This window comes from Carya illinoinensis, chromosome 7 (assembly GCF_018687715.1).
Source record: "Carya illinoinensis cultivar Pawnee chromosome 7, C.illinoinensisPawnee_v1, whole genome shotgun sequence".
In the NCBI taxonomy this organism is placed as follows: Eukaryota; Viridiplantae; Streptophyta; class Magnoliopsida; order Fagales; family Juglandaceae; genus Carya; species Carya illinoinensis.
In genome coordinates this window covers 1,925,592-2,045,406 of record NC_056758.1, presented here as the reverse complement: position 1 = coordinate 2,045,406, position 119,815 = coordinate 1,925,592, and the positions used below count along the sequence as shown (strand labels likewise).

Here is a 119,815-nt window from a genome sequence, read left to right as displayed (position 1 = left end):
AATGAAGGGACAAATTACAAGTTGTAATTATAAAAAGAGGAATTAAGTTGTGGGGGAGTAATTACAAAAAACTATTTAGAAAAGAAGCATATAAATACAAAGTATGTAATAACCATCAATACTCACACTAACCAACGAGAGCTAATTCCCAATTCATCAGACCCACTTCAGCTTTATATGACTTATAAAATAAAGTTTGGTAACTATTCAAATAGATCATGATATATATATATATATATATATATATATATATATATAAAATACTCGACGAGCATCATTTATTGTCTTATTGGCTATCTAAAGTACTATATGAATAAAACTTCATACGTTTAGAAAATGTTTTAATTTTTTTCTTTCATGGAATTAACCAAAGCACTAAAAGATTCTTGCAGTAAAATTTTTTTTGCTCTTTCTTCTCATGGAAGAAAATAATGGAACTGTATGATTAAGAAATGAGATGATCTCATCTCATCTTATCTAAAAAAAATTCATAATTTTATTTCCAAATATCACACAAATACAAACACTTTTTAATTTCAAATCTTTAACTTTTTCAAATTTTCAAACAAAACGTAAAAAATAATTTAACTTTTTCAAATACAAAAAAAAAATTATATTCTAATAATATTTTAATTTTATAATATTTTTATTCAATTTTTTTCTCCTTTCTCAAAATCCAATAAAACATCTTAACAAAAATTATTTTATTATTATTTACAAACCATTTCATGATTACTATTTACATAATTCTAAACTCATTTCATTACCCAAACTACTCTTAGAGTTGTTTTTTTACTCTTTCATCCTATAGAAGAAAAGAAATGAACTGTACGATTATATATGCACTGAATAATATGGTATCATGTAATATGCATATGTTGATGATACTTTTAAGTGCACAAATTGTAAAGTGGAGGCCTTAAAATATAAAAAGTTGGTAGCCAACGTCTACACTTGATTACCGCACCCATTGAAGCAATTTTTTTAGCCGTTGTCTCATTTTTTTATTTTCAGTTTTATTTACTATGTTTTTTTCAAAAAAATTTCGAGCCCAGCAGGTTGATAATTTTAATTTAAAGCTGATTATACATTTAGACAAATGTCTTTATCCAATTAATAAATGAAGAATGTCACATCTACATTTTTTACCTATGATCACTTTTGTAAAGAATGGCAGGATGGAGGAGGAAGGGTGGCACTACAGCCACTATTGTAGCACTGGGAGCTACCGCTAGTTATTTTGTGTGTTTATGTGTGTGTGTGTGTGTTTTTTTTTAACACTTTTAAATATTATTTTTAAAAGACCACAAAATTATTAAAAAAATACTTATTTAATCATTAAGTAAAAAAAAAAAAAAAAAACCGGCAATAGCCCTTAGCAGGAGCTGCGACTTTTGTAAAGAATGGCAGGATGGAGGAGGAAGGGTGGCACTACAGCCACTATTGTAGCACTGAGAGCTACCACTAGTTATTTTGTGTGTTTGTGTGTGTGTGTGTGTGTGTGTGTTTTTTTTTAACACTTTTAAATATTATTTTTAAAAGATCACAAAATTATTAAAAAAATACTTATTTAATCATTAAGTAAAAAAAAAAACCGGCAATAGCCCTTAGCAGGAGCTACCAGGGAGCTCCTAAGCATTTCCCAAAAGAGGAATCAATTATTTCGAAGTTTAGACAAGTATCGAGGATGATTGCGATACTTCTCTTTATCCAAAATAGAATATAGTTACCTCTAGTCATGAACTTTCAGAGTAATTTAGTGATGAATATTATCAAAGAATATTATCACACTTTCACCTCAAAAACAAAAAAAAAAAACTGTATGTACGATTAGGAATATTGAAAGAATATATTATATATGCACATATTATTGATGATACTTGGCGTGCCCAAGTTGTAAATTGAGCGGTACTAAAGCATAAAACTTTGACAGCTAATATCTGATTAATTATATTGTTTACAATGAATAAATTCTCAAAAGACCATAAATACTACACCTATAGAAGATTACAAAAAGAATATTAAACATATCATGTTAGATAGACATGATACATTTTATTTATTTTATATGAAATTATCATAATATTATCATGTAGTTTAGGAGTATGGATGGCAACAGTGGACTTATTCGGAAATAAGTCGATTGTACTCAAATTTATTATTTAGGAATATTTCATTTATTATTCAAATGAGTTATTTAATTTTATATATTATAACTTATGTTAACAAGGTGGTTTGACATCTTTTGTATAATTTATATATAAATATATGAACGACTATAATATTCATAAAGTTTCTATTAGTAACATATAATATGCATAATATATTGTAAGGAACACAGATTACGTCTTATAAAACGTAGTTACAAAATTAGTACGCACCACATAACACTTCTAATGAGTGATTTCTATTTCGATGCATTAATGTTTCAGGCTAGGGGGTCAAACCAAAGTAGCTCTTGTGGCTTGTTTCAAAATCAAATTACTCTTCATTTTTTTAAATTAATTTTTAATTTCCTTCGTTACAATTAATGATCCCTCAATTAAAAATTAACTATTAACTACATATATATATATATCATGCTACCACAAATATGGCATATCGTGTGTTAAAAATAAATAAATAATAAATACAATTTAAAAATATAAACTAAATATATATCAATCTAGGCTAAAAATATAAAAAATAATAAACAACAAATAAATAAATAAGAATAAATGCTAAAAATAAAATAATATTTTAAATAATTCCAAAATCTATAATTTAACAAATTTAAACAATTTAAACAAAAAAAAATATTTTTTAAAAATTCAAAGTGTGTCGTAGGATAGGGTCTCCCTTCCAGCCCGTTGTTGGCCACACTGTAAACGGCACCAATGGCCATCACGAACCATGATTCTAGCTTACAAAAGCGACCTCAGTTGCTGGAACATATGTTGATCTAAGCCTAATTGGATAGCACTTTATGGTGACCTGCCATTGCCATGGGGTGGCCAATGGCGACCCAAATCAAACCCACAAGATTTGGGCTGCCATATATAGTGATGCAAGCCACCTTCGTGGTGCCTGATTCTTAGCCAATAGGGGGTGGCTGGTAGTGGGGGAGAGATCATTCCACTCTGGGTTTTTGCTTTTTTGTTGTTTTAATTTTTGTAATTGTAATTTCTTTTTGGTTTAAAGTTTATATTTGTTAATTGGAGGGGAGCCCATGTGGGGCAGACCCCTCCTTTACTCTGCCTAACGCATGGCTTTAAGCCATGCGTTATATGCCTATAACGCATAGCTTAAAGCCATGCATTTCTGCCAATTAAATGGCAGATTAAGGTTGGCCTTTAAGGCCAGCCATGTAGGGGGCTATATATAGCCCCCCCTCTTTTGATTCTTGAGATAATCGGTAATTAGTTAAAATGCTCTCTCTTTCATTCTCTCTTAAAATAGTATTTAGGCTGTGGATTTGTTAAAACGTTACTTTTGTTTTACACTACGTAGTACGCTTTACCACTAAGTGGAAACTCTTGAGATTTGTCAATCTGGAGAAATTTGTGGAGCAACTTTATAAGCTGACCTTGAGGTACTTTCCGCTGTGCTTTCTAACATTGGTATCAAAGCTTTTATAATTGCTTCCAGTTTCTTTTTGGCATATGCATGTAAATTGTGATTGTGTTTTTTTTTTTGTGATTTGCGCACATGTGGTGCTGCATTTTTTTTAATAAGAAAAAAAATAAAAATTTTGACGAGCCGCTGTGCAGTGGACGAAAAGCACCGCGTCCACCACCTATGCGTGGAGGAGCATCGTGCACCACCCCTACACTCGGTGGTGCAGCGTGGACCACCTGATGGTGGAGGTGCAACGCTCACCAAGGGTGTCGTGCAGCACCCCTGTAATGGTGCTGCGCCGCAAGCACCACGGTGCCACGCGCACCAGCAGGTGCCCACGGTGCTCTTTGCACCGTGGTGGCACCATGCAGCACCACCGCCTCGGTGCTGCGCACACCAGAGGGGTGCTGCTAGCACCGCCTAGGTGCTACGCACACCAGAGGGGTGCTGCCAGCACTGCCTAGGTGCTGCGGCACCACCCAGCTTCCTCGGGAAGCAATTTCCAGCAATCGGCGGCGCCGGTGACGTCCATAAACGATAGCTGAAATTTTTTTTCCCGAGTTACTGTTCACGTGAACAGTAACATGCGGGAAGAAGAAGATGGCTTCAGTCATCTACCCTCTGATGGGCCAAGTTGGGCTTGGGCCCTTCGGCCCACTATGTTTTGGCTTTAAGAAAAAAGGAAAAAAAAAAAGAAAAAAAAGGGGCTGGGCTTTTCAGCCCAGTGTTTTTTCTGTAAGTTTTTTTTTTTAATTAAAATTTTTTTTTTTGGCATGATTTAATATATGCTTAAATATATTGTTATATTACATGTGATCTTTTATTTAATGTTATAGATTAAATGTGATAACATGTGAATATTTGTTTATTTTCATGCTATTTTTTCCATAATGTTATATTCATGTGATCTTTTATTTATTTTTTAGATTAAATGTGATAACATGTATGTGTGTATTGAACATATGGAAATATGATTATTTTATCATCTGTGAATGTTAGACTTGAATATTTAGACATTAGTCTTTATTTCTTTTAGTGATAAAATAGAAAATCTCATTAAGTAGTCTTAGTTAGAATTGTCAGTGTGAATGATAGGCTGAAAGAATCGCAGTGACTAGTAAAAACTGTAAATGTATTGTATAGCCAAAAGACCATGGTGACCCTAGTAAAAACTGTAAATGCACTGAATAGCCAAAAAGACTACAGTGGCCCCAGTAAGAACTGTAATGGTCTCATATGATCCATCTTTATAGACTGGCCCAACAAGTTGTTGTAGTCTGGCTGTCTTTGTAGACTGACCCAACAGATTGCTATGGTCTGGATAATTGTCCTTGTAGACTGGCCCAAAAGGTTAATACAGTTTTAGCAAGTTATGTCTTTACATGTGACTAGGCCTAGATGACTACTTAAGATAATGAGAGTATGGTTGATATTTATGATGATAAATTCTCCCTTTTTTTTTTTAAATTTGCACGGAAATTGAGCTAGAAATCTAATAATTGGATATTGTGGCGCAAGAGATGATTCTGAAGCCTAGTGATTTTTCGATCTTGCGACATGTCTAAATTATTTGTTTTCTAACTTGAAAGGACGCGACAGATTTCTTAGGTATGTAAGTAATATCCTTTCTTTACGTATTGTAGTGAAATGGCATCCAAGAATATTGTTGCCGACTTAAATAAAAGGGAGAAATTAGATGGGGAAAACTATGACATATGGTATCGCAAGATCTAATATGTCTTAGATGAGCAAGAGGTCTTGGAGGCCTTATCTCACACCCTTATTATGCCCGAGGAAGGGAACTCGGAACAATACAAGATAGATCAACAAGCCTATAGCCAATGGGCTAAGAAAAATCGGTGCACGCGCATAATTATGTTAAGCAGCATGCACAATGATCTAATGTGTGAGTTCAAGGTCTATGACACTGCCCAAAGTATGTGGGAGGCTTTGAAGTTGAAGTTTGGTGGAACTTCAGCCACTAGGTTGCGTGGATTAACCATGAGGTTCGACTCTTATAAGATGCGCTCTGACCACACGATGAAGCAGCATCTTAGAGCTATGTCAACTATGATCCGCGAACTTAGGTCGACAGGAAACAACCTGACAGATGAACAGTAAGTACAGGCAGTGATAAGATCACTACCGAATTCTTGGGAGAATATGAGATAGAACCTAACACATAACGAGAATATCAAAGACTTTAATGATGTCTCACGTCACTTGGAATTGGAGGCTGAGCGCCTAGAGGCTGCTAAGCCCAATCATACGGCCTATGTGGTTAATGCTGGTCAGCGCAAGGCATCAAGGCCTAAGCGCAAGAAATCCAAGAATGGAGTAGCTGCTGGACATATTAAAAAAGTGTCAGAAACTTCTCAGCACACCAAGAGGGGCAAGCGCGGGAAAAATAAGTCAAAATTTGACTGCTTCAACTGCGGAAAGATTGGCCACTTTGCTCGTGACTGCACTGAGCCGAAGAAAGTACGCTCTGACTCTTCTCGCATTATTTTTGTAACTAGCCATATGATGGTTGCTGATTCCTATCCTTTGTGGACTGTTGATTCAGGAGCGACCGAGCACATAGCGCGAGATAGAGTTGGATTTGTGGAGTATTGCCGGATTCCAACTGGGAGCCGTGATATCAAGGTGGGGAATGGAGCTAGCGTGGAGGTACTGGGACTTGGTATCTACAAACTGGATTTGCGGGGTGGCCGCACTCTTTTCCTCCACAATATGCTATACGCTCCCAAGATCCAACGAAACTTATTTTCAGTTGTTACTCTATTAAAACTTGGTTTTCGGATTGTTTTTTAAAACAATTATGTTTCCTTTCATTTGTGCCATGTGTTTTATGACAATGCTTTTCTTCAAGACGGTTTTATGATATTCAATTTGGTTTATTTTAATATAAATGAATCTATTACTTTTCTTTCTTCATCTATTGATAATTTGGATTTATACACATGGCATGCTAGGCTTGGCCATATAGGGCAAGATAGAATGGCTCGATTAGCTAGAAAAGGCCTGATAGGCAATCTTACTAAGGTCATCTTGCCCACATGTGAACATTGTCTAATGGGAAAAGCTAAGAGAAAACCGTTTGGAAAAGCCAGTAGGGCATCTTTTCCACTGCAATTAGTCCACTTAGACATCTGTGGTCCAATGAGTGTGAGGGCAAGACACGGAGGTGTCTACTTCATCACTTTTATAGATGATTTTTCACGTTACGGTCATGTCTACTTAATCTCCCATAAGTCTGAAGTATTGGAATGTTTTAGGCGATATCTAAGAATGGTCGAGAATCAGATAGATAAGAGTTTAAAAACTCTAAGAACTGACCGAGGACGAGAATATCTCTCTGAACAATTTAAAAGGCTCTTTGTGAAAAAGGAATCAAAAGACAGTTAACGATGCCGAGTACGCCACAACAAAATGGCGTGGAGGAAAGGAGAAATCGAGCACTGCTTGAGATGGTTAGGTCAATTATGGTGCAAGCAAATCTATCAATTTCTTTTTGGGGGATGCACTTTTGACTGCTGCCTAAATTCTTAACCGAGTGTCCTCCAAATCAGTAACATCCACCCCATATGAACTATGGACCGGCGAGAAATCTAATTTGAGTAACTTGCGGCCATGGGGTTCAACGGGTTTTGTTCATGATCTTTCTCATAAGTATGGGAAATTAGGCCCTAGAGGGAAGAAGTGTATCTTTATAAGGTACTCAGAACACTCTAAAGGGTATGTGTTAATAGGTGAACAAACTGATAGAAGTATAACTGAGATTGAATCACGAGATGTGGACTTCATTGAAAATGAATTTTCAAGTAGAGGTGAGGTTGATAGGAGTTTAGAACTTCATGAGATTGTGGAACAAGAGGAAAGTGCTCCAAGGAATTTAGTTGAGAATGAGGAAGAAATTCTTCAAACTCCTACAAATGATTAAAGGGACTTAAATCCGAGTGGGAGCATACCACTTGTCAATCAATCACAACAATCTCAGCCGCGTAGAAGCACACGTGAAAGTATTCCCCGTCATTTTAAGATTGAAGGAGAAGCTTTTATCTAGCTCCGCATGATGATAATGAGCCTAGGACAATCCATGAGACTCTCTCATCTTCTATTAAAGATGAGTGGATGAAAGCTCTTAATGATGAAATTGAGTCTATGAAGACAAACTGGGTCTGGGATCTGGTTGATCTACTGACAGGGCGTAAGACTATTAGGAACAAATGGGTTCTTAAAGTCAAACGCAAGTCAGATGGATCGATAGATAAGTACAAAGCTCGCTTAGTGGCGAAAGGATATACCTAGCAAGAGGGTATAGACTATAAGGAAAATTTTTCACCAGTGATGAGGTTTGCTTCAATTCACCTGATTCTAGCTATAGTAGCAAATATGGATTTGGAACTCTATCAAATAGATGTTAAGACAGCATTTCTCAGTGGAGAACTAGATGGGGAGATCTATATAGATCAACCAATGGGTTTTGTGGTCAAAGGTCAAGAGCATAAAGTGTGCAAACTCAAACGATCAATATATGGCCTAAAACAATCATATAGGCAATGGTACCTCAGATTCCATCGAGCTGTCTTTTGAATAGGTTTACAATGATCACAGATGACCATTGTGTCTATGTCAAAAGGTCCAAGAAGAGTTTCATTATGTTGTCATTATATGTTGACGACATACTACTAGCTGGAAATGATAAAGGGTTGATAGTCGCCACCAAAGAGTGGTTATCCTTCAATTTTGAGATGAAAGATATGGGTGAAACATAATACATTTTGGGAGTTAAGATCTACATGGTCGCTCAAATATACTTTTGTATTTGTCCCAACAGACTTACATAAAGAAAGTCCTCGAGCGTTTCCTAATGAATGAGTGTAAACCCATTGACACCCCTGTTGTAAAAAGCGAGAACTTATCTAAAGAGTTGTGTCCTAAGACTCAAATAGAAAAGGAAAAGATGACCCGTGTCCCTTATGCTAATGCTGTGGGTAGTCTGATATATGCAATGATATGTACTCGGCCTGACATATGTTATACAGTTGGCTTAGTTAGTAGTTTCCAATCTAACCCCAGACTGGCTCACTGGCAAGCAGTCAAGAGGATTATGCGATATCTCAAGGGAACTGTAGATTATGTGATGTGCTATCAAGGTTCAGATTTGCAGCTAAAAGGTTACAGCGATGCCGACTGGGGCAGTGACCTAGATGAGCGTAAATCAACCACTGGATATGCATTTCTGCTAAACAATGACGCCATTACATGGAGCAGCAAGAAACAACCCTGTATAGTTTTATCCACCATGGAGGCATAATACATAGCTTGTTCTGCAGCGGTTCAAGAAGCTGTTTGGTTATGGAGATTCCTCAAACATTTAGACATTGGCACGAATTCTTCAGATCCGGTGACAATATTCTGCGATAGCGCAACTTCTCTCGCATATGCTAAGGACTCTAAATACCATGGAAGAACCAAACACATCGATATCAGATATCACAAATTAGAGGCATGGTAGCGCAAAAGGAAGTGGTTCTGAAACACCTCTCTATAAGTCGCATGGTTGTTGATCCCTTAACGAAGCCCATAGCAAGAGATGTCTTTGAGGCTCATGTTAGGAATTTATGACTGCGTAGACTGTAAATGTATTTTTTATTTCAAATGACATTGAGATGTAACATTTCCTTTGGGATATTAATACAATATGATTCAGTTATTGTCTTTATCGTATTATTTTTCTAATTTACATACAAGATATGTCAACAGGCTGAGATCGGCTCACTCACACGAGCGATCGTCTCTAGCGCTTGAGAAGCGAGTAGAGATGAGACATTATGTTCTTAGATACTTGTCTAAATGGATAAGTTAGTTGATACAAAGATATGTCGTTTTAGTGGGAGTTAAGATCGGGTCCAATGAGAGGACTATGCATGGGTTACCCCACAACCTATGTAGCCTGTGGTTAGCCAGATGTGAGATCCTCTTTGACGCCTTGTAGGTGAGCAAATAAAGGAACTTGGGCTAGACGCTTAAGGAGCGACTAGACTAAGATCTATACGGTGTTGATATAGACATATGCTCTTTAAGAGAGAGAAATCCACCGTAGCATGTGTTTCATAATACATGTACTTATTCGACCAAATGAGTAAGTGAGTAAATGGTTCCCCTCTTTCTCACTGTGTGAGTCTCTTTTTTAAGTGTCTTTTACTTTTGACTATGTCACAAGATGGAAGTTATAATGTCTGCTACTTTGGCATGTTGTCTATGGCCATGATCAATACGGTCTAAAGAGACATTGCTGGGAAAGCGGTTTGACCAAAGTTGAATAATATGAGTGCAAAGAGAAGATTCTTCGATATCGCATCTTCGATAGTGTTTGCTGACGTCAAACTATGACGCTACATACTGGTAGCGACTAAGGTTGTGAACATATTGAAATATTTTAGAGATAGTCAAGCATTGTTCTCAGTTTTCTAAAACTCAAGAGGGTTTCAAAAATGCTTGAAACTAATGCGATCGAATGAGTTTAAGACATAACCAGACATTTTAGGGATGTTACTATGCTAGTCTTCTCTGGGAGAGATTTAGTGTATGTACTCCCACCTTTCTCTATATATGCTTGGTGGTCGCATGGCCTATTTACTTGTATGAATAAGATTGAGAATATTAGAAAGATGTTGACTTGGGATCATGCCCACTGTGTGCGAGTGGGAGATGTTAATTGGAGGGACGCCCATGTGGGGTAGAACCCTCCTTATAATGCCATGCATTATAAGCAAATAACGCATGGTTTAAAGCCATGCGTTTCTGTCAATTAAATGGCAGATTAAGGCTAGCCTTTAAGGCCAGCCATGTAGGGGGCTATATATAGCCCCCTTCTTTTGATTCTTGGGATAATCGGTAATTTGTTAAAAGGCTCTCTCTCTTTTATTCTCTCTTAAAATAGTATTTAGGCTGTTAAAATACGGTCTAAAGAGGCATTGCTGGGAAAGCAGTTTGACCAAAGTTGAATGATATAAGTGCAAAGGGAAGATTCTTCGATAGTGTTTGCGGGCGTCAAACTATAACGCTACATACTGATAGCAACTAAGGTTGTGAACATATTGAAATGTTTTAGAGATAGTCAAGCATTGTTCTGAGTTTTCTAAAACTCAAGAGGGTTTCGAAAATGCTTGAAACTGATGCAATCGAATGAGTTTAGGACATAACCAGACACTTTAAGGATGTTACTATGCTAGTCTTCTCTGGGAGAGATTTAGTGTATGTACTCCCATCTTTTTATAGATATGTTTGGTGGTCGCACGACCTATTTACTTGTATGAATAAGATTGAGAACATTAGAGAAATGCTGACCTGGGGTCATGACCACTGTGTGCGAGTGGGAGATGTTAATTGCAGGGGCGCCCACGTGGGGCAGACCCCTCCTTTACTCTACCTACCGCATGGCTTTAAGCCATGCGTTATAAGCAAATAACGCATGGCTTAAAGCCATGCGTTTCTGCCAATTAAATGGCAGATTAAGGCTGGCCTTTAAGGCCAGCCGTGTATAGCCCCCCTCTTTTGATTCTTGGGATAATTGGTAATTAGTTAAAAGGCTCTCTCTCTTTTATTCTCTCTTAAAATAGTATTTAGGCTGTGGATTTGTTAAAGCGTTACTCTAGTTTTACACTACGTAGTACGCTTTACCACTAAGTGGAAACTCTTGAGATTTGTCGATCTGGAGAAACTTGTGGAGTAACTTTATAAACTGAGCTTGAGGTACTTTACGCTTTGCTTTCTAACAATATTTGATTGAATTATTGAGTTTTTGAGTTTCCGTTTATTTTTATTATTCTTAACATGATTTTCAAATTTCAAATATTTAAAGTTTTCATTTTATTTTTGTACAGGTGGCATGTCAACTCAATAAATTAGCAACTTCGTAAGCAAATTCTGATCATGCAAATGAAGAAAGAGTTCGTAAAGGGCTGCTCTCCGCACGAGATTCAACTGGTGGTCGTGAATTTTAGATTCAATGTTGCGCGGCAAAGCAGCACACTTCAAATGAAGCTTAAAGTTGCATAGAAACAATTGTAATTGTAGTTACCACATTTGCCCAATGACCACTCACTAGGGAATAGGACGATGCAAGGGGTTGTTCAGCCACCACATTTGCCTAACGACCACTCAATGGGGAGTAGGACAATGCAAGGGGTTGTTCAGCCACCACATTTGCCCAACGACCACTCGATAGGGAATGGATTAAGACGATGTTTGGGGTGCAGTGGATGATCCAACTTGCAGGGTTGTTCGGCACATGATTTATGAAAGTAGAAGTTGCATACCTCACAACTCTAATGGAATTGGAAACCCCACATTCGTTTCCTGCAGGCTTTATAACCATTGTACCATCTTTTTTCTCATCTTTATTAATAATTCATAAAACATCTTTTTTTCTTGCAATTTTTTAAATTAAATTTTACAAATTTTAATTAAATTCAATGTACAGTTACTAATTTTTCTTCCTGTCCGAAGAGAGGACTGGTGAAGGATTGGAATTGAATGTGCAGATGATAAAGGAAATAGTTCGAGAAAAACTTTGAAACTGCACCGTACCTTGGATTAAGAATTGAAGGCGTGGAACACTTGCAAAGCTGAATTCCTACAAACGAGTTTAAAGAGAGATGAGTATATCCTGAACATGGCAACACTTTCTAATTCTAGAGCCGAATTCGAATTAGCAAAGAGTTGACTAATCTCCATAAAAGCCGTATATCTTAGACCAACTGCACAAATCATATATTGACCATTCAGCTCTATCTAATTCTTGGACCAACCAGATTGCAGATGTTTTCACTAAGGGGCTTACATCTTCTCGATTCCTCTTTCTCAAGGACAAGCTCATGGTTCGTCTTCCACCTATTCGCTTGCGGGGGCATGTTAAGGAAAGTCATCATCATCATGCTATATTGGAAGAAGAGGCAGACGTAAAGTGATTACAGAATAGTTTACGGGATGCTCTGCTCCTTCCCTGGATGCTCTGCTCCTTCCCTTTTTTGGTGTTCCTTGATCTGCTGCCCCTGTTATGCTTATTTCTTTCCTTTAATAATTTCTTCTCTAGTTTGTTCTTTATTATTTCCTTGTACAGAATATATTCCTTGTACAGAATATACTGTCATCAAGCTGTAAGTGTATATATAAGTCAATATATGTTCTAGTCTCTGTATCAGAAACGATTACCACTTTATACAAATCTTTCATGGTATCAGAGCTTCTATAGCTCGCGCTACCTCAAGTTGTCCTGTCTCATCATCAATGGCGTCCACTCCCTTGGTTTTCTCTCAACCGAACTTTCCCAACTAGTTTCGGTTAAGATGGATGGCACCAATTATCTTAATTGGGTCTCCCAATTGCTACCAGTTCTACGTAGCAATGATTTGCTCAGATTTGTGGATGGATCTGAACCCTGTCCTGAGCAATTTCTGTGTGACCCTGAGGGAAAGCCTACCAAAAATATTAATCCCGAATATAATTTGTGGAACAAGAAGGACCAGTTTGTCCTCGGATGGCTGAATGCCACTCTAACAGATAAAGTTCTTCCTTCTGTTTCTGGTATCACCTCTGCCAAACAAGTATGGGACTTGTTGAACTCAAGATTTCAAGTTTCATGTGATTATAAATCTACACATGGATTTTGATGATAACAAATGAATTCAAAGAATAAAGAAGTCTCAAACTCAAGTTGTCTACACAATGGAGTCAAGCACATCAAGGAAACAAGCATGAGCAAGAAGGGAACAAGTTCACATTAAAATTATAGAGTAATGTTGTAAATCTCTTCAAAATTCGAAATTAGGATTAATGCTCAAAATTAATATTTTATCATAAAGCATTAAAATACATTTTCCACATGTGCATGAATATTTTTGAAAATTAAATTTGAAAATTTTGAAAGATGATTGATTGTCATCTTTTGCATGTGCATGCCTTGATTAAAGGGTTGAACTTTGAAAATATTAAAGATGATTGATTGTCATCTTTCACATGTGCATGTTTTATTTGAATATTTTCAAAAGTGATTGATGCTTTTTTAGACTTATACAAAAAGTAAAAGATTAGGTTTGAATTTTTTGAAAATGAAAGTGTGCTCATTTTGTCATATGCCAAAAGTAAAAGATTAGGTTTGATTTTTTTGAAAAAGTGAATGATGTTGTCTTTGACAATTGAGAAAGAAGAACCTTTTATTTGAATTCTTTGAAAAAGTGAATGATGTTGTCTTTGACAATTGAAAAAGAAGAACCTTTTATTTGAATTTTTTGAAAAAGTGAATGATGTTGTCTTTGACATGTGAATCTTTTTAAATTTGAATATGAAGTCTCATATGCCTATAAATAGATCATTTGAGAGCTTCACATTTACAACACCAAGAGCATACAACATTCATTCAAAACTTTCATTCTCTCTTCTCTAAACATTGAGCCTTAATCCTTGTTCATTTTGAGAGATATAGCTTGCGCTGTATTGTTTTTATTTCACTCGTTGAGGAGTGTTTTCTGATAACCTACCCACTATCAGCTTTTGTATCAGAAAAAGGGTGTGTATAACCCTTGTGTGTGTAGAAAGTATTCTACACAGGGAATAGTTGAATCACCACGTGTAAGGTGATTGCAAGTGTAGAGGGTGTTCTACACGGATCCTTTGTAGCGGTGTTGTTCAAAGGTGTAATAGGTTTCTATCTCCACCTGAAGGAGGTTGAATAGTGAATTTGGGAATCCTCAAGGGGTAGCTTGAGGCGAGGACGTAGGCAGTGGGGCCGAACCTCGTTAACATACTGAGTTTGCTTCTCTCTTACCCTTACTCCTTATATTTATTGTTATTTCATATTTTGTTTATATTTTATATTATATATTTGATTTATAATTGTTAATTTTTTTAATACAATTCAATTCACCCCCCCTCTTGTGTTAGTCATCTGGGCAACAATTGGTATCAGAGCTAAGAGCTCTATTATAAGATTAACTATCTTTTGAGTTAAGATCTTATGGCTAACATTGCAGCTTCATTTGGTGAAGGTCAATCTAGTAGTCGGCCTCCACTCTTTTGTGGAGATAATTACTCATTCTGGAAAGTTAGAATGAGAATATTTCTTCAAGCTCAAGGTAGAGAAATATGGAAATGTATTGTAAATGGACCTTATATTCCAACAAAAGTGGTTGGTGGAGTAAAGGTCAAAAAGGAAGAAGAAGAGTTTGATCGTGAAGACGATAGACTTTATACTTTAAATTTAACTGCTATGAATTTATTATATAATGCTCTTAATGGAAATGAGTTTAATAGAATAATGAATTGCGCTACGGCAAAGGAAATTTGGGATAACTTGGAAGTAACTTATGAAGGAACTTCGCAAGTCAAGGAATCAAAAATTTATATTCTTACTCATGAATATGAAATGTTTAAGATGAATGATGATGAATCTATTTCTAGTATGCACACTCGTTTTACTAACATCATAAACAGCTTGACAGCTCTTGGCAAAGTTTATTCCAAGGTAGAGATAGTAAGAAAAATTCTCAACTCTTTACCAAAACGTTGGGAATCAAAAGTTACAGCGATTCTTGAAGCTAGAGACCTCAAGAAGCTCGAAGTCAATGAACTCATCGGGTCACTTATCACCCATGAGTACACATTGAAAAGAGGAGAAGAAGAAGGAAAGCCAAAGAAGAGTTTAGCACTTAAAGCTGTTCCTCATGAAAGTGAAAGTGATGAAGATGAGGAAAATGACGATAAAGATGAAGAAGTTGCGATGATAACAAGAAGAATTCAGAGGTTCTTGAAGAAAAATAGAACTCCTCCGAGGAAATCTTTCAAAAAGTTTTCCAAGAAAGATTCAGGTAAAAACGACACTTTAATTTGTTATAAATGCAATAAACCTGGTCATATCAAGCCAGATTGTCCTCTGCTAAAGAAAGATCGAAACAAGGGCAAGAAAGCAATGAAAGCTACATGGGATGATGATTCAAGTAGCTCAGATAGTGAAGCAAGCAATGAAGAATCAGCAAATCTTTGTCTTATGGCTAAAGATGACATTGAGGTAACAAATCTTGATAATATTAAAAATCCTTCATATGAAGAATTGCAAAATGTTTTAGAAGAGATTTATGAGGAATTTGAAAAATTGGGTATCAAGTATACTGCTTTGAAAAAGAAAAATTCTTCTTTAACAAACGAAATTGAAATTTTAAGAAAAGAAAGTATCATTTTGAAAGATGAAAATCTTGAATTGAATAAGAAGAAAACCGATTTAGAAAATATTGTTGAAAACTTTACGAATGGAAAAAGAAATTTTGAAAAACTTCTTGGTAGTCAAAGATGTGTTTTTGACAAGGCAGGTTTGGGATATATGCCAAAACAAAAATACAAACCTTATAAAAATTTCTTTGATAATCATTCTACCTCAAAGGCTAATATTCAAAATTCTTTTCATAAAAATAATTTTGTCAAAAAAGGATATTATTATAATCATTCAAGTTTTTCATATATGTCACATGCTATTTGTAATTTTTGTAATAGAAATGGTCATAATTATCATACTTGTCCTATTAGAAGAAATCATACAATGACTATTAGGGCCATATGGGTACCTAAAAATCTTGTTTCTTCTAATACTAATAAATAAAGGACCCAAAGAACTTGGGTACCAAGAAAAATCATTTTAATTGTTTTTATAGGTATGCATGAAGTCATCCACAAGCAAAAATAAGTGGTTTTTAGATAGTGGATGTTCAAGACACATGACGGGAGACAAGACTAAGTTCTTTGATCTTAGATCTAAAGAAGAAGGACACGTGACATTTGGAGACAACTCGAAAGGGAAGATCGTGGGAATAGGTAAAATTGGTAATGAATCTTCTCTCATAATTGAAAATGTTCTACTTGTTGAAGGTTTAAAACATAATCTTTTGAGCATAAGTCAATTATGTGATAAAGGATTTACAGTTACTTTTAAAATGGATAAATGCATTATTTTGAATGATCATGATTGTAATATTTGTTTTATTGCTTTTAGAAACAATAATGTTTATACAATTGATTTTGAAGAAATTACCTCACAAGATGCTATTTGCTTGTCAGCTCAAAATGAAACTAGTTGGTTATGGCATAGAAGATTAGGTCATGCCAACATGGAACTTATTTCCAAACTTTCAAAAAATGATCTTGTGAGAGGTTTACCAAAAACATATTTTCTTAAAGACAAAATTTGTGATGCATGTCAATTTGGTAAACAAACAAAAACTTCTTTTAAAACTAAGAAACATATTTCCACTACTAGACCATTGCAACTGATACACATGGATCTTTTTGGACCAAATAGAGTTGCAAGTCTAGGAGGAAAATATTATGCATTTGTTATTGTTGATGATTTCTCTAGATATACTTGGGTCATCTTTCTTGCTCATAAAGATGAGGCACATAATGCCTTTACCAAGTTATGCAAGAGAATTCAAAATGAAAAGGGCTATACTATTTCAAGTATCCGAAGTGATAGGGGAAAAGAATTTGTTAATAAAAATATTGAAACATTTTGTGATGAAAACGGTTTTATTCATAATTTTTCTGCTCCTCGAACTCCTCAACAAAATGGGGTAGTAGAGAGGAAAAATAGATCTCTTCAAGAGATGGCAAGAACAATGCTCAATGAGAACAACTTGCCTAGTTATTTTTGGGCCGAAGCGGTAAGTACTGCATGTTATGTTATAAATAGAGTTATGTTAAGGTCTAAATTAGATAAAACCCCCTATGAGCTTTGGAATGAGAAAAAGCCCAACATTGGTTACTTTCATGTATTTGGATGCAAATGTTTTATTTTGAATGACAGAGATAATTTAGGCAAGTTTGATGCAAAATCTGATGAAGGTATTTTTCTCGGGTATTCTACTAATAGTAAAGCTTATAGAGTATTCAACAAAAAGACTTTAACTGTACAAGAATCTATGCATGTAGTATTTGATGAATCTAATTCTCCACTCTCCAAGAAATCTATTGATGAAGAAATAGAAGGTATAAATAACACAGAAAGTCTCAATCTCAACAAAGAGAAAGCAATAGAGGAAGTTCAACATGGAGCCATCAGGAAAGATCATCAAAATTTAATACAAGATGCAACCAAACAGTGGAAATTTGTGAAAGATCATCCAGTGGAACAAATTTTGGGAGAACCTTCACAAGGTGTAAGTACTCGATCATCTCTTAGAAATATTTGTAATCATACTGCTTTTCTATCTCAAATTGAACCCAAAAATATTGATGACGCACTTCTTGATGAATCTTGGATTCTAGCTATGCAAGAAGAGTTGAATCAATTTGAAAGAAATGATGTTTGGACACTTGTTCCTAGACCCAAAAATTATACTATTATTGGAACAAAATGGGTTTTTAGAAACAAGAAAGATGAGTCTGGAGTCATTACTAGAAATAAGGCTCGACTTGTAGCCCAAGGTTTTAATCAAGAAGAAGGAATCGATTATGATGAGACATATGCACCTGTCGCAAGATTAGAAGCTATTCGAATGCTACTTGCATATGCTTGTTATAAAGATTTCAAACTTTTTCAAATGGATGTTAAAAGTGCTTTCTTAAATGGTTTTATAAATGAAGAGGTATATGTTGAGCAACCTCCAGGTTTTGAAAATCATATTTCCCCAAATCATGTTTTCAAACTCACAAAAGCACTATATGGACTTAAACAAGCTCCTAGAGCTTGGTACGAGAGACTCAGTGGTTTCTTGATTGAAAAAGGTTTTTCAAGAGGAAAAATCGACACAACTCTTTTCATTAAATATGAAAATGATGATATTCTTTTGATTCAGATTTATGTTGATGATATAATATTCGGTGCTACTAATGAAAATATGTGTCAAGTTTTTGCTAAGACTATGCAGGAAGAATTTGAGATGAGCATGATGGGTGAACTTACATTCTTTCTCGGATTGCAAATTAAGCAAGCAAAAAGTGGGACATTCATCAATCAATCAAAATATATTAAGGAATTACTGAAGAAGTTTGGGATGGAAAATGCTAAGGAAATTGGAACACCAATGAGCCCATCAACTAAACTTGATAAAGATGAATCCGGTAAGCCAGTTGACTCGAAGATATATCGAGGTATGATTGGTAGCTTATTATATTTAACAGCCAGTAGACCAGATATTATGTTTAGTGTGTGCTTATGTGCACGTTTTCAATCATCTCCAAAAGAATCACATTTAATTGCAGTTAAGCGCATTCTTAGATATCTTAGTGGTACAATTAACCTAGGGTTATGGTACCCTAAGCACACATCTTTCGATTTAATCAGCTACACAGATGCAGATTATGCTGGCTGTAAAATAGATCGAAAAAGCACTAGTGGAGCATGCCATTTCTTAGGTCATGCATTAGTTTCCTGGTTTAGTAAAAAACAAAATTCTGTTGCACTATCTACTGCTGAGGCAGAATATGTTGCTGCGGGTAGTTGTTGTGCTCAAGTTCTCTACATGAAGCAACAACTTGAAGATTTTAAACTCATGTATAATCACATTCCAATCAAATGTGATAATACAAGTGCTATAAATCTTTCAAAGAACCCAATACAACATTCTAGAACTAAGCATATTGAAATAAGGTATCATTTTCTTCGAGATCATGTGCAAAAAGGTGATATAATGTTAGAGTTCACAAACACACACGATCAGTTAGCAGATATTTTCACAAAACCTTTACCAGAAGATAGATTATGTATGATCAGAAGAGAAATAGGTATGATGCATGCTATGAATATCTCTTAAAAGATAGACCAGAGTCAATAAAAATAGAGATAGATTTTTTTTAATACTTTTACATAAATTTGAGATTCTTAACCTCATGTTTGAGACGCTCATTCTCTTCATACAATATCATGTCATTCTTATTCATGGGAACCGGCAAGCGAAATGAAGAATCTAATAAAGATTTCAACTGTTTATTCTTCTGCCGAATGATTCCTTCCCTTGTGTGAGACTCTTGAACAATTTGTTGAAGTACAACAATTTGTTCTTTGAGCTTTTCAACTTCGTGATTTTTGGCTTGTAGCCGCTGAGAAAAAGCCACAATAGAGGAAGAGTAGCGAGTCCCAAGACTCACCAAGTCATAAATAGCATCAGAATCTGACTTATTAGTCAGATTATTATTTTCTTGCTGCAACATGGCACCAATGGTAGCTGCAGAAAGAACAGGAGGTTGAGATGCAGAATGCCTCATGGATGGATCTAGAGAAATGTTAGAAGAATGAGCCATTGAGAAAAGAATAGAAGGCTTAAAACGAGAATGCTGAAGGAATGCAGATGAGTTATAGAGATGAGATGAAAACTTGATGCGGATTAGATGAACTTCAGGACTGATTTTATAGAGATAGCATAAAGAATAAGACAAACTATTTTCTCTTCAAATCTTATTTAGTCAAAAGAAATACAAGATATGCTGGACACACATTGTCAAAAGTTTTCTTACTAAGCCAGCGAGATTAACAGTAGATTGTCCCTATTTTTCTAGTAAACGATGAACCTCTGCTGTTATCTGCCAATGTTGACCTTGTATCTGAACCCTTTCTCGTTCCAGCTCTTCTATTCGTGGTTGCAGATCATGAGCATACCAATCTGCAAATTTTTTCAACTCTTGATTTTCTTGCTTTAGCCTTTTATTCTCACTATCCTTATTAGCAAGCTTCTGTCGTAACTCAGATATTTGCATGTTAAGATGATCAATCTCACTCACCCTCGCCATTAACCTTCGAGACATGATCGTAACAGAGGCAGCATATTGATTACTGAGCATTCTTGATTCTGCAATAATCTCAGAATCAGCCTTACTAGAAAAACGGTTCACTGCTCCTATCATGGTATTGACGGCCTCAGGAGAGAAGATTGATGATTGATGCGTCAAGGGTTCCTGATTCAAGTCTGGAACATTAGTGGAAGAGAATTGCTCAGCCATTCTATCGTTGTGGAAAAACAGAACTCAGGTCAAGAAGTGATTATTTTTTTGGCATCCGATAGATGAAAATGATCATTTTTTTATAGAAACTCGGAGCCTTCAATCCCGTTTGTCAACAACATCAGGCGATTGTTTAAATCTTCAGCCGTATTAAATTCATAGAGTTAGGCCTCGAGGCTTTGCAGCACTTGTCGGGTCACGGACGGCTCCATTTTTCAACTATCTACAGTGACTATTAAACGCATCGTTTTCTTCAGTCCATTTTCTTGTTGCGGATCCTTTTTAATGATGCCAAAAGGGGGAGAAGTGTTAGACTAGAACATTAACATTGTTTAAATTGCTAAACTTGTTATATATGCTTGGAATTATATTTATACTTTTGCTTGAAAAACTAACGCATATTTTCAGGGGGAGCTTAAGTATTAATATAGGTTTCAAGTTCTATCAAATATTTGTCATCATCAAAAAGGGGGAGATTGTTGAACTCAAGATTTCAAGTTTCATGTGATTATAAATCTACACATGGATTTTGATGATAACAAATGAATTCAAAGAATAAAGAAGTCTCAAACTCAAGTTGTCTACACAATGGAGTCAAGCACATCAAGGAAACAAGCATGAGCAAGAAGGGAACAAGTTCACATTAAAATTATAGAGTAATGTTGTAAATCTCTTCAAAATTCGAAATTAGGATTAATGCTCAAAATTAATATTTTATCATAAAGCATTAAAATACATTTTCCACATGTGCATGAATATTTTTGAAAATTAAATTTGAAAATTTTGAAAGATGATTGATTGTCATCTTTTGCATGTGCATGCCTTGATTAAAGGGTTGAACTTTGAAAATATTAAAGATGATTGATTGTCATCTTTCACATGTGCATGTTTTATTTGAATATTTTCAAAAGTGATTGATGCTTTTTTAGACTTATACAAAAAGTAAAAGATTAGGTTTGAATTTTTTGAAAATGAAAGTGTGCTCATTTTGTCATATGCCAAAAGTAAAAGATTAGGTTTGATTTTTTTGAAAAAGTGAATGATGTTGTCTTTGACAATTGAGAAAGAAGAACCTTTTATTTGAATTCTTTGAAAAAGTGAATGATGTTGTCTTTGACAATTGAAAAAGAAGAACCTTTTATTTGAATTTTTTGAAAAAGTGAATGATGTTGTCTTTGACATGTGAATCTTTTTAAATTTGAATATGAAGTCTCATATGCCTATAAATAGATCATTTGAGAGCTTCACATTTACAACACCAAGAGCATACAACATTCATTCAAAACTTTCATTCTCTCTTCTCTAAACATTGAGCCTTAATCCTTGTTCATTTTGAGAGATATAGCTTGCGCTGTATTGTTTTTATTTCACTCGTTGAGGAGTGTTTTCTGATAACCTACCCACTATCAGCTTTTGTATCAGAAAAAGGGTGTGTATAACCCTTGTGTGTGTAGAAAGTATTCTACACAGGGAATAGTTGAATCACCACGTGTAAGGTGATTGCAAGTGTAGAGGGTGTTCTACACGGATCCTTTGTAGCGGTGTTGTTCAAAGGTGTAATAGGTTTCTATCTCCACCTGAAGGAGGTTGAATAGTGAATTTGGGAATCCTCAAGGGGTAGCTTGAGGCGAGGACGTAGGCAGTGGGGCCGAACCTCGTTAACATACTGAGTTTGCTTCTCTCTTACCCTTACTCCTTATATTTATTGTTATTTCATATTTTGTTTATATTTTATATTATATATTTGATTTATAATTGTTAATTTTTTTAATACAATTCAATTCACCCCCCCTCTTGTGTTAGTCATCTGGGCAACAGGACTCTCTGGCCAAGCGATATGCTTCACACTCACCTGCTCATGTGCAGCGCATTAAACGCCAATTGCAAACACTGCAGCAAGGCAATAGGACATGCACCGATTACTTAGCTGTTGCCAAATCCCTTGCCGATCAGCTTGCAGTTGTTGGTAAGCCTGAAAGTGAGACTGATCTTCTCTCCTATGTGTTGAGTGGATTGAACTCAGCCTATAATCCTTTTGTCACGTCTGTTTCATTCGCCTTACGACATAGTCCAATGAGTTTTGATGACTTCCAATCAGATTTACTTTCTTATGAGATAATGATTGATAATCAAGCCCATTTATCCTCTATAGAGCAACCCAGCTTTGCTATGGTTGCTGGCAAACATCCACGTGAGGGAGGACAGTGGCATACCAAACCAAATTTTCCTCCTAAAAATTCTTCAAGACAAGGTCACTCCAAGCCACAATTTTCCAAGTTCCATCCTCAACCTGCCAAGGCACCAAGCGGGCCTTCAAATTTGGCATCCAGTGGCAATGGCAACTCTTCTACTCGTACTCCCTTTCAGATTTGTGGGAAAACAAGCCACCAAGCTTTGGACTGCTACCATCGCATGGATTATAGTTATCAGGGACGTCATCCACCCACTCAACTTGCTGCAATGGTTGCTTATAGCAACAATGTTTTTGATGAGTCAAACGTATGGTATGCTGACTCGGGGGCAAACCAACATATTACTAATGAAGTTGCCAATCTATCTTTGCAGGAAACTTACACTGGTAAGGATTTGGTGGCTGTAGGTAATGGATCTGGTCTCTCTATTTCAAATATCGGTTCCTTCTCTATCTAAAATCCTCAGAAAAATCTGTCCTTTCAAGACATGTTACATTGTCCTAACGCCATGATTAATCTCCTCTCTATAAATAAATTCTGTGTGGATAACAATTGTTATTTTATTTTAACTGACACTCGTTATTGTGTCAAGGACAAGACAACGGGAAGAACACTTCTGGAGGGAACAAGTGAAGGTGGCCTCTATCCTATCAAGTTGAATAAAATTTCTCTCAATAACTACCATGCACGTGTAGCTCTCTTTGGGATCAAAACCTCTCTTGATGTGTGGCATGCTCGACTTGGCCATCCTTCTCTACAAGTGACCAAGCAGATTATCTCCTCCTTCAAGCTTCCAGTTGCCGGCTCTCTTTCTCAAGATTCTATTTGTTCTTCTTGTCAATTAGGAAAAAGTAAACAATTACCTTTTATTCAGTCCAGTAGAGTGTCTGTTAGTCCTTTGAATCTTATTCATTCTGATGTTTGGGTTTCTCCTATTCCTTCTTTAAGTGGTTGCCGGTATTATGTTATTTTTATTGATGATTATTCATGTTTTACTTGGATGTATCCCATTTCCACCAAATCAGAAGTCTTTAGTTGCTTTGTCAAATTTAAGCTATTAGTGGAAAATCTTTTCTCTTGCAAAATTAAACAATTTCAGTCCGATAATGGTGGAGAATATACTTCAAATCAATTTATTTCCTTTCTCAATTCTAATGGTATTCTCCATCGGCTCACTTGTCCATATGCATCACAACAAAATGAAATTTCCGAACGAAAACATCGCCATATTATGGAAATTGGCTTGTCCTTATTGGCTCAGTCCAATCTTCCAAAACAATTCTGGGTAGATGCTTTTTCCACTGCTATATTTCTCATTAATCGTCTCCCTACTCCTGTTTTACACTCCAACTCTCCTTACAGTCTCCTCTTCAAAAGATCGCCTGATTACTCTAAACTAAAATCTTTTGGGTGTGCTTGTTATCCTCTTCTTAGACCCTATAATACAAATAAGCTCACCTTCCGTAGTAAACAGTGCATCTTCATAGGCTACTCATCCAATCATAGTGGTTATCGTTGCCTTGATCCCCTCACAAAGAGAGTATATTTATCACGGCATATAGTGTTTGATGAGAAACTTTTTCCAGCTAAGGATACATCCATTGTCACTCGTCCATTGGAGGCTAGTTCACCCGTTGCAGGTCCATCATTTCCTCCACAAAGATCCTCTATTTTGCCTCCAGCTCAGGTACTTTCTAATCCCTTTATTCTCAGGCCCACTTCATCTCAATCCACTGAAATTATATCACCCACCGCCTCACCTTTGTCTTCTCATGTGCATGAGTCATGCTCAAATCACTTGGCTTCCCCACGTAGTATACCTACTTTAGACACCTCTATCACTCCTTTGGTCACCTCTCCACGTAGCATGCCTACTTTAGATACCTTCATCCACATTCCTTTGGTCACTTCTCCATGTAGCATGCCTCCTTTAGACATCTCTATCCATCCTCCTTCGATCATCTCTCCCACCAACTCATCCTTACCAAATTCTGCTCCTCCTTCCACCTCATCCACATTACCCCTCATTAATCCTCTTCCCTCCACCCATCAGATGGTGACACGATCACAAACGGGTTCTTCACGGCCTAAACACTTCCCAGATTTTGTTACCAACTACTCTACTCGCCATCCCATATCTGCCTTGGCCATGATTCCCTTACCTAAAGAACCACGAAATTTTTTCCAAGCCATAGTTTCTGCAGAGTGGAAAAAGGCAATGGATGAGGAATATGTTGCGTTACTTGCTAATCATACATGGACACTTTGTCCTCGGCCTCTTGCTCACAATGTCATTGACACCAAGTGGGTTTATAAGACTAAACAAAATGCAGATGGTTCTCTTGATCGTTGCAAAGCACGATTAGTGGCCAAGGGATTTAATCAAATTAGTGGCATTGATTTTTCAGAGACTTTTAGTCCTGTTATCAAACCTGCCACTGTTCGCATTGTTTTAACTCTTGCTGTGCATTTTGGATGGGATATTAAACAATTGGATGTGTCCAATGCTTTCCTTCACGGTACTCTTGATGAAGTGGTTTACATCTCTCAACCTCAAGGTTATGTTGATCCACAACATCCAGATTATGTATGTCGACTTAATAAGGCACTATATGGATTAAAACAAGCTCCTCGAGCTTGGTTTAATCTGTTCTCTCAATGCCTTATGGAGCTTGGTTTTTTGGGATCCTCTGTGGATCATTCTCTTTTTACTTACCACAAATATGATATGCATATTTTTATTTTGGTGTATGTAGCTGATATTCTTGTCACAGGCTCACACAACTCGTTCATTGCCTCGTTGATTCAACACTTAAAGTCTGATTTCGCCTTGAAGGACTTGGGGTCTCTCCATTATTTTCTTGGAATTTAGGTCACCCGTGACTCTCACGTCTTACACCTACGTCAGTCCAAGTACATCTTAGATGTTCTAGACCGTGCTCATATGGTTGGCGCCAAGCCTTATTCTGCTCCTTGTACTTCTGGTTCGAAACTTGGTGCTTCTAGTGGTGATCCTCTTCCTCATGCCACTGAATATCGTCAGATTGTAGGAGCTCTTCAATATTGCACTCTTACCCGCCCGAAAATTGCTTATTCTGTCAATCAGCTTTGTCAGCATCTTCATGCTCCTACAACTTCCCATTGGACAGCAGCCAATCTGGTTCTTCGTTATCTTAAAGGTACCATTGATCATGGTCTTACCTTCACCAAGGGGAATCTTCACTTGCAAGCGTTCAACGATTCCGATTGGGCCGGTAATCCAGACGACCGTCGATCCACCACCGGGTTTTGTACCTTTTTAGGCCCCTGTTTAATTTCATGGTGTGCTAAAAAGCAATCGGTTGTTGCTCGCTCAAGTACTGAGGCTGAGTATAGGGCCTTGGCCATGACTGTTGCCGAACTCTATTGGATTCGGATGGTTCTCAAAGATTTACATGTTCCTCTTCCGCAAGTTCCTACTATTTGTTGTGATAATTTGGGTGCTCTTGCGCTTGCCTCCAACCCTGTGTTTCATGTGCGCACTAAGCATGTGGAGGTAGATGTTCATTTCATTCGGGAGAAGGTTCTTAATAAGGATGTTGCTGTTAAGTTCCTTTCTACCTATGACCAGATTGCATATGTTTTCACTAAGGGGCTTACATCTTCTCGATTCCTCTTTCTCAAGGACAAGCTCATGGTTCGTCTTCCACCTATTCGCTTGCGGGGGCATGTTAAGGAAAGTCATCATCAGCATGCTATATTGGAAGAAGAGGCAGACGTAAAGTGATTACAGAATAGTTTACGGGATGCTCTGCTCCTTCCCTGGATGCTCTGCTCCTTCCCTTTTTTGGTGTTCCTTGATCTGCTGCCCCTGTTATGCTTATTTCTTTCCTTTAATAATTTCTTCTCTAATTTGTTCTTTATTCTTTCCTTGTACATAATATATTCCTTGTACAGAATATACTGTCATCAAGCTGTAAGTGTATATATAAGTCAATATATGTTCTGGTCTCTATATCAGAAACGATTACCACTTTATACAAATCTTTCAGCAAGATCAAGGTTATCTGACATCAAACTGGGTATACGGAGAATTCAAGAAATGGAGAATTCTTGACATCATCCCCATTCCAACCACTAAAAAAAGTACTCTTGAAACTCAATGTTGGGCTTCTTTGTGTAGAGTCCGGTTCTATTTGTGGCGATCGGTTGATAACCCAACTTGTTGCAGAGCCGCCAAAAAATTTTTTTGATCCATTTTGGCTCTTGGTCCAACCTAACCTACTTATTAAGATTTATTATATATATATATAGTATTATTCTCTTGTAGTCGTCGTATTGTATTCTGTTAAATAAAATCCTGTAGAGTTTTGTGAATATTGGCATATTGTCAAACCATGTAAATCTTATATCATGTTTGATTAATTCCACTTTTTATTTAAATTTTTTTTCTTATCGTTCCTCAATCCACGCTATATGAATAACTAAGAAAAACAGTTTTCAATTCATTTGAATTTTTTCTCTTACCACACATTTGAATTTTTACTCATCATATACATATTTGATAAGAAAAAAAAAATGATATATGATATAGAGATGATAGTAGAAAAGTGAGAAATGATATTTGCAGTCGTAGTTATGTAAGCGACGTGCAGTCGCTTTGAAAACACTGAATTAATATGAGACCCACATAAAAAAATTAACTTTTTAATCGTGGATCCTACTTTTTTTCAAAACGATTGTGCAGCATTTACAATTCCACAACTGTATATAGCATTGCCGTAGAAAAGTTCCAATTTATTATCTATACAATACATATTCTACAAGGAAAAGAATGATGTATGATAAAGGAAAACACTAAGGCTACTGTTGGTTAATTTTTTTTTTTTTTAAAGATTAAGAAAAAATTGTTTAATATTATTATAAATTTTTTTTATATTTTTTTAAAATATTTAAAAGTATTAAAAAATAATTTAAAAATAAAAAATTTACCTAACAATAACTCAACGAAAACCACAGCGGTGTCTCAAGCACTGTCGTATGATAAAACACTACTGTTTCTCAAATCTCACTAATGGTTTTCTTTTTTTTTTTCTTTTTTTTTTTTTTTTAAATTTCTGCAACCAAAATAAAACACTACTGTTTCTTTAGTTTCTTCTCGGATTAAAAAGCTCGTCCCCTGAGACGTTTCCGTAAGAGAGAAAAAATCGGTCGTTTCTATCTTGGTTCGAATTTCAGAACACCTCTCTCCCGCTGGCTAGTATCTTCTCCATAACCTCCCTCTGCGTATTTTTTGTGTTCGTTAGTATCCATTATCAGTTGTTTGTTTGTGTGCTTTGAATTCCTACGAGCTTGAGAAGGGTTTCGTGGGCCTGCTCAAATTTAATGTGGGGATTGAATGATATCTTTGTGTTTGCATGCAGTACGTATACCACTGAATCCATTTTACTTTTGATGGAAACCAAATTCCATTGGTTGAAATTCGCACCACTTGTTTGCATATGAGGATTTTAGAATTTCAAGGCATATCCATTTTCTGTTATTGTTTAGTGGTTAAACCCTTAGTGCTGTGTCTTCATGCTCGAGCGTAAGCTTTAATGGCATTTGAAATTAAGCAGGTTTGCTAATTTCATTGAGCGTGACTACTATTAGCGCAAGTCGAGATTTTGACGAATGAATTGATTTCTATGTCATAAAGTGATCATAATGACGTTTCCTTGGCTGCAAGTTTGCATGGTAGAAGTGAGCTTTATTGAACAGTAATTATATGTATGAGTTTTCTAATTAAAGTACATATTTATGCACATTTATCAGTTGTCTTGACAACCAAGGAAATGATGTATACCAAGCTAAGGCACATAGAAAGACCTTTTCCATGAATTAGCTGACTGACCTGTCTTCCTCAAGCTACTCTGACTCCTTGTTTCTCTTCATCTCCCACTACCTAATGACAGTCTGAAGAGAGCCCATTTGATATATTTGCCTTGGATCTATTTCCTGAATTTTTGTAAAAAAAGTTAAATTTTCATGTAATTTCTATGAAGCCGTTGATAATAATAAGCTCTTTCAATTTGTCCATCTTATACAGTGATTCCATGCTATTTTGTCAACTCTTTCTAGGATCAAAATCAGTCTTCTTTTCCTGTTCTTTGTTACATTTTCATTCAGATTTCTAATTTTTTCAATCAGCAGTAGCAATGGATGACTTACCTCAGGCTACTGAACCTCTCACTGCCGCGAGAGTAGAATCCAACAATGAACAAAGTGGTATTCCAGATGATAATCGGCTATTCCTCTTGTACTTCATCATGGGTACCTACTTTGGGCCCGATCTCAAAGGGGAGGGGCCCCGAATGTCATTATTTCAACGAATAGCTGAGGGACTTCCTCCATATACACTTGATCAAGTGGCTGGGACCCACATGAAAACAGTGGAAGTAGAGCAGGTGTACTATTATGTACTTAGGAAGGCTGCTGCATCTGTTGTTGTTAAATTACCATTGCTGCACCAGTTCCTCGAGGGCAATGTCCCTGTTCATGGACAAGACCCCAGTGCCAGTTACCCTCAATTTCCTGATCTCTTTCCTCCACAATTGCATCCTCTTTCACAGTTGAACAATCGTTATAAGATCATTCACAATATTATATTTATTAGCAACCCTGAGACTTTTTACATTAAGCTAGAGGATACTGAAAGGTTCAAGAGGCTAACTGGACTCAAGAATTTGCTTTTGTATAGAGATTCTGCAAGATTGAATACTTCTACAAATTGTGGACCCATGCGGGAGGCTGAAAACAGAGAGTTGACTCCCAACCGGTCTTCCCATTGTTCTAAAAGAACAAGACGTTTAGATGATCTCCTCAAGCCACAGGATTCTTGGCAACATAGACATGTTGTGGCACCTGTAAGTAGTGTGCCATATAATGCAAAATCCTTGATGTATAGTTATATGGCTCCTCTGCCATCTGATGATGACTCTGAAACCGTGGATGTGGAGAGAGTTGGTCCAGCAATTATTATTCTTCCTTCTCACCCAACTAAAAAAGAGTGGACTAATATTGTAGCTGCTACGAAAAGTGGATTGGCATTGACTGGGAGTGCAGCCACAGGGCAGGTGGGACCAGTCATAGGACTAATGGACATTGGAGAATGTGAAGACTCATACCTCTTTCGTGTCTCTCTACCGGGGGTGAAAAGGGATGAAAGTAAGTTGCCTATTAGAACTAAGATAATCCATTTCTGACACTATGGTTTTCCAAGGTAGTTGTAAAATGTCTTTACGACTCAGATCTTGTATATTGCGTACTAGGAATATAACAAAAACCCATCTTCTTTATTTGCATTATCTGTTTGACAAGGTTTAAAGATGGAGTTATAATTTTAACTGCATAGGAACATGAGCCAACATTATTTCATTTGATATGGCATCCGAACTGATTTCCCCCTATCCATTCCTCCCCACATGGGTATGGCACTTTTCAATGAAGGTTATCTAAGCAACTCAAATAAATTGGCGTGTTTTCTGCTCTTATATTAATAGGTCTTGGTTATACTTTTGTTATATTTGATGACTAAAAGTGCCAACTTGATATTAAAAAAATCCCTTGCATCTTTACTGCTCTTATAGCCCCAATCCCTTTTTTTCTCCTAAGTATGTGACTTGTTATCAACTGCAGGGGAATTTAGCTGTGAAATTGAAAGTGATGGTGAAGTATTGATACGGGGAGTGACGACAACAGGTGAGAAAACTGTGCACCGGTACTCACAAGTGTTTGAGATGCAGACGCATAACCTCTGTCCACCAGGGCACTTTTCCATCTCATTTCAGCTCCCTGGTCCAGTTGATCCTCAACAATTCAGCGGTAATTTTGGCACCGATGGGATTCTTGAGGGAATTGTGATGAAAGGGAGTCACAAGAGATGATAAATAAGCCCATGCTTGTTTAAATCTTTCGTATTCAGGCATGATTGGTCACTTTATATTCAGTTTAGAAGTGCTACGCTGCTAGCGTTTTAAAAAAGCATCTCCATCTTTTAATGTAAGTTTTTATTTTTAAATATTTTTTCCTGTTGAGATGTGAGATTATGGCTCAGTTTTGGTGTCTTTCGAAACCTCTCTAGGCGCTTAAATTAACAACAAAGCTAAAACCATGATGAGAAGCTGTTGTACGTGTATATGGGCAAAATTGGTCATTAACAGCGGAACTATTCTTTTGTGTACGTTTTCTGGGTGTCTATTTGAATGTTAGTTAACAAGACTGGGATGAGAAACCCATATAGTCATATGCATCTACTTGACCTGCCTGATGATTTTCTTTGGTGATTTCCAGGTTAAGTTGATGTAGTCGACCAGGATGATCTGATGATTTCTTTGCAAAATTGTAATGTCCCTATGGAAAGTCTAAATCACATGGTCTATACTTTAAAAAGACTAGTCAATGATACAATAGGAGCCTTATTGGAATCTTATAAAGAGCAAGATCTTCTCATTATCAAGTAATATGGGATCTCATATACCATCTACCATCAATCTTATTATATGGGGTATCACAATCTAACCCTCTTAAATTCCCGACGCCATTTATAACGCCCCAATGAAATGTCCAAACTACATGGCCTATATTTCAAAATGACTAATCAATAATACAATTAGAACCTCATTGAAACTTTATAAAGAGCAAGAACTTCTCATTTCTAAGTAACGTGGAATCTCATACACTATTTACCATCAATTTTATCATATGGGGTATCACAAAAATGCTTTATGGGAAATCAGAAATGAAAAAAGTGTCTCCTGACTTACTTCTTTCTCTGGTGCTAGGTCCCCAAACTCGTCAACTGCAGTTAGAAACTAGGTCATTGGAATCACATCCTACAACTTCCCATATGTAGCATCCTTGGACCTCATCCCCCTTTATAGGCTTTCTGTAGCCAGGTTCAGGTGCACTATTCCGTTTAATTCTAAATAAGATTCTTTACAATTTTATTGTCTTACCACTTTCTACAATTTGGATAGGGATAGTCTCAATCCAACAATATCAAATGCTGCACGTGACAATATAGACCTCAACATTAATTATTATGAGATTCATATGTTACGAATCTTTTTGAATTCAAAAAGTTGTTCGAGTCAAAAAATTTGGTGAGGGCCTTGGGCTTGAGGGTATGTTCCCCCAGGTCTAAAGTTCAAATCTAGTTGGGTGCAAACAATCTCTATGAGTCATTGGACTGGAGGATTTTTCTCTTGAATTACTTGAGGTGTACTTACGAGAAACTCTTTGTCGAAAGCCTGTGCGCCCCCAAAATTAGTCGAAACACTGTTTCCGAACACCCAGTACCAATTGGGAATATATATATATATATATCCAATCCTAATCTATTTAACAAAGCATGCCGACACTTTACACAATCTCATCGGGCATATGATCCATGTCCAAAGCCATACGGCACAATAGCACAACAATATCCTTGCCACAAGTGCATTTTTACAAACTGAACCTAATGCCTCCCGTCGAAAATACAGTGACAATTAGCACACAAAAAGGGATCATTGCTTGTCATGGCACGTTGCAAAAGTAGTTTCCCTTTGTATAGACAAAGGTCAACCAAGAAAGAAGTGCTTCTGATTATAAGGGTGGTTTACATGATCTGCTGGAAACTCGAGATTTCTTATTTTATTGTAGGAAACTGCCCAATTATCGATATTGAGATTGAAGTGCTAGCCAGAGATGACCAATGCAACTTTGCCGAGGAAACCTAAAATCATTAGTTTCTTCGATCTACCGGGCGGAAGCAAATCTTAAGCTCAATCCTGATTGCACTTTTTCATTACCAAGCATTCTTATTCGTTGTGCTGAAATTCTCAGCCTGTCTTGATGAACAATTACTCTGCAAACGAACGAAATAAAAAAAAGTGCAAAGAACAGACGCAAGTGAAACGATAATCCTAGTGGGAAAACTAAAGAAAAGATTATAGGATCATTTTTGGAAACAACTACTATGAATCTACCCATAAAGGAGTAAACATCACTTTCAGACACGAACTCAAGGGGAAAAAAAACCATGCAAGGGGTCTGCTCTTTACATGTTAAAAGTCCATAGGGATGGAAGTTCTCCGTTGTATTTGGTGTTGCTTTTGTAAGACCAAAATATAAACTCAAAGCTCTCAAAGCATATCTCCGTGTTCGTATTTCTTTTCATCTCAAAAGAGAACTATAAAAATGGACGTTCAATGTCAAAGGGTGCAAAATAAGCAGACAGAATATACCCGGCTGCATCTGTCATAAGCAAAACTTGATAGAAGGATAATTATCCATGTCACCAATGCTAAATCAATGAAAATGGCATATCTACCATGTAATGATAAGATTAAAAACCATAAATTTGGTTATCTACATCATCAACATCCTAGTTTTTCACCAGAAAATTTCTAAAACAGGATACAGACATTGAGCAACTACAACACCTCTTCCCTATTTCAATTTTCAAACGCAACTCAGCAAAAATAAAAAGGAGAACTTGCGCTTCTCAACTTCCACGCTACAGCTACTAATGATCTGAGGGCGATTGCTGTTGTTCTGATGCCTGTGGCCACATCTGTGGAACCATGTAGGGATGCGACTGTTGAGCATACATAGCAGGGTCCATCACAGGCTTCCCCATGATCATCCCAGGGGTCCCAACCTGTGGTGCATGATGAGGTGGCATATAACAATAAGGGAGAGCATCAGCATGCCCCCCAACAGGAATTGTTCCTCTTGGGATCGATGCCAGTACTTCATCTTTCAGATCCTCCCTTGGCACAATGTCAACTAAGAAATCAAAGATATCAGTCCTTGTGATTGCTGCTGCGATGTCATTCTTTTGAAGTGTCCTCCTTTTGTTCTCTTCCGTGTGATTCCAAGATCGCAAGGTCAACTCCAATATAAACATTTCACATGCTCTGGCAAATATTACTGGAGCCTCAGCTGATATCATTCTTACATCCTCATCGGCCTTCATAATCTTCTTGATCCTTGCTAGGGGAAGGCTATGGTTCTTGAAATCCGTTACCTTCTCAATTTCTTGGTACTGATTTGCCCAAAAAGATTGGAGTTGTTGTTGAAGTTGCTGTTGTTGCTGGTGGATGTGCTGATAAGCAAGCTGGTGTTGTGGGAGCTGAGCTCCAGCAGGCTGACTTGTAGATTGAATAGCTCCAACTGAAGTAACAACAGATCCATGACTCAGTGCTCCAGTCATTTGGTTTGTCTGATATGGGTTTGTGGCATATGGCAATTGGTCTCCACTACCAACAACTCCCATAGATGCGGGCTGGCTATGCCCTTGCTGATCCATTCTGATCCAACTAAATAACACAATTTAATGCCTCTGCATTTATTGAAATCAGAACAAAACAAAGAAAGTAGAGTTAGGAACATTTTTTGCAGCGCGTGGTCATATAATATCAATGTTAGTCAAAATAAAATGCATGAATGAAACTTGCATCCTTTAGTGCAAAATCAACCTTGTTAACAAAGCAGTTAGAAGCTAACACATGATACCGCTTATGGACTGACAGGGAAAAACTGAGTATTTTATTCAGGTGCATCAAATTACAAGAAAGTTAATCATATTTCTTTTCTTTTTTTTTTTTTAATAAGAAGAAAGTTCATCAAAATAACACAGAACCACTATCTTTATCATTCAGAACCAACTAATAATAATTATATTTAAAAAAAAAAAAAAGCACAAGCCCTTAGGTGAAGAGATAGAAAAAATTTACTGTGTATAGAGCTATAATAAAAAGCATAAGAACAGGCAAATTCATCACCAACAGGCAAAAGAATTATACAAAAAGAGAGTATTTCTACAAATTCATTTCAAGCTAGAATACATATCCCTCAGAAATGGTACAAGATGACTTCCATCTACGTCTCATGAAGTGCTGCAAGCACTTAAATTAAGCCATTGGTTCAAGAATAATTCCTTCTAATAGACTAGTATAAGAACCAGTGAAAGCTGCTATTGAGTTTTTCTCACGTGTCAAGACAAGATTCTAGTGTGAGTCCTGCAAGTTTCTACACACGGTTTTTATGAAAACTGAAGTCACCTTAAATAAAACCCAATGACAATAAATAAAGGATAGAAACAAGTGTCTTTTAAGAAAGCTAGCAGGCACCCCACTATTTGTTAAGGAAAACAGCCTAATCCAAAAAAAACTCACCTAGGATTTAAGGAGTAAGCAGTGTTCATTGATTCCTTCCTTACCTCTATGCCAACCAGTAACCATACATCAAACACAAACTTAATCCAAAAGAACGAAATATTCATGCCGTAAATTCCCCATCGGAGTCCATAAATGACTCTGACACCATTTGCATAAAAGGATTGAATGCCATGTGTTGAGGGACCACCCCATGTGTGCCATCCACCCACCCCATGTGTGCCATCCACTATGTGTGCCCATGTGTTGGTGGTGTCCAATTCACATGATGATATTCCTCACTAAGTGCTTTAATTGAGTGTCTAGCTTGTGCATTCCAGCACATATGTGGAGGGAGAAGGGTTGAGCTTCTCCTATAAATAGGAGAGGTCATATGAAGGGAAATTCATCCCATTGAGAGAGAGAAGCAAGAGAAGTGTGTGTAGTGTGCCATTTGAGATAGAGTTGTTTTGAATATAGTGTTTCCGCTCAGTGGACGTAGGCAAATTGCCGAACCACTTAAATATTGTCTCTATCTATTGTGGATGTGATTTCTGGGCAGCTTTAGGCGCAACAATTGGTATCAGAGCCAATTAGGCTCTTTTTTTTTTTTTTTTTTTTTTTTTTTAGGAGTGGATTTTTGTGGTAGTGTGGATACGTACAGTCTAAGAAGGTTCTGTCTAGGAGATTGGAAATTTTAAGCGTGTCCATTGTGACCCTCCAATCTTTCCTGGGAACTGACTTAGTGTGGTACTATTCATTTCTACCGTAAAAGTTCATCAGAGCTTCGGTTCGTGCTACCCAGAAAATTGCAGTTGATTGGAATCAACTTTTGATCACACCACAACGTTCCTCTCGTCAAGACGGATCCGTTGCCGCAAACGGCATCGAAAACGAGTACCGGAGGAGCCCCCACGCGCCCCCAGTCGCCCTACACAGCGCGTGCATCTCACGCGCCAGACGATCAGAACCGTCCGTTTTTCAGATCTATTTTGGGCTTGATCTAAGCCATTTGGAGTCCGATTTCAACGATCAAATAGTACTTTCCGACTATTTGGATCATTCCGGACTTATCCGTACGGTTAGAATTTTGAAATTTTGTGTCTAAATTTTCTAAATTCAAATGGAAAGATCTGGAACAGATAGGGGCTCTGAAAATACCAGTAGCTCTGGACGTAGGTCCACCGTGTCAAATGCTAAGTTTGAAGTTGAGAAGTTCGATGGAACAAGCAACTTCGGCATGTGGCAGTGTGAAGTCATGGACGTTTTGATCCAACAAGAGTTGGATATTGCGTTGGAAGGAAAGCCAGACGACATGACTGATCAGGGTTGGAAGAAGCTTAATACTCAAGCTTGTAGTACAATCCGGTTATGCCTTACCAAAGAACAAAAGTATTTTGTCATGAGAGAGACAAATGCTAGGGTACTTTGGCAGAAATTGGAGGATAAGTTCATGAAGAAGAGCATTGAGAGCCGTTTGCACTTGAAGAAGAAGCTCTTCAGATTCCAATTTCGTGAAGGTATTTCAATGACTGAACATCTAAATAGTTACAACCAAATTCTTGCTGATTTGTTAAATTTAGATGTTAAAATCGAAGATGAAGATAAAGCTTTACTTTTGCTAAATTCCTTGCCTGATACATATGAGCATTTGATTACTACTCTATTGTATGGGAAGGAAAAGATTAGTTTTGAAGATGTATCTAGCTCTTTAATTAGCAATGAGTACCGGAGAAAAGATAAACATGTACAACAAGATACATTAAGTGAAGCGCTAACAGCAAGAGGGAGACCACAGTCAAGGTATCCCGGAAAGAAGAAAGGTTTTCAATCGAAAACCCGAGCCACATCACGTGGTCCATCAGTTGGTAGAAATCTCGCCAGAGACGAGTGTTCCTTTTGTCACAACAAAGGACACTGGAAGAAGGATTGTCCCAAGCTGAAGGGACAACAGCAGAATCAACCCACCACAGCCAATGTCGTGGACAGAGATGATGATTCAGATTTTTCCTTGATAAGTTCATCATCCATTTGTCATTCTGATGAATGGATTATGGATTCCGGATGTACCTATCACATGTGTCCCAATCGGGACTGGTTTACTAACTTCAAAAAGATTGAAGGTGGAACAGTACTTATGGGCAATGACAGTGCCTGTAAGACTCAGGGAATAGGTAGCATTCGGCTAAAGCTGCACGATGGTAGCGTCAAGACTCTGACAGAAGTTCGGTACATTCCGGACTTGCGGAAGAATCTCATCTCACTGGGAGCTCTGGATTCAAAGGGATTCAGAATCACCATTGAAGACGGAACTCTCAAAGTATTAATGGGAGTTCAGGTGGCTATGAAGGGTTTGAGGCGAGGAAACTTGTACTTCTTGCAAGGAAGTACTGTTGCTGGAAGAGCTTCCACAGGCTGTGAGAAGCTAGATGAGACTGATGATGACACCTCCAGTCTGTGGCATATGCGTATGGGACACGCAGGAGAAAAAACTTTGCAAACACTGGTGAAGCAAGGCTTACTCAAAGGTGCCAAGACTGGTAAACTGTCTTTCTGTGAGCACTGTGTATTGGGGAAGCAGAGGCGGATCAAGTTTGGAACCGCAGTACACAATACACAGGGAATACTTGACTATGTGCACTCCGATGTTTGGGGACCTACCCAAAATGCATCTTTGGGAGGTAAACATTGGTTTGTGACTTTTGTGGATGATTATTCTCGTCGTGTGTGGGTGTATACGATGAAGAATAAGGATGAAGTGCTGAAAATCTTCCTTGATTGGAAGAAAATGGTTGAGACTCAGACCGGCAAAAAGATCAAGCGGCTCAGATCTGATAATGGAGGTGAATACACTTCAGATCCCTTCATGGAAGTATGCCGGAGAGAGGGAATTGTCAGACACTTCACAGTACGAGGTACGCCGCAGCAGAACGGTGTGGCAGAACGAATGAATCGTACTTTATTAGAGAAAGTGCGATGTATGTTACTGAATGCTGGACTCAGTAAGAAATTTTGGGCTGAAGCTGTGACATATGCCTGCCACCTCATCAACCGACTACCCTCATCTGCCAATGACGGGAAGACACCCACTGAAATGTGGAGAGGTACACATGCTACTGATTATAACTCTTTACACGTTTTCGGATGTCCTGCTTACTATCACGCTAAAGAGAGTAAGCTTGATCCTAGAGCCAAGAAAGCAAAATTCTTGGGCTTTAGTACTGGTGTAAAAGGGTATAGACTCTGGTGCATAGAGTCTAAAAAGGTGATCATCAGTAGAGATGTTACCTTCAACGAATCTGAGATGCTTAAGTCACATAAGCATAGAGATTCCCGTGAATGCAGCCATGATAGTGAAACACCTGGTGATTCGCAAAAGGTGGAGTTTTTCACTCGAAAGGATTCAGGAGAAACAAATGGAGAGCATGGACAAGATGAGGTTGATAGTCCAGTCACAGTACCTCCAATACAACCTGAATCAATAGCAACCAACAGACCGAGAAGAGAGAAACGTGTACCGTCACGTTATGCAGACTATGTGACATATGCATTACCAGCTGAAGGGGGTGAGATCCCAACCACTTACAGAGAAGCCATACAGTCCAGTGAACAAGTTGAATGGACAAAGGCAATGAAGGAAGAGATGCAATCTCTTCACCAGAACCAGACTTGGGAGCTTGTGCCGCTTCCAAAAGGAAAGAAGGTAATTGGCTGTAAGTGGATTTTCAATCAGAAAGATGATCAAGCTGCTAAGAATGGAGTGCGATACAAAGCTAGGTTGGTAGCCAAGGGCTACGCTCAGACAGAGGGAATTGACTACAGCGAAGTATTCTCTCCTGTTGTGAAGCATTCATCCATTCGGATATTGCTAGCTTTAGTAGCACAATATGACCTTGAGTTAGCACAGCTTGATGTAAAGACAGCTTTCTTACATGGTGATCTGGAAGAGGAGATTTATCTGTCTCAACCAGAAGGATTCAAAGAAGCTGGCAAAGAAAACTGGGTATGCAGTCTGAAGAAGTCTCTCTATGGCTTGAAGCAGTCACCTCGGCAATGGTATAAGCGGTTTGACCGCTTTATGATGGATCTGAAATACACTCGTTGCCAATACGATCATTGTGTATATTTCAGAAAACTTGCAGATGGATCTTTCATTTATTTGCTTTTATATGTAGATGATATGTTAATTGCATGTAAAAGCAAGGAGGAGATAGATCGCTTAAAAACTCAGTTAAGTCGTGAGTTTGACATGAAAGATCTGGGAGAAGCTCGAAGAATACTGGGGATGGAGATCAGCAGAGATAGGGTGAAAGGTACAGTTCACCTTACTCAGAAGCAGTATCTGAAGAGAATACTGCAACGCTTCAACATCAACTCAAAGACGAAGCCGGTGAATACTCCAATGGCCCCATATTTCAAGCTCAGTGCATTGCAGTCTCCTAAAACTGATGAAGAACGGGACTACAAGAGAAATGTCCCATATGCAAGTGTTGTAGGAAGCTTAATGTATGCCATGGTGTGCACACGACCTGATATCTCCCAGGCCGTTAGCTTAATTAGCCGCTATATGCATAATCCTGGAAAAACTCATTGGCATGCGGCTAAGTGGATTCTACGGTACATTTTAGGAACCGTAGATATTGGTTTGAAGTTCGAGAAGGGTGGAGATAGTCTAGTAACTGGGTATGTTGACTCAGACTATGCAGGTGATCTTGACAAACGCCGATCGACAACTGGATATGTGTTCACTATGGCTGGAGGACCAGTTAGTTGGCGATCAACTTTGCAGTCAACAATTGCACTGTCATCAACTGAGGCTGAATACATGGCTGTAACAGAAGCTGTGAAAGAAGCCATTTGGTTACAGGGATTGGTAACAGACTTGGGCTTTAAGCAGCAAGAGGTTACCGTTTACTGTGACAGTCAGAGTGCAATTCATCTGACCAAAAATCAAGTATATCACTCTCGAACAAAGCATATAGATGTCCGTTTCCACTTCGTACGTGAGATATTGGAAGAAGGGGACATTCTACTTCAGAAGATTGGCACTGAAGATAATCCAGCAGATATGTTGACAAAGGTCGTCACCGGGATCAAGTTCCAACACTGTCTGGACTTGATTAATATCTCATACTGCTGAGCACCCACGGGTGCATTGGCGCCTTAGGGCGCATTTGGTAGCGGAGATCTCTCATGGCAAGCGAACATTTCGATAAAGGGATGAAATCATTGGAAGGATACAAAATGCAGTATCCTAATGTGGCACACTTGGGTGGAGGGGGTGATTGTTGAGGGACCACCCCATGTGTGCCATCCACCCACCCCATGTGTGCCATCCACTATGTGTGCCCATGTGTTGGTGGTGTCCAATTCACATGATGATATTCCTCACTAAGTGCTTTAATTGAGTGTCTAGCTTGTGCATTCCAGCACATATGTGGAGGGAGAAGGGTTGAGCTTCTCCTATAAATAGGAGAGGTCATATGAAGGGAAATTCATCCCATTGAGAGAGAGAAGCAAGAGAAGTGTGTGTAGTGTGCCATTTGAGATAGAGTTGTTTTGAATATAGTGTTTCCGCTCAGTGGACGTAGGCAAATTGCCGAACCACTTAAATATTGTCTCTATCTATTGTGGATGTGATTTCTGGGCAGCTTTAGGCGCAACACCATGTATATATGAACGCCCAAGAAACTTATGGTACATGGAAATATACCACTGCCATCCAAGAATTTGTGCAATCTCCAGATAAAATAAACGACTCTCTCTACTTATGATGATTTTTCATCACCATCTATTAAAATTGCTGCAATCTCCAGATGAAAGACCAAAATTTTTCCATTCCAACCTAACATTCATTCATGGAAACCAATAAATAAAAAGACCAAACCACTTATAACCACTAAAAATTCTATTAGTTTCATTATTTTACAGTTTCTGAGGGAATTACGCTCTATCAAAAGGGTATGCTCTAGGCACAATTACCTCATGATCACCTACTCACCTAGCTAAGTTTTAAAAAATAAATAAATAAATAAAAGGAAAAACAGAGTCAAAAACGCAACACAGGAGAAACAGACAAAATTGAACGCTACCAATGATATGGCTATTAAATCATGAGTTTTGCTACATACAAGCACAGTCACACACTAATTTATATACCAATACTGATTTATTCATACTTAAAATTTAAACTAACACTATTTTCAATAAAATCTACTTTTTGACCAATCACATCACATTGGTGCACAGATTAGTACACAATTATGCTTGCAACTATATTTTTCCTTAAATCATACAACACAAAGCAAATATTGCTCATAACTTCATAACTACAACAAGATTTACCAGTGACCCAACCCCCCAGAAAAGAAAATAAAAGCTAATAAAAATAGAAATATCCCAATAGATGCAAAAAAGAAAACAAATGCGTCACACAGAATATGCACATACGTGTACATACATACGTACATCTTGCATGTATACATTACATAAAGAAAGAAACACAGTACCCTTTTCTGGCTCTGCTCCGCAAGACTGAGGGCGCCTGAGAAGACAGCAAAAAAAAAACAGAAAAGCTTGTCAGATATCCGTTCTATGCATTCTGGGTCGAAGCAATTTTTGGGAAATCTTCACCGAGAGCAAAAGACCCCAATTTTATTGATATCAAATTCAGCGTTGGAGGACAAACAAGACGAACCTAAAGAAAAGAAGGAAGCGCAAGGAAGAAAAGAAAAAACCCGAGAGTGTGTTTCTGATTCCGAGTTAACGTTGTCAGAACGAACCCAATAACTTTTGTTCCGTGGCTGCCCTTTGTTCGGACAGTTTTACCCTTCATTATAACTTCATCCTACCATTGGTTAGACAAGTTAAGACTATTCCATTGAGTTCTGTTCGAAGTTGATTCTGTTAAACTCCCATTGCAGTTTGGTAGGTTTATAACTTCATTGAATGAATATGTATATAAAAATATATATATTCATAAAAACTCAAATATTTAAAAATATTATTATTGTGGATACATTTTTTTTGAATCTTTTATCTATATTATTGTTGATATATTATGTATATAACCAAATCTGATCCGAGTATAGTGGGTGAATCTGATTCGAGTCTGTTTTTCGAGCCCATTTTTTGTACCCCTTTCTGCTGTTCTTTGCCAGTGTCTTAAAACCTGTCGCTATATGATAGCCAGTCGTTAATAAAAAGGTGAAGTTTCAGGTCAACATAGAGTGAGGAAAATCGGTTGTTTGGTTTGCGAATGATATGAATTATCAATGGTCCATCTGGTTGTTTCTCCACCCCCTCCCTTGTAGCTCATTTTTTAACATTAAAAAACATCTTTACTGTTATTCTTTATGCCACAATCTAAGAGCAAACCTTTGGCCACAATCTATCACAGTGAGGACCATTTATCAGTTAAGCTCATAACATGAGGAATTTGAATGACATGACCGGAATGGCTGCCTTAGAATAAAAGGATTAAATGATTAAGATAAACAAATGAATAAACTATCTGATAATCATATATATAATATGCTAAGGAACTGCAATTTGAATATGTTGTGACAAGATATTATGGTACATAAACATTTTCTATTACAAGTATAGATTATTCATATAAATTAATAAGAATTTTAGCTAGTCAATAAAATAATCTCCTCAAAGCATTGTAGAAACAAACAGGAACCAAGATACATCCAGGGTATGAGCTACCTATCTTTCAGTTGTAGCTACTCAATCCCTTCATTCTTCTTCTTCTTCTAATCCAAGAAACTGGCTTAATATCACCAAGCAGAGATATCCAGGGGGTATAGAGCAGCCGCATTTCTCTCACATTGTTTTGCAGTTATCAATGTAGTCTATAGATCAGTATGTCCAACAAGCGTCAAAATCACCGTGAAAACTTGGCAATTACTAAGCTTATGGCCGTAAAAAGAATATACAGGCCAACAAGACAGAATCCCCAGAACCTAGGCACCCGGAATCTATTCCATGTAATAACCAGCAGAGACCCCATCAAGCTCAGTAGCAGGAAGACAAATGCCATAGTGATGCCCACATGAAAATGGAGCTCATAAGCGTTTGGATAGATATTGGCTGTTTGTATCACCAAAGCTGTTCCAAGCCCAACAAGCATGTTAAACATCGGCCCAGCAAAGCAACCGGCCATGGCCATTGCTGGCTGACCTGCTTTGGCAACTGCCACATCAGCAACCAAGTCACCCACTGAATTTCCCCATGCAAGTACCGTGAGCCCAAGGAGTGATGGTGGCAATTCAAGAATTGCCCCAAGTGCTGCCAGGCAATTCAGCAGTTCCCCAGCAATAGTAGAAATCCAGAACACACTCATAACAAACGCTATGATTAATAAAGGCATTTTCTCAGTTTTGGGGGGCTCTTTCTCTAGTATAAAGTGACGAACTGTGAGAGGAAAGCTTGCCAATAAAACTATAGACCAGAGAGGAAAATGGGTGTGTGGCAGGAGGAAAACAATGGGATGATCAAATGGCATGAATGAGTTGCAAGAATATAAAAGGGCTAAGGGGCAAAGAGTGACATTAGCTGATGTGTAAAATCTGCTCCATTCTGAAGGTGCAGTTTGTGGAATTGTGAGCTTCAAAAGAACCGAGACAGGAAGCTCCCATACTTTTGAGATCTGCATATGCATTTCAAAGCAAAAAGTTAAGGACAATCAGTAGAAGAAAACTACTTACAATCGATTCATGTAGATATAGAACAATCTGAACCTGAACATAAAAATTCACGGAGATTAGAAGAGAAATTAAATGGTGTTTACAACAGTTCTAGTTCCAAATAGTGGGGAGGATTGTTAGATAAGGGAAGGATGCATAAAAAGTACTCCCTTTTGTTACCTTCAATTTATTAATCTAGCCTACACAAATTGGAAGAACGCATTTCAAAAGCATGCAATAAATGACTTTGCCAATCAGAAGACCCCAGAAATATTTCGATGGCACCAAGTAGATTAAGCACTTCGTAATGATCCCTTGGTTTATCTATATGTCAACATGGAATTCTTTGTTCGACCAGCCCTTCCAAGTGGGCATTTCACCTTGTCGATTATAGCAGACATTTTATGGTGTTGATTATCAACATTCAACAGAATTTTAATCATAGGACACAGTAGACACATGATAAATCCAAGAATCAAGCATCATTTGTACTAAATCAGCATCAATGCAGATTAATATTGTTTCACATGATAAGTGTGCAAGGCAGGTACCCACTTCCAATTTGCCAAGTGATAACCCTGATAATTCTAAACATCTCTTCCATCCACATACTCAAGTTAGGTATATCTTGGAGCAAGAAAAACTCTGGGGACACCTTAAAGCTTCTTACATCTGTACTCTCAGCAGAGACCTGAATCCTCCGAAATGAAGGGGGAAATCTTGCTGCAAGATTTGGGCACTTTACTCCTATAAAATTAAGCTTTACAATTTATATTTTACAGCAGGCACCACAACTGTATTTGACTTCAAACAGTAAATCGACCAACATTGTTTCATTTCCATGGCCCTCATATATAGAAGATCCATAAATTTTTTTTTTTTTTTATAGGTAATCAAGTAGTTTTATTCATAAAAGTAGGCAAAGCCCAAGTACACAGGGAGTATACATGAGAAGTACTAACTAGAGTTTACAACCGAAAGAAGAAAATCATAAATGAGAAGTACCTAACTAGTGTAGATCCATAAACTCTACACTTCCTTTCATGCCTTGGCTCAAGAGAATAGCAAATGCTCTAGTTCAAGTTCTCCTTGGTCAAAGTAGAAGATTCTTTCTTTCCCTCCATTACCATCAACTATATCATAAATTGAACATTCTAATTCCTCAACTACTTAGCATCCTCCATTTAATAGGTCCAAACTTCACGCTAATTCAAAAGCATTAACAATTTCTTGGCTAAGTTTTGTGTAATGACACATGGAAGAATTCATAATGGCTTAAAGTATTTTTTTAAAAAGGTTTTAAGATAATGAACAATTACAATGCATTCACATAGAGAGATCAATTATCAAACCCAAATATTAAATTGATAACTCTCAAAACCAACATATATTGCATCTACCAAAAACACAGGCATATGCATACAAGTATTTTCCGTCCCTCTTCTATTAAATGAACATTTATAAATGGCATACACTTTAATATACTAAACGCTCCCATAAATACCCTTCTACAGACCAGGAAAGGTGCTTTTAAATGTAGGAAAGGTAAGTTTCATTGAACATCAGTGGATTTAAGGGTAAGAGAGGAATTTAAATGGTTAAGTACTTCCCTCTGTTTCGGAATAGAGAACAAAGAAAGCATATCATCTATTGCAGGATGAAAGGTGCACATGTTGAACATGTATAAAAGAAAACGAAAAGGCGTCAGATTGTTTCCAAGCATTTGCTTTCAAGCAGACAAGTTGCTTGACCATGACTCCATTCTATAGAAAGTTGGCAATACATGATTATATACCCAGCAATAAAAGAAGTCATATTGCAATCAGGCTAGGGAAATGCTCTAGTATCTAGTATTCAGTAGAAAGCAATTACATTTCAGATCCAAATATCAGATTATGGAAACAAAACCAACTAGAACACTAGAAATGAAAAAGATGTGGTCAATACAGCCAGAACCACACCTGTAGCCCAATTCAATTGACGAGGTATTTCAAAGCCACTGGTAAGATACACACGAAATATGTGCAGGATCATCATTAGGACCATCATACTTACCTACCATCAATAAACTGATTGGATTAACAAACCAAAGTTAGCTTCAGTCATTATATATTGAACCGAAGTAAAAGCTTCAGTAAATGCCGAGGCAGTTAGTAAGGTTATTTCTGATCTGTCCATGAACTTTTACAAGTTGCTGTCATTTTTATGTAATAATTGAACATAGCACGTACTGGGTTCTTATATAAAACTACGCATACCTAGATTCAATTCCCAAAAACACATTAATGACACATGAACGCGATTAATAAATTAAGGCCAACATACATTCAAATAAACCAGTAAACAAACAGAAACCCCAAATATTTATCAACGTTATAAACATTCTAACAAGGAGCCGATTCTCATCTCAAACATACCAGTCCAAGCGATTGACAAAACCCGAAGCCTGACTTTACTTCCTTCAAATTTCCTGAAACCTCTCCAATCTCGTAGTCCACCACAGCCAATGCCTTCTCCACCTCACCTTCCCCAACCATACCCAACTCACTCCCACCTTTCCTTCTCGCTCCGCTAAGTCCCCAGTCCATCCAAAACACAATCCCAACAAAAAATACATAAAACCCAACGAACCCAACAGCCTGCCACAGAAAAATCTCCGCACTGAGGTACACATAGAACAAGAACAACGCCGCAATTAAATAAAACAACACGTCCCTCACAAACGGTACGGGATCCACCGAGAAGGGTGCGGCGTAGATTGCCACAAAACCAACAACTAATGCAGAAACAAAAGTGCCCGCTGAGAGTATAGCACCGAACCCAGTTCGGTAGTGGCCTCCGCGTACAGCGGCAACCGATGAAAACACATCAGGAGCTCCATTGCCCAAGGCTAATAGAGTAACAGCACCGATTGTTGGTGATAGATTTAGTTGGTGGGCTAGTTTGGTAGTGACTATGGAGAAGTGGTCCTGTGCGGTCTTGATGAGGATGTAGAAGAAAAGGAGGATGAGGAGGAAGAGGGAAGAGATAGAAAGAAATGGGCTTTGGCTGAATAGGCAGGAGTAGTCGAGGAGGGTATCAGAGGTGGATTTGGAGCAAGGTTGGGATCTTCTGGTGAGGAGCGATCTATGGGGGACTATGGAAAAAGGGTATGGGTGGGACGGGGATTTGAGGAGGAAGAAGAGGAAGGAGGAGAGGAGGGAGACAGAAAGTAAAATGGTTTTGAGGGAATGGGGCAGAGAGAAGGCCATGCCATGGATTGATTCACATCAAGGCCGCTCCTTTTCAAGTGGCATTGTACCTCCCTCTTTGCGCGTCTGTTAATCGGCTGTGTTATGAAATTGGTTGATTCTAATCCATTAACCAGCGAAGTGGGAAATGACAAAACAGGAATATTTACAGGAGGAAAAAAACCGAATCTTCTCCGTGGGAGAAAAGCAAATATCGAATGATCGCATCTAAAAACGAAGTTACACGTTTGTGTCATGTTTTATTTACTCCCAAATCTAAACATGTCATTTTCCTCAAACCCTAGGCTGCGAGTTCAAAACTAAAATAGCCTGTTGTTCAAAATACAAACTGTATTAATTTGCCATCTATAACTAATTTGATACAAAGAGAATTGATTTCAAGGTATTATTTTTAAAACACCAATACATCACTGATATGGAAGTATTTCACATCAAAATTTTGATTCAAAAATTCTATGTGCAGTCACTTTCGTGCATTCTTTTATGCACTCCAGTGATATGATTGGTTAGATATTAAAAAAAAAATTAATCCAGCCAATCATATCAGTGGAGTGCGCAGGAAGTACGCAAAAGTGACTGTATGTAGCATTGTTCAAATTGATTAGTGTTTTATTTTTAAGTGTCTTATTATAAGTCATGTGCTAACACACCGGCTTCTATATAGCATAACTCATAATATTAAAATACGTAATTTTGGTGTAATATCTTTAAAAAAGTTAAAGATAATCATTAAAAATAAATAAATTATTTTTTCATATTGGTCTATTTTTTCAAACTTGTTCCAATAGAATACGTAAAATTTATATATTGTACAAATCTAAAAGACTTACCTAATGTTTTTTTATATTACTACTTTTATTTTGCTAAATTTTCAGAGTATTTTATTATTTTCACCCATAAAATATCATCAGATTATCTAATCTTTATACTTAATACTTTCCAAATTCTCAATTTACAACCGAAAGACTTCTATATTTTTCAACTTTTTAATAATTGATTAAGATTTAAAGTTAATATTATGTCACGTGGCTAATATTTCGTTATCTCAAAAGTCAGGTTATGTTTAGATAGTAAGATGATCTTATATATTCTGTGAATAATAGTAAAAAAATAATAATAAAAGGTAATGATAAAATATTAAATAATAGTAAATAATAATAAAAAATGATGAAAAGTAATGATAAAATAATAAATAGTAATAAAGTATTCTCGTAATACTCTAATATTCAAACTACCCTAGTCGAGATAAACAAAATGCGGATGAAACTTTTAATATTCTTGGTGTGAAGTAAAATATATGTAGTAGTAATTTATGGATGAAAAAGTAAAATCTTCCACATATTGAAAGGCTGTAATCATTGGCACAAAAGCACATGGCACCACCAACTAGTATTACATAGATAATAACTTCGAAGTACTGATCATTCAGAATTTTTTCAAACCTGGCCGAAGACCATTATAGGTAAAAGAATATTTGGGTGGTTAAGAATAAAATGATTTCTGGAACATAAGAATTGGCATTGCAATCGATCAAATAAATAAATAAAAGGAGGTGGTGGAAGTGGACGGGTGTTGACTGTTGTAGCTTGGTTAAGAAGCAGAGAGATTAGAGTATATGGGGGAGGGGAGATCTACACTGTTAGCCTCCCCAAATAAGTCACGGCTTTCGAAACTCAACAAGTCAAGATCCAGATTGCACGCCAGTATTTATGCTGCATCTTCCAATGGCATTAGCAATTTAGCATTGCTCCCTACATTAGCTTTTACTGCAACATTTTATAATGGAAAGGCAACCATCAACCATTGGGATAACATTGTTGAAAGATTTTCGAATCTATTACTCTATCTCCTAATCCTGGAACTGATCTATTCCATTGAGTTTTCAGTATTGTGATGCTCTACTTCAGAGGTATGTAAGCAAAACCCATCTTCTGCACACAAAAAGCCCCTTGGTGGGCAATAAAGCTATCAGAAGATCATACTCCTGAATTTTCATGTGTCAATTTTCCCTGAGACAGAAACTCATCTTATTGGGACAGTCTCACACACTTCAAGTTTGGATTGTATATGAAAGATTATATCACACAGCAATGCGTTCTACAATTCTGTCAATTAGTTCCATATCTTGATACTAGCTATGGCAGTTTTAGGATCAGCTCTCCTAAAATTCCCTGCTCCGCATTGTGTCTATCAATCTTGCAAATCTAACCTTAGAGCTCTTGTTGGAATCTCAATTCGTGGGTTTTCACCTAGAAAGGTCTATAAATTGTCCACGGGTTTATAACTTCTTTGCTAAATTTAGTACTCTCTCTAAATGCTCCAAATTCCATAAAGCTTTCCAAATCTTACCTGATAACAAGGCTCTCCAGCAACCAATGTTTGTGGGCAAGTCTGATGAGAGCATGGGAAAAATATCCTCCCAAGCAAGAGCAAAAACCAACAACTACGAAAAATATTTTGTGGGTCTACGATTCTGAGCATTGGCTGTGGATATCTTGCCTGCTTCTGCCTACAAATTCAGCCGACCTTTTGTAGATTAAAAAAAAACTAAGCTGTTGGATCATGTAGTATTAATCTTAATCCTCCAAAAAAGTACAAAAATTCCACATTTTCGACCAAGTAATAAGAGCCCAAAGTTTTCTTCAGATCCCAATTCTAATATGAAAACCATTCCTCATTTTCCCATGCTGCTCTTCAAAAGAAGTTGGAAATTATAGTGACAACAAACAAGACACACTCATCTATATTCGTCTGGCAAGCGGTACCCAGACATGACTATCTTATCAGCAGACATCTTGCCAGTCTTGGGCATGACATGCCAATGCAATGTCATATTAAATTCTTTACCACGGAGATTGCTTCCCTGTTGAAAGGAAAAGAAAATATTAACCTTTTTTAAGCGAACAAACAGCTAGAGTAACTTCCATCAAAGTGAATGGGGACGTGGCATGCCTGATCAATGAAACGGTACTTGTTTGAGGTATGAATCCAAAACTTTGCATGCTCTTTAGAAGGAATGATGCCATCCCAAAGCGAGATCTGCAAAATGATATTTCAAAAACCATTTAAATGATGTTCACAATATTTTTGTTAGAGAAAAACCTGGAATATAAAAGGCTAGCAAAGGTGTCTGCCATACAATCTGTAATAGCATAGATACATGGGGAAAAGGTTAAAGATGAACAAGTTCAAAATAAAAATAATAATGCAGATGCCTAAAGCTAACCTGATTTAAGGAATTCTTTAGGGTTTCATATTCAGCAGCTACAAACACGAAAACCTGCAGAGATAAAGTAAAACAAAAATCTAAACTCATCAGGCAAATACAGAAGAATAATTGGTTGGAAATTTAAAAGAGTAGATTATAACAGAGCATCCGATTTGTACTAAGCACTTTATTATATTTCAATTTGGTGATGTTTGGCAACATCAAAATCAGATTTCTCACTTCAAACTTCATCTCATTCCCAAACATGCAAAAACAAAAACAATCTTACTCAAATTTTCAAAAACACAAAAAATTAAAAAAAAAATACGGAAAAACTATTCCTAAAATAAAACCAATCTTCAAAACATATTTAATGGGAAACCTAGAATGCCGATTCCCAATCCTCTTAGCCTTTTTAACTACTAAAAAATGAGCATCCATTAGGAGTGCACTTTTAGAGATAGGCTCTTGGTGGGCCCCATCCACTTTCCTTCAAAACTTAACAAAAAAGAGTATGAGCATCCATAGCAATTTAAGAATATAAACAAATTTCTATACCATTAGATCAATCATTGGTAAACTCCATGAGACACCTAGAACAGTGGAAACGATCCTCTTAATCAGAGACGCATATTCATTCTTCAGACAATAGCATCATTAGTCCATAGCATTTACCAAACATTTGTGTCAAAGAAACCACTTTTGTAGACAACCATAACTTAAAGCAACACATGAATAAGAATCATCGCCAAGGTGAAATGCAAGCATATGTCAAATGGTTAACCTGCTTTGTATTCCATGTAAACAACGACTGTAAGTCTGCTGATATATTCAATTGCATGCTGACCTGCACAGAGTGGAAGACAAATCACTTCAAACAGAATCAATAGCAGCTATCAAATGAATTACCAATTTGGAGGAAACACTATTAGAACTAGATGGGGGCATATGCTTGATATATGTGATAAAAAAATCTAATAAAAATCTAAAAGGAAACTGCCTAAAAATAATTTTGCAGGATGCATGCTCGTAGTTAAAGCAAATGGAAAAAACACAAAAGCCTAATCTTTGTCTATTCCTACTAACCCTAATCAATCAATTTGTGTATATGTGAGCAATTATCAGACTAACTACAAAGGAAAAGAAAAACTATAAAAAAGCATAAACAAGAATAGCTTCTTTTTTTTTTTTTGGAAAGAGGACAGGACCCCAATTTCGGACAGCTTAGCTTAAGGAACACATTTCTTCGTGAAATTAAATCAATTAAAATAAGGTAGATAAAACGAAATCACCTAAAGTAGGTTCTATCAGTGAAAAAACGAAAAGCCTGGACCTTGAGATACAAGTCAGAGGTTGATTTTTTTTTTTTTTTTTTTTTTTTTATGAAAGACTTCTATTAAAATCAAGAGCTACCAACACCAAAGGCTACAAACACCAGCAGCTGAGAGTGACAAACAACAGTAACTAAGATTCTAAATTTGGTATTTGTTAGAGGTTGTATTTTTTCCCACTTAAAAGCCTAAAGTAGTTACTTCTGGACTAGCTGAGATATATTAAGCCTAATAAGCAGCAAAAGAACCTCATCTATTCTACCTTCAAAAAGCTTAACGGCCTTCTTCCTCTCTAAATTTTATGGTTCTTCCCTTTCAATCATACACCCTAGAATTCCATTACATTGCCACCAGCCCTATCTATAGTTACAAAAACATCTAACGCCTAACGTTTAAATTAACCAAAAAATGAAGAGATGTTACAATTGGGATCACAACCTGGAATTCTCAAAACCCGTCAAAGTCCATATCATATTTCAAGGAAATTTGAAAGCTTTTTGTTCTCAAATTAACCACAAGTAAACGACGAACGAATCCCAGAAAACCACTCAACATCTGCGGCATCTTTCACACGAATTTTCAGTTTGATTGATAGGCGACCCACATACATATATATTAAAAGGAAACATAAAAGGAAAAAAAAAAAAAAACAATTACCTCGTCGTTACCCTTCGGTTGCTTCTGGAACCGGTTAATGTTCACCACCTACAAACCATAGGAACTAAATCAAGTACGTAAATCGTGGATCTACCAAAAAATTAATAATTAGAACTCAAAAGTTAAGAAAGATAAAGTTTGAGCGAGTGAGAGAGAGGTAGGGACCTTGACATGGGCAGAGGGCGTGGGGCTGTTGAAATTGTCGGATAGGGAGGCCAGGGTACACATGAGGGCCAGAATGGTCATCGCGAAGGTTAGCAAGGCGTTGGCTCTGTACCCAAAAGAATGCATTTTGCTTGGTTAATTGAAATTTGGGGTATTTCTGGGTTTCTGAAGTTTATTTTGGTTCCTTCCCGACACCTCTTGTTTTGCCTACAGCACTGCTAATGCTTCAGACGGCTATGGGGTCTGCTCTGGAAATGGGAGAGAGAGGGAGAGAGAGAGAGTCAAACGTGCGTGCGACAAATAAGAACAGCAGCATTCGTAGAAAATTTGGAGGGTTTTTAGCTTTATGATCAATGTTTCTTTTGCCAGTTTAGTCTTAAGTGGTCGTCGTCTCGTAATTTGGCCTATGCTGTTTTGTTATTGGACGGCACACGTAGCAAGGGACCCACTTTATATATCCTAATGTGGCAATGAGTTCTTTATTTTCAAGATTTTTTTTCGGAATTTTAATTATTTTTTCAGGTTTAAATTAATATTCATAAATATTTTAAACATTATTCTCAAAGTGAAATTAATTAGTATAAATAATAAATAATTTCTCAATCTCACTGCATTTATATATTAAAAGTATTTCTCTTAAATTTAATGGCAAGTTTTGTCCTTGGTACTAAATTTGATAAGTATTAACACGATAATTCTTTAAATTAATTAATAAATAAACTAATTTGCAAAATCCCTATGTTCAATGTTATGATTTAGAAAATCCACAACTTAAACTATGCTAAAATTCCTTATTTTGCTCATTATTTGTTAAAAAAATAACAATATAAATAGATCGGTATTTTCCTAGCAAGCAAACAAGAAAAAGAAAAACCAAAGAGAAAGATTGGACCAAAAGATAAGATAGATTTATGGTTCATTTGGATTCATTATTATAATTTTTTCAAATTATCATATAAAATATAATAAATTTGTCAAAATTTTCAAATCTCAAAATAATAATAAAATTAAAAAATAATATTATAATAATATTTTATTTAACTTTTTAACTTTTATCCAAAATAATCCCTTCTCATATTACTATTCAAACAAGCGAGAACCATCAAATAAAACAGCTAATGAATACATTAATCCATCATGCGTATTTGGAGGGTCCTTTCTTTCATACCCATGAACCACTGTAGTTAAAAACCTGTAGTTCACGCCAGATCATGATCCTTTTGTTGGAAATTTGGACCTCCAAATTCACCTCCCCTAGGATCTACCCTTTGCAGGAATAACAAGAAAAATAGAGAAATAATAATAACACAAGAAATTTACGTGGAAACTCCAAAACAGGAGAAAAACCACCAGACCCAAAGAAGAAAATTCACTATGTGAAAAATTGTTACAATCACACAATTTTTCTCCTCACCACACCCACAAAACTACCCCACTAGTAAATCTTTAACTCTACACATCTTCCCCTTTTACAAAAGGTTAATAGAGGAATTTAACTAAAGTCAAAAGTTACTAGATAAGCTTTCAACTGGTGCACTTAAACTAAGAGGCTAAGCCTCTTATTTATAACCCCAAAATTCTGCCTCTCACTTATTTCCCACCGGTGTGGGATTACAAAAGTCACAAAATTCAACAATCTCCACCTTGTGACTTTGACTGGTCCCACAGCCAAACTTCACCTCAATGAAGATCTTCATAGCTTTCGCTATCATGCTTCACCATAAAAGCATATCCACTCAGAATAAACCAATTCCAAGCATTTCACTTCGGCCCATGTCGAAAACAACCTTGCTGAAAATTATGGTGTAACTTCCACGTTTGGCTCTCCTGGAAGTTCATCAGCCATCGACATTAATTTCCACCACACACCCTGTATCAATGCCAAACCAATGCCTGTATGCAAATTTGTGGACCCGCTAATATTAACACATCCTCTATCATGGCAACTTTGGGAATTAGCGGCATGCCATGAGGATGTACATGTCTCTTTTTAAAGAGCAAAATCTTCCATGGAGAGAGACACAATATTAGCATCATTTCCAGTATCTCCATGTACTGACTTGGAGCCACTTGCCGAACCTGCTCCAGCTCTTGGACAATTTTTCTTGACGTGCCCAGATTGTCCACACTCCCAGCAGACTACTTTCTTCTTCATGGAGTTCTTCATCTTCCCATTTCCAGCTGCTACCATTACTGAGTTCTCAAGTGGAGCATTACTTCCACTACTTAGTCTTCTCTCTTCAGAAAAGATTTTACTGGTAACTTCTGAAAAAATTATTTTCTCCTTCCCATGTATCAAAATAGGTTTCATGTGCTCATAGGAAAGTGGAAGAGACCAGATGAGTCTCAAGGCTTGATCCTCATCATCAATTTTAACTCCAATAGCTTCTAGCTCAGCGACAATGCCATTGAGAACACTTAAATGATCTGAAATAGTTGTACCTTCATTCATCCGCAGTGTATGAAACTGCTCCTTCAGGTACACACGATTTGAGACGCCTTTCGTCTGATACAACTCTTCAAGTTTTTCCCAGAGTTCCTTTGCCGTAGATATTCCATGCACATTTGCAAGAACATTTTTGGCCAGGCACAGACGTATCGCACTTGTTGTTCTCAAATCCAGATCCTCCCAATCTTCATCGCTCATTTTAGATCTGCTCCTTTCACCAGTCACACTAGTACCAGTGCTGACTTCATGTATTGGTCTGCCCTTCAATACCTTGTGTAATCCTGATTGAATCAAGACATCCTTGACTTGTACTTGCCACAAGCCAAAATTGATTCTCCCATCAAATTTCTCCACCTCAAATTTGACAAGATTTGAAGGCCTACTTCCTGACATTACTTTGATGAATTTACTGTAGAAATGAATAGTACCTCACTAAGTCAGTTCCCAGGAAAGATTGGAGGGTCACAATGGACACACTTAAAATTTCCAATCTCCTAGACAGAACCTCCTTAGACTGTACGTATCCACACTACCATACCAAAGCTCCACCCCACAAAAAGAACCTAGTGGCTCTGATACCAATTGTTGGAAATTTGGACCTCCAAATTCACCTCCCCTAGGATCTACCCTTTGCAGGAATAACAAGAAAAATAGAGAAATAATAATAACACAAGAAATTTACGTGGAAACTCCAAAACAGGAGAAAAACCACCAGACCCAAAGAAGAAAATTCACTATGTGAAAAATTGTTACAATCACACAATTTTTCTCCTCACCACACCCACAAAGCTACCCCACTAGTAAATCTTTAACTCTACACATCTTCCCCTTTTACAAAAGGTTAATAGAGGAATTTAACTAAAGTCAAAAGTTACTAGATAAGCTTTCAACTGGTGCACTTAAACTAAGAGGCTAAGCCTCTTATTTATAACCCCAAAATTCTGCCTCTCACTTATTTCCCACCGGTGTGGGATTACAAAAGTCACAAAATTCAACACCTTTTGTGATTTATTTTCTAAATCTTGCTTAATTTGCCTTTTGTTATAAGTCTAAACAATACATTATATTCAATTTTTGTGCACGGATAAGGGATCCCCGTAGTGTTGCATGATGTGCATGTAGGCAGTAACGTACTGAGATTTGAGCATATTTTGTATTATGGTACTTCATATTACACAAACCATCAAAGCTAATCACCAAGACAAACCCCTTTTATTTTGTTCAAAATGAGACCAAGTACATACGTATGATCAACGCAGCCCCCCCTATCTCCCAGTTCTCGGTGATCTAAGATTCTAAGGACTCGTAGTAGCGAAGTTGAAGTTGGCACAATTGGTACGGCGAAATAGTAGCAAAGAGCTAAAACCAAGCCTTGATCTATCCAGATCAAACTGCAGAAGATTATCCTCCAACTGGTATGCACCTATGACAATAGAAGCTCTTGGGTGAGACCCTTCATCCACAAAGCCTAAACATGTCACCCCTTTACTTGCCCGGACCATCAAGTTTGCACCAAAAATCCTCCACACGACATCTGGTGAGTGCAACTCAAGGTCGATGTTAGGAACAGCAGGTCCAAGTCGTGAGCTTAGAATCTTGTTCGAGTCATAACAAACCTCAAATGGTGCCACAGGTTTTACTTGAGGTATCCCACTGAGCTCATTGGCGAAAAGTGATAGTTTTGAAAATCGAGTGCTCAATAACTGTGTAAGGAGTTGGGGTGCTGATCATTGTTCCTCCTAAACCACGTTTGTTGATTGAGAAGAGAGATTTGCGTAGAGGAACAAGCTTGTTATTGATTTTTATTGAGCTCACTTCTATGTAGTACTCTCCTTCTCGGCTTATGGTTAATGGGGTAAAGCTTAATGGATGTGACACATCGATTCCAGTAAGCATATGGTATGGCCCATCTCCGAAGAAAATGACTCCCTATCGTGTGAGGAAGATGTCAGACATAGAGCAAATTTGGGTTGAAATCCGAAGTGTGAAGCAAGTTGAATTGGAACAGCAATTGGTGCATGGCCTAGTCCTATCACGCCTTGAACATTTTTGGGTAAGCCTTATTGATCATTTCTCACGGAAACCGTTTGTAGGAACGAGTCTCTAGCTCCCTTTGATTTTAGGAGCTCTTGAAATAATTCACATCTGAGTCTTCATCATGTTTGTAGAATGTTAGAACTACCCATGATAAACTAAACATGTGGGACATGTAGCCACCAAAACTTGATGAGAGCTTTGGCTATAAATAATACAGTTTGGTCCCCAAACTCACTTCACTCAATCAATTCAGTTTTACACCATTTAAATATAATGAGTAGAGCTTGGAAGTGCCAAAACGAGATAGAGAAATAATGAGAAAGTGTGACTAAGTATCAATGGCCGGAGGTATGACTCCTTGTATATTTTCAGTTTTGATTCTTATTAAGTGTTTAATTCTGCATGATAGAATCATTATTAAGCTTACATTTAGTGTCAAAGCCAGGTTCTATCTCTGCCTTGATAATTGTACAGATACTCTATTTGTCTCTGTTTTTAGCCGTGATTTTTGAAGAAATTGAGTTTTGTTTTTGGATTGTTTTTTATTCAAAACAACATTAAATTCATATTCAAAACAACATTTCTAAGCTTTATGAGAAGAAAATATTAATTTTTGACATCAAAAAATGTGATTTTCGGATTGATTTTTTGGAGTTACTGTTCATTTCTGGAGGTTGCAAACGACCAAAGGACATGTAGTTTAGTGGGCAGCCTAGAGCTAAATCGCACGTCATTTATAGTCTGGTAAAAAATGACATATCGTTTAGTTGGGGTGCTCTTTGATTAACTACGTGTCTAAGCAACACGTCGTTTATGGCTTGGTGAAAAACGACACGTCATTTAGGAAGGCAGCATTGAATCCGTTTAGGGGAAAAACGACATGTCGTTTAGATCAATTTTTTTAAAAAAAGAAATGGAGGACCTGTAGTTTATTTAGCTTGTTTATAAATTTTGCTCATTTTTTCATATAGTTATTATTTGTTTTCATTGTGTGCAATTTAGATGATTGTTGTGCAAAATTAATAATTATGCTCATATTTAGTTTGCATGAATTGATTATTCATGTTCTAAATTAATACACGCAATTTTGATGAGTATATATGCATATAGTTAAAAGCATGAAATTAAATATTATGCATAATAATTATAGTTTTAATTATGCAATGTTTATGTTTAAATTGTGAGAATATTCTGTGCATAATAATAACATGTTATTTTCAGTTAAAATTATGCAATTTATAATTATTTTCATATTTAGTTAATCCTTATGCATTAAAGGTATAATGTTTAGTGATCAATATGATTTTTGGTTAATTAAAGAATAGCCACAGCATTTTAGTTAAATAAAAATCATATATTATAATTTATTAGGATTGCATAAATAATATTTAGACATTAATTATAATTAATCATATTTAGTATAATAAATTTTATCCCACAGGAATTTTTATTATATGATTACTTAGGATAAAATATCAAATTGTTCATAACTTACTCACAGGAATTATAAATTAATAATTTGATAGTTTTATCATAAAGTTTAATATTAGAAAGAATATATATTAAATTATAATCATTAATAGATTATTTGCTGTGGGAGTATGAATGTGTACATCTAAGGAGGTTCTATCTAGGAGACTGAATTTTAAGCGGGACCATTGTGACCCCTCCAATCTTTCTTGGGAATCTTGAAGTTCTTTCTTTTTACATAAGTATTGAGTAAATAATTTGATAAATTCTATCATAAAGAATAATTGAATCTGCTTGAATTAAAATTTTAGCTCACGGGCAATTTTTATGTCATTAGATTCAATTTTTAAGTATGATTTACATTAGTAAACCATGAAATTTTATTTAAGCCTCAGTTTTAATATAAGCATGTAATATATAATTTTTGCAATTGTACAACCTGCAAGTCTCTCTAATATTCATTATGATATCCTTGAACTTAAGGGAGATAACTATAAGGTCTAGAAGGAGAGAATTCTTCTTCATTTAGGATGGATGGACATTGACTATGCTATTAGGAAAGACAAACCACCAACACTTACTGATACCAGCACTGCAGTGGACATCATGCTTTTATGAACAATATGAGCAATCTAATCGCCTCAGCATGATGTTCATTAAGACTAGAATTTCTGCTGGTATTCATAGTTCTGTTAATCAGCATGAAAAGGCCTGAAACTTGCTGAAAACCATTGATGATCAATTTGTCACTTCAGAAAATGCACTAGCAAGCACCCTAATTATGAAATTCTCACCCCTAAGGCTCACTAATGTGAAAGGTATGCGTGAGTACATCATGCAAATAAGGGACATTGTGGCTCAATTGAAGAAACTCGATGTTGAAATGTCGGAATATTTCCTGGTGCACTACTGAACACCTTTCCACCCCAATATACACCTTTCAAAATATCATACAACACACAAAGATAACTGGTCAATTAATGAACTAATGATCATATGTGTTCAAGAAGAATGAAGACTAGTGATGGAACAAAGAGAAAGTGTAATGCTAGCAATGCATGAAAAGGAGAAATCTCAAGTCAACAAAAAAGGGAAAGGTAAAATACCTATCCAAGTTGGTGTTGGAATCAAGAAATATTCTAAGTGTTTCTTCTATAAAAAGAATGGACACATGAAGAAAGAATGTGTCAAATTTCAGAAATGGCTTGCGAACAAAGGTAATCCAACCTCGTTTGCTTGTTATGAATTTAATATGGTTAATGTCAATATTAACACATAGTAGATTGACTCTGGATCAATAATCCACATTTTGAATTCCTTGCAGGGTTTGCAAAACGTAAGGAAGCCAGTGGGAAGTGAGCAAAGCATCTAATCAGGAAACAAGATGGGCTTGCATGTGGAAGTTATAGGAACTTGCTATTTAATTTTGAGTAGTGGATTTGTTTTGAAGTTAAAAAAGACCTTTTATATTCCAAGTTTTTCAAGAAATATTATTTCAATTTCAAGGCTTGTAATTTTTTAATATTCCTTTAGTTTTTCAAATTCATCCTTTAGTTTATTTTATAAATCTGATTGTGTTGGAAATGGAACATTGTCTGATGGTCTTTACTACATTAATTTACAAAACAATACCACCTATGATTCAATGCATGTTCACACTGGCACTAAAAGATGTGTTATCAATGAGAATTCCTCAAAATTGTGGCACCGGAGATTAGGTCATATCTCCACAGAAAGAGTTAAAAGATTAGTAAATAAAAGAGTACTAAATACTCAGGATTTTACTGATTTTGAGACTTGTATAGACTGTATAAAGGGAAAGACCAACAAGTCAAAGAAAGGTGCCAATAAAAGTTCAGACATATTAGAAATCATACATACTGATATATGTAGTCCAAACATGGACTCACATGATCAAAAATACTTCATCTATTTTATAGATGATTACTCACAATATATGTATTTTTACATGCTTTATAATAATAATGAAGTATTAGACGCCTTTAAGCTCTTTAAGACTGAAGTAGAGAAACATTGTGGTAAGCAAATTAAGATTGTGAGATCTGATAGAGATGGAGAATATTATGGTAGATACACAGAGGATGGACAAGCACCTGGGTCATTAACAAAGTTTCTTCAAGAGCATGAGATTGTTGCCCAATACATCATGCCTAGTTCATCGGACTAGAATAGTGCAGCAGAAAGAAGAAACGAAACATTATTGGACATGGTGTGAAGTATGCTTAGCAGATCCAATCTTCCTAAATCCTTGTGGGCTGAAGCACTTAAGATGACAGTATATATATTAAACCGAGTTCCAACCAAGACTATTCCTAAAACGCCATTTGAAATATGGAAAGGTTGGAAACTGAGTTTGCGACATATGCGCTTTTGGGGATGTCCGTCTGAAGTGAGAATTTATAATCAACAAAAGAAGAAGTTGGACCCAAGGACTATTAATGGGTATTTCATTGGATATGCTGAAAGGTCTAAAGGTTACACATTTATTGTCCATCTCACAGCACTAGGATTGTGGAATCAAGAAATGCAAAATTTCTTGAAAATGGCTTGATCAATGGAAGCAATCAAACCAAGAACATAGTTTCTGAGAATGATCATTTAGAATCCCAACCTTTCACCTCAAGTGATAAATTGGTTATTGTTCAGAGCACCCCTCAAGTACGAACTGGTGTTGAATAACCAATCGTTGAAGTTTCACAAGCTACTGACAACATTCCAATAGATCAAGTGGTTCAAGAGTTGCCGAGAATGTTTGAACAAAAAGTTGAACCACATACTTCTCAAGAATATGATGATACAACATTAAGAATATCTATTAGGCATAGGAGATCAGTAATCCTGATGATTATGTTGTGTATCTACAAGAGTCTGACTACAACACTGGAGTCGAAAATGATCCCAAGTCATTTTCACAAGTCATGAGTTGCAAAAAATCAGAATTATGGTACAATTTCATGAAGGAAGAGATGAATTCTATGAAGAGTAACGAAGTTTGGGATCTTGTTGAGTTGTCTAATGAGGTAAAAATCATTAGATGTAGATGAGTTTTTAAGATAAAGAAAGACTCATTAGGTAACATTGAGAGATACAATGTAAGACTAGTCGTTAAGGGATTCACTTAGAAAGAAGGAATTGATTACATTGAGACTTTCTCTCATGTATTTAAGAAAGATTCCTTGCACGTTATTTTGTCATTAGTAGCCCATTTTAACTTAGAGTTGTAACAAATGGATGTGAAAATGGCATTTCTCGATGGAGATCTAGAATATGAGGTTTACATGAGATTCCCCTCTAGTGATGGTGAGCAATTGGTTTGCAAGCTTAAGAAGTCCATATACGGTTTAAAACAGGCATCCCACCAATAGTATTTGAAATTCTATAATATAATTTCTTCATTCGGTTTTGTAGAAAACATTATGCATCAATGTATATACCAGAAGGTAAGTGGGAGTAAAATATGTTTTCTTGTTTTATATGTAGATGACATTTTACTAGCAACCAATAACAAATGTATGCTGCATTAGGTGAAAAAATTTCTCTCTGAAAATTTCGATATGAAGGATATGGGTGAGGCATTTTATGTCATTAGCATTAAGATCTATAGATATAGATTTCGAGGTATCTTGGGTCTGTCTCAAAAAACCTTCATTAATAAAGTTTTAGAGAAATTTCGAATGAATGATTGTTAACCAAGTGTAGCCCCATTGTGAAGGGTGATAGGTTCAATTTGAACCAATGTCTAAGGAACGACCTTGAAAGAGAACAAATGAAGAATATTCCATATGCTTTTACTGTTGGAAGCCTAATGTATATTCAGGTATGCACAAGACTCGACATTGCATTTGCTGTAGGAATGTTGGGACGATATCAAAGTGATCCAGGTTTAGACTACTGGAGAGTTGCAAAGAAAGTAATGAGGTACCTTCAAGGAACCAAACACTACATGCTTATGTATAGACGGACTGACAATCTGGAAGTAATTGGCTACTCAGATTCTAACTTTCATGGCTGTATTGATTCACGCAAATCAACATCAGGATACATTTTTTTGATGGCCGGTAGAGCTGTATTATGGAGGAGTGCCAAGCAGACTTTGATTCCCACTTTCATTATGAAAGCTGAGTTCGTCTCCTGTTTTGAGGTTACTTCACATGGTGTATAGCTTAAAAGTTTCATCTTTGGATTTAGAGTTATGGACTTTATCACTAAACCATTGAGAATACATTGCGACAATTCAGCTGCTGTTTTTATGGCCAAGAACAACAATAGTGGGAGTCGAAGTAAACACATCGATATTAAGTATTTAGCCATAAGGGAAAGTGCTAAAGAAAAGAAAGTGGTCATTGAGCACGTAAACACTGAGTTAATGATATCTGATCCTTTGACTAAGGGCATGCCACCGTTGAAATTCAAGGATCATGTAGTGAATATGGGACTTGGTTCCATTATGTAATTTTTCATTTTATGAATAATGTTACTTTAATGAACATATTAAGTATTATGATATTTTTCTCATATTGATGTGCACCTTAATTTACTTTTGAGAAAATTCATCAGTGTTGGACCAAGAATAAACATAGGGTTTATTCATTAAGAAATTGTTGCCACATAAATTATGATATTTAAGAAATAAATAGATAATAATACATGGAAAGGTAATACTCGTCAATAGAGGACTTATCACGATGATTTATGTACTTATTACAGATTATCAATGGATTTAAGATGAGATATTAGATTAGAAGTGTGGACCAAGTGGGAGAATGTTGACTGTTCTCACGGAGACCGTTTGTAAGAACGAGTCTCCAGCTCCCCTTGATTTTAGGAGCTCTTGAAATGGTCCACATTTGAGTCTTTATCAGGTTTGTAGAATGTTAGAACTACCCATGATAAACTGAACACGTGGGACACGTAGCCACCAAAACTTGATGGAAGCTTTGGCTATAAATAGTACGGTTTGGTCTCCAAACTCACTCAACTCAATCACTTCAATCTTACACCATCTAAATAGAGTGAGTAGAGCTTGGAAGTGCCAAAACGAGAGAGAGAGAGAGAGAGAGAGAGAGAGAGAGAGAGAGAGAGAGAGAGAGAGAGAGAGAGAGAGAGAGAGAGAGAGAGAGAGTGTGAATAAACATCAATGGCCGAAGGTACGATTCCTTCTATATTTTCAATTTTGATTCTTATTAAGTGTTTAATTTTGCATTATAGAATCATTATTAAGCTTACAAGCCTTTCTTCAATAGAAAAGAAGGTGCACAAGCAAAGAGAAACCAAAGCACCCTAGCCATTGGCCCTTGGTTAGACCCTTGAGTTGACTGAATTGAGAGGACATCTTGAGCAAGTTCACCCATGACACTCTAGTGTGTCACTCGGTTCACCACTAGGAGCCCGCAGGTGTTGTTATGGCACCCGCCGAGTCTAGCCGTGGAGGCTAGACAAGTGTAGCAATAGTGGCTATTGGCTCTAGAGCAATGGGTGGAGTGACAATAAGGAGCATAGTAGGTTGATGACAAGTATTGTTGCTGGCAATTCTCCCACAAGAACTGCCCGTTTAAGTCTACGACAAAGGGAACCTGCAGAAGAGGGCTGTAAATATTAGCCACATGAAGACCTGTGCTAGTATCTTTTTGCATTGGTAAAACGAGCTTGTTTGGCTTGAAAATGGTTCTGGTTCGGGTTTGGGATTGTGATGAATGAACAAGGGAAGAGAATGAAAGAAAGATGAGAAGAGGATGCAGCAGAGAAGCCATTGATGGACTGTGAAAGCTTACTATAAATGAAGGGTTGAAGAGGATGTGCATTTAACAGGGTATGCTTCTAGGCTATAGAACTGAAGGAATAATGGAATATGGACATTTTGAGTGTTTGGCATTGTTCAGAGCAGAGTTTGGACCTTTTCTGCATCAGATGGGCTCTGGTTATGCTTTATTTTTTGAGCTCAGATGAGCACCAACTTGGGTAAGGGAACAAAGAGTTGGGGAGTGTGAGAGGCACTCGGCAGTCGCATACAGAATATCGCTTCAACAGCCATGCAGAATATGTTGGATGAGCTCACAATTTTGGGTCGGTCCACACATTGCCATGAACACCGCGATTCAGCTCATTGTTCATCATTTTTACGTAGTTTGCTTGTCGTTTTGGAAATCTAAAGCGATTACTACTGCATTCTTGTCTGAAACTGCAAGCATTCTACTGACACTTTACTAAAGAAAATAATGTAAATAACCATGTCGGTTATATCCTGGATAATTGATGTGATAAACAAATAAGACGTTTTGTGTTGGTTCGATCGATACAAGTGACTCAAGGTTGACATGCATGTGTTGGTTTGTTATCAAAATCTTTTCTGATTTTTACTCAAACTAGAAGACGTTGTCAATGATAGAAATAGACATCATCTATTTATTTTTTTTATAGAAATATTCAAATGATCGATTCCATGATCAAAACGAAAAAACTAAAAAAAAAAACAATCTAAAGGAAAGAAGAAGAAGACGCGTTTGGTGGATGTCAAAAGTTAAGTCACAAAAAAGAATATGGGGATTGAGGCCGAACGTTTCTATCTGAACCCAACATGAAAACTTAATTGAACACATCTTTTAAGACAGCCGCTAGCCTGCACCCATAAAAGTTTGATTCCGAATTTCTCTTTTCTTTCTTTACCTCTACCTTTTGCTAGAAGAGTCTTCCTATGAAAAGCACCAATGACCATTACCATTTCGATCATACCCATTTTCTTCTCTTTTCTGCATACACTACTAACATCCTAATAACTCATATTTTCCCCCCTTCTTGGGTTGGAAGGAAAGAATAATGTCATGTCTCTAAACAGATGAACAGGAGTTTGATGGATCAAATACTTATGGAGCAAAATTTAAATTTAATACCACTTCCAAGCAACATAAGCAATGATGCTTGCACTTTTGTAGCATCACCACCACAAATGCACAAACTCATGAGAACAAACCAAAATATAATTTACTGCCCCCAAATTTACATTATACTACAACTACCAGTATTCTCATCGCTGAACATGTGAGTGAAAGGATCGGCCACGGGATATGGCATCGGCGGCTGCTGCTGGGGCATGTAATTGGCAGCCGGATGAGACCGAGCATACATCATTGGTTGGTACATATCATTACCATTTGCCCTTTGTTGATTCATCATCATCGCCATGTATTGTTGGTTGTACGGATTGCCTGGCCCCATTCCTTGATAATATCCACCGTTCATTGCCGCCGGTGCAGGTAGACCTTGCACTGCCGGAATATTTCCAAACTGGCCCATTGGATAGTTACCCATCTGGCCCATTTGTGCCCCTTGGCCCATCTGGCCCATTGGATAGTGGCCCATTTGACCCATTTTTCCTACTTGGCCCACTGGGCCCATTGGGTAGTCACTAGTATAGCCCATTTGTCCTCTCTGGCCCATCTGACCAACATTCCCACCTCCGGCCCTACATCCAACCCCACCACCACCACCACCACCACCGCCACCTTTGCTTCCCTTGCCATGATTAGTAGAAACAACATCAATATCGTGGAACCCATTTTTCTTTTTGTTGACTTCGTGTACCCCATCATTCTTGGCTCCACCTTTCTTACTCCCAGTGCCATTATTGTTTCCACCACCACCCTTACTGCCATTATTATTGGTACTCTTACCGCTGCCACCCTCTCGTTTGCTACCACTTCTACCAAACCCTAGCAACCCACTTAACAATCCCCCGCCGCTTTTGCTCCCTTTTTTATCTCCTCTACCCTGGTTTTGCTTCCCTCCTTTCTTTGTCCCACCACCATCACTTCCTTTCTTTCCTCCATTACCTTTCTTAGTGTCTTGATATCCATCCTTACCACCCTTCATCATTACAGGAATATCAATATCAATAACACCACCTTTCTTGGCATTCCCACCCCCACCACCCCTTCTCTCATTCATGGGAGGACCATTCATCATAGCATTAGGCCCAAATGGTCCATGGCCTTTGCCCATCATAGGCATCATCTTGTTGGGTATTTGATGTCCATGAGGCCCATGACCAAACTCATAATCATCACCATCACCAAATTCTTCATCAAATTCATCATCATAATCATCAAATTCAACAAATTCATCATCACTTAAATCAAATTCCTCCTCAGGCATGTTGAACTTGACAGATTTCTGGTCTTTAAAGGGCACCTTCAGATCTTTAGCCCCTTTCATTTGGTGCTGTGGTTGTTGCCCTCCCTTTTTGTCCTTCCCACCTTTTTGAGATTTGTTGTCTTTGCCTCCTTTGCCGTTCTCGATTTGCATGTTTCTGAACTGATTATTGAGATGGTTTTGGTTCAAGTTTGAACTTTTTTGATGTCCCCAGAGCTCTGGATGTTTTCCTGACTTCTCTAGCTTATGTAAGAGTCTGGCTGGATCAAAATTTCCTGAAACGCTCACCTTATCTTGGTCTGCATCTATGTGTACAGCATAAACTCCTAGCCAAAAGCAAAGGGGAAAAAATGAATTTTTATATACGACTAAATCATAAAAATGTAGTTTTAAAAATCACCCAGACAAAATGAACATACTAAGGAACTCGAAGATACTACTTCTGAAAGAAAAGGGGTCAGATAATAACCTTCAATTTTCTGCACTAATTTCTTCACTTTCTGCTTACATCCATCACAGTGTATATTTACTTTGAAGATATAAGTCTGCAAAGTTAAGCGCAACCTTAAATAGCTTAAAAATAGTTGCAAAATCTAAAGTTTAAAGAAGGAAAAGAAGCAAACAAAACCTATGAGTTGAGAAGCAGAAGAACAAATGAAGGTTCCAAATTGCTTCATTTCAAAACATGAGACATGAAAGCAGTTAAAAAGCTTGTACCTGACTCCTCAACATATCTTGTTTACTCATCCTTTTTTCAGAGAGAGGGAGAGAGGAAATGGATCTGAACCAGCGAGCTCAATCTAGAAGAGAATAAGAGCTTTGAGAGAGAGAGAGAGAGAGAGAGTGAGAGAGTTCAAAGGCGGTTGGTGAGCATTAAAGATGTTATCTTTAAGCTTTGTCCCTGCATTTCAGGCTTCTCACTTCTGTGCTATATTTTGAACCTAGTTTTAACACACGGAAAAGGCGGTTGCTCGAGCTACAAGAAATATCATATATGTATATATAAACAATTGGAACACTGAACACGGTTTGGCTGGACATGCTTTTTTACGTTTTATTTAGACTAAAAGTGTCAGACAACCTAACTTAGCAATAACGAAAGACATAATTTACATAAGAAGTCACCGTCTAAAGAGAGATCCAACGGCCAGGCCAGTCCTCCTACCCAGTTATCAGCCCATTTAGTACTCTGGGCTTCCTTCAAAATCCAAGCTTTTCAACTTCTGCTGCACCTAAAACTAAAAAGAGAGAAGGGTCCTACTGATTTAGTCCTCAAAAGTTTATAAATATTATCCCAAAGATCAGTGGAAGCAAACTCGCACCATCTATGGGATAATATTGAGCAAACTAGAAAAATATTAAAAAAAAAAAAAACCTCTGATCTCTCTCTGTTTCTGGGGAGTGGCTTGGCCCCCCCACTGATCGATTATTTAGGTCCGGCTCGAGTTGTTTGAGATTTGATTTTTTACATTAGTTGTAGTTTAAACAGAACCCTTGACTCTCTTTTTACAGTCCGAAATGCCATGGTTGCATGATTAACATTGCTGCAATGATTGTACCCAACTCGATTAGTGTGTGTGATCATCTGACATAAGATTGCATTTGTATTTTAGTATTATGAAAAGATCTGTTATCAATCTTCTTTTCATTTCTCAATCAAATATACTCCTTTTAGATCAAAGCCACTTGTACTGTGAAACACCTTTTTCCCATGGAAGCAAATTTTACTAATATTTGGAGATTATCGAGACTTGTGATATTGGAAAACAGGTTCTATGAGATCTGATTTCGAGGAGATGCACCTGTGGGAATTGGGAAGATTCAAATGCATTATCTAATCAAAGCAAATTTGAGCAACCAATTTTTCCAAGAAAATATTGGAAGCTCTCACAAATGAGGCCATGTAATTTACATTCCTCAACATTTTTTTGCTCCTTTTCATACTGTAAATTCTCTTAGGATCAAGTAAATATCAAGAAAGGTCAATCATTTTGATCAGAGAACTATGATTACTAAAAATGCTTTTACCATATTGCTATAGTGATGATTATTAGACGTAATTTATGCTCGAGTGATACTTTTTTGCATTACCCCTCACCAATTATTTACTTTTCTTTGCAGTGAGGGGAGAAGCAATTTTAGCTAACAAACCCAGCTAGCAAAAAAAGGTAGAAGGGTCACCAAGAAGACATCAGTAACCTTTACAGCAGAGCCTCAAGAAATATCAAGGGAGGCAAAACTGTCATTCAAGACAATTTTTGTATCAATGTACAGGAGGAGCCAAAGCATCTTACAACTGGTCCAACTGGATGCTCAGAAAAAGATAAACAAATAAAAAATAAATAAATAAAATTAAAACACACCAGTCAAAACTACATCTTATGAACAGCAGACATGCACTCGGCAGGAGTCAAAGAAACGCCAGATCAATAAAAAAGTTTTGAACCCTTCTTTTGCAACCAAATTATTGTTTGTCATCCTAAAAAGCCTACCCCATGCAGAAAATGCTGTCCTTAAATCCTTCTTTTCCATCCTCTCTTCCCTTTGAAAATGTCCTTTGCCTCTAAAAAGATGTTTGAACGGTGACAAATAGCAGAAGCCCTACAATTAATATACCTCCCCTTCTTAATGTATGTGCTTTTTTGTAGTGCATGGGGACCTGGTGTAGCTCACAAATCTGCTTTTGAGGACTATCAACTTCTTTTTCTTTCTTTCAACTTGTATGAGTTATGATAATATGGTTAGATTATACTTTTTCCTCTTAAATATGGTTCAATCATATCTGCATTATCGAAGATTGGAATCCTCAAGGCAGTCTACAATGGCGTATTTTTTGTATGCTTTCTGATCTGATCCTTCGTTGGAGAAGGACCACTATTAAAACATAACCTGTTGAATTCAAACCAAGTGAACACTTCAAGTCTCTGCACTAGAAGAGCTCAGCTGCAAGCTAACATTTGGTTTGGCTCATATTAATCATGCATGCATGCCTGATGCCTGACTTGGGTAATTTGGAAAGAGGAATGCTACACATCATCTCACACTACACATTTTATATATTAAAATATTATTTTTTATTTTTTTTATTTTTTATTTCATTTTATTCTTATTAAACTAATTAAATTATTCTATTTATCATCTACACACTACATATTTATTATAGAAAAAATAAAAAAAAAATTAAAATAAGTATGGTGTGTGAAGTGTGAGAATGACAAGAGGAATTTTTCATTTGGAAAAGGAGCGGGTTACTATGCGGCTTGAGTAGCACTGTTCTATTTGACTGTTAATATATTTATATATATTTTTATACTTTTTAAATATTTAAAAAAAATAAAAAAAATATTCCAATATACTCAAAATTACTTCTTTAATTATTAAATTAAAAAAATTTTGCTAAACAGTACGGTACACATTGGGCGGCATACAAGCTTTTTTTCTCTGTAAAATGATGAAACGGTATATTAAATAATGTTAGTTACAAATTTTAAATAGATAAATTTTACATAGACTCCAAAAGGAATGGTTTTTTTTTTTTTTTTTTTGAAGGTGAGGTATATTTTTTTATAAAAACATTACGAGTTTATCTATTTAAAATTTATATAAATTATTTATTATAATTTTAAATTTAAAATACATATATGTGAAGATTAAAATAATAATACTACATATAATTATATAATATATAAATATTATATAATCATTTTAAAAAAAATAAAATTTTTATTTTAAAATTAATTCTATTTATATAAATCTTGTATTTATTTATATTTTATAAAATAATTAATCAACATTTACGCATTCGGTGCCGTAACAATCATTTCTTAAATCAAAATGGTGGAATAGAATATAAAACAAGGAGTAAATTGTTCTCCACCCGTAATATAAGAGTATTCCTATTCGGTGTCTCAAACATTAAATTTTTTATAATTTGAAAAAATATTTAGGAATTTTATCTCAAACCATCTTAATCTCATTCTCTATTTTGAAATTTAGGGATGAGATTGCTACAATAAATTTCTAAATATGAAGATTTACTGTTTATCTCTAAATTATTTTTATATTAATAAAATTATTTATAATTAAGTTTATAAAAAAAAGTGAGAGAAAAATGTAATAAATAAATATTATTTTAATAAAATAGAAAAAATATAGAAAATGAGATGTAAGAAATTTTTAAAAAATAGTAAAATTTAAAAAATATATTTTTTAATTAAATTATAGAAAATTTTACAAAAAATGAGACGTGGATATTTTAATACGAGTGTGTAGCTATACAGGTGAAGTACAGCTATTGCTGTACCGTCTAGAACAATAATATAAAGCTAGGTAGGGGAGTGATAAGACAGATGAGGCATCATTTTATAAAATCAAGGCGCACCTTAGCATGTGCTTCTGAAAATCAAAGATTTTAATTTGGTCAAAATACCCTGTTTCATGTGTATTTAATTCGACACTTAAAAAAAACAAACTTTAATACTTTGAATTCGTGAAAATAAATTCTCTACTCAAAAACACGTGACAATTTTATGGATTATCGTAAATGTTTCATGGGTCTGTCACGAGTTTCGATTAGTATCCATTAAAAAATATATATATATCTCTTAATTTATATGTTTTTTTATCTGTTACATATATATATATATATATAAATTATATAAAATAAATTTATAAATTAATATAATTGTATAAAATTTATTAAATCTATTTTATAATAAAAATAATTTTATAATTTGATATATATTAATTTATGAGTTCATTAGTTTTTTTTTTTTCTCTTTCTTTTACTTTCAGTCTCAGGTATTAATGTGGTAACTGAATGGCAACATGACCTGGTATTGGGGATCATAGCCTGCAGCCCTCCGACTGCCAGTTGATGAGCCATATGCAGCCCATGTGATCATTCAAAACAACAACAAATAATGAATGCTGAGCATTCGGTACATTTTTGTCACGTATGTGCACGCCCAGTTTCACTTTCGCCTTCCTATGTCCACTGCTTCATTTTACAGTGATAATCCAAACAAGTTCCAGCTTCCTGCTCAACATGATGCAGAGAAAAATACACTCATTTCTTTAATCAAAGAGATGAAAGCAAGTAAAAGCGATTACATATTTGGTGAGTTTTTACACATATTGTAAAAATAGAACTATGTTTGTTCAAGTCTAACCGAAGTTAGGTAAAACAATATCAATCTTCCTCTATGTTTGGTCAGAATCAATGGTGTCATGATAGCACAGTAATATTAATGAGGTCAGTTGGGTCCCCATAGAAGGTCATGTGGTCCTCGGATCACTTTAATGAACTTGTACACCGGCACAAGCTTCAAGGGTATAGACAGAGAAAAAGTTTTGATACACAAGGTTGGGAGCTGGGAACCCCTAGCATAGGTCAGACTACACACCCTAACCACTGACGGTCAGTAGCTCAGAACACGCAGGACCCTTTAATTTGGATAGGACGGGGTTGGTGGTGACAGCCAGATTGAATTATTGACCATCTAGTTTCCTCCGAAATGGCAAAGTTGTTTTGAAATGAGAACACATTGGTTTCTCTCTTTCTAAATTATAATATTATTTAGAGAAGAAATCCTAATTACTGATAAAAAGACTGAACCATTTTGCATGTGTTCCATACCATGCATGCAGACTGGACTGGAGAACAACATTCTTGCAAACGGTGAAAGTGAACCATAATAAAAGACTACGTGCCAAAGTGAAAATCCAAGGTTAAGATCACTGTTCATATGTTGAGAACACACCCAGAAAGATTGAATTCAAATCCTCAGCAATAAGGTAGGTCAGTGATTCTCTTGCACTTTTAGACACTGTTCGAGACTCGAGACCACACTTTTGTTCCCTCTTGATACATCTTTCTTCCAACACTTTCGCGCATTCCAACCAACTTTAACCGACCTGTGTTTGATTACTTGTGTTGCAAATATTCCCTCCCAGCACTTTATGTGCTTTTCAATGGGAGATACAACATACTCGTACGAATACAGGATTTAGCTTGGATCAAGATATTATATGATCAGAACACTACAGCAACAAAAGATCTACAACAAAAGATATTATATTATCAGTAATTCTACGTACGATATTATATGATCAGAACTCTACAGCAACAAAAGATCTACAATAAAAAGATATTATATTATCAGTAATTCTATCTACGAGTACGTAAACGCCGTATAATTATTTAAAAAAAAGTAAAATTTATAATTAAAAAGTTAATTTTTTTATATAAATCTCATATTAATTTATTTTTTAAAAACAAACTGTATAACGCTTACACAATTAAAATTACAAATATTATTTCTCTTATATCATATGTACTTTGGAACATTTCTATTATATTATATAACATCAGTCTTAAAATATCTAACCTTTTAACCTGAAATTAATATTTCATATTTTTGAACTACTGAATGGCTAATAACTTCAAACTTGATTGTAGATCCTCCATTAATTGCTTTATTACAATTTTAATTTGCTTAAATAAGCTTAAACCTGCGTTGTTCAACTCGGTATTAATGCAAACATCTTTATGTGAAAGATTGAGCTTCATAGTCTTAATCTATGTATACCTATAATCATGAACATTTAAAGACAAATAATTGGATGAGTAAATGATATTTAATGATTTCTCCATGCGTCTCCAACTCTTTCACACAACCACTCGTCTTCCTTACACCATGCCAGCTTCTCTTCATGCTCGATATTAGAAAATCTTTTTCCCTTTCCTTTGGACCAATATTATTTTCAAGCTCAAAGCACTGTCAAGATCTGTTTTATTATTATGAACCGATCTAGATCAGGTGGTGCAAAGGAATGGAGGAGGAGTTTCAAGGGATTATTTTCTGTGTGAACTTCATCAATAAGCAGGGAGAAAGGTATATGCCTCTCTCTTCGGTTTTTCACTTTTCTCTCCTTAATTCCAGTGTGAAAGCATGCACGCCATTATGGGGTTTTCGATATTGTTGGCTCTTGCTTTTCTTGCTGTACTAATATCGTATGCATGCGCGTGGTGTGTAGCTGATCCCTGCATGCATGAATGCATGCCTGGTGTGCAGTTTACATGAAACGTTTGATGCTGTTTTAATTTGTTTGGAACTTAATTGCCTTCCCCATCTGGCAAGTCATACTCACAAGGTTCTGATTCATCTGCAATCAGTTTGTCACATTATGTACAGAAAAAAGAAGAAGAAGAAGAATAACAAGGTACGAAGAAGAAGACAAAAGTGAAAAGTAGGAGGAGGCCGAGGTGATCAATGAACCCCGGTTTTATATATTTGCAATCAGTCAAAGCCAGATTTTTCGCCACCTGCTGCATAATTAAGCAGCATCGATCTGCAATATTTGCAGAGATGATCATGATGGCCGGATGTGTCCCTTCGCTTGTTTGTCAATATTCCTTTTTTGCTTTATTAATGTGCATTCACACGAACATCAGGAGCTTTAAAAATGGAAAATCTTAAAGTAGCCAAATATATATGTGGCAGTTCTGCCTGTATTCTCAATATTCTTGATTAGTTAAACCATTGACCAAGAACATCTTGAATTTGTGCATGTTCTTCTTCTTAAGTTGTGAATTCAGTTTACATTATTCATTAATTCTATCTAGATTTCCCTTAAATCTATTTGTTGTCAGTTTTCTCTTTCTAAATTTTCCATTCAGCATATCGGTCAAACTATATATAGAAAATATTTTAGTTGAACTACAAGTTAACCAATAACTACTCTTAATATTAAGAGAACTGATACATATATATAAAAAAAATTATATAATATAAATCTATAAATTGATATGATTATATGGAATTCGGTAAATCTACTTTATAATAAAAGTTATTTTACAATCTAACATATCACATCAAATTAAATTAATTTATAAATTTATTTTTATAGAATCTCTTTGTTAAAATATTTTCCTAATATTAACGGTATAATCTGAAAATATACTAAATTTAGACCCTTTATTTTTAGGAATCCTTGTGTCAATCCAATTTATGCGATATATATGCTTTTTCTTTTATAATAAAGAAAAAGTGAAATGCACATTCCAAAAGAAAAGGCCAAAAAAAAAAGCAGCACATGTTTTGGGCCAGGCAGCTTTGAAATTCTAAGGTTGGGCCGATAGCTACTAAACTTGGATCGGGTCAGATCCAGTACGCTCAATTAGAGTCCATAAACATAAAAAGAATTCTAAAGCCCCAATCTCGTTGACAGTTGACACTCCATCTTCATTTTTTAATTTTCCATAAAACGGTGCGTTTCTGCTCTCACTTGCTTTCCTTGAACTGAATCAGAACCCTGAGATCATAGCACTCTCATCCATGGAAGATAGATCACCTGCTGAGGTACTGAAATTGGGATTACTTATGTGACTCTCATATCCGGCCCGTGTGGCCGAGGCCCAAACTCTTAAGCCCAGCCCGCCCGATTTGTTAAAGAAAAAGCACCAAAACGGTGCGTTTTGTATCCTAAGCCCTTCCCCCCTTCTTCCCCACGGCCCCCCGAGTCCCGATACCCTCTCTCTCTCTCTTCTCTGTATTTTTTGTTCCGCCCCACGGCGTTCTCGTCCTCTCCGTCGGGAAGCGCCTCCACCCCCACTTCCGACTCTGCTCGCAAAGCCGGTAAGTACCCCGGTTCCATCTCCCCTATCTCGCTCTCCCCGTCCGTCTCTCTCGTATCTCGGCTCTCTCTCTCTCTACCTACCTCTCACGCAACAAATACTCTTAGGTAGCGAGAATTCTGACCATTTTTTTTTGGTAACAAATACTTCATAATAGCATTGAAAATTTCATAGTACAATTACAGAGATGCTTCTACAAAGACATGTTGCTTAACCACATATGTAAAGGATTTCCACCAAACTTTAATATCTTCCACATGTTTACAAAGAATTCTTACCATTTTTGGATTTATATATTATACAATTCCTAGACCAGATTTTAGTTCAAAATCTGATAAGGCATTTCCCCTATTTTTGTTTCTCTTTTTCATGGTTATTTCTTGTTTCCTTTCTCAATACGTGAAGGAATCGGTCAATATTATCAGATGAATTCTGGATTCTTTGAATTATCTTTATCTATCATTGTTTTTTCCTTTGTTTATTATTCTATTGTCTGTAGTAATAGATTTGTGGCTCTATTTGGTGTGTATGTGTGTGAAGTTTGAAATGAATTGGGGATGCAAGAATCGCTTGAATTCGAATTGCTGTAATTTTTATCCTTTTCTTCCAAAAGTTATCTTTAATTTGTTTTCCATTATAATTGAAGTGCTTAGTTCCTTTCATGTGTTTATTCTAGATATTATTTGGTGGTTGAAAGGGTTGGGTGGTGTGAATTGTGGCGAAAGTATAAGTCATCATTAGATGGGAGATACTGAGGATGGTATTAAGCTGAAGAAAACAGTTTTCGTCACAGTTGGAACGACTTGTTTTGATGCTCTTGTTAGAGCAGTGGATACTCCGGAAGTTAAAGATGAGTTGCTGAAAAGAGGATATACCCATCTTATCATTCAAATGGGTCGGGGATCATACACACCCACAAAGGTAATTTTGAACTTTGGCCATGGTTAATACTTCTTCCAGTGGTGTCATTCATTGCTCTGATCTCTGATAGTAGTTCAATGTGTCATTGCAATATTGCTAATTTAATTTCGATTGAATGAGCATTGCCCCTACAAAAATAAAAGCTTGGGAATAGGGAAGCTGTATTGGTGAATCACCAGGCTCAAGTTAACGTGTCTTGAACCACATAATCCTGCCAAAGGTGGAGTTGATAAAAATATTGACGATCTTATCAGATTCTTCCATCTATTATGATCTGTTGAAAATTTTCATAACGTGTTGCAAGAATTTGGTACAATTTTGAAGATGCTAGTCTTGATGATTTGTATCTCAAAGACTCGAATTTTGTACTCATCTCTCTCTCTCTCTCTCTCTCTCTCTCTCTCTCTCTCTCTCTCTCTCTCTCTCTCTCTCTCTCTCTCTCTCTCGCGGGATTGGAGTAAGTATATAAAGAAAAAAGGCAGCTAACTAGCACTAGAAAACCACATGAGATGGAGAAGGGACGACAAGTAATTATAAAAAGGAGTGAATAGTACTGTACTTGCATGCAGTATGGTGATTGTCAAGCATTGAAGGGTTAAATTTTCAACTCAAAATTGGGAAAAATGAAAATATAAAGAGAAGAAGGAGAAGAAGAAGAAGAAACCAGTGATTTGAGATATTTCTTTAGTTGGGTCTCAGATTTCTGCTTATCTTGGGTTCTATTAAGATATTTTCCAACTGGTTTTTCTCCCCTTTATGCAGTCTGGAGGAGACGATGGGTCTCTGGCTGTAGACTTCTTCACTTTCTCATCAAGCATCGCAGATCATCTGAGATCAGCATCTCTAGTGATCAGTCATGCGGGTAAGCACTTGATAGTTTGATGCATATTCGCTCTATTTTTTTTTTTTTAATTTCTTATTCTTCTCTCTAGATGCCTGGATTTAACCACCATACTGCTTTGAGTTTTGCCCATGATCTAGTTATTGAAGTTTTGGATTTTAAAGGCTTCATTTGCTGTGCCAGTTTGCTATTACATTTATTTCTATGACCATGGTGCAGGGTCAGGAAGCATATTTGAGACATTGCGACTTGGGAAGCCTTTAATTGTGGTGGTGAATGAAGATTTGATGGACAATCATCAAAGTGAATTAGCAGAAGAACTCGCAGAGAGGAAGCACTTATACTGTGCCCGTCCTCAAACACTTAATCAGACCATAGCGGCTATGAATTTGGAGTCTCTACTTCCATATCCTTCAGGGAATGCCATACCAGTCGCTAAGCTTATTAATCAATTTCTAGGTTTCCCAGATGATAAATGAAACTATAGATCTTTAATTCTTCAATAGAATTGTTTTCTGATAGGTAATTCTTCAATAGAATTTATACCTTAATCTTGGGGTACTCGTTGGCGTATATGATTGAGTTGTATCTTTCCATGATGCATAAGCTTTTGTTCGGGTCTTGTCTCATCATCCCGTTGAAATTGATTTAGTTTTTGATTTTTCCTAGAATATTTTGTATGAAATGTATGTAATTTCTGGAAGTGCCGGAAACAAAGCATAAAGCAAAACATTTGTGCACTCTTCACTATCTGATTTTGAAGTTAAATTGGTAGCACTTTCATTCTTGTTAAAATTTGACTGGGCTGCGATCTCAAGGAGTTTTGGATGGTCAGTCCTAAAGCCCTAAGTTGCACGGTTCCTTTGTGGGAATATAGAGGGAGGGAGCGTGATATCTTCCCTAAAACAGCTGATCATGTGGTCGATGTTGAGTGGTCGATCCATAGATAGTCAATGCAAAGCAATGGTTATTTCATCAGGTAAGTGAAGACCAAACGGTTCACATGATACCATATTGAGAGAGAAGAATTATGTTTATCAATTAGGACTTTGGATCCACTTGACTTTCAGTACATATTTGCAGTTGAATACTATCTAATTTGTACCAAAAATTTAACGGCCACGTGACTTCTGTGACTTGAAAATGGGGCAAAGTCTCATCTCTCTAGAGTGGTATTCGGTGTGAGAGGGACGGTCATAGGTAATGGACAACGCCCAACTTATATGCAGATCGTGATGCTCTACTTTTTAGGGGGACTGCTCTATACCATGTCGCAGTCATATGTAAGAAGAGGTAAAAGGAAGAGGTAAAGAAAGATCCTTTCTTTATGATGATAGTGGAGATTTAATTGCAACAGCAGTTCTCATAAAGAAAGATCCTATCCAGGGTTATGGCTTTCATCGCAGATTGTAACCACAAATAAAAAGGTAAAAAAAAAAAAAAAAAAGACAAGTAATAATATACAAGTGTGTTTGTTTAAAATATGTACTAGGATAGAAGCAAGTAAAATAAATGAAGAATTTACATAAATAATATGACAAGTATTTATTTCATTTTCGAGCCACTCCTTGATAATGAAATGAGGCTGACAGTGGATACCAGAACGGCTGAAGGGTCAAGCTCACCAGCTAGGCCTTGCTGTTGCAGTCAAAATGTAGAATGGCTGGTGCGGGATGGGCAAACTTCGTAAATATTTTTTGAATTCTTTACTTTTATGGTTTTAGACAAATTATTGTATTTTAACATGTGTGGAGGACATATGACCTTGTCTTAATGATTAGCAATCTTTCATAAGTTTAGAAGAACTGACCAATGATTGAATCCTGTTTTCCTGAATTCTAGGCAGCCATATTGACTTATATAAACACTTTAACTGTTCCCCTAATATTTTTTCCCTTGTTATAATCTCGGTTGAACACGCAAGGAATATCCACCACATGCCAATGAGAACTTCCATGCAGAGATAATCCCATTTATAAGTGTGTAACACAATACCATACCACACTAATTCTATACCATCGCATTTTATCTCCTCTCATCTTATTATTATAATTTTTTTAAACTTTTACCCAAAATACTGGAAACAATTAATAAAGTGTTGCTTATTATAAGATCCGTTATAATTAACAAAATAAAACATAAGTATTTTTTTATGCTAATTAATATTGACTGACTTTCATATCAACAATATGATTGGTATGCTAATAAGCGAAGCTTTTCAAATAAATTATTTTCTTTGCAAAAGGAGAAAGAAAACATAACTGGTTAACATATGCTAATTGTTTTCTGCGTGGGGTCGGGCTGTGAAGTACTGGTGGAGACATAGCAGGGGCGGTTTCCTAGTCCTCTACCGGTGATTGAATTAATTATCCAACAAAAAAATGTAGCAAGTTGTATGAGGAATTGAAAAACTTCTGTATATGGAATTGTACATAATTAGCATATAATTGTAGTTGGATGCGTATCAATATGAAAAATCAAAAATTCTATGTGTAGTCATTTTTGTGCACTCTTTTGTGCACTCCAGTGATATGATTGGTTGGATATTAAAAAAAATTAATACAGCTAATCATATCAGTGGAGTGCGCAAAAAATACGCAAAAATAACTGTACGTAGCATTGCTCATGAAAAATTGACAATAGGTACAAAAGCTTCAAAATTCTTCTGACACAAAGACAGACAATTCTACAGAAAATACATGAGAGGGGACGAAGGAAGTATACAAACCCAATTGGTCACGCATGAGAGAGAGAGAGAGAGAGAGAGAGAGAGAGAGATCTATGACCTCGTATTTAGGGAAACTCAAACCTCCATAACACAAAGTTGCTCCTCATCTTTTACCAAACATCTCTCTCTCTCTTGCCATTCTTCTCTCTTGCATTGCTCTTTGTGCTCATGGAAGTTAACAACACACAGCCACCTGCAAGGCCACTTGATACTGCAAATAACTACACCCAAGGACACCACCACACACATTCTCCAACAAATAGCCAACACCATGGCATTTTCCCCTCCATTTCCACCCTTATAATCATCATCGCCATCACTTCTGTTGTCCTCCTTTTTGTTATATTTCTAATCATTATAATGCTCCGACGACTCAAATCTACTAAGAACAATAGCACTGCCAAGGAACACAATAGCATCAACAACACAAGTAGCAGGTTCATAGCTCATACCACCGTGAACTTCAATTCTAGCCCAGGTAAGACTAAACCATTTTCACAATTTATTCGTGCAATATTGTGGAAGCTCTTGGCCTTTAAAGGCCTGTTGGCTTATTGGAAATGTATCCAAGTTTTCGTTCTCAGGGAAAGGTGTGAACGTCCTTTTTCATGATCACTTTTTCGCCCTCCATTGTTATCTCATTTTCACAAAAACAAATTGTTTTCAATCAACCGAGGGTGCTTTCACATGATTTAGTTTTATTCCCCGGGAAGGAAGAAAACAAGAAGTCCATTATGACCACAAATGCTTCTCTCTCTCTCTCTCTCTCTCTCTCTCTCTCTCTCTCTCTCTCTCTCGCTTATTTGTTTTCTAATTTTCTCCCCTTCCAATTCTATGGTAGTTTGATGGGCATATCTTGAAATGTGGCAGATGTGAAGGGTGGGTGTCTTTATGGAGGGCATATGGTCAGGACACCCCCACCTAGATTCAGAGGAGTCCAGGTGTTTACATACAAGGAGCTTGAAGTGGCCACAGATAAATTTAGTGAACCAAATATAATAGGAAATGGAGGGTATGGAGTGGTGTACAGAGGAGTCCTAAGGGATGGAACCGTGGCTGCAATGAAGATGTTGCATAGGGAAGGAAAGCAGGGGGAGCGTGCCTTTAGGATTGAGGTGAATGACTTCATTTATTAGTTTTTGTTCCTATTTGCTCTTCTGCCTAATTTGTTTCTTTCTGGGCTTTATCTTCTGTTTATGTTTACTGTAGACAAACTTAGTAAAGATTGTCATTTTGTCCTTACAACAGCCTATAAGCAGTAGGCACTTTATGAGAGGGATAACTGATAAGGAGAGGTCGTCTGCTGCAGTTTCTTAGGCAATTTCTTGCTCCATCTTCTCTGATGGCATAAACAGTTTTCCTTGACCGTCTGACATCACTTTCTTAAGCAATTTGGGAATGTTAGACTCATAATTCTCTCTCTCACACACACAAGCGCACGCACATACATAGACATACGTTAGGGTAATGCTGCAGTTTCTGAAACTCGGTCTGGCTATGTTCTAACAATACACAATATATTTCCTAAGAACTATTTGTTCTGAAATATTAATTATCTTCCTTCAATCTGTTCTTTTGGCAGTATGCATTTATGAAGTCTCCATCCTTGCACAATTGCACATGGGTGTATGTACCGCTAAAAGAGATTTTGTTTTTATCTCTTTCTTTAATGTAGGTGGATCTACTAAGCCGCTTACGTTGTCCTTATCTGGTGGAATTACTTGGCTATTGTGCTGACCAACACCATAGGCTTCTAATTTTTGAGTTTATGCCCAATGGAACTCTCCAACACCACCTCCACCCCTCTAACAATCAACTTAAACCGTTGGATTGGGCTACTCGGTTGAGGATAGCACTTGATTGTGCTAGGGCCCTTGAGTTTCTCCACGAGCATTCAATCTCAACCCCAGTTATCCACCGTGACTTCAAGTGCACCAACATTCTACTAGATCAGAATTTCCGTGCCAAGGTGTCGGATTTTGGATTGGCCAAGATGGGCTCAGACAAAATCAATGGTCAGATCTTGACACGTGTGCTCGGGACCACTGGATATCTGGCACCAGAGTGAGTCCTCCATCACCTATCATACACCCTCTCTTTCATTATCACCGCAATACCAGTGAAAATGCATTTTTAAATACAAGCATGCACATGCGCATGCTAAGGTGCTTGTTAGGCAGGACTTCATTTTCCTAGCAAAACAAAAATTGAAAAAGCTCAGGACGAAAGTCGCATGATTTTATTTCAAATGCCTTTCTATGTATAGGCCCTTAATTGCAGATGAAAATATTTAGAAGCACAAGATAAAGCATTAGCTCTGGAGTTTATTCCATTTTAACATTGTTTAGTTCTTAAATTCCGGGTGATGTAGGTATGCTTCCACGGGTAAGCTTACAACAAAATCTGATGTATATAGCTATGGTGTGGTACTTCTAGAGCTGTTAACAGGTCGTGTACCAGTTGATACGAAGCGGCCCCCTGGAGAACACGTTCTTGTTTCATGGGTCAGTAGACAAACTCCTCCAATTTTGTCTTTTTTATTGGATGAATGCAAAATCTATTCAACCGGGGGACAATAATGAGTGCATGCTACATTGAAAAATAGCAAATCGACAAAGCAGTACCATGACTAACAACAAGAAACCCTGTACATCCGTCCAGCTTATCAAAAGAAATGCTGCTGTTCTTTGATTGAACTTTTGTTATTCTTAGTCACGCCTCTTATGCGATATCTTAAATGATTGTCATTTAGTAGTGAGTTATGTGGTTGTCATTTTAGAGATTTGCATTCGAAATAACTTAAAACGTATCATATCAACTAGTATGATTTTGGATGATAAAATCTAAGATTGAAGAATAGTATTGCTTTGTTTTGAATGATACCTTTCTCCGGAGAACTTTATTAGGACTCGTTTGGAGAGTGAGATGATATGAGAATTTTGTGAATAGTAGTAAGCCAAGTAAAAATAAGAATTTTGGAACATGAGCCAGATCATCTGATCTAGCTGCAAGCCGCCTCTAGTTTACTTTATGAATTACACTAAACTTTTGCTTGGAGACGATAGTTGAATTATCTGCAAACTCTACACCCACATACAGCAGGATACGCTGATAACTCTTAATGGCAGAAATAAAATGTGTTTTCAGAGCCAATATGATGTTTCAATTAACTTTCAAAGCCAGAATAAGATTTTCTAGGAGATATGATCTTTCTCCACCCCCAACTGATTCTTGGTTACTTGACTGACCAAAAACTCCAGGCTCCAGCATTCTCTCTGTCATTAATTTGTAGCTGTCATGCTACATATCCAGTTTCACCAAAAATACATTACCTTGATACGTCTGCTCTTTATTAATATCTTACTCTCTATATCAAGTTCAAGATGAACTTTAAAGGCCAGTGTTGCCAAGAATGAACAAAAGTTCAAAGCTTTTGAAGTGTGACATATCTGTTACTTAATTTGACAGGCTCTTCCAAGGCTATCGAACAGAGAAAAAGTAGCAGAAATGGTTGATCCAGCTCTACGAGGCCAGTATTCCAAGAAGGATCTAATTCAGGTCATCTTGCTTGCTATCATGATCTTCACCAACCACCAGTATTGATGCTTAAATTGCTAATACCTCTGTTTTCTTCTGGCTGCATTGTTTTTGCAGATAGCCGCTATTGCAGCCATGTGTGTGCAACCAGAAGCAGATTATCGGCCTCTAATGACTGATGTTGTACAGTCACTCATCCCTCTGGTGAAAAACCTTCATTCTAGTAGTTCTCCCAGCTCCTCGAGATTTCTAAATCGAACAAGTCCCAGGTCCTCGTGACTATGTGAAGACAGTAAAATTTAGCTTTCCAGTTAACTTTAGGCTGGTTCATGCAGAATTCACTGACAACCATCAGAACGTTTCTCTGTGAAACATAAAACATTTCTCTTTTTAAAGATTAGCTGAGTTGAAAAGCGACATTCTTCTGTCTACCTAATCAAAGAAGGCTCATGGGATTTCAACCAACGCCATGGCTGGCTAGTCTAACTCTTCAAGATTTAGATGAAACTTTTTCTTTCAGATCGCCAGAATATTGAAAAAGTGTTGTAGAGAATTAATGCAGACGCTGACTTTTGACGAGAACCAAAAGTCCTTATGATTTCCAGAATTAAACGACGGTACAAAGTGTCAAATTCTAGCAATTTGAAGGTACAATTTATGAGTTTTGATCATTTTAGTGTAAAGTGTAAAACTTATAATAATTTGAGGGTACAACAGTACCTTTCTGACTTGTAAAAACTCATTTCATTCATATGGTGAAACTGGGGAGGTACCTTTACGCAAGTGGAATGTAGTATACTAAGAAAGAAGCCAAGCCATGATACTTCACTGCATTATTTGAAGATATGCAGGCTTCTCGGTGTCAGAAACTAAAGAGAAGAAATATACGAAGAGAGGTTTTTTTGGCAAAAGTGCTCTCTGACTTTCAACACCCTTTTTTCTTATCAATGTGTCAGTTCTATTCATGGAAAATAGTCAAATGCTATACACGGAGCCCCTAACTAATCCCTATTATTTAGCCTATATACATGGTAATATATCTATACAACTAATATTAACAGAGAAGTCCTAAATTATATAAATTACTAAAGTGTATACGGTAACATCCCCCCTCAAATTGATGCTGGTAAGTCAACCAGCAACAATTTGCCAACAAGAAATTGATGCTGCTGTCGAGTCATAGCTTTGGTGAAGACATCAGCCACTTGGAGATCAGAAGAGATGTGAGGAAGAGATATCACCCGACTTTCCAAGGTATCTCGAATATAATGACAATCAACTTCAATGTGCTTGGTGCGTTCATGGAAAACGGGATTGGTGGCAATCTGAATAGCACTAATGTTATCAACATGAAGAGGGGTAGAAGTAGTCTGAGGAAACCCAAGCTCCTCAAGAAGACCGCATAGCCATACAATTTCAGAACAAGCAGTAGACATGGCACAATACTCGGCCTCAGTAGAGGATTTAGAAACACGATCTTGTTTCTTACACCTCCAAGAAATTAAGGCATCACCTAAAAACATACACCAACCCGTAGTAGATCGACGTGTATCTAGACACCCAGTCCAATCAGCATCACTATAGGCAACAAGTTGAAGAGACGAGCCAGTAGGAAAGAACAACCCACGAGTAGGTGAACCTCGAAGATAGCAAATGATGCGTCGAACTGCAGCAAGGTGGAGATGCCAAGGAGAAGACATAAACTGACTGACCTGATGAACAGCATAGGAGATATCAGGTCGCGTAGTGGTCAAGTAGATAAGACTCCCAACCAGGCGCCAATAGAGAGTAGGATCATCTAGAAGGTTTCCTTCATCTTTCCTGTATTTGACATTTACCTCCATAGGAGTATCAACAGAAGAAGTGTCCTCCAAACCAGCCAAAGTGATAAGATCTTGAATATACTTATGCTAGTTCACGAAAATACCATTGGCCCGATGATGAACTTCTAATCCTAAGAAGTATGTGAGCTGGCCAAGATCTTTCATGTGGAAAGTTGCATGTAACAGCTGCTGAAGCTTAGTAATCAAACTACAGTCAGTACCAGTAATGATAATATCATCCACATAAATCAAGAGAAAGACTATACCCGATGCAGACGTGTGGAAGAAGAGAGAAGAATCATATTGACTTTGTGTAAAACTGAAGGAAAGAAGTGTATTGCGAAACTTCTCAAACCAAGCCCGGGGTGCTTGCTTGAGCCCATACAGAGAACGCCTTAGCTTACAGACATCATGAGGAGAAGAAGTAGTCATACCAGAGGGAAGCTTCATGTAAATCTCTTCCTGGAGATCACCATGAAGAAAGACATTCTTCACATCCATTTGATGCAGCTGCCACGACTGTGAAGCGGCAATAGCTAAGATGGTTCAAACCGTAGTCATTTTGACAACAGGAGCAAATGTCTCCTCATAATCAATCTCATATTCCTATTTATTACCTAGAGCTACAAGACGAGCTTTGTACCGGTCCAAAGAGCCATCAGAATGAAGTTTTATAGAGAAAACCCATTTACTCCCAATAGGTTTGACTGTAGGAGGACAAGGAACAATATCCCAAGTGTGATTCTCCTCAAGTGCTTGAAGTTCTACTTGCATTGCATTTTGCCAACACTCATGTTCCATGGCCTATTTGTAGCAAGAGGGAATTGAAATAGTGGATAAAGTAGTGACAAGAGAGACAGGAGAGAAGAAACCATACCAATCAGGGGGTCGAGAAAGACGAGTAGACCGACGAAGAGTGGTGGAAGCAAGAGCAGGATCAGGTGCCGAGTCAAGATCAGAAGGGGTCACAGAGGAAGTGGAACCAGACTCATGTCGACTATGTCTTCCATACACAAAACTAGGTTTAAACCTTTCTACAAGTGTTGGGGAATCAGAAAAAGTAGGCAGAAAAGATAAAGATGCAGATGGCAGCTCAACATGAGATGGAAAGAAATATTGATTTTCAAAGAAAATCACATTCCTAGAAACCCGTATACGACGAGCATGAGGATCATAACAAACATAACCCTTTTGAGGGATAGCATAACCAAGAAAAACACACTTAACAGACTGAGCAGTAAGTTTATGACGTTCATGAGTAGGGAGATGCACAAAACAAACACAACCAAAAGTACGAAGATCAGAATATGTAGGAGAATGACCAAACAACTTAAAGAAATGAGAAACATGATTTAATGTAGGAGAGGGTAGGCGATTGATCAAATGAACAGCAGTAGAAAGTGCTTCACACCAAAAACGAGGAGGAACAGATGATTCAAGTAAAATAGTTCTTACCACATCAAGAAGGTGACGATTTTTCAGAGAATTGAGTTTCAAGAAGTGTAAGAAAGTGCTTAAAGACTGAAAAAACTTCGGCATTAACCCGGAGGAAGTAATCCCAAGTAAAGCGACTAAAGTCATCAATGAAAGTAACAAAGTACTTGTAATGCGCATGAGAAACAATAGGACCAAAGCTGTTTACCGTACAAAAGGACCAAAGAAAAAGCCAACAGCTCAGTCGGTTAAGATGTCGTTTCTTCATCTTCTTAAATTATGATCCAAAGAGTTATTAAAGAGTAATTCATACAGTTGTCATAAGCTTTGTAACAACCTCTTGTACGTTTCCTTTCCCATCTTGGGTGAGATGTCATTATGATCGGGCAACATGTGCAATACATTTCGGATGATCAACTTTCATAAATGATAGATTGTAGAGGACAATTTAGCCTAGCCTAGCTTGTTTAATTAGAAAAGAACCGCATATATGCTTGTCCTTTAGCAGTCTTCAAACAGCTCGAGCTCTTAGAATAATAAAACAATCAGTTGAAGTACGCAAGGACACAATCAAAAAGGAAAAGTAAAAAATTAATATATGAAATTGGGAAGACCTGAACAATTCAAAGCAAAGAGACCAATTATACGTTCAGGAAAGAAAAGATGAAGATGAGATACTAACCGTGTTGTCGAGCACCAAAAAAGATGAGACTATCGGCTAAAGCATTACCCTCCCATACCAAATTCATTGGTAGTGTAAAAAATTGTCACTCCTGAGGGTGCAAACTTTTTTTCGTTGGACAAATCAAATGATAAATTCAGCAAATGCATAGAAAATATATCAGCTATCAATGTGTCAAATAGGATTGCCTCATGTGAATCTCCTCATTGCATTCTGCAAGAAACAATCCTTAATTCCGTTTGTCAATGCATGGTCACCGGTGAAACCATTTCGAAACTTTTAACTGAAAATCTTCCTCTTGAAAGCTTCCAACACAAACTGATGGCAAAACATTTATATGGTTGCAAGTCTCACGTACATTTAAGATGCAAAAATGACGGCCTAATTTCATTGGGGAAAATGAATGTTAATATTACATCACAACTGTAACTCTAGGAATCAAAATGTACATATACAAATTGCATTTTGACTCAAGATTTTCTTTGGCGCAGAGATAAAGTCAAGGGCATGGAAGGACCAGTGTAACGGGTATCACTAAAGTGTGTGTAGACTGCCAATATCTGATTGCTTTCCAGTGCCAACATATAAAGTACGGCAAAACCTTCAGCATTTCCATCTCACCTAGCTCTCATGCTTGGGCGCTTCTGTTGAGGTCTGAAAAAGGTAATCGACTTGGAGCAACTCCATAAGGAACCTTTTCTTTTAGCTTCTGATTCCATAGAAACACATGTTTCTCCTGTCGTTTCCCCCATTGACTAGGTGTTGTTCTTTTTACCAACTTTATCGGCATACTTGGCAAAAGCAGCAGACAGGGCTGATTTAACTGTCACTTCAGGTTCTTTCTTATGGTTGCTTGCATTTTCTTTGGCCTTGTCCTCTTCTTTTTCTTTCATAGAGGAAGGTTCACCATTGTCTTGGATAGGAGTATCTGGGACAGTAGAACAGCTGGAAACCACCCGTTTGAATGGCTCATGAAAAGTGTCGTACAAACGTTTTACCTGATGAACACAGTGGAATCACTTTATTGAAAACATTAATTGAAAGCATTCAGATTAAACAGAATCGACTAAATGACTTCATGCAAGAAACAAAAACTTGACTTGGCTCACTTCTAAACAGGAAAAGTACCTTGCGCTCTCCTATTCCAGGGCATCGGGCTAGATCTTCCATGGATGCATCCATTATATGTGAAAGGGACTGCAGTGACATAACAACCAGCTCAATATGAACAGAAAAACAGTTGTGCGCACACAAAAATAAAGTAAATATGTTGGTGTGAAACAGCAGGCAGCATACCCCAAATGTAGTACCAAGGGTGACTACATTGGTCTTGTTAACATGTCGAACCGTTGTAAGAGCATGATTTAACTACATTTAATATGAAAAAAAAAGGTTTGAGTTTAATAGATCCAAAGTGCTGAACTAAGTAATTAAAGAGCACAATAAAAACAGCTTCATTGATGAACTGATGACCATAAAAAAATCAATACCCGTGAAAGATAATCTGTATCCATTTGGCCTTGAATAATATCTGCAGGCTTGTTTTCATACATTTTTATCGTCTCCAAGTAGCGTCCACATTCCTCTAAGCTATAGCAAAATAAGAAAAACAGAAGGTTGTAAAAAAAAAAAATCAACTAACTACGATACTGCATTGTGTTCCCAATAGTTTGGTAGCATCGCACTTCATCCATGAACACAAGTTTTTTAAAACGATTGGAAAAAAAAATAATTTAGACATAATACAGACCCAGGCTCCTCTATAATTGAAAAAATGTATTATCACAATGCCATGCACTTGCACTTAAAATATAGCATACCTCCAAGCACATAATAGGGTACAATCATGAAGTAGAACTGTCTTAGTAACTTCAAGTAAAGGCTTGACTACATCTTCCTGAAACCATTGAGCAAAAGTACATACATCCTTAATTTCATATGGACAATAAACAGCTGAAGTTACAAAAACATGGACCATTAAAGAACTTAAATCAGAAAATATTCTTGCTAAGGACACTAAATAGGGTACGGTGGCTTACCACATCAACATGACATAGAACAATGCGAAGCTTGAAATTCTTTTGCAGTTCTCTGATACGGAAATACAAGTAGTCTGGGTGCAGCAGATGATACCTAAGACTGCATTGATTGCTTAACTTAATACAGATTGATATATAAGAGTGACTTTAAAATCATGTCGTACAACAAATAGAAAAAGGCTTCATAGGTCACCCTACATATCAAAAGCCAGTCTGGGTTCAACGAGGAACTATATAAGTATGAACACAGATGCTGATTCACACCAATGAGGCCTCTATCTGGATGAGCTGGCACCCCAAATGTGTTTTGCTATCAATCCGACCATATGGGAGTATTTTCTAAATTTGTCATTGTAAACAGACCCAATTTATACCTTACATGCATGAAAAATGGAAAACATGACAGAAGGTGAAAAAGTCCAAACCTCAGATAGAGAGCACATGAGCTCTGACCAAGCAAGTAGTCACAGAGAACATCCGCAAAAGCCCACCTCACATTTCTGATATGTCTGAGCAAAGGATTTCCTTTCTGCACAAGAAGAAAGAAATTTTACCTACAGGCTAAGTAAGATAAAAGGTACATTTTACTTTCTACTCAGTAGTTAAAATACGCATAAAACTCCCAAGTCCCCAAAGAAGATGCTAACTAGATGTTTCAATGTTATGTAAGCTAGATTACACTGCCTTGAAGGGTATAGTACATTATAAAGATTCTAAACGATCCCTAAGGGGTTGGCCCAAGTGGTGAAGGCCTTGGTCTTGGGGTATTACTCTCCTCAAGGTTCAAGGTTCAAGGTTCAACACCTCATGGGTGCAAACAATCCTTTGTGGCCACACCCCAGGTGAAAAGCCAGTGATTTAACCAGTTCCGTGTAGGGAAACTTCTAAGGGTGTAGTGCATAGGATCGGGGTTTACTCTACAAGGGTGGATCCGAAGGGCCCTGCCTTGGAGAGGTCCCCGACATAAAATAAGCAATAGTTTATCCAACCTCATATTTGTTTCCTATTTCCTTATGCGAACTACAATCTACATAGAATCAAAATGGTCCAACTGTCGAACGTTTCCCGCCATGGAAATATATTAGTCTCATCAACTTATGAATGTTGATAGAAAACTTATGAATGTTGATTGAAGTTATTTTCCTTGAATCCAGTTTAGAGAAAACCTATGTTTCTATTCCAAAAACAAAGAAATACAGCGTGCAATGAAGTCTTTCCTTCAATCATTCACTTTGGAGCAGCATAGTCCAGCAATGATTTTTACTTTTTTTTTTTTTTTTTTTTTTTATGATTAATAAGAGTTTTATTACCATAAATAGGCATAGTCCAAGTACACAGGAAGCAATAATTTTTACTTTATAGTATTAAATTAAGAGTAGTGATAGTCTTACAACATAATTACAATTAATTTACAATTCTAAATAAAATCATATTTTTTTAAATATTTAAAAACATCAAATCAAAATAAAAGTCAAACTTAAAGTTAAAAAATATGATATTTTAATTCATAGTTGTAAACAAATTGTTAACAAGTAGTAGTTCTATCATTTTTGTAAAATTAACATAACCAAAGATAATTTCCTTACCATTTTGCACTGATATCAACTCTAGTCATAATAAGACCCATTACAGCATGAATATTACATTAACAAATAACTTGGAACATCTATAACATTAATAGAAAAATAGGATCCAAAATTTGTTTCATATATTATTTTATAAACAACTCCAGCACATGTAACGGCACTATTATGACACATCTACCATTACAAACAGATTTAGATGTATACATAGGGAAAGGCATGTGCAAAGAAAGATGCAAGCACTGAAATGCCTAAAGCTTCCACAACCAACAGAGGCCTAAGCAATAGCCATATATTGTAAGCCCCAAATGCAACGACGCATACACATTGCTGAAAAACAAATTAAACAAAATGGGAGCATATAATTCAGTGTAATGACATACGATGCTGTAATTCAATACTTACCTGTCTGTGGCTCACAAGAATAGCATTGCGACTCTGCGTGGAAAGTGGCGTTGATAACGTCGATGAAGGAGTAGCGGCAGGAGCAGAAGCTGATGAGGAAGAAGATGGTGCATCTGATTGAGTAGTTTGCCTAAAAAACAAGACCAAAGGGAGCATCTCAATTTCAAACAAGCCTAAAACAACTACCAGACCACAGAAGCGTCTGAATTTTAGACAAACTACGGAACAAACTCCCTCACCTCAAAATCCACCAATTCGTAGCTGATAGGGAAAGATAATTTTTTTTTGGTTTTATGGTTTCATTTCTTATTGCTTTTCAGAATTGAATTGTCCACCTTCTTACACCAACAAGTCACCAAAAAGAATCAATGGTTTTATAATGGAATTAGGTTCATCTTGTAAAGTTCCTGCTTTTCTCAGGTAAGAAGCAACATAAACACCAATATCCCTAATGCTACGCGTCCTCCCAAAGAACAATGCATGCAATATTTTTAGTCGTTAACTATTGGGTATCCAACAAAACAATAGCCCATATTCACCATAGACAAGCACACAGCCAAATTGTTTAAAATAATTTCTCTTACAAGCAAAGCCAACAGAATCCACAAGCCCCCAAATTCCCTTTCCCATCTTTCCCTTCATTCTAAAATCGATTAAAATATAGCAAACATTCACAGCGCCTCCCCGAAAAATCAAATTTCCTCCAAACAAAACAATAACACAAAACGCCCCCACCCCCCAAAAAAATAAAAAGAATAACTCGAATTAAACATAAAAAGAAGAGAACTTTTAAGGAATAATACATACATATTGCAGGTTTAAATTGAAGGGCGCAAATAGGGTACCTTGAACCAGTTCCATCCGAGGCCTGAACCGGCTGTGGAAAATAAGAGGAGGAGGTGCTAGAGAGTGGAGGAGGAGGGCTGTAGAACTCAGAGGATTTGATGAAGGAGAAGGCTTGGGAGAAGGACTGGGAGGGGTTGAAGAGAGAGGGTGGGGTTGACTTCGACTGTGAGCTCTCAACAACTTCCTGATAAGATGGTATCTTAATCACTATGGAGCTCTTCCTCTCCTGATTTGGCCGTGATTTTTGCTGCTCTTCTTCTTCCTCCATTTTTCTTGGAGAGAGAGAGAGAGAGAGAATTCGCGCCGGAGTTGCAGTATCTCTTTGAGATTTGGGCCTATAACTCGGCTGGGCCTAGCTATTGAATTTTGAAGAATTATAGTCCATCATTAAGTTGGAATTGTCAATGTGTCATTGCCTTCCCACTGCATATTGTTACGGCGCGTTTTGAACTTAACAAGGAGGCGTCACCATAAAAGGTTGATGTTTCGACCATTGAACCTCTTTTTTTTTTTTTTTTTTTTTTTTTTTTAGAAAGGCATAATTCATTACAAAGCGATTATAAAAATAATAGAGTTCTGTTATATATAAATAAATTTACATATTAATTTATATATTAATATTGATTTTTTTATATTTAAAATTTAAATTAATATTATATTTAATAAAATTTATTTTTTAATCAATTATATTAAATTAATACGTAGATTAATGTACAAGTATAGTTGTAACTAAATTTTTCCAAAACTGAAGGTATGAAAGACAAAGTTTAGGTCACTGATATTTTTGGGGATGGTTTGGATGGAAATGCTTGTTCACTTTTCTAGTTTGTTGGCTATGAAATTGGCACTTCTGATCTTTTAGATGGGAAAGGTTCAAAAATGCCTTTTTGACCTTTGGTTTAATTGTTAAATTTTACTAAAATCAATTCAGTTTAATTTAATTTTAAATTAAATTTAATATCTAAACATTTAATTTTTAGATTACATCTAGATGATGAGTTGAGTTAAAATGAAAATTGAATAAAATATTATTTTTTAATATTATTATTATTTTAAAATTTTAAAAAATTGAATTATTTATTATATTTTGTGTTGAAATTTAAAAAAATTGTAATAATTAAATGAAATGAGTAGAGATGGGTTAAAGAACCAAACTTGCTCAATTACTAAATTCACATCAATTCAAAATCTCTTTACACATAAGATTTATAATTTTTTTCAACTTAACACATCTTTATATATGGGTCCACAACTTTTTTTAACTTTTTATAAATATCTCTAAACTCTCTTAACATCTAAATACATTTAAGTTATTCCACCCTCTCAACTACTATTATTCATAAAAAACTTAACTTATCTTAACTTAACTCCATATTCAAATGCAAAGTTGAGATGAGATGAGAGTTCAATAAAATATTGTTAAAATATTATTATTATTTTAATATTTAAAAAAATTAAATTATTTATTTTATTTTATATAAAAATTTAAAAAATTTATAATGATTAAATCAGGTGTGAGGCTTTCGTTTTAGATGACCATATATTATCACTCCTAATCATAATAACTACAAACAAAAAAATAATAATAACTAGAATCCTCCTCATAGAAGGAAAGAAACTGGGTGGGGTTCATAATTATTTTAACCCATTCTACGATAGTCCGATTGATTGAGCCGCAAAGCGATGAATATTTCTAGACAAGCAGCTCTCTTCAAAGTGAATCGATCCTCAATATTTTCTAAATCTTGTCTGAATTCTAGTGCAAGAATTCTTATTGCATGGTTAAACTTTCCAGGTAGTATTAATGTATTAAAGGCTCAAATAATTAATATTGTTAGACTTAATTTATAAGTTTATCTCTATTATTTTTATGATATTAATGTGACCCTAATATATCTAACAGGTAAAAACTTAACCAAATATGAATGAGTAATGTTACTTTTCATCTATTTTACTATCATCATCTTATCATCTCATAGTATGATATTAAGTAATTAAAAACTATTTATTATATTTCACTTATAAACTTATAATTTAATATCACATTAAAAATGTTGAGAGAATTATAATGATAAAAATGATGATAAATATATATTTCCACGGCGAATAATTTCAAAAAACTTAACCAAGTTCTCTCACAACTAACTCTTCATGGAGATAAGATATTCAATTGAGTGAACAAAATTTGTACTCTCTCTCTCTCTCTCATAGAGGAAACAAAACATTTAGGAAAGTATAACTAACTTTATAAACAAAGTAGGTAAATGGAAAAAGTAGAATTAACTTTCGGCAACATCCAAAAGACACGCGCTGTATGAAATGACTCTTAAGCCGTCAATCCTTAAAAGAGAAAAGAAGGTTTCGTGATAATTTGTACTATGACTCGCACGTGCCACCCACAATCGAGCGTGTGATTCACGCATCATCCCTTTTAGAAGTTTTTATCGAAATAGGCACTGGACCAGTGGATTCGCCACTATTAGATTCATCAAATACGACTATTATGGCTACAAGAAGATACGCAATAAAGTGAATCCCACGTACTATCACAAATTTTAGAGTCTGTTAAAGTTGGTTCAAACTGTAATCTGTCAATTTTTACATCTATCTTACTGCTTTCTTGATTATTTTCTTTACATTTTTTCCAAATTTAGTTGGGATACTCTTATATCCAAAGAGCTTAGTAAAAATTCCAAACCATTGGTGTTTCACAATCACCACTCCTTCTTTTGTCCCTTGGCGGTTTCTTTCCACTACAATCCATGAGTTCACTTTTTTTAGCTTTTGCTCCTTGCGCAAGAATCACATGCTCTCGTTTGGGAGAGCTTGGAGTCTCGCTTTGATGTTAGAGCATTGACATTGGATTGGTTATCTCAATTTTTAAAATTTGAAGAATATGTCACTTTTTAACTTTTAGCTAATCGTTCAACACTTAAAATCTACATTAGATTAGCCATCATATTCTCTATAATAATAAAATATTATTATTTTTTATTATTTATATTTCTTTAATTAATTTTTTAATACTTTTTTATTTTATTTTCATCATTTTCAATAACCTCTAATAATCATATTCATTTTTATTTTCACAATCCAACAATCTATAATATAATAATTTCATATGTACATAGATGTTGAAATCTCATATTATATAAATAAAAATTTCATATGTACAATCTATAAAAATTCTATATATATAATATAATAATATCAAATGTGGGATGAATGTGAGAAGAAATAATAAAATACTAGTTTAAAGAAGTTATAGTTGTTTTCATATATGAAATGTGAGATAAATTTACTGTAGTTAAAATTTCATATAAAAAGTATTTAGTTAATTTAATGTGGGTTCAATTTTGTCAATATTTTTTAAAATATAAAAAATATTAACATTTGACTAATCCAATATCAATACTCTTATAACACAATGGATTAAGGATTTTTTTTTCTCTGACTCTCCTTACTATAAGAGACATCCTATTTGGCCACAATATTGTCAAGACGAGACAATAGATTTCCCAATAGCTACTTCAAAATAAAATATAATTATTGGGCGGCTTTCCTTTTACGGAAAAGGGTATGAAATATTTATTTATTTATAGTGTCTATTTCTTTTCTATTCGTTTTTTTTTTTTTTTAAGTGCTGCAGTTCTAATTAAGAAAGAGAGTTATCGGAATCTCCTACTCATATATTTATGTAGGAAAAATATAGTTATAAGTATAATTATATATTAATCTATATATTAATATAATATAATTGATTAAAAAGTAAATTTTATTAAAAATAGTGTTAATTTAAATTTTAAATATAAATAAATCAATATTAATATGTAAATTAGTACGGGACTGTATTTATATATAATAAAACTTATTTATGTATTTTTAATTATAATATACAGAGTTTGCTCGGATAAAAAATAAAAGAAAAAAAAAATGACAGGATAAACAGTTGTGAACATTAATAACACGTGAGAAGTTGTTGGAAAACTTTGGAGTAGAAGAATGCTCGAAGTACTTTCTTGGCGCACACACTATCTGATCTCGCGATCTGAAATCAACCAGCACTGCAACTCACAAACTACTTTAGCCACCTGTCAACCATAATTAATGGTATCCTATAAGTAGTATATATAACTTTCATACGCAACCACATATTATATTCTTTTTTATTAAATGACATATGGATGGGTAATATTTAATATGTGCTAATAAGTAATTAATACATCGTTTTCTGTATTTAAATACAGAGTAGTATTACTATTTCAGATTTGTAAAATTTAAATTTTAAAATTTATCTTTTAAATCAGATTATATCAAGTGAATGGTGTATGATGTAAAGGTATTTAAATATAATTATTCTTAAATATAAATAACTCAAGTTAACTTAGAGTTAATGGTCATTGACACACAATCATTTTCATGCCGTGTCTTTGTTTAAAGATAAGCATGGATCGAGAATTTTAGGAAGAAAGGATGGCCAAACAAGCCGTTTTGGGAGGTGCAAATTAGCAGCAACGCAAAGATCATGCAGCAGCCGCCTGCAGATCCGCCCATATATATGGCTACAACATAGTTTTGGGACCACAGGCCTGCAAGCATCAGCTTCAAGCACCACCTTATTATGACGCAGTACATGGGGGTGGATATCTCCCAATCTAACCTATTATTTAGGTAGGCACAACACAGCACGCAAAGCCATATGCTTCGTCCCGTACATGCAGGCATTGGAAGCCAGTGAATATTACCGGGAGTAATAAAAATGAGAGAAAATATAATTGTAAGTATAATTATGTATTAATTTATATATTAATATAATATGATTAGTTAAAAAGTAAATTTTATTAAAAATAGTGTTAATTTAAATTTTAAATATAAATAAATCAGTATTGATATATAAATTAGTATGTGATTATGTTTGTATATAACAACATTTTAAAAATAATATTATCGGAAAATGCTTTATGCAAGCGCTGTAGCTTACCGCTTTCGCGCCCACTAACTAAACACAATGGAGAAATGATATTTGTAGTCGTGGTTGTGCAAGCGGTGTGTAATTACTTTGAAAAAAATGAATTAATATAGGATCTATATGAAAAAAAATTAATTTTTTAATCGTAGACCCCACTCTTTTTCAAAACGATTGCGCGACATTTGCAATTCCACGACTGTATGTAGCATTGCTCAAACACAACTTAGTAATATTAAACGGTGAGTTTTGACATTTTGAAATCAGTGTTTTTCCTTCCTCCCTTCTGCAAAATCATCTCTCATTCTTCTCTTTTTTTTTTTCATAAGAGTATGAGAGCATAGGCACGACAAAAAAATCTTAAATATTTCAGATATGAATACAAAAATCGTGCAGAAAGTTGTATACTTTAGATTCCTTCAACGTTTCTCCCAATATCTTGGTTTGAGATAAGAAATCAAAGCAGCGAACTTTGACGGCTTGCAGAGTAGGCAAACAGGGATTATACTTCAAACTCAGACGAAATCCATTTCACAAACAGTGTTTACCATGAAAAACCAAAGCTGAAAAAAATCTCACGCCAAAATCTCATGCCCTAAATTGTTAGATATGCCGATTTGGAAGGTTTGAACTTTTTATACTAACTAAAAAAGAAAAAAAACTCAGACTGATACTAAAATTTATACTCTCTTCTTTGCAAAACTGTAGATCAACTCATGCAGGGAAATTTTTGGTTGGGCATAAAGTCCTTTAGACTAGAGTCTAGAGAGCCAAAACAAAGAAAGGTAAAAGGTACTTTTATGGAAGAAAATATGGAGAATAGTCTTGAGAATTGTCTGTACTAAACATGGAATGTGCTGAAAATTTGTAAGAAACAGAGAAAAATGGGAGGGGTATATCGATGTCAAAGAAGGGAATGAGAAATTTCGACGCTATTTTCAAAACGCCAAAAACGTAGCCACGTCATGTTTTTTGAGCAATGGATCCGCCACAACGCTTGCGTATAGCATTTCCCGGTCCCTCTGCTTTTGGTATAAAGCACTTCATTTTTCCCCCGAAGTCGAAAAGAAACTAGGAAGCTTCCAGTGAGTGTGATGGGCATTTGTCCAGTATCCATCCGGCCTTCTGTGATATTATTGGGGATGAAAGTCTTGGGTGACTTTGTCAAAAGAAAAACTCAGTCGGTCCATTATGCTATGCTTCGCGGTCAATCAAAGCAACTCACTTATTCTTTACAATTTATGTGAAAGGAAAAATCTAATTGTTAACATAATTATATATTAATATATATATTAATTTAATGTGATTAATTAAAAAATAAATTTTATTAAAAATAATATTAATTTAAATTTTAAATATAAAAAAATAATATTAATACATAAATTAATAAGTAACTTTACTTATATATAATAAAACTCTTTATGAAAATCAACTAAACATCTCCATGCCAGCACTGCTCTACAACTACCCCTTTTCAAATTACGGCTATGTTAGGCAACCTACCAAATTTTCAAAATTTTTATAATTCAAAAAATATTTTTATTTTTTATCTAATTATTTAATAATTACTTAAATATAAAAATCAATACAATTTTATTAATATAAAATAAAATTTATATTTAAGCTATTTTTTAATTTTATCTATCCATTTTCATAAATTTCAAAACAATAATTATTTTAAAAAAGTATTTTTATTACAACTTTTTTTTATTATTATTTTCCCTGAAATTTCCAAAGGTATATCTCATTTGCCAAGTCTATCTCGAAAAAGAGATTAGAACGATCAATTAGGAATATTTGTCAGTGATAGTAACAAAGGAAAATAGAGTGATTTGTACTGTATTGTTTTTTTTATTCCTTTATATCAGTGTGTGGTATAGGAATATCCTATAATACGTGGATCAACATGTCTACATACAAATTCAGTGCATCTCATACCACAGATTAATAATATAATTATTTTTTATTATTTTATTAAATAATAAAAAAATAACAAATTACATATTAACTCGCGAAGGAAGAAAAGATAACTAAAATTTTTCTACTTAAAATACAAATCAAATAATGAAATCAAGCGTTTTTTGTGTTCATGAATTTGTATGTCAGGATGGTCATTTTCCATTTACATACAAAAAATAATTAAAGAGATGTAATATGTGACAAAATACATTTCAATTCGCCGTTCGAATCAAAATTGTCCTCAAACCGGAGGTCGAGCCGAGTTATTCTTCGGTGTTTCCGGTTGAGCCGAAGTCCCCTCCCCGTAATTAGCCGCCACCTTTGGTGACTTCAATGACAATGCTCTCGTAAAAAACGCCCACCGGCCCGATTTACTCACCTGAGGTTTCTCGAGCCGCCTAGAATTCTTCCCTCTACTACTCCCTTCCCAACCGGTTCTGTAACCCTGCCTCGAACTCCCTTCCCTCGGTAACAAAACCATACTAGTGGCCCGGCTTAGCTTACGATTCATTATCTGTTTCCTCACCTCAACCGGTAACCTCAACGTGAACCGTTCCGTGTCCTCACCCGGTTGGACCAACGAGTGCCCCGTTGAGTGGGACCGCGGAAATGGAAACCTCCAATTCCGGCTCGACCTTGACCCTCGCGTCCGATTCCGGTTCAACGTTTGCTTCACATCGATCACTACCGCTTCTTCTACTCCTTGTTCCCGTTCCGCCGTTTCTCTGCTGGATGATTCCCCGACGGCGTCGTTTACGGCTTCGAGGTCCGAGTAGGCGTCCAACTCGCCCAGTTGGTGGACGGACTCGCCGGGTTGAGGAACGAGGTTGGCTCGGCAGACGGGACAGGTGGTGTGGGAAGCCAACCAGGCATCGATGCACTCGGGGTGGAAGACGTGGTCGCACTTGGGGATCAAACGCAGCTTTTCGTTGTCCTCGAACTCGTTCAAGCACACGGCGCACTCCAGGGCGCCCTTCCCAATCTTGAGCCCCTTGACCGCAGAGTAAACAAGTGTCGGGAACGTCTCGATCACCGCCGGATCGAGACCACGTGTTGCGGCGGCGCCGCGTCCGGAGAGAACTCGCGCACGGACGCTGTTGGCGGTCTCTCCGTTGGTGCAGTGGCGGATGTAGATGGAGAAAAAACCCATGAGGAAGAGAGCGGCGACAAGAACGACGACAATTATCGCCATGGAGGGGCTGAACCTCGCGTAACGGTACTGATCCTGGTCGTCGACAGTCTGAGCAGCCGCCCAAGGAATCTCCTGCAAGAGGAGAGCAAGCAAAAAAAGAGAAACGATTCCATTTTTGAAGTTCATCGTGTGCGTGGTTGCAGTTGAAGCAAGGAGTGGGCTTTGCTTATTGTTTATCTTTATTTTTTTCCCAAGAAAAGATCTTTAGATAACATTCGAGAGGATGCTAATGCGCGCAGGGCGGGCAAGAAATTGAAATGCTGTAAGAGAAGCTGTGGTACAGGTACCACTACGGGGAGGCCTTTATAAATGAGAGCAGAGAGAAGAGCATCTTTCGGTATAAATAAATTAATTAAAGGAAAGACAGCGCGTGAGAACTTAGAATAAAGACAAAAGGCCAAGTTTTCTAGTTTGTATTTCTTTCTTTATTTCTTTTTCCAATTGTGATGTTAATAAACGAATAGTATTAAATTTATATAAAGCTTTTATTAAAATAAATTAATAAAATGATACAATTTGATATAATGAGATATATTTATTTTATAATTTAAAATATTATATGAAGTTATATTTGTATATAAAATTAATTTTATAAGATATATTTTTTTTATCTAATATTTTTTCACGTACCTATAAAAGACTCGAGAAAATATGTCTTAAAGAAGTATATTTTATAATATTTATAGTAGGATACATTTTAGTAAATTGTTTTTAATGGGTATATTTATTTATGTCTTAAAATTAAGAGAAAATGAAAATAAAAATTTAATTAAAATATTATTTAATTTTTATTAAAATATCTTATTTTATCTTATTTAAACTGTATAATCAAACGAAATCTAATTACTCAGTTAAATATTAGAAATATTAATAACTTTTTAAGATGTGTATTTTAATATTAAATAAAATAAAAATTAATATATGTTTCTAAATTATTTAGATAAAAAAAAATTATAAAAAAAATTTTGCTACATACAAGTAAAGTTACGTACTAATCTACATATTAATACTGATTTATTTATATTTAAAATTTAAATTAACACTATTTTTAATAAAATTTATTTTTTAATTAGTTATATTAAATTAATACGTAAATTAATACCTAATTATATTTATAATTATATTTTTCAATAAAAAAAAGTCTTCATATGAGTTGAGAGACGTTCTTCGAGTTTGCCGGAACGCGGAAGTGGTAAGATATGAAGTCATTGGTAACGTCACGTCACACGTGGACTGATTCCGGGTGATTAGGAAGGTTCCGAGAGAAATAAAAGGGGCGTCGAGGAAGTTGGGGTCCAAATAATTGGGTCCTTAAATAAAATAAAAAATAATGACGTGGTTAGAAATATGATATGAGTCTATTTTGCTAGTTGTACGGATTAAAATGAATTATCGGAAAAGAGAAATGATATTTACAGTCGTGATTATACATATACCGTGTAGTTATTTTAAAAAAAATAAATTAATATGAGACTCATATGAAAAAAAAATTAATTTTTTAACCGTAAATTCTACTCTTTTTTAAATTAATTGTGCGATATTTATAATTTTATAACTATATTTAATATTACTGAAAATAGTTGAATTCAGCACTACTTATATGACCACCACCCAAATCCTTTGTATCTGTAACGCACAAGATTTCTAGTCAAAAGTCAACAAATTCTTATTCTGCTTTCAATAAAAAATAAATAAAAACATATATTTCTACAGTATGAGTCATGCTTACTCCATTAATAAATAAATAAATTTAAGATTCACTTAAAAATTTTAAGCTTAATTTTATTTTTAAAAATTATTTCATCTCATCTCATATAATCGTTACAATTTTCTTAAACTCCTAAAATAAAATACAAAAAATAATTATAGTTTTTCAAATTTTAAAATAAAAATAATATTAAAAAATTATATTCTAAAAGTATTTTATTCAACTTTCATCTCATTTGTATAACCAAACGAGTTGTTAGTAATAGTAGGTCTTACTATTTTTTAAAGAGAGTGCAGATTTATACACCGTAATTATATCTAACTTTATTATTCTTTTGAATATACATTTTTTAGAAGAGTCTAGCTATTTAAAGGCATTTAAACCACATAAATTCATATAATATAATTTAATTTATAAGAATTAAATTGTAAAAATTATTTTCTAAGGTCTAATACTTTAGATAATAAGTTGAGATGAGATAATGAAATGAGATGTAACTTCGTCAATTTGATATTTTTTATTTCTTTCCATCGTAGTTATTATGGGATATTGTGTAACTTCGTCAATTTGATATTTTCTCTAGTGGAGCATCTACACTAGAGAAAATTGTGTGGCAAAGGGGTTGGCATGTGAATCTGGAATTGGATACCCATATTCTAGAAGAATATGATTCTGTAAATCTATGGACAAAAATGGGTAGGAGTGGATGAAGTCGTGACTCGTGTAGACATTGGAGGTATGTACAGCCACAATATTCAAACAAAGAATTCTCAGCTTAATGGCGTCCAACGACCACCACCATCGCTAATTTCTATCTTGACCAATTGACATTTGACACTCCGTTTTTAAGGCTTGCTGTGCTCTAATCGATCTACTGACTAATATATACCGATAACCACAAAATCCTTCTTCGAGTTACGCTGACTGATGCGACACATTTTTAAATAATTTATATTCGTTTAATCGGTAGATATATAGAATAAATTAAAATGAAAAATACTATTATTCACATGTGAATTATATATATAATATTTTATAATATAAGATAGTCAAGATTAAGTAAAAGTTAAAATTAGGAGGTGAGGTGATCGAAATGAAGCGTGACTTTAATTAAATTAGCATTAGCCGACGTAGAGCTAGGTAAAAGCCAGCACATTTTTCTTGCTTCACACCCTTTGGAAGCGGCTGTTCGGTGATCCATCATATATCAAACTTGGGATGCTTGTGATTCAATGGGTCAGGATTAGGACCATGAGCAACCATCATCCACGTACTATTTCTATATTCTTCCTCTTTATTTATTCTTTTTTAGGAACAAACCTTTATATAATATAGTTTATAGTTATATATATATATAGTCAACCGAAGTTACCAAGAAAACAAGTGAAAGGAGCCATGGGATGAAGGCATGCAGCAGCCAAGTGAGATCTTAATTATTATATTGGTTCAAACTTGGACCGGCCAGCGCCTTCTTAACTTCCAGCTTCCTTCCTTCCTTGCAGGTTAAAAATATAATAATAAATTATGGTATATATATATATATATCTATATATAAAAAGTGTGTATGAAACGGAAAATCTTGTTTTAACGGTTTTTCTTGTTTTTCCGTTAAAGTTAACACCGTTTGTTTTAACGGTTTGACACATAAAATGAAGACATAAATGTTAAGAGAGATAGCATTCAATGTTGTTATATGATTTATTAATCTCAATAATTATAATACTTAATAATTTATATAATAATAAGTAATTAAAGATTAGTTATTATATTTTTCTCTTTCTCCTTAACATATACATGTGTATTAGGTGCATAAGACGTGAATCCCTAAGTATAATATACGTGTATTATACGTTTCATTAATTCAGATTATTGAGTATTCCAAATTTAAAAATCTCATATAATATATAATATAAGCGTGTTTAATCAAAGTGTTTTTTTTTTTCTATGGTAGTAGGACGTAACTTCCGCTAAGTCATATTTCATACGTGGGCTTGCTATGATAGGCACGTGACAAAGGCCGTGATCCTTGAACTAATCAAGAAAGAGTAAATTCGGCCAACAATTTCAAAATATATTTTATGATTTATATATATGCTATATATAGAAAATATTATACCACAAATTTTATAAAAAGATTATGTTTTAACTTTATGTTGTCCCTGATCGACTCAACCAACAGCAAAATAAGAATTTCAATGTTGTCTCTATTGATTGTCTATAGGATGACATAAATTGATGAATTATAATACAAATATCAAACGACACATATTTTGAACTACCGTTTGTATTAGACTTTTATTAAATTTTTCAGATATATCTTTGCTAAAATTATAGATGTTATAAACATGTATTGGATTATATGATATTTTGAACTAATTTTTTTATTTTTTTCAATATGCCTTAAATTATTAAGTGACATCAATAATTTTTATAAAATATATATTATTTTTTACAAATAATCATTTCATAAAATTAGACAAACGTGCTTTGCACGTTATTCCCACCTAGTATATATATATATATATATATATAGCTATCAAACGGATTTTTCTTGTTTTAACAGTTTTTCTTATTTTATTATTAAGTTTAACGTCATCCGTCAAATTCTTTTCATTATTGGTTGTTTTATATTTTGATTTATAATTCCAAAAAAAATAATTTATTGTTGTTTAAAGCTCACTTAAAAATAATTGCTGATACAACTATATGCACATGCATTTAAAAATAACGTTATATTTTCAATTGATAAATTATAATTACATTGCATTCTGTCCTAATTAACGTTACATTTCTCTAAAGAATAATTTATTGTTGTTTAAAGCCCACTTAAAAATAATTACCAATACAACTGCATGCACATGTGTTTAAAAATAACGTTAGATTTCCAATTGACAATTACATTACATTCTGTCCTAATTAACGTTACATTTCTCCAATTGACAATTACATTGTATTTTGTCATTCATTGGATTCTATCAACCGAAGAATCCCTCGCTTCTCCTTGAGTTTGTTTTCATCTTTGCATTGCATTCCCATCTATTTTTATCTTTGCATTTTGGTTGATCTTTCTGCTGTTAGGAGGTATTTAAATTTTGCTGCATTTAAGGTAACCATCCATATCTTTATTAATCTGTTTTATGTTTACTATTAAAGGAAAAAAACTCATGTTTTACCTTTAAGATCTACATATAAATACAATAGAACAAGAGTCCCGATGTAACTTACACTTTCTAATTTGTTCTTCTCTTTTTTGTTTTATTTTTGCAGCCTTAGATCTTAGTAAATGGCATCGAATCCAATAGATACAATCCAAAACTTTATCCTCGTTAATTTTCTCACTAATCCCATCCAACCATTTTACAGGCATCAGACACTATACTCATGGGTTTCTTATATTATTTTGCATGAAAAGCCTAACTAGTATAATTCCAAATTGCAAAAAAAAAAAAAAAAAAAAAAAAAAAAAAAAAAAAAAAAAGATCTAGCTAAAAAAGTGAAGATGAATTTATATTGATAACCCGCTTCACCCAAAGCCATGAACATGAAGAAAAATATTTTATCGTACTCCCTACCACTAGAAAGAGAACGACATTTTCATAAAACCTAGATATGTGAATGGGTAAATCACATGGTGTAGGCTTTTTATTTTCTGAAACATAAAAAGGATGGGCACTGCAGTACTATTTGTATAGCATATTAGTACGAAGTAGCAGTGCTTTATGGTGGCCTCCAGAAGACAATTATTTGGTGTGGTACAACAAAGAGGAAAAAAAAAAAGACAAAACCGATTACAGGATACATATAAATTCATGATAGAATAATAAGAATTAAGTTACTTTCTAACTATTTTTCCCATTAGTGAGCAAAAGTATGATTGGCAACGTCAAAATTCAAGTATTACAAAAAAAAAAAAAACTAATATGTAGCCCACACAAAATAATGAGTGCTGAATCATATATATAACTTCATCTTCTGTTTTTGGTGTTTTCTTTTTAGGTTTGGCCGAGAGGCTTCGGAACTTAGCATTTCTTTCTTTCAACCTTGTAAATATATGTTTTATTAAGTATTATATTTCTTTGTTCTGATGTTGTTTCATGCATTGATTTATTTATTTATGGTTTAATTGTTTATTCATACTAACCAAAACAGTTATTTGGATTCTTTTGTTTATTGTCATTTTATAACTTCCTTTATTCATTTATGGTTAAATTGTCTGTTTATATAGTTTAATTGTTTAAAATTTATTTATGCATCTTATTCATTTATCCATTGGTCTATGTGTATAGTTTTTCATTTATAGTTTAATATTAGAGACTTGGTTTCATTATAGAGAGATAAAAAAAACTAATACGTTGCCAACACAAAATAATGATTGAGGAATCTTCTTTGTTATTTAACATACAAGCTAGAAAACGATACCAGGAAAAATATTAAGGATGTGTCCAGTGATGATCAAAACAAACTTAAATATGGAAATGTATAATTTTCTGAATAGACTGAAAGAGATAATCAACTATATACAGAATCTATGAATTCCATTAGCTCATTTCCATTAAAATAATTGTAGAGGAGTAACAATCACATAAAACATGCACAAAAATTAAACCACAATCTAAAGTTCTTAAAAAAGAAATAAATAAACCACCAAATCAGATCAATTAAATTGTTAAAACATGTACAAAAATCAAACCATAGTCCAAAGTCCCCGCAAAAAATAAACCACCAAATCAGATCAATTAAATAAAAAAAGATCAATAGAACAATGGCATGCAAACAAAAAAAATACAACCCATAAATTTTTTTACGATGACAAGTCAAGAGAATTAGAAGAAGAACAATATAGCAGAAATAATTAAAAAAACAACTACAAAAAGTTGAGAAAAAAAAAAGGAACCAAGTACCTAGAGAAGAGGGTCATTGTATAGTGATAGACTGTACCCACACAAAGCAACAAGTTTCAAAACGAAAAAGAAGAACAAAAATACAAAAATTAAAGTGAATAGAAATGTATAGGTTTTGTTTAGAAATTGTATATAAGGAAATGAACATAAATAAATTTCATTATGTGCCAGTTAGCTGTTTTAAAAAATAAAATAACATAGAAAAAACAGATTTATAAGAATTGAAATGGTTAGATAATTCCATAAAAACACAAACCCAAAAGACCAAACCCACCTCTTTTTTTTTTCCCAAAGACCTAATACAAACAAACAAACACAAATTCCATATTAGAGTAAAAAATTAAGCCTCTAGCAATCTAGGTAATCCAAATTCCAAACAAACACATATTTTCTGGATCACAATCCAAATTCCATAAAAACAAAAACAAACAAACAAACAAACCAATATATAATTTAGATTATTTGTAAAAAAATATATTAGAAATTAGATAAAATATTTTATTGCATGGTAGAGTAAAGACAAATATGCAGTTGTTTATAGCAAACCACAATCCAAAGTCCTTGAAAAAAAAAAACCCTAAATCAGGTCAATTAAACTGTTAGAACATACACAAAGTGAATATTGCCCATGAAAATTAGAACGACTATATCTTAGCTGCTTATCAGTTTAGTGTTGGTTAGGTATAGTTTTAATTTTTGCATGTCGACAAAGCAACTAATAAAGAGCAAATGTTCCACCTTCACCACATAGAGAAAAATCTCAAGGAACTTATTGGCATGACATTGGCCTAAAAATAGAATAATATGCCCAATCAGTATAAACAATGCAAATAATATCAAATTGGAGCATACAACTATGGGTGGCATGCAGTTAAAATTATTGAATACATGGTAAAAAAAAATTCATTTTCAATAATTTCCAAACAAAATAGGACATGTGTTAAAAACCTAGCAAATTCTAATCCAAATTTAATAATACAAATGGTCTACCAAATAATTGGTATAGTTTGCTTATATAGCCTCAAAAGACAATAAGGGTGGTTTGGCGTTTTGAAGAAATAAATAAATAAACTTAAGGAGACATATCACAGTCAACTCAGTTCAAAAGGTTGCAATGAGCAAATCAAATCAATTAATAAAAAAGAAAAACCAAAATAAAACAATGACAAGCAAAAAAAAAAAAAAACTTGAACACCTAAAACAACTTCCTCAATCAATCACACAATAGCCCTCACAAAAATTGAATACCAAGCAACTTAAAATTGCTTAAAAAACAAATCCAAAATCTCAAAATAAATTAAATATAAACTAAGCAAACATGCATTGCACGTTGCTTTCACCTAGTATAGCAACAAGATTTTTAGGAAAAAGCAAATCCAAAACCTCAAGAAACTATTTGATAAGTAAAAACTATTATAAAAAAACTGCACATGAGAGCCCAACTATAGAAAATGCATACAAATAAAAATCAGAAACTCACAAATCAAAAATATAAAATAAAAACAACAGTACGTATTATATACCAAGATCATGCTCTTGCTTGAAGTAACTCTTTGCTATTTTTCCTGAAATTACAATCAATATTGAGTAAATTTTTCGCTATTCATTCGGTCATTGAATGATAAAAATTTCCCATGAAAACTAATTAATAGAGAAAATAAAGTGCAAACTCTTTTTTGAAGAAACAAAAAGTATGGAAGGAAAAAATTAGAAACAATGTTGTTTAATATTACAAAATTTTAATGCTACAAAAGTTGAATATTACAAATTAGAAATAGATTATTAAAAAATCAAGCAAAAAGAAAGAAGCAATTTCCTGGATAAACCCAATACCCCAACAATTTTTTTTAAACAAGGAAAAAAATGTGTGACAGGTTGAGCATCAAAAGAAAAATCAAGGGGTTTGTAAGCCGCAAAAGAACAACAAAAAACAAATGTGCAACCCAGCCATAGAAAAGCCGACAACTTAACAAAATAAAAAATCTTCAAATGAACAAACGACTTTCCTTACTTTTGTTAAAGATATTAAAATATATATTTTTACAATATTGACAATTTAGAGTATCATTTTAGTCTAGATCCGTTGGTGTTGTGAAGAATAAAAAATAATATTTTTTTGTTCATAGCTAAGAGGTAAAAATCGTATATCTAAAGAATATACACAAAACAGGAAAAATATGAAGTGCGTTGAACCAAAGAAAAAAGAGTACTGTATCCGATATCTTCTAAAACAAACAAACGAGAGAGAGAGAGAGAGAGAGAGAGAGAGAGAGAGAGAGAGGGATACACACTGGCGCTCAATGGAAGCTATCTTCATGCTGGTTGTTCGAGGACCAAAAGCATGGAGATCAGCAAAACCATTTTTATTGCATTTTTTACAGCAAGAGCATTAGGGATTGGATTGTGCGTTTTGGTTCGCGAGAGAAAGAGAGGTTCATGAAGGAGAGGAAAGAAAGAGGAAAAAAGATACTAGGGTTCAGGATTCTCAAAAAATAGTGAAGATGTTAGGATTCGAGAAGGAGAGGGAAGTGAGGAAGGGTGGTTCCGAGAGAGAGCCCGAGATGTTAGCGGAAGAACAAAACTTCCTATTTGTTGCTTAGGAAGATTCTTCTAAAAGCTAAAGTAAAATGGATGATGTGGATTAAAATTTAGGAAGATATTTCCCTTACCTAACACTTAACGGTTGGGATTTAAAAAGGCTTTTTACTTTTGTCTCTCCCCACGTTGCACACATATGGTTTTTACTTTTTGCCCATTATTAAAGCGTGGTCCAGCATTACTCTTGAAGACATACTCATTTTAAAATTACAATAACTTAAAAATAATAAAATAGAATAGTAAAACCCCAACCATAAAAATAATAGTAGAACTTATTAATAATATTAATATTATTGTTAATATTATTATTATTAATAATATTAATAGAATCTGTTTATGCATCTAAGAAATTTAACAAAAATAAATTCACAAACCGTTACGGTCCCATGTGATATGTTTGAAGATTGAAGAGAGAAGAACATAAATGAGAGAGAGAAAGAGAAGGCTTGAAAAATTGAGAAAGGAGAGAGAAAAACTGAAGAGAGAGATAGAACGGAGAGAAGATGGAAGTGAAATGAAAAATTGACATATAGAAAGATATTAATAATATAAAATATTTATATACTTATATTTTTTTTTTATGAAATTTAGTATTGCATTGATAAAACTTGAAGCAGCATTTATATATTTATGTGATTGATGCACATAAACCCTCTCTCTATATACATAGTTTAGAAAAAAAAGAACAAATTAAACAAAGAATACGAAAAAATCCAAAATGAAGAATTAAAAAGGAAGAATTAATTGTTTAATAAAAATTGCTAATTGATTTATGCTCATCTACCTTTTTTTTTTTCTTTTTTTAAGTTAAGTTCATACTTATCTAAAGTAACATGACACACTGACATATAAATCCAAACACTCAACCTATATAAATCGGAAGATACAAAATTTTAAAAGGTAATAATTAAAAATTAAAAAAATGTGTAAATTTGAATGATTTAGATACAATAAGAAACTGACCAAGACAAATCATATACCACATTGATCGATCTCTTTCCCTAAGACTCAAACCCCCAAGACTCAAACCATTCATTTTCCCCCAAAGATCAACAATAAAATAAAAACAAAAATAAAAATAAAAATCATAACATCCAAATAAAAAATTAGTAGAGAAATAGTTAATAGTTGCTTGGAATAGGGAATTAAGTTTGACAAATAGTTTCTTAAACATTTTTTGTATGTGATATTGAAATATGCTTTTGTTAGATTTCAATTTCATTGTATTTTATCATTTGATTATTTATTTAATTGAGTGTAGGAAATAATTGTTATTTATTTCTTTCATCTTGCTTGTATAGAACGGTATATACAAGTATATATTAAAAGCGTTGTGAAGAAATTATTAAAAACAATCTAGAAAATTCAAGTTTATGTAGATCTAGAGAAATTGAAAGAGAGAAAATATAGTCAATTTAATGTCCTCTCTATTGAGGCAATGCAAGATGAAGAAAATACTGGATCATCATACTAGAATCAAAATTATCTCAAACAACTTTTTTAAAACTATGGGCAATGTTTATTTATAGGACCAAGTTATAACTTCTATTAATGCCATTCTTTTATAATATATATATCACAGCGTTTAATTATTTATAAATTATATAAACATTACATCGTTATTTAATTAATCGGAAACATTACATCCTTATTTATAACAAATTAGTTCTTAACAAAAAATATTAAATATAAACTAAACAAACGTGTATTAGACGATACTTTCACCTAGTATAGCAACAAGATTTTTAAGAAAAAGAAAATCCAAAACCTCAAGAAACTATTTGATAAATAAAAACTATTTTAAAAAAACTGCACGAGAGCCCAACTATAGAAAATGCACATAAATAAAAATTAGAAACTCACAAACCAAAAATATAAAAAAAAAAAAAAATACATATTATATACCAAGATCATGCTTTTGCTTGAAGTAACTCATTGCTATTTTTCCTGAAATTACAATCAATATTGAGTAAATTAATCACAAACCAAAAATATAAAATAAAAACAACAATACATACTATAAACCAAGATCATGCTCTTATTTGAAGTAACTATTTGATATTTTTCCTAAAATTGCAATAAATATTGAGTAAATTTTTCGCTATTCATTCAGTCATTGAATGATAAAATTTTCTCTTGAAAACCAATTAATAGAGAAAATAAAGTGCAAACTCTTTTTTGAATAAACAAAAAGCATGGAAGGAAAAAAAATTAGAAACAGTGTTGTTTAATATTATAAAAGTTTAATACTACAAAAGTTGAATATTACAAATTAGAAACAAATCATTAAAAAATTGAGCAAAAAAAATGAAGCGATTCCTAGATAAACCTAATACCCCAACAATTTTTTTTAAACAAGGAAAAAAATGAGAGACAGGTTAAGCATCAAAAGAAAAATCAGGGAGTTTATAAGCTGCAAAAGAACAATAAAAAATAAATGCGCAACCCAGCCATAGAAAAGCCAACAACTTAACAAAATAAAAAATTTTCAAACGAACAAACAACTTTCCTTGCTTTTGTTACAGATATTAAAATATATATTTCTACGACATTGACAATTCAGAGTATCATTTTAGTTTAGATCTGCTGGTGTTTGCGAAGAATAAAAAATAAAATTTTTTTGTTCATAGCTAAGAGGTAAAAATCGTAGATCTAAAAACTATACACAAAAGAGGAAAAATATGAAGTGAGATGAACCAAAGAAAAAAGATTAATATATCTGCTATCTTCTAAAACAAACAGACATGAGAGAGAGAGAGAGAGGGATACACACCGGTGCTCAGTGGAAGCTATCTTCATGCTGTTTGTTCGAGGACCAAAAGTATGGAGACTAACAAAGTCATTTTTATTGCATTTTTTTACAGCGATAACATTAAGGATTGGATTATGTGTTTTGATTCGAGAGAGAAATATGAGTTTACGAAGGAGATGAAAGAAAGAGGAAAGGAGATGCTAGGGTTCAGGATTCTTAAAAAATGGTGAATGTATTAGGATTCGAGAAAGAGAAGGAAGTGAGCAAGAGTGGATCCGAGAGAGAGAGTAAGAGGTTAGCAAAAGAAGAAAGCTTTCTATTTGTTACTTAGGAAGATTCCTCTAAAAGCTAAAGCAAATGGATGATGTGGATTAAAATTTGAGAAGATATTTTCCTTACCTAACACTTAACGGACATGATTTAAAAAGACTTTTTACTTTTGTCTCTTCTCACGTTGCATACATATGGTCTTTACTTTATTGCCCATTATTAAAGTGTGATCCCGCGTTATTTTTGAAAACGTACTCATTATAAAATTACAATAACTTAGTAATAATAAAATAGAATAGTAAAACCAAAACCATAAAAATAATGGTAGAACTTATTAATAATATTAATATTATTGTTAATATTATTATTAATAATAATATTAATAGAATCTTTTTACGCATCAAAGAAATTTAACAAAAATAAATTCACAAACCATTACGCTCTCATGTGATACGTTTGAAGACGGAAGAGAAAAAAACATAAATGAGAGAGAGAAGAGAAGGCTTGAAAAATCAAGAAAGGAGAGAGAAAAACTGAAGAGAGAGATGGAACAAAGAGAAGAGAAGATGGAAGTGAAATGAGGAATTGACATATAAACAGATATTATCAATAAACAATATTTATATATTTATATATTTTTTTCTAAGAAATTTAGTAATGCGTTAATAAAACTTGAAGTAGTGTTTATATGTTTATGTGATTGATGCACACAAACCCTCTCTCCATATACATAATTTATAAAAAAAGAACAAATTAAGCAAATAATAAGAAAAAAATCTAAAAAGAACAATTAAAAAGGAAGAATTCATTGTTTAGTAAAAATTTCTGATTGATTGACACCCATTTACATTTTTCTCTCTCTCTCTCTCTCTCTCTCTCTCTCTTTTTTAAGCTAAGTTCATACTTATTTAAAGCAACCTAACACACTGACATATAAATCCAAACACTCAACCTATATAAATTGGAAGATAAAAAATTTTAAAAGATAATAATTAAAAATTAAAAAAATGTGTAAATGAATGATCATTTAAATACAATAAGAAACCAACCGACACAAATCACATGCCACATTGATCAATCTCTTTTCCCAAGACTCAAACCATTCATTTCCCCCCAAAAATCAACAATAAAACAAAAAACAAAAAAATCATAACATCCAAATAAAAAATTTGTAGAGAAATATTTAAAATAGTTAGTAAAAAAATAGTTAGTAGTTGCTTGGAATAGGGAATTAAGTTTGACAAATAGTTTCTTAAGCATTTTTGTATGTGATATTGAAATATGTTTTTGTTAGATTCCAATTTCATTGTATTTTATCATTTAATTATTTGTTTAATTGAGCGTAGGAAATAATTGTTATTTATTTCTTTCATCTTGCTTGTGTAGAACAATATATACAAGTATATATTAAAAGCTTTGTGGAGAAATTATAAAAAAAAAAACCTGAAAGATTCAAGTTTATGTAGACTCAAAGAAATTAAAGGAGAAAAAACATAGGCATTTTAATGTCCTCTCTATTGAAGACAATGCAAGATGAGGAAAATGCTAGATTGCCATTCTAGAATCAAAATTATCTCAAACAACATTCCTAAAACTATGTGCGATATTTATTTATAGGACCAAGTTATAACTTCTATTAATGCTCTTCTTTTATAATATATCACAATGTGTAATTATTTATAAATTACATAAATATTACATCGTTATTTAATTAACTGGAAACATTATATCCTTATTTATAAAAATTAGTTCTTAACAAAAAAATCTAAATATAAACTAAGCAAAAGTGTATTGCACGTTGCTTTCATCTAGTGTGTATCTATAGTGATAATATAAGCGAGAATCCGCGATGTACAGTGTTAGGAACAGTAAATATTTTTTCCTCCCTTTTTTTTTTTTTTTGTGCTCCAACATTTTTTTCCCATTTTACCCTTCACTTTATTTGGCAATTACAGTAGTTTACGTTTTAGTTGTATTCCACCGACAGCTGTTTTTGTCATTTTAACTTCCCACCGACAGATTTCTTTTTCTCTTTTTTTTTTTCCGATTTTGCCCTTATTTTTATTATTTGCTTTGTTGTCCTCAGTGTCGTTTTGCTTTGCCGGTTTGGTTATATTGTATTTTTACAGTTATTTCTGATCTCTTCATCTGATAAATTGAATTGAACTGCAGTTTAAATATTCAAATTTCTTTCATTTCATTTCGTTGTGGCTCTCTACTGCGTTCTACACTCTGTCAGCAATTGAATTGTAGGTACGTTTTTATTGTTTTCCTCAGTATATTGCAAAAATTAACTGTCTTGTATGAATGAATGAATTTGTTACATTATGTAATTAGATGATATGTATATGTATTACAGCAAAAAAAAAAAATCGAAAGAAAAAAACTATGTTTGCATATTTACATCTTTATTTACAGAGAGTACACCGAACAAAAAAATTTAACGCATCATATACAAATTCAATCTTCTGAAATTTCATCTTCTACTTTGTTGTTGTGTGCTGAGAATAGGAAAACAAAACTGCAGTTAATCAAAAAAACAAAACCCAATTCCTAAATTTTTGAAAAAAAAAAACTATCGGATTGAAGAATTTCACTCTACATGTAAAGTATATGTATAGTGATAATATATATCAATACACCAAAAAATTGCACAAATGAAAAAAATTTCACCTTCCGGCGTGGCCGTGCGCTCCCACGAGTGGCCATTTGCTGCGGATGTGAGCGGCGATGTGAGGGACACCCAACAAACAATAGATTCAACCGAGAAACCCACAGATCCAAATAACAAACCAAAAATTTCAATCAGATAAAAAAATTAAAAAAAAAAAAAACCGAAAAACCAAATAAGTGAAAAACCAAATAGTTGTTGTACAGATCTCAAAATTTCAAACTTCAAACAACAAAATTGGAGACAATAAGAACAAGATAAAACGAGACAAAAACAAGAACAAAACACGACAAAAAAAATCAAACAAAAACAAATATGTTCAGATCTAAAAGGAAAAAAAGAAATGAAAAATCGTAAAAAATAATGTTCATCTGAAAGTATGAAAAAACAACAAAAAATATACCAAATAAACAGTTTTAGATTATACTCTAAAGAACAATCTAGATCTAAACGCACAAAAAAAAAAAAAAAAAAAAAAAACCCAAATAAACGGAATAGATGAGTGATGCAAACGAAACTCCAAAACATTAAAAGAAGAACAAAATACAAACATAAATCAAACAAGAAGATGAAAGCTGTGAGAGAGAGAGGAAACGGAAGATGAAATGCCCGAGAGAGAAAGAGAAAGAGAGAGAGGGAGAGAGAGAGAGAGAGAGATGAAAGGAGGCGGCCAAAGTGTTAGGATTAGGTTTAGAGATGATTATATAGGGCTTTGTAGGTTAGAGCCAAATTACTTTTATGCCCATTTCTATATATATATATTTACATAGATATATATCTAGCTATAGACGGAACTTTCAATTATATATATAAATATTTATATATTTATAATCATTTAAACTTTATATTATGTTTATTTATTTTTAATTATTTATACTTTTAATCTTACTCATATTTAATATAAATTTAAATAATGATTTTAAAAATAATTTAAATAGTTATGGAAATATAAAAAATTTAATTATATAAATATTATCATACTCACAAAAATATTATTTAAATTTTTGTTTAAAATATTCACTAGAGAATATTCACTAAAAAAATACAAAAATATTATTTTAATATAATAAAGAAATCGTAAAGATTGACATATTGGATTTTTGTTAGATTTTTGTTTTTTTTTTCCATTACTTACACAGTTTATATATTAGTATAAAATTAATTTTGAATATTATTTTTTTATTTATATTTTTTTCTAATCATGTAAACTTTTTATTATATTTATTTACTTCCAATTATCTACACTTTTTATCATAATTATATTTATTATCTTTTTAAATAATAATTTTAAAAATAATTATGGAAATATAAAAATTTAATTATAAAAGTATTATCATACACAATAAAAATGATTGAATTTTTTGTTTAAAATATTCAATAAAGTAACTTTTCAAAACATACAAAAATATATTGAGTTGTTAAAATTCTAAATACAACTAAGATAATAATAAAAAAAATAGAAAATTATTATTTTAATAGATTAGATAAACAAACTAAGATAATAAAAAAAACGAATAGAAAAATATTATTTTAATATATTAGATAAACAATAGCAAATCAAATGTTATAGGTTTTTAAAAACTAAGTAAAATTTGAAAAACAAATTTAGAAAATCTCATTTTTAACTAAATTATAAACAAGTTTATGGGAATTTTAATGTTAATGTCCTTATAAAATTACTTTTTCCGTATTTTCTCAAATTTGTCTATTTTGCTTTCTATTAGATTTTGGTTTTTTTTTTTTTTTTTTTTTCGTTTACACCATTTATAGATTAGTATAAGATTAATTTTAAATATTATTTTCATATTAATATTTCCTTCTAATCATTTAACCTTTTTATTATATTTATTTACTTCAAATTATCTACAGTTTTTATTATACTCATATTCATTATAATTTTAAAAATATTTTAAATAATTATGGAAATATAAAAAATTTATAATATCTAATTTTTTGTTTAAAATATTCACTAAAGTAACAATTTAAAAGATAAGAAAAAATATTGAGTTCTTAAATTTATAAATAGAGGTAAAAAATTAATAATAAAACAATAATAGAGTAAAATAAATAAAGAATAAGCAATTGAATCTTAGAGGTTTTAAAAAAATAAGTTAAATTTAAAAAAAAATTTAGAAAATGTCATATTTTTCTAAATTAGAGATAATTTTATGGGAAATTTAATTTTAATACTTTTTTAATATTACTTTTATGTTATTCTCTCAAATTTGTCTATTTTTTTTTTTTTTTTCAGATTCTGGTTTTTTTTCCTCATCATTTGCACCACCTATATATTAGTATAAGATTGATTTCATATTTATTTTCTTCATTTTGTAGATTTTACTATTAAGTAAAATTATTTTCCTTTATTTTTATAACTTTTTAAAAGAATAGTTATAAATCTAAATATAAACTAAATTTATAAAAGTAAATTCACTTGTAGGATGGGTAAGTAAATCTATTCATGCTTTCCATTTTCAATTGTTGTACTATTTTTGTCTTATTTATGTTTTACTTTTTATTTGTTTCAACACAGATGTAATCAATTATTAGAGTAGCCATTTATTTCAATATTCAAAAAATCTTTGAAACATGAATAAACTCAATCTAAAAGTCTTACACATAATAAAACAATAATATTGAGTATTAACATTGATTAGCTTAAAGATGATCAATCATATTGAGTAATATAAAATAGAGTAAAAATTTTACATGTAACTTAAGAAAAATATATTTTAAAATATATAAAGAATTCATACCAATAAATGACAACTTATCATTTTATTTTTGTACACAAAAAAAAAGGGGGGAACAAATCAAATTAAAATATACATATTTATTAAAAAAACACTTCAACAACCAACAAATTATTTAGAAAAAAATATTATATTGCTGTAAAAAAATTAAACTAAAACAAAATTGATTCAAGTTAAGAATAAATTGTTCAAATTTTTAAACATATGTTATATTCTGTGAAAAAACAATTTCAATGAAAAAAAAATATATAAAAACATAACAATAAAAATAACGACTAAATTTTTTTATCTCTAAAAATATAACATTTAAAAAAATATATATGCTTTAATTTTTTAAAAATTAATATGCTTCTTTGAAGTAATAACATCTTCTTCTTCTTCTTTTTTTTTTTATTTGTTGTATTTTTTGTTGTTAAAAATAGTGGCTATTTTGTCATCAAAAGGATTAAAATTCATCTAATAATATATTATATTGGCAACAAATATAATATTGGAATTCTCATTTTATATAATATATATAATGTAATATACAAATATATAATATATAAATCTTATAATATATCCATATATATAAATATATAGAAATAAGAAATATGAATAAATAGAAATAATAAATAAAATAAATAAAACAAAAGAAAATGAAAAATATTTCAAAAAATCAAATTGATTCAATGTTTCAAATTGATGTATCTAAAGTTATTAAACTATTTTGTTTTGCTGATTTCATTTGTATAAATGAATTTTACGTTATTTTACATCTTTAAAGAAATATATTCTTATTAAAAAAATTCTAATATATTATTTGTTGTCAAAAATAGGGGCTATCTTGTCAACGGCAGTATCAAAATTCAGATGACATTATAATCATTTGGTAAGAAATTTGTAAGTGTTCATTTGTTTTGTAAATATTCAACATTTATTTTTTGTTCTATTACATATTTAATTGTACATATTTCTTCAAAATTAAAAAAAATAAAAAATAAAAAACTAATGTCTTATTTGTTGTCAAAATTAGGCCTTTCTTCTTAATAAAGAAATCAAAATTCAAATCACATTATAATCTTTAGAAAAGAAATTTTGAAATAATACAGTAAATATTTATTTTTTGTATAAATATATATTTAATAATACATATTTAATCTTAAATATTTTTTATTTTACCTTTTGCTAAAATATTGCAAAAATCTGTTTATCATATTTTGACTTTTAGTTTTTAATAAACAAATGCTATGAAACTTTTTAAAAAATAAAAAATTTACTACATATTACTATATGTTTCTTTTATGTAAAATCATTGTATATATTATATACAAATCTCAATTTATTCTTACATGTTAATTACACAATTATAAATGTCTTAATTTTTCTTGTTCTTTTACAATATTTGCATTTTATTTATCCATTCATACTTCAATAATTTGTTTTTTTAACAACAGTTTCATTTCTTTAAACATATTTCATGAGACTTATTATATATATGTTATTTTTTACAAATATTTATTGATTAAAATATGGTCAATAAAAACTTTAATATAGATTTCAATCTAAATAATGGTGTTTCCATCAAGTTTTAATCTCAAAATCACTATAGAACATAGTGATTTTAAAAATAATACCATATTTAGACAATGATTTGTATGTAAATTTGATTTTATCAAACTATAAAATTTATACCTATAAATTCAAAAAAACATTTTATGACCAATTCTTTAACTGTAAATATTTGTAAAATAAAACATTATAATTTTTTGTTATTTCTGATTTAAACTATTTAAATTTTATTTTTATTAAATTTAACCATTTAAATAAATGTATGAATTAAAAAAATTTAAATTAAATACAAACTTAATATATAATATAAATTTTTATAACTTCTTTTATATAATTCATTAATTCAAAAATTCAAAAGAAATTTTTAAAAAAACATTTGAATGTTATCAATTGTATCCCTTATCAAAATTAATTGCAACAAATTAAAACTTTTTCATCTCTTTAAAAATTTTAAAAATAAATATTTGTTTTTGAAAATAACATACATTTTTTTTAATAGGTATTACATTCTCAAGTAAAAGATCTGCAGTTAACAAATATCGTGCTAGCTAAAGAAACTGTAAGTATTATTTTTCTTTATATACTACAAATTCTTTGCTTTATTTAATTCATGCTTAAAACTATATCTTTATAAAACCATAAAAAATTTAT

The 119,815-nt window shown here is 34.5% G+C and overlaps 10 protein-coding genes, 2 long non-coding RNA genes and 1 pseudogene across 23 annotated transcripts; 4 read left to right on the top strand and 9 right to left on the bottom strand.

Moving 5' to 3' along the window:
* Nucleotides 1–27,862: 27,862 nt before the first annotated feature.
* Nucleotides 27,863–30,851, top strand: LOC122315312 (increased DNA methylation 2). 7 transcript variants are annotated; one of them, XM_043131157.1, is made up of 3 exons: nt 27,863–28,179; nt 28,947–29,963; nt 30,435–30,851. In XM_043131157.1, exons 1-3 carry the CDS (start codon nt 28,143–28,145, stop codon nt 30,680–30,682), a joined length of 1,302 nt encoding a protein of 433 aa, XP_042987091.1. In that variant the 5' UTR covers nt 27,863–28,142; the 3' UTR covers nt 30,683–30,851. The 7 variants fall into 7 exon arrangements, with proteins under 7 accessions (XP_042987091.1, XP_042987093.1, XP_042987095.1 ...); XM_043131159.1 differs by having other exon boundaries at nt 27,864–28,013; nt 28,950–29,963; XM_043131161.1 differs by having other exon boundaries at nt 27,870–28,017; nt 28,950–29,963.
* Nucleotides 30,852–33,085: 2,234 nt separating this feature from the next.
* Nucleotides 33,086–42,287, bottom strand: LOC122315313 (nuclear transcription factor Y subunit C-3-like). 3 transcript variants are annotated; one of them, XM_043131164.1, is made up of 3 exons: nt 41,637–42,287; nt 41,449–41,483; nt 33,086–34,125 (listed from the first exon to the last, which is right to left on the bottom strand). In XM_043131164.1, the coding sequence occupies exon 3, from the start codon at nt 34,090–34,092 to the stop codon at nt 33,307–33,309; it is 786 nt and encodes a 261-aa protein (XP_042987098.1). In that variant the 5' UTR covers nt 34,093–34,125; nt 41,449–41,483; nt 41,637–42,287; the 3' UTR covers nt 33,086–33,306. The 3 variants fall into 3 exon arrangements, with proteins under 3 accessions (XP_042987098.1, XP_042987099.1, XP_042987101.1); XM_043131165.1 differs by having other exon boundaries at nt 41,408–42,287; XM_043131167.1 differs by lacking the exons at nt 41,449–41,483; nt 41,637–42,287 and adding an exon at nt 34,961–35,126.
* Nucleotides 42,288–42,440: 153 nt separating this feature from the next.
* LOC122315311 (cation/calcium exchanger 5) lies at nt 42,441–47,095 on the bottom strand. Its single transcript, XM_043131155.1, has 2 exons — nt 46,050–47,095; nt 42,441–43,595 (listed from the first exon to the last, which is right to left on the bottom strand). Exons 1-2 carry the CDS (start codon nt 46,881–46,883, stop codon nt 42,831–42,833), a joined length of 1,599 nt encoding a protein of 532 aa, XP_042987089.1. The 5' UTR covers nt 46,884–47,095; the 3' UTR covers nt 42,441–42,830.
* Nucleotides 47,096–49,419: 2,324 nt separating this feature from the next.
* LOC122314698 (signal peptidase complex subunit 3B-like) lies at nt 49,420–52,593 on the bottom strand. The gene is made up of 6 exons (XM_043130228.1): nt 52,245–52,593; nt 52,080–52,127; nt 50,876–50,938; nt 50,110–50,163; nt 49,836–49,922; nt 49,420–49,746 (listed from the first exon to the last, which is right to left on the bottom strand). The coding sequence occupies exons 1-6, from the start codon at nt 52,368–52,370 to the stop codon at nt 49,621–49,623; spliced, it is 504 nt and encodes a 167-aa protein (XP_042986162.1). The 5' UTR covers nt 52,371–52,593; the 3' UTR covers nt 49,420–49,620.
* A 3,395-nt stretch (nt 52,594–55,988) lies between these two features.
* On the bottom strand, nt 55,989–64,002 carry LOC122317518 (annotated as a pseudogene).
* Nucleotides 64,003–65,064: 1,062 nt separating this feature from the next.
* Nucleotides 65,065–67,537, bottom strand: LOC122317434 (heavy metal-associated isoprenylated plant protein 34). The gene is made up of 3 exons (XM_043134532.1): nt 67,084–67,537; nt 66,836–66,911; nt 65,065–66,692 (listed from the first exon to the last, which is right to left on the bottom strand). The coding sequence occupies exons 1-3, from the start codon at nt 67,111–67,113 to the stop codon at nt 65,215–65,217; spliced, it is 1,584 nt and encodes a 527-aa protein (XP_042990466.1). The 5' UTR covers nt 67,114–67,537; the 3' UTR covers nt 65,065–65,214.
* A 5,409-nt stretch (nt 67,538–72,946) lies between these two features.
* LOC122315846 lies at nt 72,947–74,005 on the top strand. The gene is made up of 2 exons (XR_006244148.1): nt 72,947–73,262; nt 73,544–74,005. It is a non-coding gene; the product is annotated as an uncharacterized LOC122315846 (long non-coding RNA).
* Nucleotides 74,006–74,649: 644 nt separating this feature from the next.
* LOC122315845 (UDP-N-acetylglucosamine transferase subunit ALG13 homolog) lies at nt 74,650–77,543 on the top strand. Of its 3 annotated transcripts, none has more exons than XM_043132083.1 (4): nt 74,650–75,005; nt 75,702–75,925; nt 76,688–76,787; nt 76,986–77,543. In XM_043132083.1, exons 2-4 carry the CDS (start codon nt 75,746–75,748, stop codon nt 77,243–77,245), a joined length of 540 nt encoding a protein of 179 aa, XP_042988017.1. In that variant the 5' UTR covers nt 74,650–75,005; nt 75,702–75,745; the 3' UTR covers nt 77,246–77,543. The 3 variants fall into 3 exon arrangements, with proteins under 3 accessions (XP_042988017.1, XP_042988016.1, XP_042988015.1); XM_043132082.1 differs by having other exon boundaries at nt 74,666–75,111; nt 75,681–75,925; XM_043132081.1 differs by having other exon boundaries at nt 74,700–75,005; nt 75,681–75,925.
* Nucleotides 77,544–79,514: 1,971 nt separating this feature from the next.
* LOC122315843 (probable serine/threonine-protein kinase PBL7) lies at nt 79,515–83,814 on the top strand. Of its 2 annotated transcripts, none has more exons than XM_043132077.1 (6): nt 79,515–79,972; nt 80,365–80,609; nt 81,170–81,558; nt 81,866–81,998; nt 82,963–83,052; nt 83,149–83,814. In XM_043132077.1, the coding sequence occupies exons 1-6, from the start codon at nt 79,663–79,665 to the stop codon at nt 83,308–83,310; spliced, it is 1,329 nt and encodes a 442-aa protein (XP_042988011.1). In that variant the 5' UTR covers nt 79,515–79,662; the 3' UTR covers nt 83,311–83,814. The 2 variants fall into 2 exon arrangements, with proteins under 2 accessions (XP_042988011.1, XP_042988012.1); XM_043132078.1 differs by having other exon boundaries at nt 79,831–79,972; nt 80,336–80,609.
* Nucleotides 83,815–84,143: 329 nt separating this feature from the next.
* Nucleotides 84,144–84,875, bottom strand: LOC122315444 (secreted RxLR effector protein 161-like). Its single transcript, XM_043131331.1, has one exon. It carries the CDS (start codon nt 84,873–84,875, stop codon nt 84,144–84,146), a length of 732 nt encoding a protein of 243 aa, XP_042987265.1.
* Nucleotides 84,876–87,329: 2,454 nt separating this feature from the next.
* On the bottom strand, nt 87,330–92,198 carry LOC122315844 (DNA excision repair protein ERCC-1). The gene is made up of 9 exons (XM_043132079.1): nt 91,843–92,198; nt 90,998–91,127; nt 89,435–89,538; nt 89,010–89,109; nt 88,791–88,867; nt 88,461–88,560; nt 88,267–88,338; nt 88,099–88,167; nt 87,330–87,968 (listed from the first exon to the last, which is right to left on the bottom strand). The coding sequence occupies exons 1-9, from the start codon at nt 92,109–92,111 to the stop codon at nt 87,726–87,728; spliced, it is 1,164 nt and encodes a 387-aa protein (XP_042988013.1). The 5' UTR covers nt 92,112–92,198; the 3' UTR covers nt 87,330–87,725.
* A 6,555-nt stretch (nt 92,199–98,753) lies between these two features.
* Nucleotides 98,754–100,275, bottom strand: LOC122317431 (E3 ubiquitin-protein ligase ATL6-like). The gene has a single exon (XM_043134526.1). The coding sequence runs from the start codon at nt 100,084–100,086 to the stop codon at nt 99,010–99,012; it is 1,077 nt and encodes a 358-aa protein (XP_042990460.1). The 5' UTR covers nt 100,087–100,275; the 3' UTR covers nt 98,754–99,009.
* A 14,149-nt stretch (nt 100,276–114,424) lies between these two features.
* Nucleotides 114,425–115,631, bottom strand: LOC122317066. The gene is made up of 2 exons (XR_006244370.1): nt 114,863–115,631; nt 114,425–114,690 (listed from the first exon to the last, which is right to left on the bottom strand). It is a non-coding gene; the product is annotated as an uncharacterized LOC122317066 (long non-coding RNA).
* Between the last annotated feature and the right edge of the window lie 4,184 nt (nt 115,632–119,815).

What these genes read in the sequence shown, in the direction of transcription:
- LOC122315843 (XM_043132077.1), top strand. Translation starts at nt 79,663, where the DNA reads ATGGAAGTTAACAACACACAGCCACCTGCAAGGCCACTTGATACTGCA. An exon ending in GAACTTCAATTCTAGCCCAG is followed by an intron (nt 79,973 to 80,364) that starts GTAAGACTAAAC and finishes GAAATGTGGCAG; the next exon opens with ATGTGAAGGGTGGGTGTCTT. An exon ending in AGCGTGCCTTTAGGATTGAG is followed by an intron (nt 80,610 to 81,169) that starts GTGAATGACTTC and finishes TCTTTAATGTAG; the next exon opens with GTGGATCTACTAAGCCGCTT.
- LOC122315312 (XM_043131157.1), top strand. Translation starts at nt 28,143, where the DNA reads ATGTGGGGATTGAATGATATCTTTGTGTTTGCATGCA. An exon ending in TATCTTTGTGTTTGCATGCA is followed by an intron (nt 28,180 to 28,946) that starts GTACGTATACCA and finishes TTTTTCAATCAG; the next exon opens with CAGTAGCAATGGATGACTTA. An exon ending in GGGGGTGAAAAGGGATGAAA is followed by an intron (nt 29,964 to 30,434) that starts GTAAGTTGCCTA and finishes TATCAACTGCAG; the next exon opens with GGGAATTTAGCTGTGAAATT.
- LOC122315313 (XM_043131165.1), bottom strand. Translation starts at nt 34,092, where the DNA reads ATGGATCAGCAAGGGCATAGCCAGCCCGCATCTATGGGAGTTGTTGGT.
- LOC122315311 (XM_043131155.1), bottom strand. Translation starts at nt 46,883, where the DNA reads ATGGCCTTCTCTCTGCCCCATTCCCTCAAAACCATTTTACTTTCTGTC. An exon ending in TTTGTCAATCGCTTGGACTG is followed by an intron (nt 43,596 to 46,049) that starts GTATGTTTGAGA and finishes ATGCATATGCAG; the next exon opens with ATCTCAAAAGTATGGGAGCT.
- LOC122315444 (XM_043131331.1), bottom strand. Translation starts at nt 84,875, where the DNA reads ATGGAGGTAAATGTCAAATACAGGAAAGATGAAGGAAACCTTCTAGAT.
- LOC122315844 (XM_043132079.1), bottom strand. Translation starts at nt 92,111, where the DNA reads ATGGAGGAAGAAGAAGAGCAGCAAAAATCACGGCCAAATCAGGAGAGG. An exon ending in ACCCTATTATGTGCTTGGAG is followed by an intron (nt 88,561 to 88,790) that starts GTATGCTATATT and finishes ATTTTGCTATAG; the next exon opens with CTTAGAGGAATGTGGACGCT. An exon ending in CTGGAATAGGAGAGCGCAAG is followed by an intron (nt 87,969 to 88,098) that starts GTACTTTTCCTG and finishes TGTGTTCATCAG; the next exon opens with GTAAAACGTTTGTACGACAC.
- LOC122314698 (XM_043130228.1), bottom strand. Translation starts at nt 52,370, where the DNA reads ATGCATTCTTTTGGGTACAGAGCCAACGCCTTGCTAACCTTCGCGATG. An exon ending in AACCGAAGGGTAACGACGAG is followed by an intron (nt 50,939 to 52,079) that starts GTAATTGTTTTT and finishes CACTCTGTGCAG; the next exon opens with GTCAGCATGCAATTGAATAT. An exon ending in TAAAGAATTCCTTAAATCAG is followed by an intron (nt 49,923 to 50,109) that starts GTTAGCTTTAGG and finishes ATCATTTTGCAG; the next exon opens with ATCTCGCTTTGGGATGGCAT.
- LOC122315845 (XM_043132083.1), top strand. Translation starts at nt 75,746, where the DNA reads ATGGGAGATACTGAGGATGGTATTAAGCTGAAGAAAACAGTTTTCGTC. An exon ending in GATCATACACACCCACAAAG is followed by an intron (nt 75,926 to 76,687) that starts GTAATTTTGAAC and finishes CCCTTTATGCAG; the next exon opens with TCTGGAGGAGACGATGGGTC. An exon ending in TCTAGTGATCAGTCATGCGG is followed by an intron (nt 76,788 to 76,985) that starts GTAAGCACTTGA and finishes ACCATGGTGCAG; the next exon opens with GGTCAGGAAGCATATTTGAG.
- LOC122317434 (XM_043134532.1), bottom strand. Translation starts at nt 67,113, where the DNA reads ATGAGTAAACAAGATATGTTGAGGAGTCAG. An exon ending in AAGATATGTTGAGGAGTCAG is followed by an intron (nt 66,912 to 67,083) that starts GTACAAGCTTTT and finishes TTAACTTTGCAG; the next exon opens with ACTTATATCTTCAAAGTAAA. An exon ending in ATTAGTGCAGAAAATTGAAG is followed by an intron (nt 66,693 to 66,835) that starts GTTATTATCTGA and finishes GCTTTTGGCTAG; the next exon opens with GAGTTTATGCTGTACACATA.
- LOC122317431 (XM_043134526.1), bottom strand. Translation starts at nt 100,086, where the DNA reads ATGAACTTCAAAAATGGAATCGTTTCTCTTTTTTTGCTTGCTCTCCTC.